Raw genomic sequence first — 109,400 nt, 5'->3', positions numbered from 1 at the left:
GGAGGGACTGGTTTTTCTAGGGGCTAGAGTGGGAGGTTATCTATCGAATATATAAATCCTCTGAGAAAAGTTTGGAAGGTCTGTGGGAGGGGTAAGACGGGAGGAGAGTGTATGAAGGAGCTCTCACTTCTCACTCCATATATTTCTGTACTGTTGCTTTTTTTTTCCGCAATGATCATGGATTCGTTTTTTACTTGTGTAATTACAAGAGTAAAAATAGAGGCTTGGTTGGTTAAATGAGTTGTGGGTTTACGCATACATTTTTAATTTGCCTTCTTGTCATGGACCAGAAATACTCTCTAAAGTGAAGACGTCGTGCAAAATAATGGAAAACAATGTGAGCGAGCTGTCACAGGCACAGGGCTTTCTCAAACTGGCTGGTGTTCGTGCCCTAGATAATTAAGTTTAGAGGCAGCCTGTGTTCAGAACTACTTTGACTACACAAATATAAATGGAAAGCACCAAGATCAATTTTGTCTTACTGGCTGTGACATTCTACAAAGCTTAGCAGTAATCAGAAGAATCTGCTCACAGTTGAAATCTGGCCAAAGAAGGTCAAGGAGGTTATAACTGATGTGAAACCAACTAATCCCACATATGAAGACATGTTTGTAGTCCTCGTTCATTTTTTAGAATGTGGAATTTTATCATAATTTTTCAAGAAGAAGCAGACACAAACGCTTCCCCCATAAGACAGAAATGTTGACTAATGGATGATGTGGATTAGGGAAGAGAAATCTTACATAATAGCTGAAAAATTAGAAACTTTGAATATAAAAATGGGAACAATTATTCTTGCTGCTGAAACCATTGGCTGGGTAAAAGCAGTCTGCAGAGCACATTGTTGTAACTACTCTCTGTTAATAATACAGCAACATCTGAATAAGAAAATGAAAAATATTACCTAAGAAGTATGAACGTAGAAAGTAAACATAGAGCTTGCACCTGATGATTTAGTGAACTCAAACGCGGAGGACACAACTGACCTCCTTGTGGACGTCATTAATTTAGCAAAACAAAACAAAACGCCTGAAGCCGTGATTTGCAAATGTGGCCACTGTTAACAAGGGCATGAACTGTATCAGAATTACCAAAACAAAAGTGACCCTCTTTAAATGCTATTTACATGGAACCTCAGGACAAATGAGACTTAGCACCTTAAGCCATTTTAAAGACGGACAGACGGAGGGGCGGAGGGGCGGAGGGGCGCTGAGGCCCCAGCCAGGGAAGGTCCCAATGCTGAGCCTGGGATGGAGCCCTGGGCCCCCTGCTCGGCGGGGACTCTGCTCCTCCCACTGCTGGTGCTCTCCCTCGCTCTCTCTCAAATAAATAAACTCTTAAAAAAAAAAAAAAGGGTATACTGGATGGCACAGCTTCATAAGGGACTTTGTTTCTTTCTCCTTTTATTTCTTTCCGTTTCTTTCTTCTTTTTTCCTTCATTCTTTGAAGAAGAGAGCACAGGCAGGCGGTGGGGGGGTGCAGGGGGAGTGAGAGCCTCAAGCACCCTCCCTGCTGAGCCGAGCTCGGAGCTCGGGCCCAGGACCCTGAGAGCAAGACCTGAGCAGAAGCCAAGAGCTGGGCACTTGAACTGACTGCCAGCCCAGGCGTCCCGGGACTTTGGTTTCTTTCTTGCTTTTTTTTTTTTTTTTTTAAGGTTTTATTTATTTATTCATGAGAGACACACAGAGAGAGGCAGAGACACAAGCAGAGGGAGAAGCAGTCTCCATGCAGGGAGCCCGATGTGGGACTTGATCCCTGAACCCCGGGATCATGGCCTGAGCTGAAGGCAGATGCTCAACCACTGAGCCCCCCAGGCATCCCAGGACTTTGGTCTCTAAGTGTGCTCCATGGAAGATGTAATGGGAACAGCCAAATTACCTGGGCTAAGAGTGCGAAATGTACCCCAGGTAGCTAGCGGTGGAATCGTCCGAAAAAGGAGGGTTTGCTTGCTTGGAGCTGTTCACCATCTTGCCTTTTGTCCCATCTAAGCATCCACATTGTTCTGCATTCCCCGGTTTTCATCAAGTTCCAGGGACTGGCCTTTGTTTAGAGCACTGTTCCAATGTTCATCATGCAAATGTGGTTTTGCTTTGAATAAGATTTCAATGTGTTTGCTGCTTCACAGATGCCTTGAAGCATCTGTGCATCATGCAAACCTAGTTTGGAGAAACCTTATGAATTCTGAAATGGGTCATGCTGTTACACAAGGGAGCTTGTCAAAACCTCTTTTGTACTCCTACTTCCAACTTTTTTTTCCATTTGCCAATATCCAAGTTTTCAGTAATTTTCCAGCTACTGAATATGCAACCTGGAAGGATGCTTGACCAAGGGCTTCTCAAGCATAAGGTCTCTATCCTTCCCCATTGTGGTACTAGGTCTTGGACATCTTGGGCTACCTATCATATCCAGAGTCACTATTCTGTGTGTGCCTTTCATTTCACACACAGAAGATTACAGGTCCTGCCGGGAGACATTTAGAGCATTTCTGAGGAAGTAAAATATTCCTGAAGGGCTAACAGTCAGAGGTGATTTAATTCAAAGCCCTGGCTTTCCAGACCTTGTGGGGGCTGCAGACTTAGCACCCACCTGGATAAGAAACAGCAACAGCACACCTCTGCTGCACATAGTTCACCAAGACACATAGTTCCCTGGCCTTTACGACACCATGCAGGGCGTGCAGGATTCCAGAATGACTTCTAGGCTACAAACACATGCACCACAGCCAGTGGTCTATACTGGCTGAGGCTTGTATCCATTTGTGATTTATACTGTCCCAGCATGATCTTGTAGTTTAACATATTTACCTTCTAAGGGAATCTGACAGCTCTCATTCCAAGAAGAGAAGCTCACACTGCCCCACCCCCACTCCCATTTAGCATCACTGCTTTAGAGAGCAGCAAAGGAAATCCAGAATATCTAGAAAGAAGAGGAGAGGAGAGGGAAAGAAGGAGGAGGAGGACTAGAATACAGATTTCTTACTTTCTCAAGTGAGTCAAATCCTGAAGGACATGGTTTTCCAAAGGCGAACTGGTAATAGATTCAAATCCACTGTTTTAAAATAAGCATCATCAATTTTTTTATATGAATGATTGTAGACTTTGTAGATGTTTGCCCCGTCAGAATCCTCATCACCTGAGTCAGATTGGGCTGTTCTAACAAACACCACGGGATGGGTGGCTTAAACAACAAGCATTCATTTCTCACAGTTCTGAAGGCTGGAAGGTGAAGGTCAGGACGCTGGCAGATTCCTTGTGTGAGAAGGGCCTCTTCCTGGCTTGCAGACAGTTGTCCTGTGGCAGAGGGGCGAGGGGTGGCCCTCCGATCCCTTCCTTCTCTTATAAGGATGCTAATCCCATCATGGGGGCTCCACCTCAAGATCTCATCTAAACCTAATCACCTTCCAGAGCCTCCGAGTATCTCATTGGGGGCTAGAGCTTCAACAGCTGAAATTGGGGGGACTTCTTTTTAAAGGGAAACAATCAGGTATTTAATAGGTGGGCAAATTGTGCCCTAGATTCCTATTCATTTCCCTTTGAGAAAATCTGCCTTTCTGAGATCCTCTTGCTCCACCAGAAATGCCTGAGGTGAGTGATGTGTGGGATGTGCCAGTCCAGACAGCACAGGGACGCAGCTCCTCAGCCAGGGAGGCGCCTCGGGCCATCGGTTTCACCTACTGGTGCGTCCATCTCCAGCCTGTGAGCTGGGTTCTCTGGAGCAAACTACCAGCAGTCGGAGGATCCCAGTCCCAGTCTGGAGCATCCCAGCCCTTGCTCTGCCCCCATGTGCTTTTATTTCTTTTTTATTTTTTTATTTTTTTTAAATTTTTATTTATTTATGATAGTCACGCACAGAGAGAGAGGCAGAGACACAGGCAGAGGGAGAAGCAGGCTCCATGCACCGGGAGCCCGACGTGGGACTCGATCCCGGGTCCCCAGGATCGCGCCCTGGGCCAAAGGCAGGCGCCAAACTGCTGCGCCACCCAGGGATCCCCGCCATGTGCTTTTAAAAAGTCGTCAGTGGGGTGCCTGGGTGGCTGAGTCAGTTAAGTGTCTGCCTTTGGCTCAGGTCATGATCTCAGGGTCCTGGGATCAAGTCTCACCTCTGGCTCCCTGCTCAGGAGGGAACCTACTTCTCCCTCTCCTTCTGTCTTTTCCCCCTCTAACGTGTGCTCTCTCTCTCTCTCTCTGTCTCAAATGAATAAATAAAATCTTAAAAAAAAAAAAAAGTAGAAGAAGTGTAGAGGATCAGGACCCAGAGTGGCCATCGTAGCTGGCTTTGCCACTCAGTAGGAGTTAATGGGACCTTCTCAGTCCCTTCTCACGGCTGTAACTACGGAAGACTGTGTGGCCTATAAACAGCAGGCATTTATTCTCACAGTCCTGGAGGCCGAAGTCCGAGAGCAGAGTGCCAGCATGATCGGATTCTGGTCACTACCCTCCTCTGGGTTACAGATGCTGACTTCTCATTGTGTCCTCATGTGACAGAAAGACAGTTTTGAGGTCTCTTTTATAAAGAAGACACTAATCCCACATTCATGGGGGTGGTGAGGGAGGGTGATGATCATACTTCATCACCTCCCAGAGGTCCCATCTCCTAGCACATCACATTGGGGATTAGGAATTTAACATGAATTTGGGCGGGAAGACACAGACATTCTGCCTATGGGGGAGGGGGGCGACCTCTGACTCCAGGCTCATTCCTGGTTTTTCTCATTCCTCTTGGAATAATTTAATTCATCATAAGAACTTTCATTTTGCTTTCATTTATAGTAATAAAAATTTCAAGGAAAAGGTGAAATAAAGCAAAATTGTGTAGCATATGACTAATTTTAAGTACCCTTTTCGACAAATTGAAATGTTTATTATTTTAAAATGTTCATAATGGGGGGATCCCTGGGTGGCGCAGCGGTTTGGCACCTGCCTTTGGCCCAGGCCGCGATCCTGGAGACCCGGGATCGAATCCCACATCGGGCTCCCGGTGCATGGAGCCTGCTTCTCCCTCTGCCTGTGTCTCTGCCTCTCTCTCTCTCTCTCTCTCTCTCTGTGACTATCATAAAAAAAAAAATAAAATAAAAAAATAAAATGTTCATAATGGGACATTTCAAACATATCTAAAAGTAGAAAGAACTGTATAAGTAACCCTGTATACCCATCACCCAGCTTCAATAATTATCAGTACATGGCTGATCCTACTTCATCCTCCCCAATCACCACTGGAGTATTTGTAAGCAATTCCAGACACCATATCATTTCATCATTAAATAGTTAAGTGATTGTTTTAGAGTTTAGTTCATGTAAACAGCACAAAATTCAAAAGGTAGGAAGCAAAATTGAGAAGAAATAAGTCATGGTGCTCTGGTCCCCTTCCCATCAAGTCCTGCTCCCAGAGGCAGTGACTGTAACTAGTTTCTAACTACAGTTGACCCTTGAACACAGGGGTTGAGGACTCTGGCCCCCCACACAGTCAATGATCCACGTATAACTTTGGACTCCCCCAAACTTAACTACTGATAGTTTGTTGATTGGAAGCCTTACTGAGAACATAAACAGTCAATTAAAGTACATTTTGCCTATGTATTATACACTGTATACTTACAATAAAGCAGGCTAGAGAAGAGAAATTTGTTAAAATCCTAAGGAGGGGCATTGGGTGGCTCAGTAGGTCAAGTGTATGACTCTTGGTTTTGGCCCAGGTCATGATCTCATGGGTCGTGGGCTCTGTGCTGAGCAGGGAGTCAGCTCAAGGATTCTCTCTCTCCCTCCCTCTCTCTGCTCCTTCCCCCACTCATGTATGCAAGCTCTCTCTCTCTCAAATAAGGAAGTAAATCTTTAAAAAAGAAAGAGAAGAAAGAAAGAAAGAAAGAAAGAAAGAAAGAAAGAAAGAAAGAAAGAGAAAGAAAGAAAATCATAAGGAAAATGCATTTACAGTACTATATGGTATTTATCGAACAAAATCTGCATATTTAAGTGGAGCTGAGCAGATCAAATCTATGTCATTCAAGGGTGAATGGTTGCTCTTCTAAATGGAGGTACCACTTAGTCCCGCAAAAAGATTTCTCCTGAGAAATTGACATCTGAATAGACAGACTGAGCTATGGGTGTATTTCATTGATGGCATTTCTGGTAAGAATAGTCAGATTGGACTACATGCTGAGCATATTATAGGTCAATTAATATCTGGTTTGAGTGATCCTGGAACTAACAAGGGCCGTTCCTCAAAACTCAATTTGTATTCATTTTTTATAAGATTTATTTATTTACCTGAGAGAGAGAGAGAGAGAGAGAGAGAGAGGTGGGGACATAGGGGCAGGGGGAAAGGGAGAGAGAATCATAAGCAGACTCTGCCAAGAATGTGGAGCCTGACGAGGGGCTTGATCTCACGACCCTGAGATCATGATCTGAGCCAAAACCCAGAGTCGCATTTAACCAACTGTGCCAAAACTCCATTTTAAAGCAACCACTTTGCACCACTCTATCTTGGCCATGCATAGAACATAAGAACTAGAAGGCCCCTAGCACTAATTTAGCTGAGCCCTGGGAGGTAAGAGAATTAAGTTCAAGGAAATCAAGTTGGTGGCAGAGAATCAGAACATCATTCTGCGTCCAGTGCTCTATCCACTGTATCCTAAATTCTTCCCCAGCCTGTCCATGTTGGAGCACATTAGATGTGCTCTCATTACCATCAACCACAATTAAAGGCAGATGCTCCATTTTTAAAAATTTGCCCTTGGAGAAGGGATCCTTATGGTGTTTGATGGAACAATCAGTAGTAGTGTGTTCTACATGCCAGGGCTGGCCACAGAAAATTCTTCCTAAGATTCAAGAGACTCTCAAATGGAACCTAGCCAGCCAAACATTGCCAGGGGCTCACCATGGACTCTGCCACTTTCTGCTCACTGCACGGGGGTCACCTTAAGCTCAGAATGCATTTCGTGTAGCCCTGGGGAGTTTCCAAAGTTGCCTGACACCCAACAGTTCATGCGTCCCTCCTCTTTCATAACCCTGGGTATATGTAAAAGAAAGTCAGATTCCAACATCCTAAGTGACCAGGCCAAGAAGAGGTAGTCAGAAAGGGCAAAGCTAGCACCGAAAGGATGGCCTGAGGCCCCAGCCCAGCTCTCCACCCTCACAGCCGGCTCAGCTACAAAATGGAGGAGATGTCTCTATTGAAGGAGTACATGTACGTAAAACGTGACCACTGCCTTTAGCACCTGCCTTTGGCCCAGGGCATGATCCTGGAGTCCCGGGATCGAGTCCCACATCAGGCTCCCGGCATGGAGCCTGCTTCTCCCTCCTCCTGTGTCTCTGCCCCTTTCTTTCTCTCTCTCTCTCTCTCTATCATAAATAAATAAACCTTAAAAAAAAAAACTTAAAAACAAAAAAAACGTGACCACTGCTTTGGAAGCCCATAACACAGTGTGTGTTTGTCCTGGCACCAGTTTTAATTTTAGTAATTTTGGAAAAGGCCGTTCCGGCAGGGGCAAGCTGGGAGTGTGGGGGATTATAAGCAGTCTACATTTCTGGAGCAGGGAGCTGGTGGTTGGGCAGCAGTGAGAGCCAAAGCCAGGGACGAGGGCAGGAGCCAGCCCAGGGAAGAAGGCCTTTGCATGCCATGGAGATCTTGGATGTGATCCTCTCCCTAGCAGATAAGAAGCCATGAGGGCATTCAGCAAGGAGTACTAGGGACATATTTGCATTTTAAAAGGTCATTGGGGACCACCAGAAGAATGAATTGACTGCGCCAGAACCAAGGGCAGAGGGATCAACCACAGGCTACACACCGGCCAAATGAGAGGGCAAGAGGGTAGGCGCAGGAAGGAACACCAGGCCCCAAGGTCCAAGTCACCGAGCCCATGAGAAAGGCTAACCTACGTGCATCCTGACATTACAACGCGGGATGCGGCACACCGTTCCGGGGTCTAGCTTTTATTGAAAAAAACCTGAAGACCTAATGAACATCCAACACAATGCACAGGTGTTAAATGCTCAGCCTGATGAGTTGTTTTTTTAAATTTTTAATTTTAATTCAATTTAATTAACGTATAGCGTATTATTGGTTTTGACGTAGAATTTTGTGATTCATCAGTTGCATACAACACCCAGTGCTCGTTGCATCACGTGCCCTCCTTCATGCCCATTCCCCAGTTACCCCATCCCCCAACCACAACCCTTCCAGCAACCTTTAGTTTGTTCCCTAGAGTTGAGTCTCTTATGCTTTGTCTCCCTCTCTATTTTCATCTTAGTTTATTTTTCTTTCCCTTCCCCTATGATCCCCTATTTTGTTTCTTAAATTCTCCACAAGTGAGATCATATGATATTTATCTTTCTCTATTTCACTTAGCATAATACCCTCTAGTCCCATCCACATCTTTGCAAATGGCAAGATTTCATTCCTTTTTGATCAGCGGGATGAGTTTTGACTACTGTGTGACCCCTGTGGCCACAAGGATGGCGGCTGATAGGTAATCCCAGGTGCAGGAAGTGTGAGAAGAGAGCTACACTTTTATTTTGTGTTTCCCACCCACCACCTAAGATGTGTTATCATGGAACAGTGCCAGCATTATAGCCTTCTGATTTCTTCCCTGTCCCCAGGCTTCTGGATGGCCCTGGGGAGAACCGAGGGGGAAGGGACAGGAAATTACATGCCAGGGGTAACAAGTATCGTGGCACTAACCCTCCCAGTGGCAGCCTGGCAACCAAACCATGAAATAGGTCGTTAGCGCCAACAGCTGGAAGTCAAACACAACGGACATTTCATGGGAACTCCCACATCACAGTGTTCACCCACGAGTGCTCCTGGCAGAGACCCCTGAAATAGTGACAGAGCAAGAGTGACAGCGCTCATCACCTCCCGTGAGCACAGAGATGGGGATGGAGCTTGGCCCAGGTGAACGATGGCCAAGCAGGGAGGCCACCACTGCGCAGCTCACGCGAGGGGCACCGCAGGGCTGTGGAGATCTTGAGAGACAGCCAGGGCTCCCCGTGGTCAGATCCGCAGGCCCATGGCTGCCACGCGGCTGACGCACCTGCTGGCTGCAGCTGCCGGAGAAAAATGCTCCAGGGACACAAGTTGAAAGTCATGGGCAGCCCGGGTGGCCCAGTGGTTTAGCACCACCTTCAGCCCAGGGCCTGATCCTGGAGACCCGGGATCGAGTCCCGCGTCTGGCTCCCTGCATGGAGCCTGCTTTTCCCTCTGCCTGTATCTCTGCCTCTGTGTGTGTGTGTGTGTGTGTGTGTGTGTGTGTGTGTGTCTCATGAGTAAATAAATAAAATCTTAAAAAAAAAAAAGTTGAAAGTCATCGGAGCAGGAAAGGGATAGGCAGAAGTTGACTGAAGTTGTGTAAACGGCCTGCATTTCTTGTGTCTTCACAGCCCTGTGAGGCGGTTCCACAGCCAGGCCGTCTTCGCTGGAGTTAGACCAAAGAGTTCAGTTTTTCAGGTTTTTTTATCTTGATGACAGATTTGCTCTTTTTAAAATGTCACAGAATAAACAGAACTGTAAGTTAGGCTTCCTGCTTTTCTGGGGCTCATTTCATGTCCTTTGGACAGTTGCAATATGTCTATGCTATTGAGAAATTGATTTGGGACAGAGGAAGTGAGAGCTGTTGCTGGGACTCTCGGGGGGCTCGGGGCTGGAGGGGCTCCAGGGCAGGCAGATCGGGAGAGGATCGCACTCAACTTCGCCGTGGGTTTCTGCGCCAGGTGTTTGCTCAGCAGGATGGCAGCGAATTGGACTTTGTGATGACAGCTATTCAGAAGTTTGGGTACCTCGCAAGGAAATTCTCTAAAATTTCAGTGATATTTAGAAGACTTCCCACAACATATTGTCAAGTTAAAAATAACAGTTCATTATGATCCAGTTTTGTACATTTGGGTGGAGAAAAAGACTGGGAGAGCATCGCATTACTTGGGATTTGAGGCTGCAAAGAACAGAGACTCCCCAAGACTTCTCAAAAAACAAACAGACCAACAAACCAAAAAAAATGAGGTTCATTGCAAGGCAACACCTGCACAGAGGCACAGGAAAAGCTGGGAACTATTAGGAGTGAGGATGATTCTGGAATCAAGATAGGTCCAGAGGCCTCTGCAACAGGAGTTGGACCTACCAAAGCTTTGCTCTGCAGTTGTGACCGGTCGGCTTCCTCACACCCTCCTCCATAGTTTCTCTCCTTTTCACACCTTCTCGCGTTTTCTGTGCCGCCACAATCTCGGCTTGCACAGGACCCATCAGGCTGCGCTGATCCTCACGAGATTCTTGTAGCTGGGTCCCCACTGGCGGCCACCACTCTGAGCAGCTCCTGGTTCCCATACGCAGGACAGGAGAGCTTGGGCCACCCCGTCTGTGCGCGGCCCATGGAGATCAGCTCACTGTCGCATGCCTGCGCTCCTGGACCGTGTGCAAGGATCCGGGTAACGTGCGACACTGCGCTCCTCAGGGCCATGGCCAGGGGGGCGATGTAAGTGCAATCAGACCACACACATGACACATCAAGCTGACTGAAACGGGAACGATCGGAAAGGGTACAATCCCGCACTGGTGACGGGACACCCTTCCTTGAAGTGTGGTCATCACTGGCAGGCTCCGCGCCCAGGACACAGCCAGCGTGTGGTGACCACATGCCACTCACTGCTGTCACACTCCTCATGTAGCCTGAGATCGCAGCACCCAGAGGAGGACCCCTTCCCCCAGCCTTGCCTGCCAGGCCTAAGCTGCTCAGTTTTCCTGTTTTCCAGCAGGAAATCGAAATTTGAGAATGATCGACTTCTGAGTTGCTTTTTCAGTCTGTCTGATGAGCTCCTTATCAAGAAAATCAAATATTCAAAGAAAAAGGGGATGTTTATTTTTCTTTTTACTTGGGCATCAAAACCAGGAAAGGGATGGAGACATGGCAAAAACCCACAGATGGTGGGTGATTGATCTGTGTGCAGGAGACGTGCCTCTGAGGAAGTGAGCACGCCGTCTTCCACCGACATAGAAGTCTACGCAACCACAGGGGAAGCAGAGGTTCGCTGTTCGCATCTCGTCTCCAGAACTGCTGAACACCTGCACCTCTTGAATTTCATTCAAGATTCCTCATCAATAAGAGAATGTGTTCTTTCAAGAGGTCACAAACATTTCTGGAGCCTGGAGCATGAGTGTGGCTGGCATCCTGCCACGAGCCCCGGGAATCTCTTGAAAGTCTGTACTCTGGGCCCTTCTGGAAGGAGCTCTTTGTTCTGCGTCCTGCATGTGTGTATAATGGTCCCTGGGAGGTAATCTGGTATGTCTATTCAGAACAACTCACAAAAGGGAGGGTTGTAAACACTCTGATAGACAACGTTGGCTTTAATAAATTAACGATTACCTTAAAATGATTACACTCACATGCTTCCTCCTCCCCACCCTGGGGGTTCTGGGTCCTGCCAAATGCACCGAGCTTTTTATAAAACTGGCAACAGCAAGGAAATTCCAAGTCAAGAATGTGACGGAGGCCCCACTATCAGGGCAGGAGGAACAGGGGACACAGAAAAGCTGGGGGGAGGCAGTAATCTCACAGATTATTAATGAAGCAACTAGATGCAAACTACTGGTTAGCATGTTTTATGTGATCACAAATACATTCCTCTTAAAGAAGCTTAAAATTAAGGCTTGGAGTTATTTGCTGGTGTTTTCTTCGGTTCTGAGCAGTTTAAGGAAGTGGAATGCAGCTGTTTAAATGGATGCTATGGACTGAATTTCTACTCCTGAACTCCTCCGTAAGAACAAAGAAGTAAGTCTCATGATCATTAAAGGCACAAACCACATGACTACCTGTCCCAAAATCTTACTGCTAAAATCTTAGGTCCTATTTGGAAACTATTTACTAGAATTTGAGAACCAAAAATATGTCATCCCAAACGTGACTAGATCAACAGGTGGAGTCTATCAATTATTACCAAGACTCCTTAGGTTAACATTTTTTAAAGATTTTATTTATTTATTCATGAGAGACACAGAGAGGCAGACACACAGGCAGAGGGAGAAGCAGGCTTCCTATGGGGAAGGAAGGAAGGAAGGAAGGTCCACCTCAGGACCCCGGGATCACGACCTGAGGACCTGAGCCGAAGGCAGACGCCAAACCACTGGGCCACCCAGGCATTCCTTTAGGTTAACATTTTTATCAGAGACTTTGGGTATCTAGTCACTCATAGAGACATTTTTTTTTCTGCAAAAATCGAATTTTTTAGGAAAAATATCTGTTCACATCTTTTTAAAATTCAAAAAAAAATTTTAAGGTAATAGATTCTCCTGGCTCACAATTGAAAGGTAAAAAGGGGCGGGGATCCCTGGGTGGCTCAGCAGCTTAGCATCTGCCTTCAGCCCAGGGCGTGATCCTGGAGTCCTGGGATCGAGTTCCACATCGAGCTCCCAGCATGGAGCCTGCCCTCCCCCCTCTTTGTGTGTCTCTCATGAATAAATATATAAAATCTTAAAAAGAAAAGAAAAGAAAAGAAAAAGGTAAAAAGGGCATAAAAAGTGAAAGTCAGCTTCCTACCCAGTCCTTCAGCCTCTCATTTTCCCTCCCTTGAGGCGGCCAACATTTTCATGTTCTTGTGAATTCTTCCAGACACTTTCTTGCATACAAGCAAATACGTACATACATTTTTCTGTTTTACACAAATGGTAGAATATTATACACAATTCTACATCTTGCTTTTTTCTGTTAACAATATATCTTAAGAGAGTCTCTACTGTTCACCATTATCCCACTATAAGAATGTATCATCGCTGACTCAGTTACCAATGTTGGGCACTTAGGTCCAATCTTTTGTGCTACAAACAATGTTGAGTGGATGCCCTTGTGACAGTATCATCTGTAAGGTAAGCTTCTAAACACGAAATAGCTGGATCAATGCACATATGCCAAACGCACTCCTCCCCCGCAAAGAGGATGTGGAAAGCTGCATTCCCACAATGACATGTATTCTAATTTGCATCTCTCAAATTTTGAGAGAAGTTAGGAATCTTTCATAGTCATTGGCATTTCTTTTTCTCTGAATAGTCCATTTATATACTCCAACTATTTTATTATTGGGTTGTAATTCTTTTTCTTATTGACATGAAAAAGTTTTTTCAACGTATCATGTCTTTTTCATTGTTTAGGATTTTTTTTTTAATTCCCAAATTCAAGTTTTGGCTTTGTAGTAAAATGTAACAATCTTCTAAAGAGAAGCTGTAAAATTTTTAAATTGTAATTAAGATGGCCTTTCCTACCCTAAAATTAAAAAATAATTCTCTTTATGGGGGTACTTTTGTGGTTTAATATTTTTGTATATAAATCTTTGATTGGTATGGAATAAGGTATAAGGTATAAGGTATGAGGTATGATTTCAGTTTCATTCTTTCTCAGATGGTTGACACTATGGAATGAAAGTTTGTGTCCTTCCCAAAGTTTATATGTTAAAGTCCCAACAAATCCTCAATATGATGGTATTGGGGGTGAGGCTTTGGGGAGGCAATTTGGCTTAGATAAAGTCTTGAAAGTACAGCCCCCATGATGCGATCAGTGTTCTTATAAAAGAAAGGAAGAGACAGGAGATATCTTTCTCTGTGTATACATACCAAAGAAAGATCATGTGAGCGCATAACCAGGAAGAAGGTCTTTGCCAAGTGCTTGACCATGCTGGCACCCTGATTTCAGACTTCCCGGTCTCCAGAACTATGAGAAATAATTTTTTTAAAAGATTTTATTTATTTATCTGAGACAGAGAGAGAGGGCACAAGCAGAGAGGAGGGTCAGAGAGAGAAGCAGACTCCCCACTGAGCGTGAAGCCCAATGTGGGGCTCCATCATGACCTGAGCCAAAGGCAGAAGCTTAGCTGACTGAGCGTCCCCAAGAAATAAATGTTTACTGTTTATGACACCCAGTCTGTAGCATTTGTTGATAGCAACCTGAGCTAAGTTACCCAGTTGTTCCCACATTTACCTAATAACAATTTCACACTGGTATGTAATGCCATCTTTATCTTATACTTTACATTTTGTACATTTGTAACTATTTCTGGGCATATCCATAGATAGGTATGTTAATCTGCTAGTACCACACTGGTTTAATTACTATACCATCTATCATGTTTTAATTTCCCTGACCTGGTTTTAAGTGCATTTCATACATAATTTAGTATTGGTGTTCTATGATGCAACCAACAGAAAAAGATTTTTTTTTTTTTGAGAGAGAGAGGGAGAGCACACAAGTAAGTGGGGGAAAGGGGCAAAGGGAGAGAGAGAGAGAGAGAGAGAGAATCTTAAGCAGGATCCACTCCCACTGTGCAGAGCCTAATGCAGGGCTTGATCCCAGGACCCTGAGATCATGACCTGAGCCAAAATCAAGAGTTGGATGCTTAACCAAATAAGCTACCCAGGTGCCCCCAACAGAAACAGATTCTTAAGCAAGGAAAAGCTTTTAAATATAAGGTTCTTGGGGTAGATCTCAGAATCAAAGGAATCAAACTGGGAAGTGTAGGAAGTAGGTCAACTCCAGGGAATTCCAATAGTAGAGCTTCTCTTCAGAGTGGTGCCATAAATGTGATTTAATTTCTGTGTCACTATCTTCAAGTTCCAAATTCTTGAGCTAGAGATGGGTTGTACTGGCTTAGATCAGGTGTCTTGCTGGATCAACAGAGAAGAGGCCACAGTGAGAAAGTCACGGTGAGAAGGAAGTTGCCCCCGTTAATGTATCTACCACACATATAGATTCTTGACACCATCCTTCTAAATCCTTGCTAACTATACATTTCTATATTGAAAAGTAAATGGCCAGGCTTCTATTATCAGCAACTTAGCATCCTGGAAAAAATTCCAGATAATGAGAAATGCTGATACAATATAACCAATGGGCGTTTTTTTGTTTGTTTGTTAAATGTTTAACTGCACTTGTGAAAAACTAAAGAAAGTTTCTAGGTTAAAAAAGAAAAGGGGCACCTGGGTGGTTCAGTTGGTTAAGTGTCTGACTCTTGTTTTTTTTTTTTTATTATTTAATTTATGATAGTCACACACAGAGAGAGAGAGAGAGAGGCAGAGACACAAGCAGAGGGAGAAGCAGGCTCCATGCACCGGGAGCCCGACGCGGGACTTGATCCCGGGTCTCCAGGATCGCGCCCTGGGCCAAAGGCAGGCACCAAACCGCTGCACCACCCAGGAATCCCCTGACTCTTGGTTTTGGCTCAGGTCAGGATCTTATGGATCATGAGATGGAGCCCCGCATTAGGCTCCGCTCTCAGCAGGGAGTCTGCTTGAAGATTTTCTCCCTCTGCCTTTCCCCACCACTCTCTCTCTCTCCCTCAAATAAATAAATAAATCTTTAAAAAGAAAACAGAAAACCAGGGCACCTGGGTGGCTCAATCAGTTAAGCATCCAACTCTTGATTTTGGCTCAGGTCATGATCTCAGGGTCCTGGATCAAGCCTTGTGTTGGGCTCCACGTTCAGTGGGGAGTCTGCTTGAGGATTCTCTTTTTCCCTCTCCCTCTGCTCCTCCCCCTGCTAGCTCTCTCTCAAAATAAATAAATAAGTCTTAAAAAAAAAAAAAAGGAAGAAAAATCTGATGCTGAAGCTAAAAGCCACACTGGCACTGTTGTCACCCCTGCCCTGAGAGTATTAGCTGATCTCAAACGAACAAGATACTCAAGTTTTAATGAGCAAGAAGACAGAAGACGAGACATCAGCCCACACAAAGTAGGTGTTATAGATTGGAGGCCCTCTCCTACCTCCCAGCAAGCTCAGACTCTTGAAAGGGTGTAGTTTTATAAAGTGAGGACTCGCAAAGATTCTCTCTCTGACAATAGGAGAACAGAGGACAAAAGAACAACTGTCTGTGTTGCTCTGGATGGGGCAAATGTCTCCTTGAGAGTTCATGACCATGAGCTTGTCTTCATGCTGCTCTGGAGTTCAAATTCAAATTCTATTACTGATTATGCTTATTAAATCTAGAAATTCACAGTAAGAATTTCTGGGTTAGTAACACTGTGGGGCAGCTGCAGAAGTGAAAAAAAAATCCTCCCATAAAGTATATATACACAAACCCAGGTCTCCTAGGAATGGGATAGCCCTGTTGAACACAAGTTTACCCCCTCAAAATATAAAATGTATGTAGAAAGAGGCATAAAAAGTGAAATAGACATGAAAAGTTTAATCACTGGAGTTAAAGCCATCAGAATGCTACTCTGGCAAAATCTTTAGGTACAACGACTATCTATGGGTACCATCGCTGTCTGATTAATTGCCTATACCCTTTGACCATCTAACACTAAACACACACTTTACTTGCTGACAGACCCTCAGAATAAAATTGTCCTATTACTAAAAACACCCAGAAACTCCCACAGCTTTCTGTCAATAACTGTCTATACCTTATAACCAGTCTAGACATTGACTCTACCAATAGGTGATTTACTCCCCAAATACCAACAGATATGAGTTTTAAAAGCTTATTAAACAATACCTCAATTTATTCTCTTAAAAAATAAAAAATTCGGGATCCCTGGGTGGCGCAGCAGTTTGGCGCCTGCCTTTGGCCCAGGGCGCGATCCTGGAGACCCGGGATCGAGTCCCACATCGGGCTCCCGGTGCATGGAGCCTGCTTCTCCCTCTGCCTGTGTCTCTGCCTCTCTCTCTCTCTCTCTCTGTGACTATCATGAATAAATAAATAAAATCTTAAAAAAATAAATAAATAAATAAATAAATAAATAAATAAATAAATAAAAAATTCCTCAACAATGTAGTTTTAGAGGGAACATACTTCAACATAATAAAGGCCTTATATATATGAAAACCCCACACTAACATCACATTCACTGGATGTTCAGGCAGGGACCATGGCAGATGGCAGCTCGGAGCGGGCTGATGGACACATCGTCAAGATGGAGGTGGACTACAGCGCCACAGTGGATCAGAGACTGCCCGAGTGCAAAAGCTGGCCAAGGAAGGAAGACTTCAAGAAGTCATTGAAACCCTTCTCTCTTTGGAGAAACAGACCCACACTGCTTCTGATATGGTGTCTACATCCCGCATCTTAGTTGCAGTAGTGAAAATGTGCAATGAGGCTAAAGAATGGGATTTACTTAATGAAAATACTATGCTTTTGTCAAAAAGACGGAGTCAGTTAAAACAAGCTGTTGCAAAAATGGCTCAACAGTGCTTGTACCTACGTTGAGGAAATCACAGACCTTCCAATCAAACTTCGGTTAATTGATACTCTATGAATGGTTACAGAAGGAAAGATTTATGTTGAAAGTGAATGTGCTCGCCTGACTAAAACATTAGCAACTATAAAAGAGTAAAATGGTGACGTCAAAGAGGCAGCCTCCATTTTACAAGAGTTACAGGTGGAAACCTATAGGTTAATGGAAAAGAATGAGTGAGTGGAGTGTATTTTGGAGTAAATGAGGCTCTGCATAGCTGTGAAGGATTACATTCATACACAAATCATCAGCAAGAAAATTAACACCAAATTTTTCCAGGAAGAAAATACAGATAAATTAAAGTTGAAATATTAAAAAAAAAAGTTGAAATATTATAACTTAATGATTCAGCTGGATCAACATGAGGGATCCTATTTGTCTATTTGTAAGCACTACAGAGCAATATATGATCCTCTCTCTATATAGGCAGTAAGTGAAAAGTGGCAACAAGCTCTGAAAAGTGTTGTCCTCTATGTGATCTTGGCTTCTTTTGACAACGAACAGTCAGATTTGGTTCACCGAATAAGTGGTGACAAGGAGTTAGAAGAAATTCCTAAATATAAGGATCTTTTACAGCTCTTTACTACAATGGAGCTCATGCTTTGGTCCACCCTTGTTGAAGACTGTGGAATGGAGTTAAGGAAATGGTCTCTTGAGAGTCCAGCGACTGATGTTTTTGGTTCTATAGAAGAAGGCAAAAGGAGGTGGACAGACTGAAAGAACAGAGTTGTGGAACATAATAACGGCCAAGTATTACACCAGGATAACAATGAAGAGGATGGCTTAGCTTCTCTGTCTGTTGATGAGTCAGAAGTGTTTCTTTCAAATCTAGTAGTTAACAAGACCATCTTTGCTAAAGTAGACAGGTTGGCCAGAATTATCAACTTCCAGAGACCCAAGGATCCAAGTAATTTATTAAATGACTGGTCTCAGAAACTGAACTCACTGATGTCTCTAGTTAACAAAACTACACACCTCATAGCCAAAGAGGAGATGATATACAACCTACAATAAGGGTCTCAATGCCCCTAATGCTTTTAGATAAGAGTTAAAATTGGAAGTCATAAAAGACTGTTATGGTGTATATGTTGTTTTTTTTTTTTCTATTCTCAGCTCCTTTGTCTAAAATTTAAAAGATAGTGAATATGTTTAAGGCCCTTTCCAACCTTTCAGTTCCCCAATTTTATCATTAACTTTGCATTTGCAACTGATGCAAAAAAATTCTATTTCTGTTGTCTATGAACTCAAACAATTGTGTCATAACTTAACCAAATGTGTTTTTCTATCATTTGAAGACTTTTTAAGCTATTATTTGTTCTCATTCAGCTAACAATCATAATAATCATGATAAAAGCAGTATATATATGCACATCGACTTTCAAAAAAAATGGTGAAAAACTGAGAGCTTTTCCCCTAAGGTCAGGAACAAAACAGGGATGTCCACTCTCGTCACTGTTATTTAACATTGTACTGGAAGTCCTAGCCTCAGCAATCAGACAAGAAAAAGGACTTAAAAGTCATCCAAATGAGTAAGGAACAAGTAAAACTCTCACATGCAGATGACACGATACTATATAGAAAACACAAAGATTCCACAAAAAGCTACTAGAACTGATAAATGAATTCAGTAAGGGTGCAGGATACAAAATCCATGTAGAGAAATCCATTGTATTTCTATACATTAATAATGAAGCAACAGAAAAAGAAAGGCAAGAAGGCAATCCCAGGGCACTTGGGGGCTCAGTCAGTTGGGCATCTGTCTTTAGCTCAGGTCATGATCCTAGAATCCTGGGATTGAGTCCCACATGGGGCTCCCTGCTCAGCGGGAAGCCTGCTTCTCCCTCTGCCTGCCATTCCCCCTGCTTGTGTTCTTTCTCTCTCTCTGACAAATAAATAAATAAATCAAAATTTATTTTGATAAATAAATCAAAATTTCAAAAAAAGGAAAAAAAGAAGACAATCCCATTTACACTTGCACCAAAAATAATAAAATACCCATAAATAAACTTAACTCCTTAACACCTGTACTCTGAAAACTATAAAACACTGATGAAGGAAATTGAAGATGATATAAACAAATAGAAAGACAATCTATGCTCATGAATTGAAAGAAGGAATATTGTTAAAATGTATATACTGCCCAGTGGGGAAGATGGTGGCAGAATAGGAAGACCCTAGGCTCACCTCATCATAAGAATGCAACTAGAAAAAAGATCAAATCATCCTAAACACCCTAGAAATGGACTGGAAGCCTGGCAGAAGAAACTCTACAACTAAAGGTAGAGAAGAGGCCAATCTGAAAAAGGCAGGAAGTGCAGAGACGTATTGGGAGAGAGACACTGTGATAGGGGGGAAGCCATGGTCACAGAGGAGGGTGAGAGACACATTAACACACAGTGGAGCACACAGGGAAGACCAATCCCCATAGCCATTGGCTTAGAAAGTGAGAGGGGCCAAACTGCATGAGTTCTTGCAACCAGCAGGGCTTGAAGACTGGAGTTTGAAAGGTCAGTGGGCTTGGCTGGGAGACCCCAGAGGACACTGTACTGTTCCTGGAGAGAAGGCAGGCAAGTCACCTGCAGGTGCAGAGCATGGGAGTAGCCACCTGAGAGCACCTGAGGCACGCAGTGGGGAGGTTATTCGCTCATCTCAGACAGTGTCCTAGAGAGACGGTGTCCACAGGGAGAGCCCTCTGGGAACAAAGAAACTGGCGGGTGCCCAATGCCTCCCCTGCCCCTCAGCACAAGCCAGGGCCACCTGCAGGACCCAGTGTAGTGCCAATATTTGCTACCTTAACTTGCTGGCACCAAGCCCTCCCCACCCCCCCAACTCTCCAGTGGAACCACCCTTCCCAGTCATGTTTGCCTCAGTCCCAGTGCAGTCGACTCCAAAAGACTGGCCCAAACCCCTCTTCACACCACATCTCCTGATATTTTGCAGAGCCTCAGTTCTGGCAGCAGTGGGCACAGGGCTCATTTCACAAACAGACCAGAGCACAGCCAGTTGAAACATGCCACGTTCAGACCACAGACCAAACACTGCTCACAACAGGCAAAGACAGCCTCTGCAGATGACTGGCCTGAAGGATAGAGTGGCCAGTACAGAACAGCAGGGCACACACAGCACACATTGGAGACGCTCCCAGAAGGGCCAGGCCCTGGGGAGGAGGGGACACTATATGGCAGGATGCTACAGGACCACCTCTTCATAAGGCCATTACCCTCAAGAACAGGAGATGTCGTTGACTATCCTAATACACAGAAACAGGGACAGATACTTAGACAAAATGAGATGAGAAATTTATCCCAAATGAAAGAACAGGACAAGGCCACAGCCAAAGGTCTAAGTGAAACAGATATAAGTAACATGCCTGAAAGAGTATTTTTTTTTTCTGATAGAATATTTAATGTGATGATCATAAGGATACTCAGTGGGGGCGCCTGGGTGGCTCAGTCAGTTAAGCATTTGACTCTTGATTTCAGCTCAAGTCATGATCTCAGTATCGTGAGATCAAGCCCTGCATTGGGCTCTTTACTGGATGTGGAGTCTGCTTAAGATTCTCCCTCATCTTCTACCCTTCCGCTCTCACCCCCAACTCTCATGCACACTCTCACTCCCTCCGCCCGCCTCTTTAAAAAAAAATAATGATAATAATAAATAAGGATACTCACTGGACTGGAGGGAAAAAGGGGAAGACATGAGTGAGACACTTAATACAGAGATAAGGAATAACAAAGCAGAGATACAGGGCTCACTTAATGAAATGAGAAACACACTTGATACTCGCAAATGAAACATCCAACAAAGGTTTCATATGGAAAATACATAAAAATGTATACAATTTAACACTCAAAAAGCAAAAATAATGTAGAACACCTGGGTGGCTCAGTGGTTTAGCACCGCCTGTAGCCCGGGGTGTGATCCTGGAGTCCCGGGATGGAGTCCCACGTCGGGCTCCCTGCATGGAGTCTGCTTCTCCCTCTGCCTGTGTCTCTGCCTCTCTCTCTCTCTCTCCTCTCTGTGTTTCTCATGAATAAATAAATAAATAATCTTAAAAAAAGCAAATAATGCAATTAAAAAATAGAAAAAATGAACAGACATTTCTCTAAAGAAGGCATACAGACGGCCAACAGACACATTAAAAGATGCTCAACATCACTAATCATCAGTGAGATGCAAATCAAAACTACGATGAGATATTACCGCACACCTGTCAGAACGATGGAAATCAAAAACCTCAAGAAACATGTGTTGGCAAAGATGCAGAGGAAAAGGAACTCATGCACTGTTTTTTTGTTTTTTTTTTCATGCACTGTTGGTAAAAATGCAAGCTGGTGCAGCCACTGTAGGAGACAGTATGGAGGTTCCTCAAAAAGTTAAACAATGGATCTACCCTATGATCCAGTAATCACACTACTGGATATTTACCCATAGAATACAGTAACACCAATTAAAAGGGATACATGCACCCTATGTTTATTGCAGCATTATTTACAATAGCCAAATTCTGGAAGCAGCCCAAGTGTCCATCAATAGATGAATGGATAAAGTAGAAGTGGTAGATACACACACACATGCAGAAATATTACTCAACCATAAAAAGGAATGAAATCTTGCCATTTGCAGCAATATGGATGGATCTAGAGGGTATAATGCTGAGCACAATAAGCAAGTCAGAGAAAACAAACACCATACAATCTCATTCATATGTGAAATTTAAGGAACAAAACAAATGAACAGGGGGGGAAAGAGACCAACCAAAGACCAGATTCTTAGCTATAGAGAACAACCTGATGGTTACTAGAGGGGAGGTGGGTGGGGGGATGGATGAAATAGGTGATGGGGATTAAGAGTACATTTCTCATGATGAACACTGAGTAATGTGTAAATTTGTTGAATCACTGTATTGTACACCTGAAACTAACACCAGCATAACATAGTGTATGTTAAGTATACTAAAATTAAAACTAAACTAAACTAAACTAAAATAGGGATGCCTGGGTGGCTCAGCGGTTGAGCATCTGCCTATGGCTCAAGGCATGATTCCTGAGTCCCTGGATTGAGTCCCACATTGGGCTCCCTGCAGGGAGCCTGCTTCTCCCTCTGCCTGTGTCTCTGCCTCTCTCATGAATAAATACATAAAATCTTTTTAAAAATAATAAAATAAAATAAATTATATTAGCAGTATTCTGAAGAAAATCTCAGCAATAATCCAGGGAGAAAACCTACTTATACAGGAGGCAAATCCAAAATAGGTAAGGTGTTTATAATGCCCATTATTAGAACTCAAAATACATTTTTTATCCTCAGAAAATATATCACATACTTGAGATTAAAATTAGCCTTCACAGAAGTTCTTTTCATACTTTAGCTAAAGGAATATTCCTTGATTAATTTACTAGATTACATTAGTAAGAATTTTTAACATGCCAGGCAAGGAAAAAAATTACCAGGCCTCAAATTAAAAATACAGGTTTTTTTTTTTTTTTAAATTAGTCATGACCTTATTTATTCAGCAATTATACATTGATGATTCAGTATGCGACGGAATATGCTGCTTACTGGGTATATAATGGTGAATAAGGTACATCCTGTAACTTCAAGAAGCCAACAATTAAAACAGAGTATAAAGGCCATGATGGGCCAGCCCAGGTGGCTCAGCCGTTTGGTGACGCCTTCAGCCCGGGGTATGATCCTGGAGACCCAGGATCAAGTCCCATGTCAGGCTCCCTGCATGGAGCCTGCTTCTCCCTCTGCCTGTGTCTCTGCCTGTGTCTCTGCCTGTGTCTCTGCCGCTCTCTCTGTATGTCTCTCATTAATAAATAAATAAAATCTTAAAAAAAAAAAGGCCATGATGGAATGAAGAGAGAATTTTAAAGGAGTTTCAGTGGGGAAGCCTAACCTAGCCTTGGAGATGATGAAGTCTTCCCAGAGGAAATGAGACAAATAGGGACAATTGTGATGGACAATGCGGGGGGGTGGGGAGGGGGTTGGGAGGAGAGTTGGGGAGTAAATTCCTGAAAGGAGAGCAGAATGCACCAAAATATAGTTGAGAAAAACTTGGAGCACTCTGGAAACTTCACATATTTCTTTCTTTTTCTTTCTTTTTTTTTTTTTTTTTAAGATTTATTTTAGAGAGCATGCACATGCATTTGCAAGGGGGGTGGGGGAGGGTGGGGCAGGGAGAGGGAGAGAATCTCAAGCAGACTCCCTGCTCTGTGCAGAGCTCAATGCAGGGCTCAATCTCACCACCCTGAGACTATGACTCAAGTTGAAATCAAGAGTCAGACACTCAAATGACTGAGCCATCCAGGCACCCCTCTTTTTTTGGCACCCCTCTTTAAAAGAATACAGTTATTTAAAATTGGATTTCCAAGTCTAAAATCTGCCTTGTAGAGAAGTGTTTTTTTGTCAAGAGAACACCTTAATAAAGCTGAAACATTTCCTAAAGCTGAGCTAGGGGAGACTTTAGTTTTTATGAATACTTTACCTAAGTGCCCATTTCTGGGTAATCTGTGCACTTCTTTGGAGACCCTCTACTCCTCTACTCTGTCCATGTGATCCGGGAGGGCTACCTGGGACCTCCTCTGGAGCTATCTGCACAGTGATGCACTCTTCATGCTTGGCATTGCCAGCCGGGGGAGTGAGCCAGCCGTTGAGGCGGCTCCCTAGGGGTGTGCCAACCAACCCAGCACAGAGCTGCAAGCAAGAGAGACCCATTCCTGTATTCAGCCACTTCCAACGCTATGGTAACCCTGAACTTTTGGGGTATGTGTGCCTCTCAAGGTTTTTTTCCCCTTTGAACTGGTTTGAACTGGGTTTTGCCACTTGCAGCCTAGCCTGCCTTTATAGAAATACTAACGGGAGTTCTTTAGGCTGAAATGAAAGGACACCAGACAGTAACTTTCCAAATGAAGAAATAAGGAACACTGGTAAAGGTAACTAAAAAGGTAAATGTATCTTAAAAAGGCATAAATGTATTTCTTGTTTGTAACTCTTTTCCCCCCTCTTATCTGATTTGAAAGACAACTGCATAAAGGGATAATTATAAATCTGTATTGATGGGCATATGAAATATAAAGATGTAATTGGTATGACAATAACATCACAAAAGAGAGATGTGAAATTGTTTTTTTTTTTTTTTAAACCCTTGGGATTTCTTAAGTGATAAGAGCCATAAAGGTGTCTTTTGTTAACAAAACAAGCCCCTTTCAGCCACATCTGAATTTGTGTTAATAATGTGACTTTTTTGTTTTGTTTCGCTTTTTAGAGAAGGAGAGAGCGAGGGGAGGGAGGAGTAGAGAAGGAAGGAGAGAGAGAATCCCAAGCAGGCTCCATGCCCAATGAAGAGCCCGATGTGGGGCACAATCTTACAACCCTGAGATCATGACCAGAGGTGAAATTGAGAGTTCGATGCTTAACTGACTGAGCCACCCAGGTGCCCCAACAGTGTGACTTTTGGAAAGCCCTGAGGCTAGCCCATACTTCCATATCTCCAGTCCCACCTACCCCTCAGCCTCTGGGGAGGGGAGATGGGGCTGAAGATTGAGTTCAGTCACCAATGGTCAACAGTTTAGTCAATCATGCCTATGTAATAAAGGCTCCATAAAACCCCCCAAGGACAGGATTTAGAGAGCTTCTAGGCTGGTAACTAAGAATGCATGCATCCACATGTTCTTGGGAGGCTTCCCAAAGTCCATGGGGATAGAAGCCCTTATGCTTGGGACCCTTTTGGATCTCACCCGATGTATGGCTTCATCTGGCTGTTCATTCTTATCCTTTAACCTTTGTAATAAACCAGTAATCTGGGAAGTAAACTGTTCTGAGTTCTGTGAGGTGCTATAGATAATTAATGAAATCTGAGAACAGGGTAGTGGGAACCCATGATTTATAGCCAGTCAAAGGCACAAGTGACAGCCTGGACTTGAACTGGGGGTGGGGGGGTTGGGGGCGGTGCTGCACAACTGAGCCCTCAACCTGTGTGGGATCTAAGACCATCTCTAGGTAGAGAGTGAGTTGAATCATATAACACCTAGTCAGTGTCCACCAGAGAGTTGGAAAATTGCTTGATGTGTGGGAACCCCCACACATCTGGTGTCAGAAGCAAGAGTGGCATTCAGTCATGAGTAAAGAAAACAAGTGTCTTTTACAAGAGTAGGAAAAAGGGAGGGGAAATAGAGCTACAAGGAAACAAAGTTCTTACATGCTAATGAAATTAAATTTGCATTAATCCAGGGGTACCTGGGTGGCTCACTTGGTTGGGTGTCCAACTCTTTTTTTTTTAAACCTTTTTTTTTAAAAAAAAGATTGTATTTACTTATTCATGAGAGACACACAGAGAGAGGCAGAGACAGGAGAAGCAGGTTCCATGCAAGGAGCCTGATAGCGACTTGATCCCAGGACCCTGGGATCATGCCCTGAGCCTAAGGCAGACGCTCAACTGCTGAGCCATCCAGGTGTCCTGGGTATCTAACTCGATCTCAGCTCAGGTCTTAATCTCAGGGTCATGAGCTCAAGTCCAGTGTTGGGCTCCATGTTGGGCATGGAGCCTACTTAAAAACAATAATTAATTAATTAAAAATTGGAATTAATCTGAAGTAGATAGGTTGTTATAAATTAAGATGTTAATTGTAATTCCCAGTGCAATTATTAAGAAAATAATTCAAAGAAAGAGCAAGAGAATTAAAATTGGGACTAGAAAATACATAGTTAGGGGTGCCTGAGTGGCTCAGTTGGTTGTGCATCTAACTCAGTTTTGGCTTGGGTCATGACCTTGGAGTCATAGGATTGAGCCCTGCATTGGGCTCCATGCTGGGCATGGAGTCTGCTTCAGATTCTTTTCCCCTCTCTCTCCCCCTCCTCTCATCACTCACATGCACACACACTCTCTCTAAAATGAATAAATAAAATCTTAAAAAAAAAAAAAGAAAATATAGTTAATGATCCCCAAATTTTAAAAGGGCAAATAATGATATTTGTTTTCTATATGTCTTATGTCTTTTTTCTTCTTACATTTAAAAATAAACCAATATACCTCTGAGTTCCATTCCCTGTTCTGCTTTGATTGCCCACATTTGCAAAGATTTTGGTGCATATACAATAAACCTTTAAATAGTACTTTGGTAATTCATTGATTTTACTTCTGTTATTTACGATTTTTTTTTTTTTTAGATTTTATTTATTTATTCATGAGAGACACACAGAGAGAGGCAGAGACAAAGGCAGAGGGAGAAGCAGGCTCTTTGCAGGGAACCTGATGTGGGACTCGATCCCTGGACCTCGGTATCATGCCCTGTGCCGAAGGCAGATGTTCAACCACTGAGCTACCCAGGAGTTCCTATTTATGAACTTTTGGCAAAATGCTTATTTGGATATTTTAAATTAAAGAAAATATTCATTTTACCTATTTCTAACTTGATTGGCAAATTTGGGAGGAAAACTTGGCATGCTCGTCCCCTTGGTAGTAAGCTATCTGTAAAGAACACAGATTTTGTCCAGCTCCTCCAGGGGCAGGCCCTCCTTGAGGATATGGTTTTTAGGGGCATTTTTGGCTGAATCTTGGTTCAAGTCTTATCCTCTAATCTGGCCTCTGTCAGCTATCAGGTTCTCTCCCATCCACTTTCACTGAGGTCATAGGAAACCTCAGGTAGCTGTCTCGTGTAATAGCAATCTGTTTTTCGATCTTGGAATGATTTAGTAGATCTAGGATACGAGAATCAAAACTATATTATCAGTATTTTTGTGTTAAGAATTGGTATATTTCATTGAATGTTGGAGAGGATTTCGCTTATTAGAGTACAGCTTCATAAATCCAATCTAAAGTGTGTAATTGAGTAATTGAATTAGGCTTAATTTTCAGTTGACATCTTCCTAGGTTTTGTGTAGAATTGGAACTTTCAACAGGTTCATCTTATTATTATAAGTTTAATTTAACAGTTGTCTAAGCAGGGGCACCTGGGTGGATCAGTGGTTGGGCATCTGCCTTTGGCTCTGGTCATGATCCTGGAGTCCTGGGATCGAGTCCTACATCGGGCTCCCCGCAGGCAACCTGCTTCTCCCTCTGCCTGTGTCTCTGCCTCTCTCTGTGTCTCTCATGAAGACATAAATAAAATCTTTAAGAAAAAAAAATCAGTTGTTTAAGTACTCAGCAAACACTGAAGGAGAGGTATGAAAACTTGATGGTTAAATATATACCTACATTGTTAAACTGTTAGAAATAATACTTTTTTGCAACTTGTGGAAGAACTAGGTTTTTAAACTTTTTTTTTTTAAGATTTTATTTATTCACGACAGACACACACACACACACACACACAAACAGAAAGGCAGAGACAGAGGCAGAGGGAGAAGCAGGCTCCATGCAGGGAGCCCAATGTGGGACTTGATCCCGGGACTTCGGGACCACGCCCTGAGCCAAAGTCAGACACTCAACTGCTGAGCCACCCAGGCGTCCCTAGGTTTTTTAATTTTGTAAATCAAATAAATTGAACATTAATTTATAAAATGCATATTGATATATGATTAGTCTTTTCTGCAACAAAAAGTGCCCTCAAGGATACCAAAAACTTTGTGTCAGCAACATGCATGGTCTTCTTGCTAGGCTGCTAGAGAAGTCTCCCAGTCGTTAAGCCTCCTAGAGTATAAGTAGTCTAGAAAAACCCTAAACCACACAGCAAAGGTGCATGTGCACCACTTACACATGTCCACTCAAAACCAGGACACTGGCTGGGAGAGTGGCTATTCACAGTGCCTGGTTACTTTCTGCTTAGGGTAATGACTCGGTTAAAACGCTGTTGTGGAATTTCCTGGGGTCAAAGGCCAGTGAAAGCGGTGAAGGTCATGCACAAAGGGAGATGTGTCCCAGGCTGATGAAACATCATCTACAAGGGGCCTGAAAGCGGTTCAGCAGGATCGTGAAACAGATGAAGGACTGAAGCAGGGAAATGCTTCCCGTTAGCCTGGAAGGCTGACCTAAAGCCTGGATTGTTTTGATAAACATCAAATACGTGCTGGTTGCTACAGTGATTAAGGGTCTCGTGACTGCCTATATATCTCACCTATACTTAATGTCAGACTGAATGATAAGCAGCAGAGGAATCTTGCAAACGTAGTTTTACAAGTAGAAATTCAAGGACTCTTGTAATCTGACACTCCCTGCATACCCGCTTTCTTTTTGATTACTAGGTCTGTAACAACCAGCCTTACAGCAAAAAGTGCTGCTCTTTCTGCCCGTGGGTCCTGCGCCTGTGCTTAGATAAACTAAGTTGCACCATGAACGTCTCAAGAACGCTTTCTTGACCGATGCACTTGACAATCCCGCATAATTTTGCAGGGCGGGGTACAGGGACCGGGCAAAAAGAATTCAAGAGCTTCAGTGCAGCTCAGTAAGTCTTCTTGACACTCCCACCCTCCTCTGTCTTTCCTACGTGTTCTTTTTCAGAGATGTCCTGAATAGCACAACCCTTCAGAATGTGCCTTGTCTGAGTGTTCAGCAGAGCACCTCTAGCCTGTGGCTACACCGCAGGGAAGGACAAATTCCTGCCACTGGGCTGGTTGCTAGTGCCTTGGCCGTAATGGCATAGGGCTCAGAGATCAGGCTCTTCCTGTTTTACCTGTTCTTTGAATACTTGTATTCTTCTCAGGCACTGGACAGTCATACGGGTCATTAGGACAGCCATGAATCCTAAGAGTCCTAAGAGTGTAAGATTTCCTTCTAAATAACCTGGTAAGATCCCCTGATGAGCATAAAATCAAGATACATCTGACCACATGCTTCTAGAAAGGGACTGGCTGGAGCTAGTGCCCAATTGGGGCACTCACCCAACAGGAGACTGCTCCCTTGGGACTGGACCATGGATAAACCTCATGAGAAAGTTGCCTGGATTAAACAGGAGTCCCCATACTTCCCTTTTATCATATCTCTCATTTGTCCTTCCCCTGGGCTATTTGGCATTCTCAGTCATGCTCTTAGATTAAAGGCACTTCTTCTAGCTTAGATATAGGATGCTTAATAGGATATAAAATAGCAGCCTCGATCTTTGTGGCATTTCAGTCCATATACTGGCAAGTACTGAAGCCAAGGACACAGTGGGAAAGTGAAGGGAGGTCAACATCCCTTCTCAAGTGGTACAAGGGCATCAGAGCCATCAGGAAGAGGGACACATCTTGTCACCCGGAACCCCGGGAACCTTTGGCAATATTCCTGACGGGATGCCATTCAGAAGCCAAGGGGGATTTTGATAATGGATTCTTGGTCAATATATTTTCCTCATTTTGTTGGAATTAGCTATCGGATCAACTTCCTCAATCCCAAAGGATTCCCTCTTGGATTGTCTCCTAACATATTGGAGTTGGAGTCAATTTGGACTTTTTTATTAAAGTGCCAAATAATAAAAATTCCTGCCCCAAATAATAAATATTCCACCCCTTTACCTAACAACTGTCAATAATAGATAGAAACCCATTCCCCAGGATGTGCAGGTCTCTCTTGAGCTTGACTGCTCTCAGATCTCCAGAATGTACTTCTCATTTTAATGGACTCTCCTGCTTCTGTTACTCATATGCTGTGCTTTATGTCCGTCCATGAATTCCTTTTCATGACAAGACTAAGAACTTTTGGCCACTCCTTTCGGTCTGGATGGTCAAAGCCCCAGGGCCCGAGGTCTCCCCAGTTCACCTGGCAATATCTTTTTGGTGACCATGAAGGGATGAGGTAACAGCAGGTCAAGTGATCCCCTTCATCAGTGAGTCTCCAACTCTCGCCTTCCTTGTGCTGGAGAGTTGCTTAGTCACTATTCTCCTCTGTTCTACTCTTTCTTCCCAATCTACCTGGGAAAGACCCTAAAAAAGGAAACAAAAATCGCTGGTTCACCAGATTAAATGCAAGCTCAGTGCAGGGGAGACTTCCTGTCTCGCAAGGACACTCATGCTGATTGACAGGAAGAATGGGCAGGGGTATGGTCTTCAGGGCACCTAGGAGGCTGAAGAGCTGGGCAGCTTGAGAATGCCCTCTTGCACCAGGGATGATAGTTTGATGGTTCCAGGGACATGTCTCTGGGGCCTAGACTTCAAGGCGTTGTTCTTGGGGTTCAACAGGGATGTCTCTACCTAGGAGATGGTCACTATCTTCCTTTCCTCTCAATCCTCAATTCCATCTGACATTCCCTTGGGATGCATCTTGAGAAACTGGAAGCATCCATGGAAGGCAGACGCTTAACCACTCAACCACTCAGTCATCCCTGGACTGTTTCTGTCCAAGCAGATGATCTCTAAGACCGGGAGACCTCTCTCTCTTTGCCCTCTTGGCTTTCATCCACTTCCAGCCTTCCTGGAGGCATCTCACCTCTTCTGCCTTCCTCTTCCCTTCCTCCTGGCTCTACACTACTGTGGGTGCAGCCTACGTAACTGGCTCCTACACCCTCTGGGTGCCTCCTGCACCATTGACTCCTCTTCCTCTCCCCTCTGCAGTACCCCACTGGACTTACACCACCCACTTCAGATTCCCAGAGCAGCGTCCCAGGTAAAAATTGACCATGGGGGACAAATTGATTAACTTTTACAGTGGACTCAGTGAAACAGAATTCAGTATTTAAACTAAGTCAAGCTTGTTGGTTTAATTAAAGTAGACATGTCTTTAGAGTTATCAGCATTAAATATGAAACTTTTATTCTACTAGGGATTACTGAAGGTCAAATAAGCTTGTGTTATCTTTGTTAGCAAAAAGATGACTTAAAATGATGGTTACTTTTGTATGTCTCAGAGTTTCCATGGGTAACTGTTAAGACAGCTTTCAAAGTCTTTGGTAACCTGAGACTTTAAAGCTTTGCTTGGATGATAAATTGGGACTGAATTTGTTGGATATCTAGGTCTTTTCCAAATAGGATAAAGTGCTAAAGGCATTGATTACTGAACGTAGATTTGCACTTTCAGCTTCTTACTGCAGAAAAACTAAGAATATTTGGGTCTGTTGGAAAACGTGTGCTTAATAGATTTGTGCTTAATAGATTCATAAGTTGCCATCTAAAGAATTCTGGTGTAACAGTTCACAATTGGTTACTACTTAGTTTTCACTAGAGACTAGGATTTCTAAGAGTTAAAATTCTGCTAAATGTAATTAAGACTGATGGAAATAAGGGAAGCAACTCTGAATGAAAAAGTTGTAGGTTTATGAAGGGAAATCTTTGGAAGGGAATTTTATATGTGGTCAAGATAAAGGCTGTAATGAATGGATTTTAAAAGTGGACTGGTATAAGATTGAAATTCTGCTTTTCTCTCTGTTAAAAATTTTTTTCTTTAATTATTGGTCTGCTCTTGATAAAATATCAACCAAGGTTTTTTTCTCCTTTGCCCAGAAAACCAAAGTTTCTATGTTTTGTCTTTATCAGGTCTTTGATTACTTACATATCAATGTTAAAGGAGCTAAGTTTTGCTAACAACTATATAACTCTATATATTTGCCTTTGGAATCTTTTATTGCCACCTTGGTTAAATAAATAATTAAGTTTTAAACTTTGTAATGATCTTAAATCATATTTAGGCATGTGCTTTATAGCTTCCTAAGGTTTTTAAACACATTTTCTTCCAACCCCACCCCAAAAAAACCCATACATTTTCCCAGCTTTAAATTGTAAATGTAAATTTAATTTTTGACCAAATAGGCTCATTTATTTGGTATGTTAAGTTACTCTGGAAGAACTGTCAAACACATAACGGTAAACTTTAGGTTACGTTGCCTGAGTAAATGCTATAACTGTTCATATATATATATATTTTTTTTCACATATATATATATTTATATGAAATTCCTGAAGTCTTAATGTTTTGGTAGTAAGGTTGTCACTTAACATTCTAATTATTCAAGAATTATTCAAATGTTGTGTCACAGAAATGACCAGATTTCCTTGCCAGATATATTGTAACCTCTCATCAGATCTTTAACCACGTTCATTTTTGAGTCTTTTGTCATTATAGTTATTCTCTTGTGAAACGTGTTTTGTTTTCAGTGAGATTCATATCTTCTGACATATACAAGGTTTTTTTGACCTTTAAAATCATAAAATTAAAATTGGTAAGAATTTCTAGAACTATCTAGAAGCTGCATGCAAACTAAAGAATTAGTACCATGGGACTAAATAAATTAAGGAAGAGGACTGTGTTTTTTGTGACTCTTGTTTGAAACATTGCTGGTTCTCTAATGTTTGCTCTTCTTGATTAAGGACATTTTAAGATATCTATGACTCACAGAAATGTGATAAAATATTCATTCGTGAACAAATTGAAGCATTTAACTTTCCACCTGAACCCTGTGAAATTCTGAAATTCTCACTGAGGATTCTTTCTTTCATGGCAGTCACAACTATTTGCAATAAGAATCTGTTCTACCTGTAACAGGACACCATTGGAAACCCTGGTATTTTAACCAAGGCTTTGACTGGAATGTCATAACTGAGAGATGCTTAGACTCAGATATGACCATGCAGCTTTAAGGAACTAAGGTTGACTTTATGAAGCATGAAGCTAATAAAAGCCTTTGAAAATGTTGGCCTGATATTTTGCTTACAGAGTTCCTGGCAGCCTTACCAGGTGAGTGAAGAATGTCACTTCCTGGCAGGTGCAGGAACCGAACCTCAGGCTATTTTGGGGACCTCCAGAAGAGGAATTCAACCAAATCTACAGGATTGCAGGCATGTGTGATGGCAAGTACTTGGCTTGGCTTCTGACTTAAAGAGGCTACTAAAAGTTCAATCTAGATTCCTTATAAAAAGTTCTAGCAAAGCACATTTTAAAAGAGCTATATGATCAATCACCATTCTTGCTGAGCTTATAAAAATAACTAGGTCAAGTTTGTTAAAATTGGACTTGTTTTACATGAAATTAGATTTGGCTATCTCTGGAAAGGAGGGTAATTATAGAGAAATTATGTTTTATTTATTTTTTTTGAGAAATTGTTTTAATAACATCTTTGTAGATATTAAATTTTAATACTATATAATAAATAGTTTATAATAAAAACTAGGCTAGATCCTGAATTCTTCTGGTTTCCTCAAATCTTTGGCTATGGCTTTCTAACTAAGGTTTCCAATCTTCTTCCATTCTCTTGACTTAGAGTCATTAAAACTAAAACTGCCTTTTTTCCTAAAAACCCTAAAAACTGATGCTAGGCAACTTAAGGTAAACTTCAGAGAAATAGCTCATGTATAGATAATCTTGCTTGTTATTCTGTGGGGATAATAACAAGACTCTATGGGCATATGATTATGTGAACAACTGGAAAATAGGATGGAGTCCCCCAACAATTGTATATGTAAAGCCTTTTCTCACTGTAGATCTATCAATAGATAAAGACTATAGTGATCTATTAAATTATTCACTCAAGGCTGGTTTAATTTTTTTTTTTTTAATAATTTTTTTAAAATTTATTTATGATAGTCACAGAGAGAGAGAGAGAAGAGGCAGAGACACAGGCAGAGGGAGAAGCAGGCTCCATGCACCGGGAGCCCGACGTGGGATTCGATCCCGGGTCTCCAGGATCGCGCCCTGGGCCAAAGGCAGGCGCCAAACCGCTGCGCCACCCAGGGATCCCAAGGCTGGTTTAATTCCTGAACTACTTAATGAGTGTGCTAATCACATGCTCCCAAAATCTGGTTTAACTATAACCAAACTAAAACTGTGTAACTATATAGTTATATAGTTATATATAACTATAACTAAAAGTCTACCTCATGTAAGTCCTGGAAACTTTGAAAGATTGGATTTATTCCCACAGCAGGAGACTTAAATCCACAATAGAAAGGTCCATATTAGGGGATCCCTGGGTGGCGCAGCGGTTTGGCGCCTGCCTTTGGCCCAGGGCGCGATCCTGGAGACCCGGGATCGAATCCCACATCAGGCTCCCGGTGCATGGAGCCTGCTTCTCCCTCTGCCTATGTCTCTGCCTCTCTCTCTCTCTCACTGCGTGCTTATCATAAATAAATAAAATAAAATTTAAAAAAAAAAAAAAAAAAGAAAGGTCCATATTAGGTCATATTATGTACTCCCACTGCAATAAAATTAAAGGGGCATACTTCATGGGCTTATATATCTAGAATAAAACCTGCACCTCCTTCACAGGAGACCCATGAGCAGAGTAACGTACCTTCTTACTCCTGTGAACCTGCAGAAGATCTCAAACTCCTCTTCAGATGACAATGAAGGTTGTATATTTTCTTTTTTTTTTTTTTTTATTTTAAAATTTTTATTTATTTATGATAGTCACACAGAGAGAGAGAGAGGCATAGACACAGGCAGAGGGAGAAGCAGGCTCCATGCACCGGGAGCCCGACGTGGGATTCGATCCCGGGTCTCCAGGATCGCGCCCTGGGCCAAAGGCAGGCGCCAAACCGCTGCGCCACCCAGGGTTCCCTGTTGTATATTTTCTATATGTTTTCTATTCACCTATCTTAGCTGACAATTTCTTTCCACAATAGGCACAGATTATGCTGAACCACAAAATCAAACGGCTTGTGGATTTCTGCCCATGTCAAGTACCTCTGGGTTACCGGGTGGATTTCCCCTTTACAAGGCACTGATGGGCACTCTCTATATATCTCAGAAATAATATATAATGATATCATGTTTCATGATCAATCTATCACTAATCAGAATGTTTTTTCCTGGCCCCTGATCAGAGGACATGGAATTTACCAGGACATAACCAGACCTTTTCATACCCTCACACTCTTAAAATATTAATTGACTTTACCAACCCACAAATTAATACCCATCAAAAGTGCCCAAGTTACAAAACCCTACTTATTGCTATGCTGGCATATATAAAATTTGGGATACATATTTATGGCTCCACCACTGGACAGCTCAGTCCAAAGGCAGTTTTATGCTGGGAACAAAGAAATCATACATACAATACCTGGGCAAATAGCACGTGCCATTTAGGATAGCTATCTTTATTTTTATTATTATTATTTTTAAACGATTTTATTTATTTATTCATGAGAGACACACACACACACAGAGGCAGAGACACAGGCAGAGGGAGAAGCAGGCTCCTCGCAGGGAGTCTGATGTGAGACTCAATGCGGTACTCCATCCTGGATCCCAGGATCACACTAAGCCGAAAGGAGACGCTCAACTGCTGAGCCACCCAGGCGTCCCAGGATGGCTATGTTTAGAAGCATGTTCTCAAACCATTGTACTTCAGGCTACTGACGATTTGCTACTGATTGGATACGGCTACCTGAAATCAGATGGCTAGCTCCAGACAGAGCCCACTGATTATGTGAAACTCATCTATGGCCCTGGCTTCTTCCAGGGGGTTAGGTCGTTGTACTTTAGGTTTTGCCTGGATTCATGGGTGAGTTACTAAAACTACCACTACTCCAGCTAATCTTCCCAATTTAAAATAAAGATGGAGGCTCTCTGCTCTTCCCCATTCGACAGACAGCCGCATCTTCTGGTGTAGTGCCAGCCACATCCCCGAGACACAATGGTGAAGGTCAGAGTGAATGGATTTGGCTGTATTGGGCACCTGGTCACCAGAGCTGCTTTTACCTCTGGCAAAGTGGATATTGTCGCCATCAATGACCCCTTCATTGACCTCAACTACATGGTGTATATGTTCCAGTATGATTCGGCTACAGCAACCAGGTGGTGGACCTAATGGTCCACATGGCCTCCAAGTTGTAAGAGCCTCCTGGACCACTAGCCCCAGCAAGAACAAGAGGAAGAGAGAGGCCCTCAGCTGCTGGGGAGTCCCTGCCCCAACTTAATCCCCCAACACACTGAGAATCTCCTGACCTCCAATTTACATCCCAGACCCCAAGGAAGGGGAGGGGCTTGGGAAGCCCTACCTTGTCATGTACCATCAATAAAGTATACTGTACCCCCACCCAAAAAAATAAAATGAAATAAAATAAAATAAAATAAAATAAAATAAAGATGGGCATAGTCTGTTTTTCACTAGTATGATCATTTGGCTCCATCTGTTGTATTAAAAAGTAATATGGCACAAGAAGACCCTTCACAGACACCCACATTGGCACTTTAGACGATCTCTTTCCTTTTGTGATCAGTTAAACTCCTGTACTGGAGAAACATTTTGGTTAATTATCAAAGTCTTTTATTCAGGCTTCTCTTTCTCATAATAATAAACTTATTTTGTTGTCTTTTCTGACATCTCCCTGTCTGGTGCTGAGACTCCTTCATTGCTATAACTTCAAGGAGGTTGATATATGTCGTCCACGTTGGATTCTCTGTGTCTGTCTTTGGTAACTCATATATATCCCCAACAGACCAATGTTCACCCATAGGTAGAGACAGCTCTACATTCCTATTCAGCAGGAAGAAATTAAGAAGATAAGATCTTCTACCCTCAACCTTAAAGATTTAAGGGTCAGAACTGTTCAGCAGGAAATTATGTGGAAAATAAAGGCAAAAGAAAATGTAGATAAAATTAGATTTCCTTCTAACCTGCAGCCCACTGACCAATACTTGAGTCTGGCAGGGTCTGTATTCCTCCAGGAACTCCCAACTGTTTTAATGTTAATACTTTGCTAGAGAGAAAGGTAAATTTAGCTTATAACAATAGCTCGGCCTCCAAGATCTTGTAAGTCTTCTTTAACATACGAAAACCTTTTGGAAACTTCCCATTGTCTTTATTTCCCTCATCTCCTAAGTATATAATCAGTTGCTCTTCACAATCCCAGTGCAGCCTTTTCTGCCCATAGAACACATTTTGCACCAAAAATGTCTCAAGAATTCTTTCTTGGCCATTAGGTCTGAACCCCAGCATTTCTATACCAGTTACTAATTGATTTTCACTGTAGACTAAGGTTTCTTAAGTTAAAATTCTGCTAAATGTATTAAGACTGATGGAAATGATAAGGAAAGCAACTCTGTATGTAGCAAAGTCAGGAAATAAAGAAGGTATAAGAAATAAGAACACATTTTGTTGAGGGAAAAAGAAAGTAATTGTGCCCTAAAATCAGACTGGTTATTTAGAGAGAAAAAGCTTAGAACAAAATCTGAAAGAAATTTGTAGAACGTTTGTGAAGAGAAATCTCTGGAAAAGAATTTTATATGTCATCGGGACTAAAACTGAAATAAATGGATTTTAAAAGTATACTGGTATATGATTAAAATTCTGCTTTTCTGTTAAAAAGACAAAAATTCTTTTGGATTATTGTTCTGTTCTTGATAAGAAATTGTAAACAAAGTTTTTTCTTTTCTGCCCAGAAAACCAAAGCTTCTATATTTTGTCTTTATCAGATCTTTGATTACTTATGAAAGTTAAAATTTCTCAATATTGAAGGAACTAAGTTTTGTTAATAACTGTACAACCTTCTGTAGAATCTCTTATTGCCAGCATGGCTAGTTAAATATTGAGTTTTATACTCATCTGTGATCCTATTTAGCAACGTGCTTTGAAACTTTCAAGGATTTTAATTCTAAATGAAGTCTTTTCAACTAATTAGGCTTGTTTATTTGGTATGTTAAGTTGTTTGGGAAGCATGTCATAGAAATGATGATAAAACTTAGGTTATGTTGTTTGAGTAAATGTAATTGTTCTAGAAAATACACAAAATATCTAAAGTTTTAAATATGTTCTGGTATAAGGTCATCACTGGACATTCTAATTATTAAAATGCTATGTGTCACAAAAATAACCAGATTTTCTTCTCAACTGTGTTGTCATGCTTTCTCATCAGATCTTTAACCATGTCCATTTTTTAGTCTTTTATCATTTTTAGTTATCATTCTGATACTTTTGCCAGGTAAGTTTTGTCTTCAAGGAGATTTGTGAAAAGGACTTTCTAACAAACAGATTTTTGATATCCTTAAGATCATAAAACTAAACTGGATATGAATTTCCAGAACTAGGCCACCTGGGTAGCTCAGTTAAGCGTCTACCTTCTGCTCAGGTCATGATCCCAGGACTCTGGGATCGAGTCTTGCATTGGGCTCCCTGCATAGCAGGGAGTCTGCTTCTATCTACTCCTCCCTGCTGCTTGTGATCTCTCTCTAATAAATACATAAAATCTTTAAAAATAAAAAAGGAATTTCCAGAACTAATGGGAAAGCCGCATCAAAAGAGAATGAGAATTAGTAACATGGGATTGAATGAATTAAGGAAGATGATTATCACTCTGTTATGACTCTTGTTTGGAATACTGCTGATTCTCTAATGTTTGCTCTTCTAGATTTAATGAAGTTTTTTCTCTTAAGATATCTGTAACTTACAGAACTATAATAAAATATGACTTTGTGAACAAATTGTAACCTTTAACTTTTCTCCCTACCTGGACTCTTTGAAATTCAGAAACTCTCAGTGAGTATTCTTTCTTTCATAGCAATATAATTATTTGTAGAAGTTCAATGAACCTGTTCTTTTTGTAAAAGGACACCATTGGAAACACTGGTTACATTACCAAGGCTTTGACTAGCCTGTCATATTTGGGAGAGACATGCATAGACTCAGATATAACCAGACAGCTTTAAGAAACTCAGATTGACTTGATGGAGCCAATAAATCCTCCCTGGAAATATCAGCCTGATACCTTGCTTACAGAGTTCTCAGCAGCCTTATCTTGTGAATAAAGGTCAGCTTCGGGATATTAAGACCCTGAGAAGAGAGAAATTCACCCATCTCCATAGGTATTGTAGGCAGAGACTGATGGCAAGTATTTGGTGTGGCAATCTAGAGATTCCTTATAAAAAGTTCTAGGAAACCAGATTTTAAAAGATCTATATGATCAATCACCATTCTTGCTGAACTTATGTAAGTAATAAGGCCATGTTTGTTACAATTAGACTTATTTTACAAACAAATTAGTCTTGATTTGGCTACCTTTGATAAAAATCAGGGTGATTATAGAGAGAAAATGTGTGTCAATAACACATTTTTATAGATATCAATTTTAATACTAGTTATTATAACTAGGTCTTGAGTTCTTATGGTTTCCTTAAATATCTGGCTATGGCTCTTTAACTAAGGTTTCCAGTCTTCTTTCACTCTCTTGACTAAAAGTCATTAAAAACTAAAACTGCCCTTTCTTCCTAAACCCCTGCAAACTGATGGGTCAGCTTGAGGTCAGCTTGAGGTCAGCTTCAGAGACACTGCCACTAAAGTTATGTATAGACAATCTTTGTGCCTGTTGAACTACAGGCCATTCAAACGGATCACTAGAAAGGTACCTGGGTGGCTCCGCTGGTTAAGCATCTGCCTTGGACTTAGGTTATGATCTCAGAGTCCTAGGATAGAGCCCTTGCATTGAGTTCCCTGCTTGGCAGGGAGTCTGCTTCTCCCTCTCCTTCTGCCCCTCCCTCTGCTCATTCTCTCTCTCTCACTGTTTCTCTCAAATGAATAAATAAATAAAATCTCTCTTAAAAAAAAAAAGTATCAGAGAGACATTTGAATTACAAATCAGGAAAATTCATCTGATTCCCACTGCTTGTCCCACTCCATCTGAGGATGCTTTAAGCCTGACATCTAAAAAAATCTTTTCACTGGCAGTATTTGAGACTCAGACACTGGATTTGTAATTTGTTCTAACCACTGATTTAAATTTTTTTGTTTCCATAGAAGTGCCTCTTATTAATTACCTGATTGCTTGCCAATAAACAAAATAGTCTATATGATGGGTAACACCATATGCTACACAATTTAGGCCTTAAATGACTTCAAAACTGCAATACATTATCATTTTTTTGTGTGTGAGAGAGAGAGCAAGTGTGAAAGAGCAGGGATGGGGGGAGGGGCAGGCAGAGGGATAGGGAGAGAGGATCTTAAGCAGACTCCATGACCAGCACAGAGCCCAATGAGGGTGTCAATCTCAGGACCCTGAGATCATGACCTGAAATCAAGAGTCCAACACTTAACCACTGAGCCATCCAGGTACCCCAGGATTACATTATTTATTAAACACCAAAGTGATTCAAATGCTTAAAGCAGTTCAACAAAACAGAATGGCATTAGATATATCTTAATAGCAGGACGAGGAGGAAAGAATGTCATTATTAAAACAGAATGTTATGTCTCCATTCCGGATTATGACAAAAATATAAGAGCATTACTTACAGATATTAGTAAACAGATTGGGGCTCTCAAAGACCCTACACCGTCACTTAATGATTGGTTGGGAAGTAGACCTTAAAGGGTCTTTATCACACTTACTTTTATCATATTAATCCTAATGTGTTATCTCTTTTGCTTTATTCTCTCCTATTGTCGAAGTACATGTAAACAGTTCCTGACTCCTTTGCCCAGCTAACAGATGATCAGTCCTTCCTTGATGTCCACTCTGGTGGTCTTCTGTGATTATTCTTCATAGAAACAGAGTGACCAATTTCGGTCCATAAGTAGGGACATCTCTATAACACCGTCAGCTTGAAGTTATAGAAGATGAGCCCTTTGCCCTTCAGCAACCTTAAAGATTTAAGAACCGAAGATTGGTCAGCAGGGAAAACGATGAGGAAAACAGTGAAGCAGAAAAATGCTTACTCTTTGTCTGGAAGGCTGAACGAAAGCCTTCATCATTTTGATATAAGCAACAGATATGTGCCCATTCCTACACTCTTTAAGGTTCTCATGACTGCCTGTTTATCTCCCCTCTAGCTAATATCAAACTGAATGATAGGCACCAGAGAAATCTTGCAAAAGTCGTTTTACAAGTAGAAATTCAAAGACACTTTTGTAGTCTGCCATTCCCTGCAAACTCTTCCCTTTTTTATTTTTTAAAGATTTTGTTTGAGAGAGAGAGAGAGAGAGAAAGAGGGACAGAGAGAGAGAGAAAAGCAGATTCCCTGCTGAGCAGGAAGCCTGACATGGGGCTTCATCCCAACCTGATCAGAGATCATGACCTGAGTCTAAGGCAGACACTTAACTGAGCCACCCAGGCACCCTTGCATATGAATGACCTATGCTATGGTCTCTGCCCTAGGCCTCAATGTGCCCCAAACTGCCCCACTCCAAAGTCTGAAGTTGCCTCTTCCTAGAGGTTTCAACTTACAGATATCAGCAGCCAAACCCTCACTGTCTAGGGTCCCCAAACTTGCCTCTAGGATTCTGAGATCCAGGGTAGGTAACAGAGCCTTGCTCTTGGCAGATTTTGGATGTGATAGGGCTCTGGATCAGATTTTACTTGATTTAAAGAAAATAATGAGGGTCTCAGGCGATTAAGCATCTGACTCCTGATTTCAGCTCAGGTCATGGTCTCAGAGTCCTGAGATCCAGCCTAGATCTGGCTCCAGACTGTGGTCTGGGAGACTCAGGCCTCTTGTCTTTCTGGCAAAGGCATTCAATTCTGCACCTGCTTCTCTCCTGGAGAATCCCCTGAAGCAGGTGAGACTGCTAGAAAACAAAAGGCAGGTTGTCTGCTTTGTTCTTACTTCCTACTAGGTAACTGGAGCCAATTTAGGCAAAGCCTTGCAATTTGCTTGGAATTGGAACTAGGGTTCGGATAGTCATTACCTGCATGTTTTTTTTTTTTTTTCAAATATTTTATTTACTTATTTGAGATTGAGAGAGAGAGAGAGAGAGAGAGAGAGAGAGAGAATATGAGTGGTGGGGAGGGGTGGGCGGGGGAGAGAGAGAGAGAGACTGAGATAAGCAGACTCCCTGCTGAGCAGGCAGCCTGATGTGGGGCTCGATCCCAGGACCCAATCATGACCTGAGCTGAAGATAACGCTTAACTGACTCAGCCATGTGCACATGTGTTTTAGAATGACCACTCTGGCTGCAGAATGATGTGCATTAGGAGTGCTGACAATGCTATCATTTTTGTCACAGAGGAATTTCAGTGGTGACTGTGTCTAAATTCAGTGGCTAACTTCAATCAAATGAGGACATTTCTGTCAGTGACAGATGAGGGTTTTGTACTTTTCCAGGCTTCTTTCTGGGTCCCAGCACCACTCTGGGAGGGCAGAAATCTTTTCTCTTTGCTTTTGCACTGAGAATTCTCACCTCAAAAGCTGGACCTTGGGGTTGTTGCTGACTCCATCCTTCAAGCACAGACTTCAAACTAAAAAGATGTAAAATGAATTTTTAATTGGTTAGGAAATATCTAAGAGGCCTAAGAATCATAACTCCTAACACCTATAAGCTAACGGAGTGTCTGCTGGCTTAAGGAACTTAAAACCCGCCAGTGTGGGCTGCTGGGTGGAGCCAGCCATACCACAGCCTGCCTGCCTTCTGATTTTCCCAGTTGGGATGCTCCATCCCAACTCTGCACCTCCAGACTGACCCTCTGCCTCTTAGTGCCACATGGCTCACTGCCGCTGGACACTTTCAGCAAAACAACAACTTTCTTCATCAAATGTACAGTCCTTCTGGAAATGAATTCTACCCCCCAAATTTCTTAGATCTCTCATTCGGTTAAGTCACTTGGGCTGGCAACCTGTCCTCTTGAATTTTTCCTTTTCTAGATCCTCCTGTCCACTAGGCTTTCAGAATGTAGATTCTGTGAAATAACACGGATTCTACCATAGAGGATAGCCTATGGACTCTCGAATCTAATAACACAACCCTGTGAGAATTATTACTGTGGGAGCATGAGGAGTGATTTTCCTACCTTGACCTTCCTGTAACTTCTTCCAATCATCATCAGATAGTTCTCCTGAGGCTTGAGGAACAAGGAGAATGTTAAGTATTTCATTTCAAAATCTCCCCGGTATTGGAATAAACCACATGAAAAGGCAGAAAGCATACTGTTAAAGAGCATTTGTTTCAACACAATCTGTAGGGACATCCAGAGACAAGGGGACATGCTTCGTTTAAACTATAACTTCACTAGACAGAAATCTCAAACTTATTCTGGTGTTTCTTCTATGCTGAAGTTAAAAAAAAAGCATGACACACTCATTTTAATTTTTTATTAAAATATTCTTTTGCTTATAGGGACAACCAAAGAAAAAATACATAATTCTGTATGTTGTAGATCATTTGAAACACAATTAACATAAACTCTGGGGAATGTAGAATAGATTTTTAAAAATCTTCAAAGAAGTATCACAAAAACAAACTTTAAATATGTGGCTTATTTATATTTACCTAATTTTTCAGAAGTCTTAGTTTCTTTTCCCTATTTTGATGCTACTCTGCTTTATAAATAATTGTTCAAAAATTCTAGTATCTTACCAATTTTGTTTTCTGAATCTTTAGAAATAGTTTTTCTAAATGAAAGCATTTTATAGCATTCTATGTAAACAAAAACTTATTTTGTTTCAATTATCGTTTGATTTGGTGCCACTATTTTGAGTACAATTTCTCCAATAATTAGGTGCTATGGGGTGGGAAAGGACCAAAAATCTACCTAGCAAAGACATGTCTTACTCTAGGAAAGAACCTTTTATATATGGCTTTTATAATAGCTGCTGATTGAGGTTTATTTTTTTTAAATCTAGTTATAAAAAAGTTAACATAATTTTTGATTTTTTTAAAAAGAATTTTAAAAGAGTTTCAATATGGAAGTGAACTATACTTTTAGAATGGTAATACAAGTTCTACATTTTAGTGGGGGAAAATACACTTACATTTTAATTTGGAAATATTGTTATTCAAAACCTGAAATACATTATAAACTGGAAATGGAATCTTCTAGGTGAACTCTTTCAACCCGATTATAAACCACAAAAACTAAGCAAAACTGAATATAAAATTTACCATTACACTTAGGATTAATTTCCATTGGGAGAAAAAGTTGTAAGGAAAATTAGTTAAAATACAATATGGTTCAAGAAATTACCCTTCCAGTATAGGGGCAGAAGAGATATTACACTTAAAAATTTAAGAATGGAAGCCTAATCAAGATGATAAATGTGGTTAAGAAATGTTTGTTGGCATTTTTAAGGCAACATTAAGCATGCAGTCAATAAACACAAAAGGATTTCTCTGTTCATAAGTATGAAATTATTTTGAAGAATAGCAAAGTGGAAATAAAGCTGCTGGATGCAGATTCTTTTAAAACTCTCTCTTTTTTAAGTTTAAAAGGCTTTAAGAAAACCTTTAGCTTTACAGGCATTAATGAAGAAGGGGAGCTAAAATGTTTTCAAGGCACTTTTAAACAGAGGCATTCTAGATAAAAGTAAGAAACAGATATTCCAATGTTTTGCTATTAAAAAAATACATACAAGAGCTAAATTTTAGCTTTTTTTAAAAGGCCAAAAGTTTCTGAAAAGGCTAAAGTACCTTGAGTATTCATTAGAGTTGTCCAAAAAGACCAAGAAAAAGTGTTAAGGCTTCAGATTTTATGATGGTTAATCATGATATTACATATGATCTTGTAACTAACTACTACTGTTCATATAATGAATACAAAGTGTCTAAGAGCATTATCTATTTTTATGTACTAAAATACTTAGACATATAAAAAGGTATTCCTACAAGTTACGTGTAATTCATAATGTACTGAAGAAATCAATAATTTTGTAAAGAGTCTCTGTGTTATAAATATTTATGTTTTAGATTCATGCTTGAAGACAGGTTTTATTACAATGAAGGGCACATAGTATTTAAGCTTCTCATTACTGGAACATATAAAACAAAATAGTCTATTGTGTATTTGAAATTAACATTGCCTTGAACAGATTTCTCTTTCATTTCATAATCTTAACCTCTCACTGTATGATTATACTTGTTTAATAAGAACATTCGATCCAGATAGAAACCTAAAGGAAGGATTACAATATAACAAAATAATTAATGTAAATAGTTTTAAGTTTGTTTCCAATAAGAATTACCAGCATTTTCAACCTTCCCTGCTCACACCTGTAAGTTCCTTCTTTATTCCCTCCTATCACTCATTATTGGGGAACATGGCTCTGCCCATGCTAAGGCTGAGAGGCTCATTCATTCTACCCAAGATTACAGCTTTTCCTTTTCACCTCACCATCTCTGTACAATGAGACAAGCTGTTTCTCTGGTGCTTTAAGTGGAGTCTGACTTGGCAGGCATTTCCCCTTCCTAGTGCTCGTTAAACTGGTACCTTAAGTTAGAGAAATGCCTTAACTCTCTATTTATCCTAGCAGAATATTTAATGCAGTGTCATAGGTGTGCCTTGAAATTCTTGTTCAAAATTCTTCATCACTACCTACCTACAAAAGCACTTTGGGCAGAGGGATGTAAGAGATGGAGAAACTTTGCCCAAAGTTCTGACAGCATGTGTATTATAGGATAGATTCTACTACGTAAAAGTTTTAAATTGTAAAATGTAGTAAGCATTTACTTTCTAAAACTAACAAAGTTTTACAAGGTTTGAAATTAAGCTTTTAACAGTGATTTTTATGTGGATTCTCAGGGTGATATATTTGAATATCTACTCTATTTATAGAAGAGATAAACGAGACAAGGCACAGTGAATGACAGTGTCCCAGTAGTAGTAAATGAAGAAATTATAACTTATGTTAATGTGCTCTAACATTTTCAAAATCAAAGACTTTGGAATGCTAGAAAAAAAATGACACCAGGCTTTATGTGAGGACTCTCAGATCTTTCAAGGAATTCTCTGTGTCCTTGCTTCTTTCTCATATGGCCAAGTTGTAAATGTATATAGAGGAGGGGGTTTATTGCCAGTGGGCTAAAAAATCAACTAGAGTAGTTTTACTTATGATTTACCACATTACTGAATTTGTCACACTTTAACTCAGTCCAAATTCTTTCATCTTCTTAACCTGCCGGCATTCTAGTGCAACCAGTAGACCTCACCAAATAGCTTTTATATCTTTCTTGTTGACTAAATTGGTTTACATTCTTCTCCTTCTTTAAAACATGCAATTCATACATTTGACAGTTTTACTACCATAGTCGATGCACTCTGGACCAATGCACTCACAGCAGGCGTTATGGAACCAGCGATATTTGGATGCTCCCATGGACTCACAGGATATTTTACACTGATGTATGGACATGCAGTCATCAAAATAAACCACAGTACACATATGTTCTGAAAAATAAAAAATTAAGAGCTCAGAGCAAGAAAGAGGAAAAGTAGGAAATGCTTTAATACCTGGCTGATATTAATAGTTATTCTTGGGATCCCTGGGTGGCGCAGCGGTTTGGCGCCTGCCTTTGGCCCAGGGCGCGATCCTGGAGATCCGGGATCGAATCCCACATCGGGCTCCCGGTGCATGGAGCCTGCTTCTCCCTCTGCCTATGTCTCTGCCTCTCTCTCTCTCTGTGACTATACTAAATAAATAAATTAATTTAAAAAATAGTTATTCTTAGTTCTCTTACTGCTAGTCTGCACAGGACAGTGGATGAGTTGTAGGAAAAAAGATCCTATCTGTTAATTATATTGAGAAGGAAGTCAAGTCCCCACTCCTGCTTTAAGAAGGTGAAGGGGCTTCCTTAGTCACTTTATCAGATTCTGGATTTTGATCTCAAAGTTGAAATTACTGGGCTTAACATTTGCTGTGCTTCAGAGCTGTGCTTTTTATATTGGGCATTTCTTGGGCAGCCCAGGTGGTGCAGCGGTTTAGCGCCACCTTCAGCCCAGGTTGTGATCCTGGAGACCCGGGATCCGGTCCCGCGTCGGGCTCCCTGCATGGAGCCTGCTTCTCCGTCTGCCTGTGTCTGTTTCTGTCTCTGTCTCTAATACATAAATGAAATCTTAAAAAAAGAAAAGAAAAAAAATAAATTGGGCATTTCTGGGCACCTGGGTGGCTCAGTGGTTGAGTGCCTGTCTTCAGCTCAGGTCGTGAACCCAGGGTCCTGGGATTGAGTCCCACATTGGGCCCCCACAGGGAGCTTGCTTCTCCCTCTGACTATGTCTCTGCCTCTCTCTCTGTGTCTCTCATGAATAAATAAATGAAAAAAAAATCTTAGTTTGGGCATTTCTGATAAGATTTCCTTAGATGAGAGAATTCTCTAGCTAAAAGATGTCTGAAAAATATTGTTCTTGGGTCACCTGGGTGGCTCAGTTGGTTGAGTGGACAACTCTTGACTTTGTTTCAGCTCATGATCTCTGGGTTGTGAGACTGAACTACATGAGTGGGTTCCACAGGGAGCCTTGCTTCTCCCTCTGCCTATGTCTCTGACTCTCTCTGTGTCTCTCATGAATAAATAAATAAAATCTTTAAAAAAATATTAAAAATAAATAAATAAAAATTACTATTATCAGTAGCAATTTCCTAGTCTTGTTTTCCCACACAATTATTTTTGACTGTTTCAATTTTTAGTGCTCCTGGTGGTTAATGCCCTATGATGACCTAGCTAGGATGATAAGGTACATGAAATAAATACAAGACAGTAAAAACCATTAATAGAGGGGGTATGATTAAAATCTGTTATTTTACGGAGCCATATATGGAACTGATATATCACGAGAGGTCTGTATAGTAAGGAAAGGCTTCATGGAAAAAGCTGTATTAGGAAGAAGAATTGACAGCAAAATTATCAGTAACAAAATAAGGAAAGTCACAAGAAGACCAGTGTAGTGTACATGGGGAATGGAATGGAGGCAAGTCTGACTGCAGTGAATGGTTAGCATCAGGAGATAGCAGAACCACCACTGGGTACCAGGTCAAGACAGAAAACAGGGAGGCCAGTACAGCACAACACCAGGCAGACTAGGGATTGGTGGTGGGCAGAACAGGGTAGCTTTGAATCTCAGGTGATTAGTATCTATCAACTTTTTCTCATTTAATTATTCAACAGGTATTTATTAAACACCTACTATGGAAGAGCCATTATGGACTCAAAGAGTAATCAGAGGATCCAAGGAACTAAGTAGAAAATGGTAGACCCATAAATTAAAAACACACAACAAATCGAAACACCAATATGAGGAGAAAGAATAGGAGTAAGTAGTTTAACTGGGAGCAGGGATACCTAGCGAAGGTGTCAAAAGAGGAAATATTTTAACTCTTGAAAGATAGTTGGTGTTTCCAGGAAACTTGGCTGCCTGGTAATTATTTCACTAAGTTAAAAATATTTGAATAAAATTTATGAATTATTATTTAATATCTATTGTGTAGGTTATATTTTAATGGGGAAAATGGTAGCAAAATATCTGAATGAGGCATATTTAATATATTTCTGATGTTTTCCAATATCTAGAATTTGTCTTTTAAAGTAGTTTAGCTAAGGGACGGCTGGGTGGCTTAGTGGTTGAGCGTCTGCCTTTAGCTCAGGGCATGATCCTGGAGTCCCGGGATCGAGTCCCACATTGGGCTCCCTGCATGGAGTCTGCTTCTCCCTCTGCCTCTTTCTCTGTGTCTCGCATGAATAAATAGATAAAATCTTAAACAAAAAAATAAAGCAGTTTAGCTAAAAACAGTAAGAATTCTTACTCTGAGATCATTAACAAATGCTATTTTGCTTTTACTACTAATGTCCAAAGTTCATACTATTTCAGATTGGCAGGACTGTAATAGAGGGCATGACAAAAAGCCAAGTAAAAAGAGTACAAATTATACTATTTATGTATAATTCATCTCATATTTTAAGAAATAACTGAAATTTTCATAATTACCTTATTTTAACACAGTAAAATTGTGGAGTCTTTTATTTGAAAATAACAAAGACTTTAAAAAAATTTTTTTTATTTATTTATGATAGTCACACAGAGAGAGAGAGGCAGAGACATAGGCAGAGGGAGAAGCAGGCTCCATGCACCGGGAGCCCGACATGGGACTCGATCCCGGGTCTCCAGGACCGTGCCCTGGGCCAAAGGCAGGCGCTAAACCACTGCGCCACCCAGGGATCCCCTCAAAGACTTTATAGAAGTTATATATGCCCTGTACATTCCAAAATTAAGGAATGATCTATCCCCACTAATAAGTATTCTTCAATATGCTTCTCAAAGTTATATAAGCCATTCTTCCATTTAGTTCCCCTTCTGACCAAGAGTACTAGAGTTAGTTTATACCTGGAAATTAGATACCAACTGGCTCATAAAGAAATTTAGCTGATGAGCGTGGCATCATTTGTAGTACCAATGCTTTTACAAAAATGTGACTGCCTAGGACACTCTGAATGTTATCTGACAGTGAGCAATACTATATTAAGCAAGCAGCTCTGTTGCTATCTTACAGAAAGAACATTAAAGCCTAATACAAACATCAAAATTAGAACCAAGTTATCTATCTTTCAACACAATCTCTATCACTGAGGCTATGGAGTGGTGACAATATGCTTGACATGCCTCCTTATCTACTTAGGGATTAGGGTTATTAAAGTCCATAATTCAAGAGAAGACAAACTCAAAACCAAAAACTGCTCTAAAAGATAAATAAAGGTTTCACAGACCACATAGAAAATGAGGGGGCAAGACAGAAAGTCAACTGTGGGGAATTACCTTTGTCACTGGAATAAGGTGCGTGAACATTATTGCTAGGAACAGACACATTTTGATGGTGTGGCTGGTTCACTGTTTCTAAAAATGAAACCAGATTCTCATGATGTGAGAGTTCTTCTGCAACAGGGAAGGAAACAATGTTCCAGTTCAACTGAGTGTCTCCTTCTGTGAGTGCTCGGAAGAGAGAAGGGATTGGCTCATGAAGTTCTTCCACCGTGCTCTTTGAGGTTGGAGGTGTGTCACTATAGTTTCGAGGATTACACATACCTAGAGGAGGAGGAAGAAAGAAAATAAAAGTTAATTTTTTCTCACTGATTGTAATAGCATGCAATGCTGTTAGTTAATGCCTTGCAATCAAAGCTCCAATATATTAAAATTAACTTCCTTCTAACATTATATGTATTTTCCTAGCTTTTTTGACTGAGGGGCCCTAGAGGTGATGACACTCCCATAGCATTAAGCACATCAAGGGCTCAGATATTTTTTTCTAAATACCTATCCTTTGCTAAGAGGAACCAGAGCTATCTGGAGAAAAGACTGATTCCAGAGCTGGGCCAGGGAAAATACAACGTGACTCTGGGATACTTTCTATGCTTAAAAGAAAGAAAATACTCAGTGAATGATGGGAGTTATAAAAAAAAAAAAAACACAGGAAGCAACCAGAAGGGGCTCCCAGTGGCCAAATAGACCATTTTAACCTCAAAATAAATAATGGTAAATAATGGATTACTTCTTATAAATAAAATGGTTATTAATGATTCTTTATGTTATCAATAAATAAATAAATGAAGGAAAAGCTCCTCCTTTTAGTAGAGTGTCCAACTGATAAATGTAGAAGGAACAAATGAAATAGAAAATCACCACTTGGCAACTATCACACAGGTGTTTGATTCATATGGGAGTTGTCAATGGATGCCAAAGCTGGTGGGTGGAGGTTAGATGAGGAACATACTCTTGGAAAACTCTCTACAAAATACTAACCAATTACAAAAGGACTAATGGTGACTTTACTGTAGAAAATCTGGCAGATGCCAAGGTGACCAGGATATCAAGGTTAACATGACCAGTGATCAACAGGTTGATGTTTTGTATCACTTCGTGTAATTCTTAACTTCATTTCAGGGTGCTGTTGCCAAGAATGTGTGACTTAAGTATGGTTATCAGTCACCATCAAGTCAATCAAGGTTTAGGGTCATCCTACATAATGTCAAGTCTGTACTCAATAAAACTATCAAGGGAAAAGACCACAGTACTATTTCAAATTGAATGAGTCTGAACAGATATGACAACTAAATGAATCACATATTGTCGATAGGAGCCTGGATCAGAAAATATATCATAAGACATACTGCTGAGATGGTGAAATATGAGTGAGGTTTGTGGATTGGGTGGCAGTGTTTTAACAATGCTGGCTTCCTTGTTTGGAAAGTGCATGTCAGTTACATAGGAGAATGTTCTCATTGGAAAATATAGACTGGAACATTTAGGTGTGACGGGATATCATGTATAAAGCTTTATTTCTAAAGGTTCGATAAAGAATGAATGGTCATGCATGTTTAGGGGTGTGTGTGTGTAGGGAGAGGGAGAGGAAGGAGTAATGACAATGAAACAAATTCAATAATGTTAGTAACTGGGGAATCTGGCTGAGGGGATACAGGAATCTTCTCCCTTCTGACAGATTTTCTCTATATTTGAAATTATTTCAAAGTGAAGCATTTTTAAAAATAATCTTAAAAAGGGAAAATAGCAGAAGACAATTACTCTTTTGAGGTGTTTTGTTATAAAGGGGAGAACGGAGAAAATGCTTAATCAGCCCCAATCTTTGGGCTATTTCAGCTGATGTTGTGTGGAGCAGAAGAAAGCTACCCAAATGCAGGTTCATCAGCTAACTAAACTATTATTATTGTTTTAAGCCACTGTTTTGGAGTACATTATTTAGTAGCAATAATTACTGGAAAAAACTCTCTGGATTTCCTTTGTGAATTCAATACTTTAAAAAATTAAATTATATATCATTTTGGTTTAGTATCTATTAGATCTAATATGGAGTTTTTCTTTTTCCTCCCAGGAAAAGTTGAGCCAGATTTATAAATTCTGTCAGTTTATAAATTTAGGCAAAAGGAAAAATCATCTCATGTTTTCCACTTCATTAGTTTAAGGAACATGGCAAGAGCTGAGGATAATAAGTTTGTACATACTCTTCATAAAATCTTCCATTACATATATACCTTAACGATTTTGATTGTGAAACAGAATCATGGATTAAAGGGTTGAATCTGACTCCTTTATTCATAAATGAGGTAATAGGCCCAGAGAAATTAAATGATTTGTCCACTGTTTTATAATCTAGGATTAGAGCCAAGATTATGATTCAGTCTGATTTCATATCCGCTGCTCATTTTAATAACTAGATTCTATAATCATTGTCACTGAAAAGTAAATAATTCTTAGAATACATGAATTATATAAATATACATAATATATTCTTCTACCAGATTTTATAATGAATGAAAATTAGTAATCTGAGATGAAAAAGTAAACAAAGGAGTTCAACAGAAGAGCTAAACTCAGTATCTCCTGAGACTAAAGAAACTTCAGGGCTCATTACCAGAGATTTCATTACATTAAAATAAGTTCTGAGGGAAGAGTTTTGTGCAATTAACAAACTTAGGTTAAAGACATCTGTAATTTAAATCTGAATACATCATGCTAAAACTAATAAGCATGAAGTAAATAAATGGTTGCCAGGTAACATTTTTCCATGGCATTGTTTCAAAGCTTTCATACATCTTTCTCTTTTCAACTAGGATTATGTCCAGAGAGATTATTTTGACCCTCCATCTCTTGCCTAAAGCACTCTTCAAATTCTGCATTCTTTCAAGTATGGTGAGTTATGAAATCTGATCTTCCAATGAAATGTGGGATTTCTCCTGCTCAGGAAAAGCAACCTTCTTCTTCTTCTTCTTTTTTTTTTTTTTGAAAAGCAACCTTCTGAAATTTCTGGAAATTCTTCAGTTGTCTATATTCATTATATATAGTGGATCAGTTTCTGGATAGGGAGATACTAACCATTCATAGTTTAAAGCAATTAGTGAAACTTCTCTGTGAAGTATCTATCACCCTCCTAAAGTTTATTATCCCTAGCTTTTCTTTAGTTGACCACAGAAGTTATTTTTGGAGCTCTCATTTCTTTTCAGGATCATTTTCTTGAGGCAGTTTGTTACTTTGTGGCATGCTGTCATTACACTGAAATTTAAAAACTAAATATACTAAAATTTTAAAGACACTGGCTCTGCACATGACAGAGAGGCCCCAAATCAGGAAACAAATGGCAACAACTGAAAAGGCAAGCATTTCAAATCCTTTAAGTGCATAGGACTTTGATAACATTTCTTTCAGCAAGCCAGAATTCACTACTATTGGGCTCTAGATCTACAACTACCAAGTACAAAGACTTTTTCTGATGTATGCTTAATTCTTTCATATATCTGACCTGTTGTCATCACACATTTGAAAACTAAAGTCACATTAAAGTAGACTTTACTTGATAAAACTACATTTTAGGGTCAAAATTAAGACTAAGGAGAAAAAAGGTATTATTTTCCTTAATTAATGTGCATGGTTAAACAGCCACAACAGAGTCTAGAAAAATGTACGGTAAAAAGTAATAATCCCTTTCACTCCTCCCACCCCCATTCCACTCTCCAGACACAACCACCTTAAAAGTCTGTTCCTAAGTTTCTCTGTTGATTACCTCTATGAGAATTTAAATAAAAATGATTAATTTAACAAAAGCAGTAAAAACATTTTTAGATTTTATCTATTAATCCTCTTATATGAGAGATGTAGATTAAAGGTCATTTATACTAACACTTTCTTCCATATTTCTAATAATTGTATTATTCTAAAACTATAATCTGTTTCCTTTGTAATCTTAAATATATTTAAACTTATTATTTTTATTCCATATCTCTTAATCCCCTCATTTGTAGATAAGGATGCAGGTGCCTTTCCTACTTTCCCTACCCAACTTCTCCTAATTTATGTTGACAAACTGAGTAACTACATTCTGTTGCCTAAACGCATGAAATCTTATCTCAATATATATATAAATTTTTTTTAAGATTTTTAACAAATTTATTTATGATAGACATAGAGAGAGAGAGGCAGAGACACAGGCAGAGGGATAAGCAGGCTCCATGCCAGGAGCCCGATGCGGGACTCGATCCCAGGACTCCAGGATTGCACCCTGGGCTGAAGGCAGGCGCCAAACTGCTGAGCCACCCAGGGATCCCCTCTTACTATATTTTGATTTTATTTTTATTTTTATTTATTTATTTTTTAAAAAATTTTTATTTATGATAGTCACAGAGAGAGAGAGAGAGAGAGAGAGAGAGAGGCAGAGACATAGGCAGAGGGAGAAGCAGGCTCCATGCACCAGGAGCCCGATGTGGGATTCGATCCTGGGTCTCCAGGATTGCGCCCTGGGCCAAAGGCAGGCGCCAAACCGCTGCGCCACCCAGGGATCCCTTTATTTTTATTTTATTTTATTTTTTTATATTTTGATTTTAAAAGTGGAAAACCAGTAAACAGCAGTTTACCTTAACATGGCTCCATGCATGTTGTTCACTGAAAAACAGATAGTATGATAGGATTTCCTTGTCCAATGCCATGATTATCAGAGGAAAATATTTCTATTTTTAAAATAAAATGAACTTTTCCATGAACCCCATAAAATACTGAAAATCAACTATTTCACACATCATTACCTATTAGGTCTTGCCAAAAAATATAAAACCTGAACCCAATCAAACTTCAACAACTGGCTTCAAAATACTGGAAATACAGAAAGATAGAGGAACAAGTTAAATGACAACCTCCAGAAATTAAACAGTCAAATCCTAAATGTGGGCTATTCTACAGGGGAACTCTTCGATAGGTCAGGTGGCATGAGAAACACACACACACACACACACACACACAAGGATCTTGTCTGGATCAACTTGAACATATCCACTACAAAAACAGGTTCTTGAGACAAGTGGAGAAACCTGATCATGAACTGAAATGTTAGATTATACCAAGAAATTAATTTTGTAGGTTTCTTAATCGCATTATTTATAAAGTAAATGTCTTTATTTTCTTTTAGAGATTGAAATTGAAGGATGCATGGGTAAAAATTAGTTTATAGTTTGCTTGTAAATGCTTCTATGCCAAGTCAGAAAAAAGGGAGGGAAAGATGAAATGAATATGGCATATTTTTTATAACTATTGAATCTAGTGATGGGTATATAGGAATTCATCATGCTATTCTCTCTACTCTGTATCCTGAAACTTTCATAATAGCAATCAACTGACACATTTAATTCCTAGGACTCATATTTCCTTGTTGAACTTTTGTATTTTCTTGCAATTTCTATGCTTGGAATTCTTGGATTTGTGTGTATATGTGTACCACAGATAACAAGCTTATAACACATCTTGAAAAATTATTCTGCTTCTCAATTGTATGCTTGATGTACCCTAAGGAACTCATCTTCTTCTCAGAGATACACTTCAAGGGGCCCTCACTTACTGCTTCAGGCAGGCCAGTTATCTCTTAAGCCTCTGTATTTTTTATGTTTTTCAATTTTCTGTATATTATGATGTTTCAACATCTTAGAAAAAGCTTTCTGCCTGAGGAGAGACTTCCTGGCTAGTCAATTCTAGGAGCCAGCAAAGGGCTCAGCCAGGAGCAGGCCTTGGATATGCAAACCGACCAATTCTGAGACACACCTCCTCCATCAGCCCAAGCAACCCAGGAGGCATATAGTTAGCTAAGCCAGGCCCAGTACTAAGTAGAGACCACAGGCAGAGCCCCAAACCCATGGAAATGACTCAAACTAGCCAGACCTAAATTGCTTGCTCTGCCCTGCCTTGACTTTCCTGTGGAAACCCCACTGAAGATTCTGGCCTAGATTTTGCTCTTGCTTCCGTCTTTTGCCACTTGACCAAAACCTGGTGCTGCTTCTGTGATCCTGCATGGCATGCAGTAACTCCTTGAGACCTGCGATTTATAATGAACTTTGTTCCTTGAGCCTTTTCTGTGTCTCTTCTGAGGCCACATCTGACTGACCACAGAACAGCCTTCCGTGTAGTTATGATCTTAATACTGTCCTTAAATCAACTCCTGGGTAAAGCCATCATTTCATTCGACTCACGTTTTTCTCTTAGTCTTCTGCCTTATTTTGTTTGATATCATATCAAATATGCTGTGTGAGAAGTAACTTTCAGTTCTTGCTGTTTAAAAATGTTTTTAATTTTTACATTCACATTCTTGATCAATAATTTGTCAGTTCAAAATAATTTTCCTACTGTGCACTTAAGGCTTTGGTCCAGTGACAGTGATGAGAAGAACTCTGATAGCACTGTGATTCTTTTTTTTTTTTTAACTCAGGTTTTCTATTTACATGATTTATTTATTTATTTTAAAAAATAGGCTCCATACCCAACGTGGGGCTTGAACTCACAACCCTGAGATTAAGAGTCACATGCTCTACCAACTGAGCCAATCAGGTACCCTGACAATGTAACTCTTATTCCTTATACATAAACTCTATTGTTATTTCTGAGGTCTTTCAGATTATTATTTGACTTGACAGTAGTAAAACTGTATCAGCTTCTGTCTAGATGTAGGTCTTTTCTCATTAATCTTTATTCCAATATTATTTTCAACCCCTCTTAACTTATAAGTTTTCCTAATCAAATTTTAAATTTGCAAATGCTTTCTTGTTCTGTTTTTGGCACTACAGATATATTTTCTCAAATTCCTCAAAATATAGCCATTAGTTTTCTTAAAGATTTGTTTCCTAAAGATTTCCTTCATGATCAGTTGGTCTGCTGTTTTACCTTGTTCTACTTTGCTTGCATGTCTGGTTGGTTGGTTATTTATTTATATAGATTTTATTTATTTATTCATGAGAGACATAGAAAGAGGCAGATATAGGCAGAAGGAGAAGTAGGCTCCCTGTGGGGAGACTGATGTGGGACTAGATCCCAGGACTCTAGGATCATGACCCGAGCCAAAGACAGAGGCTCAACCACTGAGTCACACAGGTGCCCCTGAAAAGTTTTTAAGATTTTATTTATTTATTCATGAGAGAGACAGAGGTAGAGACACAGGCAGAGGGTGAAGCAGGCTCCATGCAGGGAGCCCGACGTGGGACTCGATCCCGGGTCTTCAGGATCAAGCCCTAGGCCAAAGGTGGCACTAAACCGCTGAGCCACCCAGGCTGCCCTCAGTCACATTTTCCTTCACGAACCAGTAACTCCAATACCTGGATCACCACCTCATTTCCACTCTTAGACCCACTATCACTCTTGACAATTTCAATATTCACCCTGAAGATCCACCTAATACCCTGGTCTTTGGTTGTTAGAACCCCTTAGTGAAATGATTTGTAAATCCACCCCATCTCAGTTACCCAACTCATAGTCTAGCATTGATTCCCCCTCTTTCCTCATATCCTACATCCACTTGAAACAAAACTCTGACAACTTACCTCCAAAGAATCCCCTGAATCTGAGCAGCACCATTTCGACTAATATCAATAATCCTATTCTACTATCATGTTACTTCAACTATTGACCCCCTCCCACCCCATCTGTCCTCTTCACATCCTAAAGTCCATCTTCCACACAGTAGCCAGAGTGATCACTTAAAGATGTAATTCAGGTATCACCACTGCACATTCTCCATTGGTTTCCATTACACTTAGGGTACAATCCAAATTCCTTTCCATGTCCTCTAAGACCTGATCTTTACCCACCTCTCTCATTCTTTTCCTTCTACCCTTTCTCTTGATCACTAATATTGATACACACTGATCTTTCTATTTCCAAATTTGGATCTTTAGCCATTGCATTTAAAATATTTATATTTTGATACACACACACACACACACACACACATATATATGTTTTTTAAACATTTATTTAATTATTCATGAGAGATACAGAGAGAGAGAGGCAGAGACATAGGCAGAGGGAGAAGCAGGTTCCCCGCAGGGAGCCCAACGCAGGACTCGATCCCGGATCCAGGGATCACACTCTAAGCCGAAGGCAGACACTTAACCCCTGAGTCACCCAGGCATCCCTCTATTTTGACATCTTAAGTGGTTCACATCAATCTTTTGTTGGTACCGGTTAACTAAAGTTAATAATTTCTAGAGTTAGCTGGAGATTGATTCTTGCTCTTTCAAAAGTTAAAACTTTCCACGACAAGAGGAAACAAAAGCTCTTTGAGACTTATTCACTTAAATGTTTTCCCTAAATGAAAAAAAAAAATGACCAAAACTATTATTAAAATATGCTTTGTCCCCTGAAACTAATAATATGCTATGTTAATTAAATGAATTTTAATTTAAAAAAAGATGCTTTCTTCTCTAAGTAAAAATAAAATTATTCTAACAGTATTCTTGGATACTGTTCATTATACTTTTATAAAATAAAAAGTGTAAAAAATATGTATGTTTTTACTGGAAGTATATATGAGAAATATTTAATTTTAGGGAGAGGTATGGAGGTATTCAGGAAGGGAGACATTTTATATATATATATATATACCTTCTAGCATTGTTTGAATTTACTGTATATAAGTAGTAATTTTAGTTTTTAAATTGTATTTTAAAGGAAAATACGTATGTGTTAATAGTAGCAGATACTGAAGGTCTTTCTTTTCTATATTTTACTACAATTCAACACAGTACTTTCACCTTAAATAACATTCTTAGATATGCAAAATTATTATTTCATTAGGAGTTTTCTTTAAAATATGGAGTATATAAAACTTTAGATATTTTTTAAAGGATACATTTGAATAGCAGTTCCCAAACAGTCTAAGAACTTCGTGGAGTTTTCAAAATCCTTTCAGAGGATTCAGACAGTCAAAATAATTTTTAGATGACTTTGTTTATTTTCCAGGTCTTACATCTGCACTGATGGTGCAAAAGCAATGATGGGTAAAACATCTGGCATCTTAGCTTGAATCAAGGCAGTGGCACCAAATTACTAGTAGTCATTGTGTTCTTCACCACCAAATATAGTTGTTGTTGCTTTTTTTTTAAAGGCCAGTTTCACTTAAGACAATGCTTAATGAAACATTAACAATTATTAATTCATTAAACAGGGACCCCTGAATACATGACTTTTTAATATACTGTGTGATGAACTGGGAAATATGCAGAAAATACTTGCTGCATACTTACATATAATGCCTGTGTCAAGGAAATGTGCTTACTGAGTTGCAAGCTGAACTAGCTACTTTTTCTTAGAATACTATTTTTACTTAAGAAAAAAATGACTACCAAACTATGATTATGAAGAATTATGTATCTAGCAGATATTTCACTGAAAATGCATGAAGTGAACATGATACTTCAAGGATGTAGCTCACAGTATTTGTGGAAAAAACAGATTTTCCAGCAAAAATTAGAATTTTAGAGAACTTCTCTCTGCCACCATGATTTCAATTGCTTCCTAAAACTTATATAATACATTCTAATGAGATTGGTGGTAAAATGAACTAATGTGGGTTTTTAAAAATATATATTGTATAATGAATGTGTCACTATTTGGAAAATCTACATAACTCAGTGAACTCATAATATCCAAATGACTGATACATAATATTACAAAATTATACATGGGTAAAATTATTCAAAGTTTCAAGACAGACCAGTGGATTTTGAAGTAAGAGTATAAAGAATTTTAGAATCTGGTTTAGGTTCTACTTTGTAAGTAACCTTTAAGAAATTACCACTTGTCCCATTTTGGTGTAGAATCAAAAAAGAATATACACAATTATCTGGAAAAGCTATTAAAATACTCTTCTCTTTTCCAACTACATAGTTGTATGAGGTTGGATTTTCTTTATATATTTCAACCACAGCAAGAGATCACTAAAGATTGAATTTTTCGGAGTATTAAGGAGTTCTGAGATTCAAAAAAAAAAAGTTTTGGAACAGCTGCATTACAAGAACAGATGGAAAGAGACTGTAGCCATTGTAGCTATACCTCTAAGGCAGAATGTGCCCTACAGTTATCCAAAAAGGGCAGTGGGATTCAGAGCATGTGATCCAACAGACCTCATTTTGAGCAGCGTATGAGAATGGATGGAAGTTTTCACCTCTTAGTTTCCTCATGTGAATATAGAGCATAAATGAGAATCCCCTGTGGGTACGTATAGTTTTAAGAAGAATCAATACTTAGTTAATAGTATAATTATCTTTTCCTGAAAACAAACTCTTATTGTTTTCAAACTACAGATTACAAAAAAAGGAAACAATTTGTCTAATGATATGGAGAAGATACAGTGATGCAAAAAAGGATACTGGGAAGGCAAATAATGACTGAAACTGAGAAAGGAGGACATGCCATTGTCTAGAGCAACTTTCTTTAATCCTTTAAACCCCATGCCCTGTTTTTATAAACAAAAAAATCTCTCCACCATGTGTCCTCTCATGAGTTGTCATAGCAATACAATGCCTCTCAAAGCAGACTCAGTGCATAACACCAAGTATAGTAGGGCAGAGGCAGCTTTAGGAAGGGCTTTAACAATATAGTCCAGTTTTCAGAAAGTCCATCTAAATCAGGCTCCTGCCTCTCTCTGTGTCTCTCACGAATAAATACATAAAATCTTAAAAAAAAAAAAAAGATTTATTTGAGAGAGACAGAGAGAGAGAATGTGAATGGGGGGAGGAGCAGAAGGAAAGAGACAGAATCTCAAGCAGACTCCCCACAAGCATGGAACCTGAAGCAGGGCTCGATCCCAAGACCCTGAGATCATGATCTGAGCTGAAATCAAGTCAAACACTTAACTGATTAAGCCATTCAGGTGCCTCTCTCTCTCTCTCTCTCTCTCTTTTTAACAGACCTTTTTTACAACAGTTGCATAGAACAATTGAAAAGACAGCACAGAGTATAACTAATACCCCCACCCCTAGTTTATTTATTAAAAGATTTTATTTATTTATTTATTTATTTATTTATTTATTTATTTATTTATTTATTTATGAGAGAGAGCGCACAAGAGCACAAGTGGCAGGAATGGGAGGGGAGAGGGAGAAGCAGGTTCCCTGCTGACCAGGAAGTCTGACACAGGGCTCGATTTCAGGACCCTGAGACCATGACCTGAGCAGAATGCACTTAACCCACTGAGCCACCCAGGCACCCCTCCCCCAATTATTAACATCTTACATAATATGGTACATTTGTTATAATTAATGAACCAATACTGATAAATTATTATTAAATAATGTCCATACTTTACTCAGATTTCTATGGTATTTACCTAATATCTTTTTCTTGTTCCAAGAGCCCATTTAGGATGTCACACTGCATTTAGCCATCATGTCTCTTTAGTTTCTCATGGTAGTTTCTCAATTTTCCTAGCTTTTGATCACTCTGACAGTTTTGAGTAGTACTAAGTCAAGTATTTAGTAGGATGCACTGTTTTTAGAATTTGTCTGTTGTTTTTCTCATTATAAGATTTAGGTTATAGGTTGGGGGGGAGACCACCTAGATAAAATGCTATTTTCCATCAAACTGGATCAAAGATACAAACTACAGACAAGATTTCTGACTGCTTATATCGACCTTGATCACCTGGCTGAAATAGTGTAGGTCAGATTTCTCCAACCTTCCTGTACTGAACCATTCAGAGGGAAGTCACTATGAGTAGCCCACACCATGAAGGGTGCAGTTATGTTCTCCTGCCTTGAGGGCAGAGCATCTATATAGTTACTTTGAATTCTGCTTTGGAGATCTGTCTCTTCTCTTCCACTAGTTAACTTACTTAATCAATTATTTATATCAATACAGACTCATGAATATTTATTTTATACTCTTGGTTACAGTCCAATACTACTTTATTTTGTTGCTTATTTTTTCTAGCTTTAGGCACCAGGAGCTCTTTCAGTTGGCTCCCACGTAAAGGTAACACACACACACGTCAAATGGCTATTTTTTTTTAAAGCACTTCCTTAACTTCTGGTACTTTAACATGTTCCAGGCTGATCTTCTATATTTCCTGCCTTGGTGTTAGAGCCAGCTGTTTCTCCAAGAAGCATGGCTTCTCTTATTGGAGAATTATATTAGAAACCAAGATCTGAGTGCAAGTGCACTCATGGTACTGGTACTGGGGCAGGATCCCCCTTTAAAATGTCTTTTTAGCACTTGTTGGCATCGATGAGCACTGGGTGTTATACTATATGTTGGCAAATTGATTTTAAATAAAATAAATAAATAAATAAATAAATAAATAAATAAATAAATAAATAAATATTTCTTAAAAAATAAAATGGCAGAAGATATACAGGACATATACTACAAACAAACTCAAAGTTCTTTCTTGGATAGTATACACATGAGTGATTCTAAAAATCCTTTAAATCAAAGCAGGCCCTTTGCTTTGGCTGGGGCTCATATACAAATATAAAAGCAAAATAATTTCATAATGTAATTCCCAAAACTGTTTTTATGACAACTTAAGGGACTTTTATTTTTTTAATTAATTTTTTAAAAAGGATTCTATTTATTTATTCATGAGAGACACAGAGAGAGAGAGAGAGAGGCAGAGACATAGGCAAAGGGAGAAGCAGGCTCCATTCAGGAAGCCCGAGTAGGACTCGATCCCAGGACCTCAGGATGATGCCCTGAGCCAAAGGCAGAGGCTTAACCACTGAGCCACCTAGGCATCCCAAGGGACTTTTATTACTTTTTATTTTTTAATTTAATTTTTTTTAAAGATTTTATTCATTTATTCATGACAGACACAGAGAGAGTGAGAGGCAGAGACATAAGCAGAGGGAGAAGCAGGCTCCATGCAGGGAGCCCAATGTGGGACTCGATCCTGGATCTCCAGGATCACACCCTGGGCTGAAGGCGTCCCTAAATCGCTGGGTCACCGGGGGTGCCCCTAAGGGACTTTTAGATAATAAGTAGTTTATGTTAGAAGTGTGGGGCCAATTGTCATTTCTAAGAATAATAGTCCCATGGATATCACAAAACAGAATATATTTTTTTAAAGGTTAATTTGAAATAAAGATATAGCTATTCAACTTCTCAAGAAATACCGGAGTTAAGTGATTACTATTCCATTCTGGCAAAAAAAACAACAACAAAAAAACAAAACAAAACAAAACAAAAAAAACTCACTCTAATTAAAAAAATAATTGCCTAACATAGCTTATTTTGGGAAAAAATGTAATTGAAGTTGTTCCTATTTATTATGCTGTGACTCATATTTGATATATGTAACAGATTATGGTGGGCTGAAAGTAAAGAAAAGGATATTTAAGGACTATTCTTAAAGAAAATTCACTCTAAAGAAGCGACTCTTACCAATAAAAAACATTTGTGTCCAGAGTCATTTTGGGATTAGTTCCTGGTCTGTTTTTTTACAGCAGATAAATTAAATTCAGTTTTGTTACTTATCACTTTCCAATATCAATAAATCAGCTTTAAAAGTGAACTCTGAATAGGCATATATGACCCTAGTCTTGGGTGTCCTTAAGTACTTGTTGGGTAACAATTATAAATACCAAATAGCCAATCAAACATCTTTAGCAAAATAAAATCAAGTAAAAAAATCCTATGTTTCTTGATATATCAATTCTGGCATATTTATTAAATCAACACAACATTTACAACAGCTATGGTGGAGACCATAATGTATCTAAATAATATGCATAGCTTTCTTAAATACTATCAGTATTTTAAAAAGAGAAAATAGAAAATCATGTTTGTCAATAAGGATTTAAAAATAAATATTTGCTACAGGATACAAAATAAATATATAGAAATCTGTTGCATTTCTATACACTAAAAATGATGTAGCAGAAAAAGAAACTAAGAAAACAAATCCATTTACAATTGCACCAAAATAAAATACCAAGGAATTAACTTAACCAAGGAGGTTAAAGACTTGTACTCTGAAAACTATAAAATACTGATGAAAGAAATTGAAGATAACAAAAACAAATGAAAAGACAAACTATGGATTGGAAGAATAAATATTGTTAAAATGACCATACTACCCAAAGCGAAAACAGATTCAGTGTAATCTCTAACAAAATATCAATAGTAATTTTCACAAAACTAGAACAAATAAGCTTAAAACTTGTATGGAACCACAAAATACCTTAAAAAGCAAAAACAATCTTGAGAAAGAACAAAGCTAAAGGTACCACAGTCTCAGATTTCAAGACATACTACAAAGCTGTAGTAATCAAAATAATATGATACACAAAACAAACACATAGATCAATGGAACAGGATAGCGAGCCCATAAATAAACCCACACCTATATGGTCAATTAATCTACAAGAAGGCAAGAATATAAATGGAGGGGCATCTGAGTGGCTCAGCTGGTTAAGTGTCTGACTCTTGATTTGGCTCAGGTCATGATCTCAGGATTGTGAGACTGAGCCCTGTGTGGGGCTCTACGCTAGGCATGGAGTCCGCTTAAGATCCTCTCTCTCTCTTTCCCTCTCTCTCCCCCAAAAAGGATATAAATGGGGAAAAGACAGTTTCTTCAATAAATAGTGCTGGGAAAACTGCACAGCTACATGCAAAAGAATGAAACCGGATCACTTGCTTACACCATAAACAAAAATAAACTCAAAAACAGATGAAAAATCTGAATGTAAGACCTGAAACCAGAAAGGTCCTAGAAGGCAACAGCCTCATGGACATTGCCCTTAGCAACATTTTTCTAAATATGTCTTCTGAGGCAAGGGAAACAAAAGCAAAAACTAGTAGGACTACACCAAAATACAAGTATTTTACACAACAAAGGAACCACCAACAGAACAAAAAGGCAACCCAGTGAAGGGGAAAAGGTATTTGCTAATAATATGTCTGATAGGGGGTTAATATCTAAAACATATAAGGAACTTACACAGTTCATCACCAAAAAACAAATAATCCAATTTAAAATGGGCAAAGGACCTGAAGAGAGATTTTTCCAAAGAAGACATTCAGATGGCCAACAGACAAATGAAAAGATGCTCAACATCACTAATTATCATGGAAATGCAAATCAAAACCACAATGAGATATCACTTCATTTATGAGTCAGAATGGCTAGTATCAAAAAGACAGCCAACAAGTGTTAGAAAGGATGTGGAGAAAAGAGAACCCTCACGCACTGTTGCTGGGAATGTAAACTGATGCAGCGACTCTGGGAAACAGTATGGAGGTTACTAAAAAAATTAAAATAGAAATACCACGTGATCCAGTAATTCCACCTACTGGTCCAAGAAAAATAAAAACACTAATCCAAAAAAAATACACGCACCCTCATGTTTATTGTAGCATTATTTAAAATAGCCAAGACATGGGCAGCCCCGGTGGCACAGCGGTTTAGTGCCGCCTGCAGCCCAGGGCGTGATCCTGGAGACCCTGGATCGAGTCCCATGTCAGGCTCTCTGCATGGAGCCTGCTTCTCCCTCTGCCTGTGTCTCTGCCTCTCTATGTCTCTATGAATAAATAAATAAAATCTTAAAAATAAAATAAAATAAAATAAAATAGCCAAGACAGGGCAGCCTGGGTGTCTCAGCAGTTCAGCACCGCCTTCAGCCCAGGGCATGATCCTGGAGACTCGTGATCGAGTCCCATGTCTGGCTCCCTGCATGGAGCCTGATTGTCTCTCTGCCTGTATCTCTGCCTCTCTCTGTTCCTCATGAATAAATAAAATCTTTTAATAAAATATAAAGAAAAAAACAAACAAATAAATAAAATAGCCCAGATATAGAAGCAACCTAAGTGTCTATTGATAGATGAATGAATGAAGAGTAGAAATACACACATATATCTAATGGAATATTACTCAGCATAAAAAAGAATTTGCAACAACATGGATAGACCTAGAGGTTATTATGGTAAGTAAAATAAGAGAAAAACAAACACCATATGATTTCACTTATATATGGAATCTAAAAACCAAACACAGAAACAAAAAAGCAAGAATAGATTCATAAATACAGAGAACTGATGGTTACCAAAGGGGAAGAGGTGGAGGTATGGGCAAAATGAGTAAAGGGGAGTGGGAAGTACAGGCTTCCAGTTATGGAGTGAATAAGTCATGAGGACGAAAGGCCCAGAATAGAGAATATAGTCAATGGTACTGAAATAGCATTTTATAATGATAAGTAGTAGCTACACTTATGGTGTGGATAACATAAGGTACAGAGTTGTCAAATCACCATACCGTATACCTGAAACTAATTTAACACTATATCAACTATACTTCAGTAAGAATAAATAAATCAAAATTAAAACAAAAAATAACAACATAGGGTAGGGTCTCAAAGTCATTTATTTTTAATGAAGGTGCTTTCTGCTGTATTCTAACTTCATTCATGTTTTCCTGAAGTAGGAATGTAATTTGATTGTGTCTAAAAATAACTAAGAAAACAAACACTTACCACACTAGTATTTTAGTTGAATTCTTAGCACATATTTGTTCTTTAATATTAGATAGTAATAAGTATTGGTGTGAAGCAAGACAGAAATCCATTCTGTGTTGTAGCCAATGGATACACCTGGATTTGATCTGAGCTGTAAAAGGCAGAATCATAAAAAAAGCCTGGATGTGCTAAAAGGAAGAGGCCAACATTTCAAGTAGGTTGGTACTAGAATGGTAGCCATGAGTTGAAAATCAGAGTTCAAGGAATTCATAAGGTAGATAAAGGAGCAGGAATACAGAAGAAACATGTGATCAATAGGGTGGCAGAGCCGGTATCTTAAGGCTCAAGTTTGTGGTTCAAGTACCAAGTGCATAGCTGTCTCATCTTGTTTTCCTGGGTTTTGCAGGCACTGCCTCTTACTTGACACCTTCCACCTTCTTTTGCCCTTTTCATAGGCTTTTCTCCTCACCTGGGTGAGATCTGGGATCTTTGAAATGGTGTGGACCAAAATAGTTCGACAAGTTATTGTTTCTAAGCAGTTTTTCAGAAGGCTCCCTAGCCTAGTCTTGGAATCTATGATACTTTCTTTCATTAAGTACTAATAGTGACTTTAGTATCAGAAAGAATCTAGTATTTCCAAATTAACACCCAAACAGTGGACCACTGAATTCCCAACAGGAAGAAGCCTACATACTTTGCTACCTCAGCAGGAGAAAGGAAGATTTTCTTCTCTCCTAGCAACAGCCCAAACGAGAGACTATCTCAGTTGAGCCACTGAGAAGCCACTATACTTTCAACTCCTAGTTTATTCCAGTGCACTTTTTGTTTACAACAGTACTCCTAACTCCTCCCTGTCCTCTATAAAAGGATGTTCCTCTCTGTTTTCTGGACTTGCCTATTGTTTTGCTATAGCTTGCATATCCCAAATTGCAATTTCCTGCTATCCTCAAATAAACTCATCTTTGTTTGTAAAAAAAAAAAACTGACAATTTTATTTTTATGGTTAATTGTAGAGTCTATTATAGTACGTACCATTTCATAATTTTCTAAAATGCATTTTAAACCACATGATACTGTATGATTCCATTTATGGGAAATTAAAGAACAAGCAAAACTAATCTAAGTAGATAAACTCAGAACAATAACTATAAAATGGGAATTAAGAATCAAAAACTATAAAGCAGACAAGTAAATAAGAACAGAAGTCGAAACAAGAAGCTTAATTCAGGTTACATTTTGTTTAGGTAGACCAAATTGCTATTCTGGACAGGGGCTCCTTCATAGCTGTTAGGCTCACTTGTTTTCATTGTACATTATCCTAAAAGTGCAGGCTAATGCCAGACCCAAAATATAAAATAGAGCATTTCATTCACACAAAAACTTAATATTGTCAATGGTCTGTTTTTGCACTTCAGGGCAGAAAATCTCAGGGGAAAAAAGGGGAGCCTAATATATTAATACTTTTTGAGAATCAGTTTTCAGGGGCTAAGCCTGGTTGGAAAGTCTTTTACAAAGAACATATGTAAGCCTAAAGGGAAGAAAAGAATCCTTTTATTAACCCTAGTACGTATGTAGGTATGCTTGAAATTAATATACTGTGAGTAGAAGAGCAATGAATGGATGCCTAGCCTTACTAGATATTAAAACATTTATAAGGCTTCTATAAAGAAAACAGTGTGGTTTTGATGTATGAACAGACACAGAGACCAACAGTATAGCATACAGAAAACTCAGAAATAAAGCAAAGTACATAGATAAAGGTGGCAACTGAAATCACTGGGAGACTTTTAAATAAATAGGCGTATGACTTTATAAGTAATATTTAAATGAACAGTGGTAGTGTGAAAAAGAAAAAATGGGATCCATAGTTCATATATAAATCAGGATGAATTCCAAATGTATTAGAGTTAATTATATGTAGATAAATAAATAAACAAGACCATACAAATACTCTCTGGGATTAGAGGGAAACCTAACTACGACTCAAAATCTACGAACAATGAAAGGAAACACTGATAAAGTTGACTACATAAAATAAAAAAGCTTTTCAGGATAAAAAATAACAAAGAAGGTTAAAATACAAATGAAGAACTGGGAACTTACTATGAAAGGATCAGACTGGAGGATAACCAATTATGGTGTATAATTTACCACTGTACCCCACCTCCCCAAAACTGAATTAGAATCTAATCAGTCTTTAGATATAATCTCCAATCTATAGGAAATAGGACAAAATAACAAGTTAAATATGGGAAGCAATTAGCCAAATCCAGAATGTGATATATTTTCCATCATTATTCACTAGTTTCTTTAACAAGTCCATAAAATTTTAAAAGGTGGTGAGGGAAGGAAGAATTGTTAAGCGTTTTAGGTATGGTGATGACACTGTATTGTGTAAGAAAATTTACTTTTTTTTTTTCTTGAGATGTACAGCAAGGGACTTTGGAGATGTAGTGAAATTATAATACTCCAAAAAAAGAAGGCGGGGGGGGGGGGGGGCGGAATGGAGATACACAGTTGAATGAATGGATGAATCAAGTATGGCTGTTGAAGCCAGGGAGTAGGTACGTAGCAGTTCCTTGTACTCTCTCTTTTTGTGTACATTTGGAAAGGTAAAAACAAAACAAACACTAAAACAAATCCAAAAAAGCTGCAGGTAAGGATCTAGCATCCCAAAACTACAGGATTTGAGAAATATGTTCAACATAAAAATGAGCTACGGTGGCTACTCTTACCTTAAGAGAAAATCAGAAAAGAGAAACAGATTCTCTTAGGAAAGTTGCTGGAGGAGCCTGCTAGACAAGTTATGTGCTCAAAATCCACAGAATGAGAAGGGAAGGGAAGGGGGAAGGGAAGGGGGAAGGGAAGGGAAGGGAAGGGAAGGGAAGGGAAAGGAAGGGAAGGGAAGGGAAGGGAAGGGAAGGGAAGGGAAGGGAAGGGAAGGGAAGGGAAGGGAAGGGAAGGGAAGGGAAGGGAAGGGAAGGGAAGGGAAGGGAAGGGAAGGGAAGGGAAGGGAAGGCTGTACTCTAATTTAGGTCCTCCCAGAGGCCTGTGCCCCATCCTTGAAAAGTATGGGGAGTGGTTTTCAACTTAGAAAGGAGGACCAGCCACATATTTGCAGAGGACATCACAAGAGCCTAGTGTGGAAGAAAACTGCTTATAAGAAAAAGAATACTGCTTTACAAAAACAAAACAAAACAAAAAAACAAAAACAAAACCTGGAAGATGGAAATTTTATCCTAGAGAGGAGAAAGATTAACTGAATTTTAAATGAGAGATAAAGTTACAGTATGAACTTACTTGAAGTTTAAAACTAGTGATTAGGGCAGCCTCCGTGGTGCAGCAGTTTAGCGCCGCCTGCAGCCTGGGGTGTGATCCTGGAGACCTGGGATCAAGTCCCACGTCAGGCTCCCTGCATGGAGCCTGCTTCTCCCTCTGCCTGTGTCTCTGCCCCTCTCTCTCTGTCTCTATGAATAAATAAAATCTTTAAAAAAACAAAAAACAAAACTAGTGATTAAATCCTTATAGGTAAATAATATATGTATTTTTATTTATTTATTCATGAGAGAGACAGAGATATAGGTAGAGGGAAAAGCAGTCTCCCTATGGGGAGCCGGATACAGGACTTGATCCCAGGACCCCAGGATCATGACCTGAGCCAAAGGCTGAGACTCAACCACTGAGCCACCCAGGTGCCCTATATTTTTAAATATGAACTAGCCTAGAAGCTCACCAGTTGCTTCTAGAATTGTAGAGGTATGACTGAGTTTAAGTGTTCTTTTTCAGCAGAATTATAGAACTATTTTCCTAGAAGAGGAGGCTGAATGGGGGTACCTGGCTGGCTCAGTCTGTGAAGCATGTGACTTTTGATCTCCAGGTTGTGAATTTGAGCCCCATATTGCATGTGGACATCATTTAAAGAAATAAATCTTTTGAAAAAAATAAGCTGAATGGCACTGTTTCCATTGTGTGATGAGCAAAACATAACACACACACACACACATTATTTTAGGCAATGCTAAAAGTATATTTGTATATTTGGCATCCATGTTGAATTAAATGCTTATTCAGGGGTTAAAGGACTTGTTTTCTCATTTTTACTTTCATTGTACATATTAAATAAACTTATATTTAATGTTCTGAAATAATTAAAACCTTCTTTTCTTTTTTTTTTCATTAACAAAACTTAAAAAATGTCCATCAAGAGGGGATCCCTGGGTGGCTGAGCAGTTTAGCTTCTGCCTGTGGCCCAGGGCATGATCCTGGAGACCCAGGATTGAGTCCCGCGTCAGGCTCCCGGCATGGAGCCTGCTTCTCCCTCTGCTTCTCTCTCTCTCTCTCTATCATGAATGAATAAATAAAATCTTTTTAAAAATGCCCATCAAGAGCATTAACTATAAACGGTCAATCTTGGGAGAATAATGCAGTAAGAACTCATTTATTTGACAGTCATAAAACACTGAAGTACCTTTTATGTGTCAGAAACTATACCAGCTATTAGAGGTACCAGATGAACATAAGATGACAGAGAAAAGACACTCTGTCCCAGTTCTCTCAGAATTCACTACAAAACTATCAGAAAAACAAGAAATGGAAACATTCCACCTTGGAAGAACCTTAGAGCTAAGGGTAGTAGAGTAAGCAGTCAGCCCCACAGGCAAATGTATGTACACCACAGAACTCTAGGAAGACTCAGGAGTTGCAGACAAACAGGTAAGGCGAAGCAAGCTTCTTTTGAGGATAGTTATGCCTCCTGATCGGTCCCTGCCTCTCTCCTCTCACAGTTGTAGAAGATGATAGGTTATTCCCTAGAGAAATTAAACCAAAGAGGGCCTAGACTGGGACTATCAAAAATTGTAAAGGGTGGAGATGAAGATGGGAAGAAATAAGGAAAGTAAATGACAGTATGCTTTCTGAATACCGACAGGACCCCCGAACATTTGCAGCCAGCCATATCACCCACCCTACCCCAGGTAAGACACTCAGATTCTTCCCTGAAAAGCTATATGATCCCAAAGAGAAAAATCTATAGATACTGAGACAGAGAGCTCCTCAGTGAAAAAGTCTGCAATCATCTGACTGGCAAAATAGATTCCATGCCCTGTCTATGTACACAGGGCTCCCAATTAGATCAGAATGCCTAACTTTTATCCATCAATAGATGGCCAAGGATTACCAGTCAATTGAGGAAATGGAAACAGTGCAAAGAACAGAAGGAAAAACTTCAACCACAACTCAACTCCATAATTAACAGTCCTAGGAAGATAAGAAAAATATCTTATCTATAAAAAAGGAAGAGTATGCTCCCCAAAAAGGACAAGCAAAGAAGGGCGCTTGGAAATTAAAAATGAAAGCCAAAATTTTAAACACGAACACAAAGTCTAGAAGATTAAGAAATATTTCAGGAAGTATACTCCAATATAAAAAAGACAAAATAAGGGCAGCCCCAGTGGCCCAGCAGTTTAGAGCCGCCTTCAGCCCAGGGCGTGATCCTGGAGACCCGGGATCGAATCCCACAACGGGCTCCCTGCATGGAGCCTGCTTCTCCCTCTGCCTGTGTCTCTGCCCCTCTTTGTCTCTCTCTCTGTGTTTCTCATGAATAAATAAAATCTTAAAAAAAAAGACAAAATAATAGTATTCATTTAATAAACTAGTGCTTATACTATCTTACATCAAACTAATATGGAACACTAATTTATTCAATAGATTGCTAAAGTAAGGGCAGCCCGGGTAGCTCAGCAGTTTAGCGCTGCCTTCAGTCCAGGGTGTGATCCTGGAGACCTGGGTTCCACTCCCACGTCGGGCTCCCAGCATGTAGCCTTTAAAGATTTTAAAATCTTAAAAAAAAAAAAAAAAAAAAAAAAAAGTGCAGTATCTTAAAAAAAAAAAAAAGATTGCTAAAGTAATTACTGATTTAACTAGAAGTAGTGATAACTGTATTGGGAAGATAAAAGAAAAGAGCGAAACTATCATCTACCATAAGAAGTCAATGAATAGTTTCTAAAAATCAAAGAATCAAGACAATGGTATAAGGATATTACTTAAAATTATGGAAGTAAGACAATACCAAAGAGTCAGAAGTTGTCTCCGACACAGGATCAAAGCATTGGGAACAAGCATGCCAGCAGGTTGTTTAGTATGACATGAATGTACTTCAAGTATGTACATATAATCCACTTTTATAAGAATAATGGTTAATTTTAAAAGATCGAAATGACACCATCCTGTTCTTAAGGGGTTTATACTATGTTAGAAGAGACATGCTACACAACAATGATAGTAGTGTGCAGTACATGACCTAACAGAAGCAGACAATCTGAGTAATGCAGAGAGGATCCTATCTCAGTCAAAAGAAATGTTTGTGAGACAAGGGGACACTTGAACTGTGGTTTTAGAGAATGAAAAAGGGTTAACTGGTAGGAGAGAGGATGATGAGTGTTTCTCCCATCAGCAGTCTACACATGTAAATTTTCTTTCAAAAACACGTGATAACATTCCATAAATACACTTTTGCACACTGCATTTTTTTTAAACATTTATTTATTTTAGAGAGACCAAGAGAGAAAGAGCACAAGCAGGGGGGAGAGGAAGAGGGAAAGGCAGATGGAGAGAATCTCAAACAGACTCCCTGCTGAGAGTGGAGCCCAAAGGGGGCCTCAATCCCACAATCTTGAGATCATGATTTGAGTTGAAATCGAGATGGGGGCAGCCCCAGTGGTGCATCGGTTTAGTGCCGCCTGCAGCCCAGGTTGTGATCCTGGAGACCTGGGATCAAGTCCCACGTTGGCTCCCTGCATAGAGCCTGCTTCTCCCTCTGCCTGTGTCTCTGTCTGCCTATCTCTCTCTCTCTGTGTCTCTCATGAATAAATGAATAAAATCTTAAAAAAAAAAAAAGAAATCGAGATGGAAGCTCAACCAAATGAGCCACTCTCAGGTGCCCCCCCCCCTTTTTATTTAATACATCTCGGGCACTATTCCTCAGAAAGCCTTTAAAAATAGCTTTTAGTTTCTCAAAAGAAGAAAGAAAGAAAGAAAGAAAGAAAGAAAGAAAGAAAGAAAGAAAGAAAGAAAGAAAGAAAGAAAGAAAGAAAGAAAGAAAGGAAGGAAGGAAGGAAGGAAGGAAGGAAGGAAGGAAGGAAGGAAGGAAGGAAGGAAGGAAGGAAAGAAAGAAAGAAAAGAAAGAAAGAAAGAAAAGAAAGAAAGAAAAGAAAGAAAGAAAGGAAGGAAGGAAGGAAGGAAGGAAGGAAGGAAGGAAGGAAGGAAGGAAGGAAGGAAGGAAGGAAGAAAAAAAGGCTTTTGGTTTCTCAAGGATCTTTAGTGAAATCTTTTCATTTTTTAATTTATTTTTAGAGGCAGGGAGGGGCAGAGAGGGGGAGAGAAAGAGAGAGAGAATCCGAAGCAGTCCCCATGCCCAGTGCAGAGCCCCACAAGGGCTCAATCTCACCACCCGAAGACCAAGACCTAAGGCAAAATCAAGAATCAGGTGCTGGGATCCCTGGGTGGCGCAGCGGTTTGGCGCCTGCCTTTGGCCCAGGGCGCGATCCTGGAGACCCGGGATCAAATCCCACATCAGGCTCCCGGTGCATGGAGCCTGCTTCTCCCTCTGCCTGTGTCTCTGCCTCTCTCTCTCTCTCTCTCTGACTATCATAAATTAAAAAAAAAAAAAAAAAAAGAATCAGGTGCTTAACTGATTGAGTCACCCAAGCACCCCATAGTGAAGTTTTATATAGAAGAAAGATAACCTATTTTTAATATAATTATAGATTATTTTCATAGTATTTTATAGTATTTATTTTTATTTTATTTAGATTTATTTTATAGTATTTATTCTTATTAAAAATTCAACAGTATGAGATATTAAAAATAAAAGGTAAAAAAATTCCCATTGTTCTTCCATTCCTCCTTCCATGAATAAGTACTTTGAATTTCCTTCCAGACCTTTCTCTATAAAAATAAAAATGTGCATATATATAAATACCATTCAAAACAAGCAAATGCAATCATGTTCTATATACCTACTACATCTTATACCCACACTACTCTATACAAATAAGATACACATATATTCTTTAAAGTCTCTTAAAGACAAAGATTCTGTGATAAATATTAAGCTTTACTGCATGTCAACTTACCAACACAATCACAGCACTCATCCCAAAGGGTCCCAAGACACAACATACATTCCTTGCAGCAGGAACAGTTTCCTTCTCCAGGTCGGCACTGGCAGAGCTCCTAGAAATAAGATAATTAAATTTCAAAATCTGAAACTATATTTAAAATTGTTAGTTTTTTGCAGCAAAACCCCCACATTTGCATTTATAGTAATCTACCCGTCACATAATTTTTTTAAAGATCATTAACTGTTTGTAGGAACATAAATATCTACAACATCAAGTAGTTTTATATTTTCTTTTTAAAAAAATATTTTATTTATTTATTTACTTATTTGAGAGAGAGACAGAGAGAGAGCGCACAAGACAAGCACAAGTAGAGGAGAGGGAGAAGCAGACTCCCCATCATGCAGGGAGCCTGATGAGACTTGATTCCAGTATCACAACCTGAGCTGAGGGCAGATGCTTAACCAATGAATTACCTGGGCACCCCAGATTTTTTTCTTTTGGATGCATTCAGTGATCTATTTGGATGCTCTTATCTTATTTTGAAATAGAGAAAACCTTTTACTTTATAACCCATAACTTTACCCCCTATACTGCCTTGAAAAATCATTCAGTAGGAGTATAAAACATGCTTTTCAGCTATTAGTTATTGTTCAAATTAAATAGTCAGTTTGTAGTGGGAGCTGTGGTTTCTCAATATGTGGAGTATGAATAAAAGCATCTTTCAAAAACTGCTATTTTTATTGGCCTACAACATATTAAAGCAGTGTGTTTAGTGTGGTAGACTATTTAAAAGAAGACAGCAATTATTCTCTCCCTGTGTCCACCCACCCTTTTTGCAACGGAACTTTGCAGCTCTTCTGATCAGGAGGACAGTATTTATTTTCAGATTAGCTTTAATCAGCAGAATTTGGTGAAAGTGACATGTCAGTTCTGAGTCTGGGTCTCCATAGCACTGAGTGCTTTTCCTCTTCCTCTCAGAACCTACCTCTCCTAACATGCTTTGAACCTAAGTATTGGAAATACAAAAGGAAAAAAAACCCAACTCAGTAAGTAACTCTGTGATGGGCAGGTTGGTCCACTTGAAGCACCCTATCTCATCCAGCCTCCAACCAACCAGCAGCTGACAACAGACACAGAATGAGCCCAGAAAAACCATACAGTTGATAAAGGCCCAGACTGCCAACTCACAGAAGAGCTAAATAAAGGGTTATTGTTAAGCCGCTAAATTTTGCTTCCTAAATGAGGCTTTAAGGTAATTCCTTTAGTCCTTGCCACCAGGCAGCCACTCCTAAACAAAGCTAACTTGAAGGGAAATTCTGTAGCCACCATTTCCTACTCAGCTTTCCATTATCCTACTCAGATACCATATACATTTTTTTAAAACAAACATAGCACATAATATTTATACCTATTAAGTTTATCTTATTACATTTCTAGACTACTGAAGTCATTCCATCATTCTAGTATGACATGATTTTTGCAACACTGATATTTAATTCCTTGTTTCTTCTCCACAAGTCCCTTAGCTATTTCATAGCACTTTCAAGAATCAACATTTGCACTATTTTCTAAGTAGTTCATTAGTTTCATGTCAGCGCATACTTGTAGCCTGATGATACATGCAAGCAGCAATACTTTATTACTTTATTACTGCCTTATTAAAATAACAAAAAAACAGGCTAAGACTCTTTCTTTCTTTCTTTTCTTTCTTTCTTCTTTCTTTCTTTCTTTCTTTTTCTTTCTTTCTCTTTCTCTCTCTCTTTCTTTCTTTTTAAAAATTAAAAAAAAATTTTTTTTTTTAATTTATGATAGGCACACAGTGAGAGAGAGAGAGGCAGAGACACAGGCAGAGGGAGAAGCAGGCTCCATGCACCGGGAGCCCGACGTGGGATTTGATCCCGGGTCTCCAGGATCGCGCCCTGGGCCAAAGGCAGGCGCCAAACCGCTGCGCCACCCAGGGATCCCCTCTTCCTTTTTTAAGTATTAAAACTTCAGAACTGTCCAGTCAGGCTGAATTCATGTACTGCAGACCTTAGGTAACTTTGCTAGGTCTCTTACAGAGAGACTAAAAGGGCAGGAACTTGCTAAGTACAGGTGCTTCATCATAAAACTGGTGATGCTTGATTCAGACAAACTCAAGCTTACTTGGAAACCTAGAAAAATCACAGTTGCCAAAGATATACTTTGTGACTGTTTCTCCATAAAAATCTGTCTATCCTGTCTTTGGAATGAGAGAACGTTTTCTGAGTATACATCTTTTAAAAACACCATCAGAGTTAAGGATATTGATATTTATTGTTTTTTAGTTTTAGATAGGCTACCACTTAGTCACAAGAAATAAAGCTTCTTTTAAATTTTAATTTACATTATACATAGAAAATATCCCTTTACTCTCTTAGTTGCTTGAATTTCATGATCTATTTAGCTCAGAAGAAGCAAATTAGAAAGTAACAAATTTACTCAAAGAATATATTTCTCCTTTTTCTAAACAAATGCTTATTAAATGAATTACTGTATATCATACTAAATAATTTGAAAATGAATGTCAATGTAACAGCTTCCCGTCTGAGTCATTAAACCATTCATTATGTCTTTTTACTGACATGAATCTGTAAGGTGTTTTAAATTGGAATGAAAGGGTGGTGATACCTTAAGATTACTAAGAACTAATGGAAGGTTAAAACTAAGACTATTTAAAGCTGCTTCAACTTGCCTGGATCACGTAGCCCTCAAGATTAAATCTATTTCACACCCTCTTAATAGATGCCTATACTTTTACATGCCAGTATGATGGAATAATATACTCTAGTAATATGCTTAATGATTTATAATATACTGATAGGATATAAAAGGAAAGGCTATAGGAAGCCAAAATATGAGGGAAATAACTTGAAGGTAAGTTTTATTACTGCCTTATTAAAATAACAAAATAAAAAACAAAATAAAAATAAAAAAACAAAAAACCAGGCTAAGACTCTATCTTTTTTTTTTTTTTTAAGATTTTATTTATTTAGCCATGAGAGACAGAGAGAGAGAGAGAGAGAGGCAGAGACACAGGCAGAGGGAGAAGCAGGCTCTATGCAGGGAGCCTGATATGGACTGGATCCTGCCGCTCCAGGATCAGACCCTGGGCTGAAGGTGGCACTAAACGCTGAGCCACCTGGGCTGCCCCAGACTAAGTCTTTCTTGATAAAAATTACTGTGCTACCTGGTTGAATACTAAGTAACAATAAGCCAACTAGTACTTTTCTTTCTTTCCATCTTACTAAAGAATGCAAAATCTTTGTCTTAATAAAATAATCTCATAAATTAAAACATTTACAGAGTAAATAAGCCTAAAAATATATCAAATAATCTCTATTCTTCATAGCTCATGTCAATATTTTTTTTAAAGATTTTATTTATTTATTCATGAGAGACAGAGAGAGAGAGAAAGAGGCAGAGACACAGGCAGAGGGAAAAGCAGGCCCCATGCAGGGAGCCCGATGTGGGACTCGATCCCAGGACTCCAGGACCATGCCCCAGGCCAAAGGCAGGCGCTAAACCTCTGAGCCACCCAGGGATCCCCATCATGTCAGTATTCTTTTCAGGAGATTCAAAAATAAGAAAATGAGATCCTCCAACCAACCTTTTAGTCAGGATTTATGCCTTTTCAATTTTCAAACCCACATTTAACTTCTTATTTTCTTGAAGAAAATTCCAGCAAATTTAATATATGGTAGTTAGGATCTCAAAAACCTCACTGCAGATCAGGAGAGCAAAAATATATAGAAACTCTTTGCACTATGACTATGGTTAAGTCAAGAAAAAAATTGAAAGCAATGAATTTCCATGTGTAAATAAGATGAATAACAACCATGTGTGGCTCACCAAATTCATTCTTTTCTATTCACTTTACATGTCTTTCAAAATCACATTATTGAATGTTTGGTCATAAAGATCTTTGGAAATGTGCACTATAATTTTCTTGACAGCAAGAGAACTATGGTTATAATGAATGTTTCTAAATATAAAAAACACTTCTAACATGCTTTGAACCTAAGTATTGGAAATACAAAAGGAAAAAACCCCAACTCAGTAAGTAACTCTGTGATTATCAAGGATCACAAAAAAACAGTAATAATTATTCCATTTAAATTAAGCAGAGGAGGGCAGCCCCGGTGGCGCAGCGGTTTAGCGCTGCCTGCAGCCTGGGGTGTGATCCTGGAGACCTAGGATCGAGTCCCATGTTGGGCTCCCTGCATGGAGCCTGCTTCTCCCTCTGCCTGTATCTCTGCCTCTCTCTCTCTCTCTGTCTCTGAATAAATAAAAAATAAAAAAAATAAAAAAAAATAAATTAGGACGAGGAGTGCCTGGGTGGCTCAGTTGGTTAAGTCTTCAACTCTTGATTCTGGCTCAGACCATCATCTCAGGGTGGTGAGATGGAGCTCTGCACTGGGCTACTCACTCAGCAGGGGGTCTGCTTCTCCCTCTCTCTCTCTCTCTAGAAAATAAATAAATTTTAAGAAAATAAATAAATTAAGCAGTCTTCTTCACTTAAAAAGAAGTCTTTATCGTTAATGGTTTTAGTTATGAAGACCTAAATGAATCTTCAGTATCCAGAAAGTCTTTCCTAAAGAGGTTATAGTCAAGGGATACTTAAAAAAAAAAAAAGTATTTTTTAATTATGAAAGACTCAAAAATATATACTAGAGTCAAAGGAATAACACCCCAAATTCCACCCACTTTGGTAAGCTTCTACACATTTTTAACAAAATAATGATTGCATACTCTCCCAATGTAAAAAAAAAAAAGCATTTCCCTATTAGTAGAATCTGTCAACATAATTTAATAACTGCATAATAGTATATTCTATTCAAATAGTATATTCAAAATTCAGAAATAGACCTTAAATCCTGATCCCTTCCACATCTTGTTCACCTTTTTTTTTTCTTTTTTTAAATCTTGGGTTTTTTTTTTTAATGGCCACCATCGGGATGCACTGGCACTGCTCTGCCACCTGCAGTGGCTTCAGAAACATGTGGCAGCACAGACGGGTGGCAGAGCGGCATTGGGGCATGCTGCAAGTTGTTGTGGGTCTGGCTTATTAGACCCTGATACCATGGATGTCCCCACGTGGAGGTCGAGGAGGTCAAGCTGTTGCTGTAGAAAATGCTCCCGACACAAGGCAGATACAGACACAGATAAATGTGGTTGGACCCCTTCACTTTCTGGGTTTCCCACTTTCTTATTCTTTATCAAAATTTTTATCATCATTATTCTTCTACTTAGTAGAAAAGATGGCTGACTTGAGATGTGGAATTTTTCTGTTTGGACTGGCTATTTATATATTTTCCTAACCGTACAATGACCAAACTTGAGTACTGCTCAGTTGAATGGAACATGTGATCACAACCTAAGGCAAAGTTCACATAAGTCCAAAATAAAGACTGATTCAATGCTTCCATGATTACAACTACTACCTCCCCTAAAGTTCCTAAGTAAGCGTTATATAATACTAATAGGCACCGTTCTAAGCATTTTATATGCATTATCTCAACTCTCATAAAGGCCCTTTCAAGGCAGTTATTATCCTCATTTTTCAAGTAAGATTATAAAATTTATACAACATTCATTTAGTAAGGGGATGAAATTTGATGCCAGTTTTGGTTAGATATTCTTGTTTTTTAAACACTGGAATGAGAAATATAAAGCTTATTTCTTATTAATTTAGCATTTCAATAATTATAGTTATTACTTTCTTAGAGAGAATGAACCCATAATTAAACTTAGATAATACTCTAGGTTGTTCAATCAAAGGCATTATTATATCTTTCACTCTCTACCTGAATACGATTAAAAGTGCTATTGCCCAAGTTTAATCATTGCCTGTAGAGGTAAATAAGTATCATTGGCTAAGAGTTGCAAAACCAGTGAGTTGGAATTTAATACTTAATTCTTTTTGTTGTTTCAGCTAAAGACTATCTCATCTGCTTTCTTAGTCTGCAACTCTCAGAGAAAGTGTGGATGTTGCTCTTGGGACAGATGAGAAGAAGGCTGAGGAGGTTAGTGATTAATTTGTCTGAGTTCCTGCAACCCGGGCTCTGACATCAGGTTTTCTGACTCAAGGCCGTTCTATCAACACTGCTCTTGCATGCTGGAGTCAGAGGAACACGCAACAAGTACTATGCTAGATGTTTGTGAAGTAATCGCATGGTTCAATAAATTTATGATGGAAAAAAATCAAAACTTTATACTAAAGAGGAAATAGAAATTTTTACATTTGGGCTACCCTATATGAACCAGAATGAGTATCCAGAAAGAATTTGGCAAGCCGCTTAAAAAGCCAGTATGAGATGAAAATCTGACAGGATGAAAAGTTTTAGGTAGAGTCTAATAATTTAAAATGTATTACATTTTAATGTATTAGAAAAATCTTAAATATCTCAGAAATTTCAAATCTCTGAAGGCCAGAAGACAAGGATTTTACATAATTATTCAATCAAGAGTCCATCAAATCTATTGTCTACTATTGTCTATACTTCCTCTGCAAAATAAATTGGGGGGAAAGGGTGGTATTCATCTAAGACTAGACTTTAAGAGTTAAAATTTATTGGGACACCTGGGTGGCTCAGTTGGTTAAGCATATTACTTTTGATCTTGCTCTCAGATCATCTCAGGGTCGTGAGATGGAGCCCTGCAATGGGCTCTGGGCTGGGCATGGAACCCACTTAAGATTTTCTCTCTCCCTCTCCCCCTGCCCTACCCCCTCCATTCGAACTCTCTTTAAAAAAAAAGAGAGAAAAAAGTTAATTTTGTAAACTTCGAAATCTCCAGGCCAACAATGAAAAACTAATAACTTAAGGAAGAATCTTATTTATATTCCAGTGTTTGGTTACTGATAAATATTTCCATTCTCTAACCATTGCCAAATCTAGAAATTTGTTAATACTGTTGTTAAAACCGGGGAACATCACTGAAAAAAACATGATAGTCTAGAAGATAGGAAATGAGTTGGATTTATAGGATCTAGACTCCTAGCCCATAACTGCTCTGTGTAACAGTAGTTCTCAGTTTTTCAGTCATAAAAAGAGGATAGTACTGCTGGATTTTCCCATATAGGTTTTGACAACGTAGGCAGATAATGGCTATCAAAGGGCTTTGGTGGCCTAGCAGTCCTGCTACTACATATTTACTTAAGAGATATGAAAACATACATCCATACAAAGACCTGTAAGTGAAAGCAAAATCAACTTTATTCATAATCACCAAAAACTGGCAATAATCCAATGTCCATCTGCTTGTAAATGGAAAAATAAATGTGGTATATCCACACAATGAAATATTACTCAGCAGTAACCTAATATGCATAATAGGGATTAATCTCAAAAGCATGAAAGAAGTCAGGCAGACACAAAAGGCTACAAATAGTACGATTCTGTTCATAAGACATTCTGGAAAAGACAAAACCATAAGGAAAAAGATCAAATTAGTGGTTGACAAGTGCTGAGTCTGGGAAGGAGGCTAGTTTCAACCACAAAGAGACCCAAGAGGACTTTTAAGGGAAAATATTCTCTACCTTGACTGTGGTAGTAGTTACACACGAGAGTATGTTTGTCAAAAATCATAGAACTATAAACCTAAAAAAAGTAAATTATATTGTATGTGAGTTATACCTCAATAAATCTGACTCCAAAAAATGGTTTGAGAGATGAGGGAATACTTTATTTCACCTTTAAAAGACTGGTATGGTACACTGTGGGCTGTAAATTTATTATTTAGATAAACCTGAATTCAAAATACATACAAGCTGGTACTAAAGAAAGCAATGCAGAAGACAATTCTAACTCTGAAAATGTATTTCTCTATTTTACTTTTAAGCTAAAACTAAACTTCTCTGACATACTTTTCTTTTTACAAAGAAATCTAAAACAATGCTAGTGAAAAATGCAGAACACAAAACTTGTATATGTAATTGTTAGAAATCACCTAAACAGAGGCACCTGGTTGGCTCAGTTGGTAGAGCATGTGACTCTTGGTCTTGAGGTTTTAAGCTGGAGCCCCACACTGGGTGTAGAGATTAACTTAAAAATAAAAAATCTTTTAAAAAAATCACCTAAACAGGGGATCCCCCGGTGGCTCAGCGGTTTAGTGCCTGCCTTTAGCCCAGGCCGTGATCCTGGAGTCCTGGGATTGAGTCCCATATCAGGTTCCCTGTATGGAGCCTGCTTCTCCCTCTGCCATGTCTCTGCCTCTCTCTCTCTCTGTGTGTGTCTATCATGAATAAATAAATAAAATCTTTTAAAAAAATCACCTAAACATAGAATAAAAACCTAGAAAGGGCTTATCAAAGTATTAAGAGTAGTCTGTGTTTGGAAAATAGTACTGTGAATGATTGTTTTCCTTTTTTTACTTCAATGTATTTTGTGAATTTCCTTAAAAAAATTTCCTATTTTGTGAGTATAAAATATTTTTATAATGGCAACTAAATATTTATTTGGCTACTGTGACTTCTTAATCCAGTTTAATGTTTGTATGATTTAAAAAAAAGACACTAAAAAACACAAACCAAGGTTCTTAAACATTAAATTAAGCAAACTACAAGTATTTATAGTATCTTGATCTTAACCCCTTCCCCCATAAGGCCCTGCAGGGAAGATGGCAGAGTAGGAGAACCCTAAGTTAACCTCATCCTAAGGCTACAACCAGGTAACACCCACATCAGTGTAAATAACCCAGAAAACGACCCGAAGACCGTCAGAACAGACTCTCCATGGCTAAATATAGAGGAGAGGCCTCACTGAAGAGAACAGGAAAGGTGGAAGATGCAGGGGCGCCAAACAGACCTGTGAGACTATCTGCTAGAGGGCAGGATGCCGTGGTGCCGAGAGGGGAGAGAAAAAGACCTTCATGCCAAGCACCCCTGGCACGAGGAACCATCGTGGGGAAGATGAATCCTCCCGACATTTGGCTTTGAAAGTCAGAGGGGCATCATTTTTCAAGTTCTCACAATCAGTGGGGCTTAACACTCGGAACTTTAAAACCAGTGAGCTCAGCTCTGGAAAAGCCAAAGGGCATAGGAAACGGGAGTTCTTGCCCTCAAAGATACAGCACAGAAGCAGCGATGTGAAAAATGCCTGAGTATAGAGAAGGGAAATTGGTTAGGAATCTTAGAGCGTGTGCGAGAGGTGCTGGAATGCTGGGAGGCTTCTGCAAACATAAAAGAGCTGGAGGGTGCCAATGGCCTGCCCAGACTCCCAGCCTAGATACTCAGACACATGAGAGGACACCTGCGGGAACCAGCACACCACAACGCTCTCCACCTAGCTCTCCTCCCAGCTTACGTCTCCTGCAGACCTGCCCCTCCCATAGGCCCTTGGCTAGAGCCCATCCAAAGCAGTGCCGCAAGCCTGGCAGTGTTCAAGGGGCCCTGACAGGGGCCAGTACCACTCCAAAGTGACTTCTGTCCCAAGGAGAGGGGAAGATCATCTCACACCAGTCAGATTGTAGCCATGCTGAAATGAAACTAAAGCTTCTCAGGGGAAAACATAAGGAAAACACCCTGCAGTTTGGTGCTACTGCATCTCTGGCAAATGCCTGGTCTGACTGGCAAGCCAAAGGCAGCCCCCGACTGGGCCCTCTAACAACACAGGGACCAAATCCTGCCCACAACAGGCAAAGACAGCCATTGCAGATGACTGAAAGCAAAGTGGCTCAGCCACAACAGTAGAGCACATACAGCACACATAGGAGATACTCATGAAGTGCCAAGTTCTTATGAAAAGGTGACACTACACTGGAGGGCACTATAGGACCTCTTCTTCATAAGGCTGCTACTTTCAAGAGCAGGAGACATAGCTGAATTTCCTAACACACAGAAACAGACACAAGAATTAGTCAAAATGAGGAGACAGAGAAATAAGTCCCTAGTGAAAAAAATGGGACAAAATCACAACAAGACAGCTAAATGAAACAGAAATAAGTAATATAGTTGATAGAGAATTTAAAGTAATCATTATAAAGATACTCACTGGACTTAAGAAAAGAGTAGAGAATCTCAGAGGACCTCGACAAAGAGACAGAAACATGAAAAAAGAGAAAACATAAGAAACATAAAGAACCAATCAATCAGAAATGAAGAACTTAATAACTAAAAATAAAAATAAAAAATAACTAAAAGTAAAAAATTTACTACTTATTCCATGAAATGGAGTAAGTAGTAAATTAAAGGAAGCAGAAGAACAGATCAGTAACCTGAAGGACAGAGTAATAGAAAGCAATCAAGTTGAACAGAAGAGAGAAAAAAAATAATAAAAAATAAAAATAGATTAAGGGAATCAATGACCCCATCAAGCACTGTAACATTCACATTATAAGGATCCTAGAAGAAGAGAGAGAAAAGGGGCAGAAAATTTATTTGAGGAAATAATAGCTGAAAAATTCCTGAATCTGGAGAAGAAAACAGAGCAAACAAACACAAAACCAGTACAAAGAAGGAAATAATAAAGACTAGAGCAGAAATAAATGAAATAGAAAAAAAAAAAAAACAAACAAACAGAACAGATCAATGAAACAAGAGCTGGTTCTTTCAAAAGATCAACAAAATTGACAAATCTTTAGCCAGATTCAAAAATTAAAAGAAAAAGGAAACCTTCTAAATTCATTCTATGAGGCAAACATTACCCTGATGCCAAAACTAGACAAAAGAAATCACAAAATAAGAGAAATATAGGGTGTGTATCTCTGATGAACACAAAGCAAAATCCTTAACAAAGCATTAGTAAAACTGGGACGCCTGAGTGGCTCAGTGGTTGAGCATCTGCCTTTGGCTCTGGGCATGGGATCTGGGATCAAGGGATCTGGGATCAAGTCCCACATCAGGCTCCTCCCGGGGAGCTTGCTTCTCCATCTGCCTGTGTCTCTGCCTCTCTCCCTCTGTTTCTTATGAATAAATAAATACAATCTTTAAAAAAAAATGAGTAAACTGAATCCAAACATACATTTAAAAATTGTTTACCATGATTAAGTGGGATTTATTCCTGGGATGCAAGGCTGGTTCGATATGCACAAATTAATCAACATGATACATCAACATCAACAAGAAAAAGAACATAAACCGTATGAGCATTTCAACAGATGTAGAAAAAAGCATCTGACAAAGTATGACATCCACTCATGATAAAAACCCTCAACAAAGTAGGTCTAGAGGGAACATACCTCACACAATAAAGGCCATATATGAAAAACCCACAGCTAACATCACACTCAATGTGCAAGTGATGAAAAACTGAGAGTCTTTCCTTTAAGATCAGGAACAAGACAAGGATGTCCACTCTCACCACTTTTATTCAACATAGTACTGAGAGTCCTACCCACAGCAATCAGAGAAGAAAAATAAAAGTCATCCAAAGTAGTAAGAAAGAAGTAAAATTTTTACTTTTTGCAGATGACATGACATTATACATGGAAAACCTTAAAGACACCACGAAAAAACTACAATTCATAAATGAATTCAGTAAGGATGCAAGATAAAAAACTGACACACAGAAATCCACTGCATTTCCTATACACTAATAATGAAGTAGAAAAAGAGAAATTAAAATAATCCCACTTAGGGGATCTCTGGGTGGCGCAGCGGTTTGGCGCCTGCCTTTGGCCCAGGGCGCGATCCTGGAGACCCGGGATGGAGTCCCACATCGGGCTCCCGGTGCATGGAGCCTGCTTCTCCCTCTGCCTGTGTCTCTGCCTCTCTCTCTCTCTCTCTGTATGACTATCATAAATAAATTTAAAAAAAAATTTTTTTTTAAAATAAAAAAAAATAAAATAATCCCACTTACAATTACACCAAAAGAATAAAATGCCCAGGAATAAACTTAACCAAGGAAGTGAAAGACCTATACTCCAAAAACTATAAAACATGGATGAAAGAAATTGAAGAGGACACAAATAAATGGAAAGATATTCCATGCTCATGGATTGGGAAAATAAATATTGTTAAAATGTCCATACTACCCAAAGCAAGGAAGAAAAGGTTAATTTTTTAGGTTATTGTGATTAAGAAGGCCTGAAGTTATCTGAACTACTTACATTTTTAACTTAAGACAAAATACACTTGTAGAAAATAGATTAATAAAAAATTACTTAGAAATCCCAACTTATTTCAAAAATCTAAGATTTGGCAGTTTAAAAAGCAGACTGTTGATTTAGTACAAATAAGTGCTAAATAAATATTCAGATAACCAGTAAAGTGCTAAAATAATGCATCAATGATCTCTGAACATAAGTTTGAATTTTTTCATGAAATATAATGTTTATACTATACTAAATATGACCATAAACATTAGCCAAAGGTACTCACAAGGCAATAATGGTTTTTTCCATTCATAATAAAATATAGATCTTAAGATTTCTGGGGTAAAAGTACAATACTAATACAAATTTTAAATATTCTTTTACAGAAAAAAATAAAGATATAGTTAAAAGCAAAATCTTATATGACCATTTTTTCCCTCTGAAATAGAACATTTAAACCATTCATTATATAAGCAAGGAAATACACAAGATGACAATTTTACTTTCTTAATGTTTAAAGTTAGATTTCTTTCCTGCCAGAAACAAAAAAATAAATATTTATACAGGGACCACCCTGATGCATAGCAACTTGTAGGAGTGGTAGGAATGACCATGCTGCCTTGCAACCATGCTGGTAACAAACATTTACATGATGTGAGCTTCCAGAGAAAATTTTTTATACTCAGTTATTTCATGAGTTGCAGAGGGTTCAACATAAATAAATGTTTTAACTTAACCTCACATACACCACTTCAACACTACAGATGTTGTTCAAACCAAATCTAAATAACAAAAAGAGAACCGAAATTCCCTGTAAGAGGGAAGTAACATCTTTCCTAAACTTCTATAGCATTGCCTTTCTTAAAGTACTTATCTCCCACCTTCATTTCTATACCTGTTCTTCCATAGTTAAAGGAGAAAAGCTATTATTGTCATCTAAAATGTCAACATGTCTTGTACTTTGCTGAATTTGAAAGGATTTTAATGACAACTTAATACCTGGAATGGAAACCAGCAAAATCCCAGTAATTCCTAACCTTTCCAGACACTTTGAGAACCTACTGAAAGGTATGGACATTTAAAAAAAAAAAGGGGGGGGGGGAATCCCTGGGTGGCTCAGCAGTTTAGCGCCTGCCTTTGGCCCAGGGCGTGATCCTGGAGTCCCGGGATCGGGATCGGGATCGGGATGGAGTCCCAGTCCCAGTCCCACATCGGGCTCCCTGCAGGGAGCCTGCTTCTCCCTCTGCCTGTCTCTCTGCCTCTTTCTGTCTCTGTGTGTCTCTCATGAATAAATAAATAAAATCATTTTTTAAAAGATCCTGGGTCTCCAGGATCATGCCCTGGGCTGAAGGCAGCGCTAAACTGCCGAGTCACCGTGGCTGCCCAATTAGTAAAATCTTTAAAAAAAAAAAAAAAAGCTATGAACATTTCGTTTCTATTTTTTAATTTTTTTTTAATTTTTATTTATTTATGATGGTCACACACAGAGAGAGAGAGAGAGGCAGAGACACAGGCAGAGGGAGAAGCAGGCTCCATGCACCGGGAGCCCGACGTGGGATTCGATCCCGGGTCTCCAGGATCGCGCCCTGGGCCAAAGGCAGGCGCTAAACCGCTGCGCCACCCAGGGATCCCGGTATGAACATTTCTGCCATGAAAACTGTACACAAACAATTTTGAATATAATTTTGGGAATCCCCTAAAGCCTTTAAAGGATCCAATAACCCTAGCTGCCAATTCTTAGCACATGAAACATCAGTAGCCAATCTGTTCTTCAACCTAAGAAATATAAATAAAAGAGGACATTAAAGGTCACATTTCTATCAGACTGTTCCAGCTGTTTCCCTGCATTGGAGCAAAAAGACAAGAACTAGGCATCTACTGACTATTCAACCATCCCAACCACAGCAAGATAACCAACCAATCAAAACTAACTAAAAACTTTTCTTCAGAAGAACGATCAGTCTCAGAGCAGAGAACATATTTCAGCATTCAAGGGCTTCCCACCCCCTCAAGTGATATCCTCTATTGTTGGGTATGTCAGCCTTGCCTAAGAACACAATCTCCCAACCAGGCTTAATTGCCTCATTCTTAACTATAATGGACAGCTAAGGAATGCCGTATATTTGAGGAAAGCCTGCCATATGAAAAATATATAAGCTAAAAGAAAAAAAAAACAGTCTAGGGAGAAAAAGAAATCCAGGTAACAAAATGAAGGGGTGGAGGGAGAAACATATACAGTAAAGCTTCTAATAAGTATCTTCAGAGATAACTGAGAAAATACTGCATTCAAAAGTAAAAGTGTTAATATGAAAAACTGACAAGTAGAAAATAGGAGTTCCTGAAATTCAAGTTATTGCTAAAATTTAAAAATATAATAGAAAGGGTTCAAGGTAAAGTCAAGGACATCTCTCAGAATGCCAAACAGGATGGTAAAAACAGATTTAATATCTACAGCAGTATATACAAGAAATGAACAATCTGAAAATGAAATTAAGAAAACAATTCCATTTATGACATCAGCAAAATGAATAAAATACTTAGAAATAAATTTAACAAAGAAATATAAGACTTGTACACTGAAAACTGCAAAATACCGTTGAAAGAAAATTAAAGAAAAATCTAAATAAAAGGAAAGACATTCACATTCATGAATCAGGAGACTTAACACTGTTATGATGGCAAGACTTTCCAAACTGATCTAAGATTCAGTGCAATCCCTCTCAAAATCCCAGCTGGCAACACCAAAAGATATAACCTGTGAAAGAAAAAAATGGAGAAGTTGGACCTCATTAAAATTAAAAACTTCTGCTCTGCGGGGTGCCTGGCTGGCTCAGTCAGAAGAACATGTGACTCTTGATCTTGGAGTCATGAGTTTGAGCCCCACATTGGGTGTAGAGATTACTTACATAAAAATTTTTTTTTTGATTAAAGAAACAAAGACAAAAAGTTTCTGCAGAAAGTTTTTGCAGAAGCTCTGCAAAATACACTGTCAGGAGAATAAGAACACAAGCCACGGACGGATAGAAAATATTTGCAAAAGACATAAAGGATAAAGGACTGTTATCCAAAATATACAAAGAACTTTTAAAACCCAACAATTAAGAAAATGAACAATTCTATTTTAAAAGTGGGCAAAAGATATAGGCATCTACAAAAGATGATGTACAGATGGCAAATAAGGCATATGAAAAGATGCTCAAGGAACACCTGGGTGGCTCAGTGGTTGAACATCTGCCTTTGGCTCAGGGCGTGATCCCAGAGTCCCAGGATCGGGTCCCACATCAGGCTCCCTGCATGGAGCCTGTTTCTCCCTCTGCCTGTGTCTCTGCTCTCTGTGTCTCTCATGAATAAGTAAATAAAATCTTTTTTTTTAAGATTTTTTTAAAGATTTTTTTTTTAAGATTTTTTTTATTTTTTTAAGATTTTTTTTTTTTTTAAGACTCAACCACTGAGCCACCCAGGCATCCCAGTAAATAAAATCTTAAAAAAAAAAAAAAAAAAAAAAAGATGCTGAATATCATGCTGGCACAGAATTGCAAATTAAAATAACGAGACATTGGATACCTGAGTGTCCTCAATTGGTTAAGCATCCAACTCTCAATCTCAGCTCAGGTCTTAATCTCAGGGTCATGAGTTCAGACCCCACAATGGGCCTCACTCTAGGCCTCACACTGGGCATGGAGTCTACTTAAAAAGAATAAAATAAAATAAAATAACAAGACACTAATATACACCTTTCAGAATGGCTAAAATTCAAAACACAGACAATACTACATGTTGACAAGGATGTAGAGCCACTTTGGAAGAGTTTGGCAGTTCCTTACAACGTACAACTTTGGAAGACAGTTTGGCAGTTCCTCTTAGAATATGACCTAGCAATTGTGATTCTTGGCATTTACCATGAGCTGAGAACTTATGTCCGCATAAAAATCTGCACATGGCTGATTGTAGCAGCTTTCCTGTTAACTGCTAAAACTTGGAAGGATTCAAGATGTCCCTCAACAGGTAAATAGACAAACTATGGTACATCTATACAATGGAATATAAATCAGCAATAAAAAGAAATTAGCTATCAAGCTACAAAAAGACATGGAAAAACCCTAAATGTATATTGCTAAGTGAAAGACAGCAGTCTGAAAAGGCTATATACTGTGCAATTCCAATTATACAACATACTGGAAACAAAACTACAGAGATAGTGAAAGAGAACAGTGGTTGCCAAAGGCTGGGGAGAGGCTTGGGGGAGGGAAAGAAAGGGAGGGTCAGGTGGAAGTACAGAGGAGTTTTAGGGCAATGAACCTATTCTGTGTCATATCATAATAGCAGATATATGACATTATGCATCTGTCAAAACCCACAGAACTATACAACACAAAGAGTGAACCCTAACTTAAGCCCTATGGACCTTAGGTAACAGTAGTGTGTCAGTATGGGTTCATCAGTTATAACAAATGTACCAACTAATGCAGGATGTTAATAATAGGGGAAACAGTGGGTGTGTATAGGGGAAAGAGTATACTGGATCTTCACATACTTTCTGCTCAATTTTTCTTTAAACCTAAAACTACTCTAAAAAGTAAAGTCTGTATTAAAAAAAAAAATCCGTGGCTGGTTTTATTAAAGAAATTGACAAGCTGATTTTAAAATTCACATGATAATACAAGGGACCCAAAATAGTCAAAACAGTCTCTGAACAGAACAAAACTGGAAAACTCATATTTCCTGATTTCAGAATATACCACAAAGCTATAGTAATCAAGACAAACATGGTATTGACATAAAGATAAACATATAAATCGATGGAATAGAAATGAAAGTTCCAATATAAATGCTTATCCTTTTGGTCAAATCATTTTCAACAAGTGTGCCAAGATAATTCCATAGGGAAAAAATTGTTTCAAAAAATGTTGATGGGGTAATTCCATACATAAAAGAATAAAGTTGGACACGCAAAAATCAACTCAACATAAATCACAGACCTAAAGAGCTAAAACTATAAAATTACCAGAGGAAAATATACAAGTAGATCTTTGTGACCTTGAATTAGGCCAATAGTTTCTTAGCCAAAACACCAAACACACACACACACACACACACACACACACACAAAACAAACACACAAGCAACAAAAGTAGATAAATTAGACTGTATCAAAATTTAAAATTTTTGTATTCCAAATGATACCATCAGGAAAGTAAAAAACAACTCGCAGAATGAGAGAAATTACTTGCAACTGATATTTCTGATAGGAGATTTGTACGCATAATATACAAAGAACTCTTATAACTCAACAATGAAAAGACACAAAAGCCAATTTAAAAATGGGCATAGGTTCACAGGAGCCCTCAAACGCTGGTGGTGGGAATGTATGAAGTCACTCTGGAAAATACTTTAGCAGTTCCTGAAAATGTTAAACACAGCAAGTATGGCCTACAAATTCTACTCTTAGGTATATACCCAAAAGAAATGAAAATATATGTCCTAATTAAAAACTTGTCGATGAATACTCGTGGTAGCATTATTTGCCATAGCCAAAAAGTGGAAACGATCCGAATATTCATTAACTGATGAATGTATAAGTTAAATGTGGTAGATCTACAGATCTATCCTGTGAAATACTATTTGACCATAAAATAATGAAGTACTGGTACTTATTATAACATGGATGAATCATGAAAGAATTATGCTTAATAAAAGAAGCCAGACATAAAAGACAACATATATGACTCTATTTATATTAAATGTCCAGAATAGACATACAGAAAGATTTAAAGTAGACTGGTGGTTGCCGAGGGGCTGCGAAGAAGGAATGGGGAGTGAGTGCTAGGTATGAGTTTCTTTTTAGGGTACCAAAATATTCTAAAATTCGATTGTGGTGATAGTTGTGTAACTCTGTGAATACATTAAAAACCAGTGAATCGGACATTTAAATGTGTGCAATTTATAGTATTAGAATTATAAGTCAATAAAGCTGTTTAAAACAACTAAGACTTAGAATATCTAACTTAAACTTACAGAAACCAGAGTTCCAGGAAAAAAGAGTGGGTATTACATATAAAAATAATAATAAAAGGAAATATTCCAGTCTTGAGCTCACAACACACCTCCTGTCTCCTAAAAGAGATTCATAAGGTACCCATCACAGTGCCCACACCAAAGGTAAGGGTATGAAACTAAAGGTTTCCAGAGAGAAGGAAGAAACAAACTAACAGGGACGCCTGGGTGGCTCAGCGATTAGGCGTCTGCCTTTGGCTTGGGGCATGATCCCGGGGTCCTCGGATCGAGTCCCACATCAGGCTCCCTGCATGGAGCCTGCTTCTCCCTCTGCCTGTGTCTCTGCCTCTCTCTTTCTGTGTCTCTCATGAATTAAAAAAAAAAAAAAAGAAAAGAAAGGAACAAACTAACAAAGTCACCTACAGAGAATAAAAAAAAAAAAAAAAAAAAAAAAAAAAACCAGCATCAGACTTCTTACTAGCAATATAGAATGCCAGGAACATAAAGACAGGAAGTATCTTCAAAGTTTCCAGGGAAAATAATGTAACACAGAATTCTATATTCAGGCAAATTACCAGTCAGGTATAAATAAAATGAGAATAAATGTATTTTAAAGAGATATGGTACCCAGAATGTTTCCTCCCTATATTGCCTTTGTCAGAAGATAGTCTAAGGGCATGTTACAACAAAATGAGACTAAATCAGGAGAAGAACAAGACATGGAATCAAAGAAATAGTGGAGCCAACTTAGGAAAGTAAGAGTGGGGATCCACTACAGGAAAACTTGCATTAGATCTGGAGAGTCATCAGTTAAGTCTAAAAACAACAACACAGGAGGCTCCTTGGTGGTGGAAAAACAGACTAAGAATTTAAAACAACATAAGGTATTAATGACTGATGATGCAAAATCAAGAAAGACAATTAGAAACTCTCGAAAAACAAAATCATTCAAGAAAGAAAATGTAATCATAGTGCCCTGTGGGACCATACAGTCAACAATATTTATAAAATCATTACAAAATAAACATGGCTTATTGACTGTCAATTTTAGAATATATCTGTAAATAAAGCATGGAAGATTAAAAATGGTTACAAAACAAAGAACTAGGGTTAGTAACATTTATGGATAAATTACAGATAAATATAATCCATAATATTATGGATATAGCACTTACATACTAATACTTATTAATATGTAAATACCAATATATAAGTAATAGTTTATAAGTGCTTAGATCTAAGTACTCTATATCTAATCCTCACAAAATCCACACACAATAGGGATGGTTATCATCGCCATTTCACAGATGAAGAAACTGAGGCACTGAAACATTAACTCCCTTGCCCAAGTTCAGATAGCTTGTACATCACAGAACTGGATTCAAATTCAGTCTGGTTTCAGAGTTCATGCTCTTAACTATTACACTATGTGCCTTCAGAATATAGATGCTATCAAGCTTGATGACATAAAAGTAAGAGTACAGGTTATACCCCATTCCCCACAGACTTTGAGATAGCCATCAGAAGTTATTTCAAAAGTAGGGGGATCCCTGGGTGGCTCAGCAGTTTAGCGCCTGCCTTCAGCCCAGGATGTGATCCTGGAGTCCCGTGATTGAGTCCCGGGATGGAGTCCCACCTCAGGCTCCCTGCATGGAGCCTGTTTCTCCCTCTGCCTGTCTCTCTCTCTGTGTCTCTGTGTGTCTCTCATGAATAAATAAATAAAATATTAAAAAAAAAAAAAAGAAAAAAGAAGTTATTCCAAAAGTAGAAAATTCTGAAGGCAGTATTCACAAGATGCAAGAAAACTGACTTCCTTACTTTCTATGATACTAAGTGTGGCGATCAATGAAGTGTGGCATCCCAAGAGATAATGTTTTTAAATGATAGGACAGAAAAAAAGGTTTAAGTACACAGTAGAAATCGAAAAGAGAGAGAATCATGAGAGAAACTAAAAACAGTGCAACAATTAGGGCAGAGCAGGAGTTGACGGGGAGAGAACGGTAAGTAAGCCATGGCCTAATCTAAGCTTGTTGTTCTGTCCTGGCAGAAAGGCAGGTTAGATACATAATCTAGAATTGGTAAGTTAAAAAACAGTAGTAGAAGCTTATTATTTAACCATATGGCTAAACAAAAACAAAAACAAAAACACTAAATGAAGTACAAGCAGAAGCTATTACTTGGAAGTTTGAATGTATTTCAAACTTGGGGAACCTGGGGACTCAGTACGTTAAGTGCCTGCCTTCAGCTCAGGTCATGATCCTGAGGTCCTGGGATCAAGCCATGCATTACACTCTCTGCTCAGCAGGGAGTCTGCTTCTCCCTCTCCCTCCACCTGCTTCCCACTCTCTCTTGCTCTCTCTCTCAAATAAAGTATATTTTTTAAAAAGTATTTTAACCGAATAACAAAATAAGAGTAGAAAAAATTATTCAAGGGATTATTTTTCTTTATGTATCCTTCCAACAATTTGACTTTAAAAAAATTTTTTTTGACTTTTTATTTATTTTTTTAAAGGTTTTATTTATTTATTAGAGAGTACAAGGGGGGGGCGGGGCAGAGGGAAAAGGGGAAGCTGACTCCTCACTGAGTGGGGAGCCCGACTAGGGGCTCAATCCCAGGACTCCATAATCATGACCTGAGCCCAAGGCAGATGCTTAACCAAATGAGCCACCCAGGTGCCCCACAATTTGACTTTTTAAAAAAAGGCCTTTAGAAACTACACAGTCAGAAAACAATTAACAAAACAGGAAAAAGTACATATCTATCAATAATTACTTTATATGAAAATAGACTAATGCTTCAATCAAAAGACGAATGGTGACTAAATAGACAAAAAACAAGACCTATCTATATGCTGCTTATAAGAAATTCATGTCAGACCTAAAGACACATAAAGACTAAAGGTGTCGGGATGAAAATACATTCACCATGCAAATGAAAAAGAAAAAATAAATGGAGTAGCAATACTTGTGTCACACAAAACAGACTTTAAAACAAGGAGTGGGGGCACCTGAGTGGCTCAGTGGTTGAGCATCTACCTTTGCCTGGGTTGTAATCCTAGGGTCCTGGGATTGAGCCCACATTGGGCTCCCTGTGGGGAGCCTGCTTCTCCCCCTGCCTGTGTTTCTTACGAACAAATAAATAAAAATCTTTAAAACAAAAAACAAAAAAGCCAAGGACTATAGGGGGCACCTAGGTGACTCAGTCAGCTGAGTGCCTGACTCTTGGTTTTGGCTCAGGTCATGATCTCAGGGTTGTGAGATCAATCTTTGTGTGGATCTCTGCGCTCAGCACTGAGTCTGCTTGAGATTCTCTTCCTCTCTCTCTGCCCCTCTCCCTGCTTATGTGCCCTCTCTCTCAAAATAATTAATTTGTTAAAAAGACTATAGCAAGGGACAAAGAAGGCACTACACAATGATAAAGGGATCAAGGAAACAAGAGAATGTATCAATTATATATATTTTTTAAATTTATTTATGATAGTCACACAGAGAGAGAGGGAGAGAGAGGCAGAGACACAGGCAGAGGGAGAAGCAGGCTCCATGCACCGGGAGCCCGACGTGGGATTCGATCCCGGATCTCCAGGATCGCGCCCTGGGCCAAAGGCAGGCGCCAAACCGCTGCGCCACCCAGGGATCCCTGTATCAATTATAAATAGCTATGCATCCCACATAGGAGCACCTAAATGTTTGAAGCAAATATTAACAGACATAAAGGAAGAAACTGATAGCAATATAGTAATAATAGGGGACTTTAATACCCCACTCACATCAATGGATATATAATCCAGATAGAAAATCAATAAAGAGGGGCACCTGGGTGGCTCAGCCAGTTAAGCGTATGCTTTCAGCTTAGGTCATGATCTCAGTCCTGGGATAGAGCCCCATATCCAGCTCCCCAGTCAGTGGGGAGCATGCTTCTCCTTCTGCCCCTCCCCCTACTCATACTCACTCTCTCTCTTTCTCAAATAAATAAATAATTTTTTTTAATAAATAGAATCTTTAAAAAAAATCAACAAGGAAACAGTGGCTTTGAACAACACATTAGACCAGAAGGACCTAACAGACATTCCCAGAACATTCCATCCCAAAACAGCAAAAAACACATTCTTTCCAAATACACATTATCCAGAATAGATCACATGTTGGGCCATAAAACAAATATCAATAAATTTAAGAAGACTGAAGTCATATGTTTGATATGACTTTTTTTTTTCTGACCACAATGAAAACTAGAAATCAATTACAAGAAATAATTCTGGAAAATTTCTGGAGGCTAAACAACCTGCTACTAGACAACAGATGGGTCAACCATAAAATCAAAGAGGAAATTAAAAAAATACATGAAGACAAATGGAAAGGAAAACACAACAGTCCAAAATCTTTTTGGATTGCAGCAAAGGCAGTTCAAAAAGGAAAGTTTATAGTGATACAGGTCTAATGTATCAAAAAACAAGTCTTAAATGAACAACCTAACTTTACAATTTAGTTGTATTAGCTAAAAAAAAAAAAAAAAAAAAAAAGAGGACCAAGCCCAAACCTAGAAAAAGGAAGGAAACAATAAACATTAGAGCAGAAATAAAAAAAAAAAAAAAAACATTAGAGCAGAAATAAATAAAATGGGGATAAAAAACATAATAGAAAATATAAATGAGGGCAGCCCCGGTGGCACAGCAGTTTGGCGCCACCTGCAGCCTGGGGCGTGATCCTGGAGACAGGGGATCGAGTCCCACATCGGGCTCCCTGCATGGAGCCTGCTTTTCCCTCTGCCTGTGTCTCTGTTTCTCTCTGTGTTGCACATGGATAAATAAATAAATTAAAAAAAAATATCAATGAAACCAAGAGATTGTTCTTTGAAAAGATAAACAAAACAGATAAACATTTAGTCAGACTCATCAGGAAAAAAAGAGGGCGGGCTCAAAATCAGAAATAAAGGAGGATAAATAACTAACACCAGAGAAATATAAAGGATTATAGTATCATGAAAAATTATATGCCAACAATTTGGATAACTTGAAAAGAAATGGGTAATTTCCTAGAAACACAATCTTCCAAAACTGAATCAGGAGGAAATAGAAAATTTGAACAGACCAATTATTACTAAGGAAATTGAATCAGTTATCAAAAAACTCCCAACAAACAAAAGTTTAGTACCAGATGGCTTCACAGGGGAATTTCACCCAACATTTAAAGAAGTGTTGGGATGTCTCGGTGACTCAGTTAAGCATCTGACTCTGGCTCAGGTCAGGATCTCAGGATCTCAGGCTCCAGGCTCAGCAGGGAGTCTGTTTGAAGATTCTCTCCCTCTGGCCCTCCTCTCAGTCCCTCTTAAAATCTTTTTTAAAATATAAAAGTGTGAAAAATAAAGAAATAAAGAAGTGTTAATACCCATTCTTCTCAAACTATTCCAAAAAAAAAAAAAATAGAAGAAAACTTCCAGATTCATTCTATGAAGCCAGTATCACCCTGATACCCAAACCAAAAACACCACAAAAAGAGAAAACTATAAGCCAATATCTCTGATGAACATGGATGCAAAAATTCTCAACAAAATACTAGCAAACCAATTCAACAGTACGTTAAAAAAATAATTTACCAAAAAAAAAAAATAATAATAATAATTTACCACGATCAAATGGGATTTATTCCAAGGATGCATGGGTGATTCAGTATTTGCAAAGTGATCAACATGATACATCGTATTAACAAGAGGAAGGATAAAAACAATATCATTACCTCAGTATATGCAGAAAAAGGCATTTGACAAAGTACATTCGTTTTTTTTTTTTTTTTTTTAAAGATTTTATTTATTTATTCATGATAGTCACAGAGAGAGAGAGAGGCAGAGACACAGGCAGAGGGAGAAGCAGTCTCCATGCAGGGAGCCCGACGTGGGATTCGATCCCGGGTCTCCAGGATCGCGCCCTGGGCCAAAGGCAGGCTCCAAACCGCTGCGCCACCCAGGGATCCCGACAAAGTACATTCGTGATAAAACTCCATAAAGGGGGTTTAGAGAGAACATGCTCCAACACAGAAAGTGCCACATATGAAAATCCCATTGATAACATCATATTCAATAATGAAAAGCTGAAAGTTTTTCCTCTAAGATCAGGAACAAGACAAGGATGTCCACTCTCATTACTTTTATTCACAACAGTAATGGAGGTCTTATCTGTAGCAGTCAGACAAGAAAAAGAAATAAAAGGCAACCAAATTGGTAAAGAAGAAATAAAACTCACTCTTTAAAGAAGACTTGATACTATATATATATAGAAAATCCTAAAGACTTCACCAGAAAACTAGTAGAACTGATAAATGAATACTATAAAGTTGCAGGATTCAAAATTAATATACAGAAATCTATCGTATTTCTATACACTAATAATAAAGTAGCAAAAAGAGAAAGAAAACAATCCCATTTACAGTTGCATAAAAAGGATATCTAAGAATAAATTTAACCAAGGAGCTGAGAAACCTATACTCTTAAAACTGTAAGACATTTATGAAAGAAACTGAAGATGACACAAAGAAAGGTAAAGACATTCCATGCTCATGGACTAGAAGAACAAAAATTGTTAAAATGTCTATACTACCCAAAGCAATCTACACTTTTTTTTAAAAGATTTTATTTATTTATTCATGAGAGACACAGAGAGAAAGAGAGGTCTGCCTCTCACACAGGCAGAGGGAGAAGCAGGCTCCATGCAGGGAGCCCAATGCGGGACTCAATCCCGGGACTCCAGGATCACGCCCTGGGCTGAAGGCAGGTGCATAACCGCTGAGCCACCCAGGGATCCCTGTAATCTACACTTTTAAAGCAATCCCTATCAAATACCAACATCATTTTTCACAGAACTAGCACAAATAATACTACAATTCTTATAAAACTACAAAAGACCCTGAATAGCCAAAGCAATCTTGAAAAAGCACAGCTGACAGGCATCACAATTCCAGACTTCAAGTTAACAAAGCTGTAGTGATTAAACCAGTATTGTACTGGCATAAAAACAGACATGTAGATCAATGAAACAGGATAGAAAGCCCCAAAAGAGACCCACACCCATATTGTCAATTAATGTACAACAAACGGGCAAGAATATGTAATAGAGAAAAGACAGTCTCTTCAATAAATGGCACTGGGAAAACTGGACAGCTACATGTGAATGAAACTGGACCATTTTCTTACACCATATATAAAAATAAACTCAAAATGGATGAAAGACCTAAATATGAGACCTGAAGCCATAAAACTCCTAAAAGAAAACATAGGCAGTAATATTTTGGACATCAGCCTTAGCAATATTTTTCTAGGTTTGTCTCCTGAGGCAAGGGAAACAATAACAAACTAGTGGGACTACACCCAAATAAAAAGCCTTTGCACAGTGTAAGGAAAATATCAATAAAACAAAAGGTAACGCATTGAATGGGAAAAGATATTTGCAAATAATATATGTGATAAAGTGTTAGTATTTAAAATATAAAGAACTTATATAACTCAACACCAAAAAAAAAACAAAAAACAAAAAACAAATAACCCAATTAAAAATGGGCAAATGAGCTGAAGAGACATTTTTCCAAAGAAGATATCCAGATGGCCAACAGACACATAAGATGTTCAACATCACTAATCACCATGGAAATGCAAATCAAAACCACAAGAGGCATCACCTCATACCAGTCAGAAAGGCTACCACCAAAAAGACAAGGAATAACAAGTGTTGGGGAGGATGTGGAGAAAAAGGAACTCTCATGCACTGCTGATGTGGATTTATGTTGGTGCAATCACTGTAGGAAACAGTATGGAGGTAACTCAAAAAATTAAAAACAAAAATACCATATGATACCATAATCCAACTACCCAAAGAAAAGGGAAACATTAATTTGAAAAGATATGTGCTATGTTTATTGCAGCATTACTTACAGTAGCCAAGATATGGAAGCAACCCCATGTCCACACACAGATGAAGGGATGAAGAAGAGTAGTATACACACACACATACACACAAACAAGTCTTACTTAGCCATAAAAAAAATGAGATCTTGCCATTTGCAGCAACATGGACAGACCTAGAATATGCTATGTGAAAAGAGTTAGAGAGAGACAAATACTATATGATTTCACTTAAATGTGGAATCTAAAAAGTAAGGCAAACATTCTTAAATATAGAGAACAAACTAACGGCTGTGGGGGTGAGGAGACAGGAAAAATATAAGACAGAGATTAAGAGGTATACTTATAAACCTCCAGGTATAACATAAGTCACAGAGATGGAAATATATAGTCAATAATATTGTAACAACAAGAGTGGCTGGGTGGCTCAGCTGATTAAGCATCTGCCTTAAGCTCAGGTCATGATCCCAGGGTCCTGGGATGGAGTCCTGAGTCGGCTCCCTGCTCAGTAGGGAGTCTGCTTATCCCTCTCCCTCTGCCCTTCCCCCAGCCCGCTTGAGTGTGCGCTCTCTTTCTCTTAAATAAATAAAATCTTTTAAAAAATATTTTAACTGTAACTACACTTAATCAGTGAGCACTGAGTTCTCTATAGAATTGTCAAATCAGGGGCAGCCTGGGTGGCTCAGCAGTTTAGCGCAGCCTTCGGCCCAAGGCATGATCCTGGAGGCCTGGGATCGAGTCCCACATCAGGCTCCCTGCATGGAGCCTGCTTCTCCCTCTGCCTGTGTCTCTGCCCCTCTTTCTCCCTCTCTGTGTGTTTCTCAAGAATAAATAAATAAAATCTTAAAAAAAAAAGAATTGTCAAATCAACATGTTGTACACTTCAAACTAATGTAACATTGTATATCAATTATACTTCAATTAAAAAAAGGAGAAAAATGCCTTTCTTACTCTGATTTTTAATAAAGAGAATATTTACCACATAACAGTCGGTTTCTTTCATTAGAACTATATAGAGCAAAAAAAAGAAAAAAAAAAAAAAAAGAACTATATAGAGCTAGAAGGAAACTTTGAGATCATCTAGCCAACTAATCTATTTTACACTTCATATGTAGCATACTCTATTTTTCAAAGATGTCCATGCCATTTTATGCCACACACTCTTTTTATGCTCCTCCATCAGAGGTAGGGACTATGTTCCCTTCACTTAAATCCAGGTGGACCTATGACTTTGGTGGTAGTACTGTAACCTTTAAGGTAAGACCATAAAATACATATTCCTTCAGCTTTCTTTCATAAAGCAGGTATCTTGGGAGCCCTGAGCCAATATGTGAGATATCTCTAGTCTTAAACCAACACACTAGAGAAGTATATAGAGAGACAACTGGGAAAGTGAGAAAGCGAGTGAGTGAGAGAGAATGAGAGTGCTGAAGAATCTTCTTAATTTAGTTAGACTTATCAGTGAGGTACATATAGCTATTTAGATTTCAATTAATTAAAACTAAAATCTAAAAATCTATTTTTTCAACCACAAAAGCGATTATTATTATATTTTAAGTGCTCAATAGCCTTATGTGGCTAGTTTCTACTGCACTGGACTGTTTCTACTACAGACTGTTTCTATCATCGTAGAACATTCCAGGGAATAGTGCTGCTTCAGATAACTCCAGTCCTTAGCCTTCAAGCTGCCCTAGTGTTGTGTAGTGAGTTACCCACTGAACCTTGCAGAATGCAAACTTGTGGGCAAAATCAACATTGTTTTCAGCCACTGATTGTTGGGGTGCTTTGTTTGTTACATAGCATAGTAAGAGGAGTAAGAGGAAAATAAAGCTCAGAATGTGAAATAATCTGCTGGAGTTTTCAAGACCATAAAATGAGTCAAATGGTGGAACTAATTACATTTTACTTCAATGTCCACTGTTTGTGAATAAATGAACAAGAAAATCCCCAATTCTGGAGCCTATGATAAGTTTAACTTCAAACACTCTGCCACTATGCACCAGAAGTGTTGTCTCTACCACTTCAGAAAAAGATCTGATGATTCCTGGCTCTGAAGGAACAATAGGAACCTAAGAAATGTCAGCATCACCGAATTAATGGTAAAGCTAAAGTCTTAGCTTCTTTCCAATGAATTTACTAGAGTCACCATTTAACAAATGAAGCTCAATTTTCCAGTTTTTACACTCATTTTTAAGATTTTATTTATTAGACAGAGGGAGAGAGAGAGAACGTGCACAAGTAGGCAAGTGGCAGGCACAGGGAGAAGGAGATGGAGACTCTGAGCAGAGAGCCTGACAAGGGACACCACCTGAATCAAAGGCAGATGCTCAACTGAATGAGCCCACCCAAGTGCCCCTACATGTTTTTGAATTTAAAAACAAAAGAAACAAGCCAAAAACTCTTAAGAGTATTTATCAATATTAACCAAAAGCTATCTTTAAAATATTCCTTTACCAAGCAAGTTATTTTAATAAAATCCAATTTTAATTATTCAAACTAACAGAAATTACAGATTTGGAGAGTCAAAAATAATTTAGGATTTAAGTGAAATTCCACCTGAACATTAATATAGCAACTGTTGCTATACTTTATTTCTAATAATAATGAAACTACATTGAAACAACGTGGGAAGTGACAAGCTTCCCCATCAGACCAGAGCACAAAGCTGGGCTTCATGTATAGACTTCAAAATTTTCTGCCAGCATGAGCCTAAGCAAACATGCCATATCAAAACTTTCATGTATAAAATTAGACGATATTTAAAATTACTGTTAATTCTTTCTTTTTTTTTTTTTTAAAGTAATCTCTACACCAACGTGGAGCTCAAATACACAACCTTGTGATCAAGAGTCTCATGCTCTTCCAACACAGCTAGCCAGGCACCCCTAAAATTGCTAATAGCTGTGTTTCAGAGTTCTTATCTTTAAGATGTATATATTAGAATTATGATAAAACAATATCAGCAATTTGCCTGAAATTAAGACGTATCTGGGTTGAGCAGCGCAGAGGAACAGAGATGAAATATGGGTGGTCCGGAATTAATGATTGCTGGAACTGCCCTTCATTATACTCCTCTCTTCTACTTATTCTTAAAGATGTCCACGGTGGAAAAAAAAATAAAAACAAACCAACCAACAAACTTCCCTATTTTAATGTTTTGGTTTGAAATGCAGAGTTAGGGTAAAGAGAGCATGAGATGGTGGCAAACTACTAGATAAAGGTCAGGTTTCCTAGGATCTCAACTATTAAATGAGAAGGACCAAAATGTCCAAAATAAATACAAAATGCCTCAACTCTATAAAAATCATTATCACTTCTAATACATACACACAATTGCTCTATGTCAGGATTATAGCCAAGAGGTAGCTGACTCATACCTTACACTGAATTCTAATGTGTGTAGTTACCAAATTTCTTAGCCAACAGCTAAAAACTAATAAATACAGACACACAAAAGGCACAAGACTGTTGATGGTCTAACACAATGAGAAAAGAAAACAGCTCTGTAAGACGTGAAGTTCACCACTAATTAACACAACTTTATGGCGTAATAACCAGTATGTTAGGTAGAAACGCCACAGGCTTTGGAGTCAAAGACCTCGTTCTAAAGTCAATCACTAGCTATATGAACCTGACCAAACTACTTACCCTCCCTTTTTCTTCAGAAAAGTGAGAATGGTAACTAGGCTTATCCTGATGACTGAAAGAGAGATAATTGTCAAGTATTTTGGAAGCAGATTCTCCACAATCTCAGCCAATTTGCCTGCAACCTTGTGAGAGACCCCGAGCCAGAAGCACCCAGCTCAACTGCTCCTAGACTCTCAACCCTCACACACCAAAGGACATAAATGTTTACTGCATTAAGTAGCTACATTTGGGATAGCCTGTTGCACAGAATACACAACTGTTACATTATATAAGGGAATTATATGACTATTATCTGATTAGCTAAAAAAATTTTTTTTAAAGATTTTATTTATTTATTCATGAGAGACAGAGAGAGAGAAAGGCAGAGACACAGGCAGAGGGAGAAGCAGGCTCCATGCAGGGAGCCCAATGTGGGACTCGATCCTGGATCTCCAGGATCATGCCCTGGGCTAAAGTCGACGCTAAACTGCTGAGCCACCCAGGCTGCCCTAAAATTTGTTATTATTAGTTTCAGAGGTAGAATTCAGTGATTCATCAGTCTTATATAACTCCCAGTGCTCATGATATCACATGCCCTACTTAATGCCCATCACACAGTTACCCCGTACCTCCCACCCCATAGCCTCAAGCAACCCTCACTTTGTTTCCTAAGATTAAGAGTCTCTTATGGTTTATCTCCCTCTCTAGTTTCATCTTGTTTTATTTTTTTCCTCCCTTCTCCTCTGATCCTGTTTTGTTTCTTAAATTCCACATATGAGTGAGATCATATGATAATTGTCTTTCTCAGACTGACTTATTTCACTCAGCATAATATCCTCTAGTTCCATCCACATCGTTAAAGGTGTCCCTTCGCATCACTGCATTTGTATGTATACATTTATACACTCTATTTCTATTCTTTGGGGTAAATACTTAGTAGTGCAATTGCTGGATCACAGGAAAGCTCTATTTTCAACTTTTTGAGGAACCTCCATACTGTTTTCCACAGTAACTGCATCAATTTGCATTCCCACCAACAGTGTAAGAGTGTTTCCCCTCTCCCCGCATCCTTAGGATAGCTGTCGTTTCCTGACTTGTTAATTTCAGCCATTCTCACCGTGTGAGGTGGTATCTCATTGTATACCTAAATATTTTCTAAATATAGTAATTGAGTTTCTTTGGTTTACAAACTAGATAATAAAAGGAAACCTTTTACTTTATCTCAATGGAGTGCTCATCACTTTGCAGTGGCATATTTATGAAGACGGATATTATTTTCTGCACCAAACTTCTTAAATCTGACATTGCACATCTGCAAGAAAACTATGGAGATAAAAACCCAGACCAGCGTGTTGCGGTTCAGTACCTCAGGAGCTGACCTACCTAATACTCAGATATATATATATATGTATATATATATATACATATATACATATATATCTCCATACACACACACACACACACACACACCCTTTATATAGGCACTCGATATCTGCTCTACATTTTAATATTAATAAAAAGTATGCTTAGTCCTACCTGGATGAGGCATTTGCTCACATCACTGGCACAGAGTGCTTTGTTACAAGTCAGCGACACAGGGACCCATGTCAGGAACACCAGGACAGCTAGAGTAAGCATAATAACAGCGTGTGACTTCATGTTTCTTCAAAGACGATCAACTTCCCGGAAGCTAAATAAACAAACAAAAGGAAAAACTAAAAAAACTTTAATTCAAAGGCAAGGGCTAGGTTAAGAACAAACAGAAATGAAAAGCAAAACAAATAAACCAGGGATCCCTGGGTGGCGCATCGGTTTGGCGCCTGCCTTTGGCCCAGGGCGCGATCCTGGAGACCCGGGATCGAGTCCCACGCCTGGCTTCCGGTGCATGGAGCCTGCTTCTCCCTCTGCCTGTGTCTCTGCCTCTCTCTCTCTCTCTCTGTGTGTGACTATCATAAATAAATAAAAATTTAAAAAAAAATTGTGTTTAAAAAAAAACAAAAAAAACAAAAACAAGTAAACCAATACTCATTGTTTGTGTTAAAAGACTTTTGAGTGTTCATTTCAAGGACATTCTCGATGAATGATTAAACCTTTAAACTACACTTTTTATACAGTAGTGTCTTGTCAACCAACTTCAAATATAAGTATATAAAATATATGTATGCATATATATATGAATCATCAGGTTGCTGAGGCAAATAACTAGTTATAATACTGCACCACTACTATTCAACTTTAGTTGTAGGCCTATTATTCAACTTTAAACTCCTATTTAAAACTATCAATATTGAGGGATGCCTGGGTGGCTCAGCGGTTTAGTGCAGTCTTTGGCCCAGGGCGTGATCTTGGAGACCCAGGATCCAGTCCCATATCGGGCTCCCTGCATGGAGCCTGCTTCTCCCTCTGCCTGTGTCTCTCACAAATAAATAAAATTTAAAAAAATAAAAAATAAAACTATTAATATTGAATCATAACTTAAAACGTTTCACAAAATTTTAAAATGCAAATTAGTCTAATGATTATAACTATCTCATTTTACCTCTTAATATAACTAGGCAGGATGAAGCAGCTTAGGGAAAGGAGTGGGCAGTCATTCCTTAACCCAGGAAATAACAAAGGGAATAGTAAATTGGGGATCCCTGGGTGGCTCAGTGGTTTAGCACCTGCCTTTGGCCCAGGGCGCCATCCTGGAGTCCCAGGATCGAGTCCTGTGTCGGGCTCCTGGCATGGAGCCTGCTTCTCCCTCTGCCTGTGTCTCTGCCTCTCTCTCTCTATGTCTATCATAAATAATAAATAAATATTTTTTTAAAAAAGGGAATAGTAAATTATTAATTGTATTACAAACTCTTGGGTAATTTATTGAAATGTGAAGATATTCTTCTAATTCTATACCTTAGGTACCATGGATTCCTCAATGTTTGTTTTTAAAGCTCTTATTTATTTATTCATGAGAGACACAGAAAGAGAGAGGGGCAGAGACACAGGCAGAGGGAGAAGCAGGCTCCATGCAGGGAGCCCGACGCGGGACTCGATCCTGGGACCCGGGGTCACGCCCTGGGCCAAAGGCTGACGCTCAACTGCTGAGCCACCCAGGCCTCCGTCAATGTTTGTTATTAAGAAGATAGTATATTAATCAGATAGTACACTTTGAAAAAAAGATCAGCACAAATCCTGATAGTTGGTTAAACAACCTACATGGTTATTAAGCTTTTTAAAAAGATGTAACGTCTTTTAAACGTGGTTTAGAAATACATAACAAACCCTCTCCAAAATAGAATCAAGTAAAATAAATGACTACCAGTGTTAGATACATAAAAAGTGAGTTCATAGGGCTTTTATGATCACTGTAAACTTTTATTCTAAGTATCCTAAAGCACAATAAAGCAAACGCAATACGAAGGCGAAAAGGATACAGGGCTTTGCACCCGGTATGACTCAATTTTGAAAGAGAAAGCCCTGGTGACTGCTACGAGGCCCATAAAGTATTAGTAAAGACCGTTAGGAACCCAGTTTTCTAATTTATTATTCAACTGCACCTAGCAAGTCGGATGATTTCTGGTGCATATTCGTGGAGGCCAAAGAAGGTATTTGAAAAGTGATTTTTTTTTTTTTTCCAGAACTAGTTTTCATCCTACACTCACTAAAAATGGGATATTTTTTTCGTCTCTTACGGTTGTCTTCACTCTACTCCCCAAACCTTGCTGGGAAACGTATTCAGGTAAATAATGGCATTTAGAGAGCAACCGGCAGAAGTACGGAAAGGGCCTCCCCTTCCCCGGGGCTGAGACGCGACACCGCCCCGGAACCGCCCCGGCTCGGCGCCCCGCGTGCGGTCCCGGGCGGCTCTGACAGCAGCCTTTATGCGGCCGGACCCAGCCCAGGCCCGCGGGGAGGCGGAGGCCCCGCGGCTCTGCCGCCGCCCCCCGCGCTGCGCCCGCGCCCCCCGCCCCGCCCCCGCGGCGGCCCCAGCTTTGTCCCGCGCGTAGGCGGGGCCCAGGCCGCGCGGGGGCCGCTCCGCCCCTCCCACCTCGGGAGCCCGCCGCCCCCGGCCCCGGCCCCGGCCCCTCCCGGCCTCCGCCGCTGCCCGCCCGCGCCCGCTCACCGTGCGCCGCGGCGCCGCGAGGCCGCCTGGCCCTCGTTCCCCCGCAGGTCGGCCGAGCCCGGGGCGCGCCGCGGGGCCGTGCGACGGAGGGAGGAGGCCGCGCCTCCGCGCCGTCCCCCGGCGCAGCGCCCCAACCCCCGGCACTTAAAGAGACAGGCCGCCGCCGCCCTCCCCTCCGCCGCGGCCCTCCGCCCGTCTTCAGCTCCCCGCACCCGCCAGCTCCCGCCAGCTCCCGCCAGCTCCCGCCAGGAGGCGTCTCTCACTCCCGGGGCGCTCCTGTCAGCGCACGCCCCGGCCCCGCCCGCCTGGCCCAGCGCCCCGCCTGCCCTCCGGCCCCGCCCATCAGGATCCCCGGTTTCCCTCCAGCCCAGCCCCGCCCACCAGGCCCACAGCCCCGCCTCCCCTCCGGCCCCGCCCACCGCCCCGCCCACCAGGCCCAGCGCCCCGCCTCCCCATCCGGCCCCGCCCACCAGGCTCCCCCGCTTTCACTCCAGCCCAGCCCCGCCCACCAGGCCCAGCGCCCCGCCTCCTCTCCGGCCCCGCCCACCGCCCCGCCCACCAGGCCCAGCGCCCCGCCTCCCCTCCGGCCCCGCCCACCAGGCTCCCCCGCTTTCACTCCAGCCCAGCCCCGCCCACCAGGCCCAGCGCCCCGCCTCCCCTCCGGCCCCGGCCCCGCCCTCCAGGCCCACCGCCCCGTCTTCACTGCGGCCCCGGCCCCGCCCGCGCGATGGCCCCGCCCCCGGCTTCGGCCCCGCCCCGCCCTCCGGTCACGCCCCGCCGAGGCCGCTCTCCGGCCCCGGGCACGACGCGCGCCGTGCCGCCGCTCTTTTCCCGCCCGGTCTCGGCTTTTCTTGGCCTGCGTGGGGCTGCGGCCGACCTTGTCCGAGGCCTGTTCTCTGCACTTAGCATGTGCTCCTCCCGGAGCCGAGAGTGGGACGTGCCCGAGCGCAGAGACTCCCCACGGCAGCCCCGGAGGCAGCCGGATCTGTCCCGTCCTGGATTTGTTACAAGTGCGGCAGGTCTCTGGGTTCAGAGCCTTCGTGCCGCAGTCGCTCAACTGGCTGCGCCCCTCGTGCGAGCCCGGCTGGAGGAGCGGGGCGCCGGGGTGGTGCTGGTCCCGGAGGAGGCCCGGGCTCGGGACGAGCGGGGGCCCTGCAGCGCCTGCACAGCTGGCTCGGGGCACCGCGCCGTCTCAGGAGGACCCCCCCCCCCCCCCCCGCCCGGGCATGTGTGACGCAGCACGCTTTTCGGCCTGTGCTTCACAAAAATAGGTAACACCGTTAAGGGCATTTGAGAAATGCGCTCAGTTCTTTCCCGCGCCCCTGGGAATTTGCATTTTTAAAAGATTTCAGCGTGCTTAAGGTGCAGCCCATCTTGGGAGATGATCCACGAAGTATTTTCCCCTTGGAAATGGTGATCTAGTGATAAAGTTTAAACTAGTCATCTTAAATGCCTCACATTCCCCTTTGTTGCTGGGCAGAAAACAGAAAAGAATGGAAAGAGGTGATTAGCTGAGGGCGGATTACATTGTCCATTTTTTTTACAATAAGTAAACATGCATGTTAAAAATCATCCCTGAAAACTATCTTAAAGACATAAAGAGTGTACACAAACTTAACTAAGGATTTTGTTCTTTGGCATTGCTTACTGGTTAAATGAATTACGATACCCCAGTGCAATGAATTAAAT

At 39.6% G+C, this 109,400-nt stretch overlaps 1 protein-coding gene and 1 pseudogene across 2 annotated transcripts; one reads left to right on the top strand and one right to left on the bottom strand.

Annotated features, from left to right (window-relative positions):
• Positions 1-16,830: 16,830 nt before the first annotated feature.
• Positions 16,831-18,257, top strand: LOC100685923 (annotated as a pseudogene).
• A 24,787-nt stretch (positions 18,258-43,044) lies between these two features.
• TWSG1 (twisted gastrulation BMP signaling modulator 1) lies at positions 43,045-108,828 on the bottom strand. Of its 2 annotated transcripts, none has more exons than XM_038543854.1 (5): positions 108,589-108,828; positions 105,146-105,299; positions 74,062-74,161; positions 49,482-49,748; positions 43,045-46,127 (listed from the first exon to the last, which is right to left on the bottom strand). In XM_038543854.1, exons 2-5 carry the CDS (start codon positions 105,266-105,268, stop codon positions 45,946-45,948), a joined length of 672 nt encoding a protein of 223 aa, XP_038399782.1. In that variant the 5' UTR covers positions 105,269-105,299; positions 108,589-108,828; the 3' UTR covers positions 43,045-45,945. The 2 variants fall into 2 exon arrangements, with proteins under 2 accessions (XP_038399782.1, XP_038399781.1); XM_038543853.1 differs by lacking the exon at positions 108,589-108,828 and adding an exon at positions 107,712-107,839.
• Between the last annotated feature and the right edge of the window lie 572 nt (positions 108,829-109,400).

This window comes from Canis lupus, chromosome 7, assembly GCF_011100685.1.
Source record: "Canis lupus familiaris isolate Mischka breed German Shepherd chromosome 7, alternate assembly UU_Cfam_GSD_1.0, whole genome shotgun sequence".
NCBI classification, from domain to species: Eukaryota; Metazoa; Chordata; class Mammalia; order Carnivora; family Canidae; genus Canis; species Canis lupus.
The sequence above is the reverse complement of the archived record's forward strand: the minus strand, read 5'-3'. Positions and strand labels throughout refer to the sequence as shown.

Coding starts and splice junctions, on each gene's coding strand:
- TWSG1 (XM_038543854.1), bottom strand. CDS start 105,268: ATGAAGTCACACGCTGTTATTATGCTTACTCTAGCTGTCCTGGTGTTC. Junction 49,749..74,061: donor TGAGTGCTGTGATTGTGTTG/GTAAGTTGACAT, acceptor CTCCTCCTCTAG/GTATGTGTAATCCTCGAAAC. Junction 46,128..49,481: donor ACCTTATTCCAGTGACAAAG/GTAATTCCCCAC, acceptor TTTATTTTTCAG/AACATATGTGTACTGTGGTT.